The 141,282-nt window shown below is 41.7% G+C and overlaps 11 protein-coding genes across 21 annotated transcripts; 3 read left to right on the top strand and 8 right to left on the bottom strand.

Moving 5' to 3' along the window:
* Positions 1–12,207: 12,207 nt before the first annotated feature.
* si:zfos-911d5.4 (uncharacterized) lies at positions 12,208–25,956 on the top strand. The gene is made up of 7 exons (XM_053854489.1): positions 12,208–12,357; positions 12,554–12,667; positions 12,833–12,933; positions 13,617–13,765; positions 14,520–14,748; positions 14,956–15,176; positions 23,491–25,956. The coding sequence occupies exons 2-7, from the start codon at positions 12,564–12,566 to the stop codon at positions 23,656–23,658; spliced, it is 972 nt and encodes a 323-aa protein (XP_053710464.1). The 5' UTR covers positions 12,208–12,357; positions 12,554–12,563; the 3' UTR covers positions 23,659–25,956.
* bub3 (BUB3 mitotic checkpoint protein) lies at positions 20,351–34,540 on the bottom strand. Of its 3 annotated transcripts, none has more exons than XM_053854485.1 (8): positions 34,392–34,540; positions 33,630–33,824; positions 33,470–33,539; positions 33,199–33,350; positions 32,923–33,081; positions 32,429–32,606; positions 32,132–32,348; positions 20,351–20,474 (listed from the first exon to the last, which is right to left on the bottom strand). In XM_053854485.1, exons 2-8 carry the CDS (start codon positions 33,822–33,824, stop codon positions 20,366–20,368), a joined length of 1,080 nt encoding a protein of 359 aa, XP_053710460.1. In that variant the 5' UTR covers positions 34,392–34,540; the 3' UTR covers positions 20,351–20,365. The 3 variants fall into 3 exon arrangements, with proteins under 3 accessions (XP_053710460.1, XP_053710462.1, XP_053710463.1); XM_053854487.1 differs by lacking the exon at positions 20,351–20,474 and adding an exon at positions 31,246–31,476; XM_053854488.1 differs by lacking the exon at positions 20,351–20,474 and having other exon boundaries at positions 31,246–32,348.
* A 713-nt stretch (positions 34,541–35,253) lies between these two features.
* Positions 35,254–37,114, bottom strand: hmx3b (H6 family homeobox 3b). Its single transcript, XM_053873183.1, has 2 exons — positions 36,733–37,114; positions 35,254–36,231 (listed from the first exon to the last, which is right to left on the bottom strand). The coding sequence occupies exons 1-2, from the start codon at positions 37,010–37,012 to the stop codon at positions 35,642–35,644; spliced, it is 870 nt and encodes a 289-aa protein (XP_053729158.1). The 5' UTR covers positions 37,013–37,114; the 3' UTR covers positions 35,254–35,641.
* Positions 37,115–39,165: 2,051 nt separating this feature from the next.
* Positions 39,166–44,452, bottom strand: acadsb (acyl-CoA dehydrogenase short/branched chain). Its single transcript, XM_053873171.1, has 11 exons — positions 44,087–44,452; positions 43,741–43,903; positions 43,568–43,668; positions 42,899–43,105; positions 42,662–42,832; positions 42,418–42,543; positions 41,241–41,333; positions 41,061–41,150; positions 40,846–40,983; positions 40,620–40,719; positions 39,166–40,264 (listed from the first exon to the last, which is right to left on the bottom strand). The coding sequence occupies exons 1-11, from the start codon at positions 44,117–44,119 to the stop codon at positions 40,188–40,190; spliced, it is 1,299 nt and encodes a 432-aa protein (XP_053729146.1). The 5' UTR covers positions 44,120–44,452; the 3' UTR covers positions 39,166–40,187.
* Positions 44,453–44,719: 267 nt separating this feature from the next.
* Positions 44,720–46,533, bottom strand: LOC128748545 (L-seryl-tRNA(Sec) kinase). Of its 2 annotated transcripts, none has more exons than XM_053847441.1 (6): positions 46,233–46,533; positions 45,889–46,117; positions 45,473–45,674; positions 45,315–45,390; positions 45,133–45,226; positions 44,720–45,046 (listed from the first exon to the last, which is right to left on the bottom strand). In XM_053847441.1, exons 1-6 carry the CDS (start codon positions 46,449–46,451, stop codon positions 44,829–44,831), a joined length of 1,038 nt encoding a protein of 345 aa, XP_053703416.1. In that variant the 5' UTR covers positions 46,452–46,533; the 3' UTR covers positions 44,720–44,828. The 2 variants fall into 2 exon arrangements, with proteins under 2 accessions (XP_053703416.1, XP_053703408.1); XM_053847433.1 differs by having other exon boundaries at positions 45,889–46,120.
* Positions 46,534–47,111: 578 nt separating this feature from the next.
* Positions 47,112–55,086, bottom strand: zgc:174164 (uncharacterized protein LOC570656 homolog). The gene is made up of 22 exons (XM_053883349.1): positions 54,946–55,086; positions 54,711–54,793; positions 54,563–54,639; positions 54,422–54,497; positions 54,280–54,356; positions 53,220–53,406; positions 53,068–53,130; positions 52,913–52,984; positions 52,056–52,225; positions 51,889–51,976; positions 51,197–51,327; positions 50,599–50,773; positions 49,884–49,973; positions 49,614–49,809; positions 49,427–49,538; positions 48,972–49,152; positions 48,822–48,908; positions 48,644–48,749; positions 48,268–48,409; positions 48,110–48,188; positions 47,989–48,026; positions 47,112–47,487 (listed from the first exon to the last, which is right to left on the bottom strand). The coding sequence occupies exons 1-22, from the start codon at positions 55,010–55,012 to the stop codon at positions 47,367–47,369; spliced, it is 2,418 nt and encodes an 805-aa protein (XP_053739324.1). The 5' UTR covers positions 55,013–55,086; the 3' UTR covers positions 47,112–47,366.
* Positions 55,087–57,117: 2,031 nt separating this feature from the next.
* Positions 57,118–80,101, top strand: LOC128764691 (poly(ADP-ribose) glycohydrolase). Of its 5 annotated transcripts, none has more exons than XM_053874701.1 (17): positions 57,118–57,598; positions 57,683–57,771; positions 59,241–59,878; positions 60,015–60,131; positions 60,869–60,955; positions 61,285–61,359; positions 64,320–64,412; positions 65,697–65,857; positions 67,355–67,434; positions 67,523–67,583; positions 67,666–67,741; positions 69,091–69,238; positions 72,554–72,632; positions 74,359–74,467; positions 75,791–75,896; positions 78,896–79,024; positions 79,395–80,101. In XM_053874701.1, exons 1-17 carry the CDS (start codon positions 57,486–57,488, stop codon positions 79,529–79,531), a joined length of 2,298 nt encoding a protein of 765 aa, XP_053730676.1. In that variant the 5' UTR covers positions 57,118–57,485; the 3' UTR covers positions 79,532–80,101. The 5 variants fall into 5 exon arrangements, with proteins under 5 accessions (XP_053730676.1, XP_053730711.1, XP_053730686.1 ...); XM_053874736.1 differs by having other exon boundaries at positions 59,241–59,353; XM_053874711.1 differs by having other exon boundaries at positions 57,118–57,585; positions 57,668–57,771.
* Positions 80,102–98,478: 18,377 nt separating this feature from the next.
* On the bottom strand, positions 98,479–112,261 carry LOC128752578 (choline O-acetyltransferase-like). 4 transcript variants are annotated; one of them, XM_053853941.1, is made up of 15 exons: positions 112,130–112,261; positions 111,694–111,773; positions 110,098–110,289; positions 107,757–107,875; positions 106,744–106,797; positions 105,260–105,440; positions 104,424–104,601; positions 104,191–104,360; positions 104,024–104,124; positions 103,634–103,762; positions 103,445–103,567; positions 102,600–102,741; positions 102,421–102,483; positions 101,743–101,880; positions 98,479–101,295 (listed from the first exon to the last, which is right to left on the bottom strand). In XM_053853941.1, the coding sequence occupies exons 2-15, from the start codon at positions 111,736–111,738 to the stop codon at positions 101,029–101,031; spliced, it is 1,902 nt and encodes a 633-aa protein (XP_053709916.1). In that variant the 5' UTR covers positions 111,739–111,773; positions 112,130–112,261; the 3' UTR covers positions 98,479–101,028. The 4 variants fall into 4 exon arrangements, with proteins under 4 accessions (XP_053709916.1, XP_053709915.1, XP_053709917.1 ...); XM_053853940.1 differs by having other exon boundaries at positions 103,634–103,759; positions 111,685–111,773; XM_053853942.1 differs by having other exon boundaries at positions 98,479–101,188; positions 111,685–111,773.
* Positions 112,262–112,578: 317 nt separating this feature from the next.
* slc18a3b (solute carrier family 18 member 3b) lies at positions 112,579–115,568 on the bottom strand. The gene has a single exon (XM_053886230.1). The coding sequence runs from the start codon at positions 115,121–115,123 to the stop codon at positions 113,564–113,566; it is 1,560 nt and encodes a 519-aa protein (XP_053742205.1). The 5' UTR covers positions 115,124–115,568; the 3' UTR covers positions 112,579–113,563.
* Positions 115,569–127,111: 11,543 nt separating this feature from the next.
* On the bottom strand, positions 127,112–132,637 carry rgrb (retinal G protein coupled receptor b). Its single transcript, XM_053886684.1, has 7 exons — positions 132,238–132,637; positions 131,243–131,399; positions 130,490–130,611; positions 128,062–128,215; positions 127,863–127,980; positions 127,341–127,454; positions 127,112–127,272 (listed from the first exon to the last, which is right to left on the bottom strand). Exons 1-7 carry the CDS (start codon positions 132,311–132,313, stop codon positions 127,132–127,134), a joined length of 882 nt encoding a protein of 293 aa, XP_053742659.1. The 5' UTR covers positions 132,314–132,637; the 3' UTR covers positions 127,112–127,131.
* Positions 132,638–134,511: 1,874 nt separating this feature from the next.
* lrit1b (leucine-rich repeat, immunoglobulin-like and transmembrane domains 1b) lies at positions 134,512–139,026 on the top strand. Its single transcript, XM_053854293.1, has 4 exons — positions 134,512–134,756; positions 136,380–136,840; positions 137,046–137,351; positions 137,422–139,026. Exons 1-4 carry the CDS (start codon positions 134,635–134,637, stop codon positions 138,489–138,491), a joined length of 1,959 nt encoding a protein of 652 aa, XP_053710268.1. The 5' UTR covers positions 134,512–134,634; the 3' UTR covers positions 138,492–139,026.
* The last annotated feature ends 2,256 nt before the right edge of the window (positions 139,027–141,282 follow it).

Genomic DNA, 141,282 nt, shown 5'->3' on the forward strand with positions numbered 1-141,282 from the left:
GCTTCTTCCAGGATACCAGCAACACCAGGCAACTGTGGCAGGGCATCCAGACGGTCACAGGCTATAAAGCCCCTCCCCCTCCCTGCCGTGACGACATCAGCTTCCTCAATGAGCTGAAAAACTTCTTTGGAAGGTTTGAAGCGCTTAATACCAACCCTGTGAGGAAAGCTGTCCCCCACTCAGACGAACAGACGCTCAGACTGGACACCACTACGGTGCAGAGAACTCTGAGGAAGGTGAACGCAAGTAAAGCTGCAGGCCCTGACAACATTCCTGGGCGACTGATTAAGGAATGTGCTGACCAGCTGTCCCAAGTGCTCACGGACAAGTCAAGTTTCAAGTCGGCCATAATTATTCCTGTGCCCAAGAAACCGACCACCACGTGTCTGAACGATTTTCGCCCCGTTGCACAAACATCCACCATCACGAAGTGCTTCGAGAGGGTGGTGAAGGACCACATCGTCTCCACACTCCCCACATCATTCGACCCGTTCCAGTTTGCGTACCAGCCGAACCGCTCCACTGAGGACGCCATCTCCACTGCTCTCCACCTGAGCCTGGAGCACCTGGAGGAGAAGAACACTCGGTTCTGATGCTGTTCCTGGACTTCAGCTCAGCTTTTCATAACATCATCCCACAGGACCTGGTACATAAATTGGAGCCCCTAGGAGTGGAGACCTCCAAGTGCAACTGGCTGCTGGACTTTCTCACCAACAGAACCCAGTCTGTCCGAGTAGGAAGTAACACGTCAAGTGTCATCTCCCAGAACATCGGCTCCCCTCGGGGATGTGTCCTCAGCCCACTGCTGTTCACACTGCTGATCAACGACTGTCGCCCCAAGTATAGCAGCAACTACATCCTGAAGTACGCGGACGACACAATGGTTGTGGGTCTCATCCAGGACAATGATGAGCTGGCCTACAGGTAGGAGGTGCAACATCTGGTGGACTGGTGTGAGGCGAACAATCTGGCCCTGAATCTCGACAAGACGAAGGAGATTGTCGTGGACTTCGGGAGATCAATACACAGCCATGCCCCTCTTTACATCAACAACAGGGCTGTGGAAGTGGTGAGTACAACCAAATATCTGGGTGTGCACGTCACAGACGATCTTAGCTCGTCACTCCACACCTCCTGCCTGGCTAAGAAGCCAGGGAGGCCCATCCTGACCACCTTCTACAGAGGGACAATCGAGAGCCTGCAGACCAGCTGCATCTCCGTCTGGTCTGGGAGCTGCAATGCATCAGACTGGAAGGTGAGGACAGCTGAGAAAATCATCGGTACCTGCTCCCTGCCATCCAGGATATAGCAGATGGTCGCTGCTAATCCAAGGCACAAAGGATCATCGCGGACTCTACTCATCCCCACTATGCACTGTTCTCCCTCCTGCCATCCGGCAGACGGTTCCGTAGCATCCGATGCAGAACCATCAGATTCAGGACCAGTTTCTGGTGCTGTCAGGCTGCTGAACGTTAGACAGTAGCTGCAATACTGTTTGTTTATTTGAACATCTTCTAATATTTATTTATTTTTGGACATATAGTTTTGTTTTTGGAAACCGGAGGCCTCAGACAGAAATTTCGTTGCCATAATATAGTGATATGCTTTTGTGCAATGACAATAAAGAAAGTCTAAGTCTAAGTCTAAACATGGCTAGGCTGGCTACCTATAAGACTCCTCGCATCTATCTTATGGCCCATGCTGCGCTGTCGAGGGGTGGTTCGGAATAAGGTGCCATCGGTTATTTGCTGGACGCCTGACCCCAGACTGAGGAAACCCTCCTGAATGAGCAAATAAACAGATTGTACGCAGGGACAACTCAACAGTAGGCTCACTGGATTTGTGGAGCCATCATTGGGCCTCACATGGCAACTGAACAGTGAGGGCTCAATAGACTATGTCAGTCTCTTCGTCAGCCACTTTATTTCAAAGGGGTGTGTGTGGAAGACATCCGCCAAACTGTGACTGGGTCGTCTGCCTCTACCTCTATCACATAAGACACACAGGCATGTCTTAGGAATATGGCTGCTGGATCAGTGGCTCATGCGGTTTGTGAAAGTGTGTCTAAACCAGTGGTGGGCCGAGTGTTCCACACAGGGCTGCAGTGGGCACTAGTTTTTGATCCAACCAATCAAGTGGTCACCGTTTCACCAATCAGGTGTTGCTTGTTTCAGCTGACACCTCATTGGTTAAACTGTGTGTGCTTGGTCAGTTGGAACAAAAACCTGGACCGGTTTGCCCATCCATGGAGGACGCTAGAGATGTGTTTTCTCTAAAAGCCCATGCAGAGGGGAAACTCATGCCTACGGATTTGCCTCGGGCTAAACCAATAGCGAAGCCCGTTAGATGGCGAAGCATGTATGTATGTATGTGACACAATTCTATTCCAAAGTGTGTGCTAGAGCAGCAAGACAAGCATTTATTCTGAACCAAACTACTCATGTGCACTACTGTAAAACCTGAACGAATAAAGCTGGAGCTGAAGAAGAGACAAGAAGATGGGCAACCTTCCCATCATGAATAAGAGCGAACTCTCACACAATTGAACAAAAAGTCAGAGATGTTAACACAAGCGAACCAGGCTTTCAAATTAAGTCCATCTGTACAGGTGGATTTGTGAAGCAAGAGGTGTGAATGTTTGCCTGAGGCAGCTCTTCTCAGCGTATAGGAATCATGTTGCTCAGATGATTCGAAGGTTTGACTCGACCTGTCGGATCTATGCCATGACCAGCAGAAACATTCTGGTGTGGTGATTAAATAGGTTATCTAATTGGAATTTGGGTAGTAAACAGCCCTACAAATGACACTACAGCGCTGTTCAACTGCATCAACAGTGCTGGACGGACAGAAGCCAGTCCCTGGTGACTGCAGGGTCTTTTTTGCTTCACTTTAAATTCTGTATAAATTTGCACAGGACAGGTGCCATGTTCATTTTACAATTCGTGAAGTCAGATTTGTTGTGGTTGCCAGGATGAGCTCAGTAACAGTGTGATCCCATTTATTCTTTGAGACAAATGGGGGGAAAATAAATATTAATTAGCATGCTTTTTTTAATCACATTATTTTTGCTCTTCTTAAATAGTTGGGTGCAATGAAGGGGAGTGGTGCATGCTTGCGTCAAGGCTGTGCAAGAGCTACAACAATAAAAAAAAATACAAAAATACATGATGAATCTTTTATTTATTTTTCTGTTTCCGAATGTGACCAAATGTTTTTATGTGCTCCCTCCTTCTATCTTCCATCAGATACACAGTGAAATGACTGACTGTCCTTGTGTGTTTACACTGATAATAATACAGAGAGGTCAGCTGCATTGCATCCTGCATAACAGAAACCAGTTTGATGTTTATCTAGAGATGTCTTCACACCTAGGGTCCACTTCAGCAAGTCAATGGTCACACCAGCTGACAGTTTTCATGTCTCAGGATTCACACTTGTAGGTGTTTTCTGAAGGCTGTAAAAACATCCAAGTACAAACATGTCACCGTGACCTCTGTGAAGTGAGTCTCTTATGTTCGGTTCTCAAGATCAGACAGGCGTATGTGGAACACTGGCTCTGTTTGGCAGTATGTCTGCCCCCTAGTGGAGCAGTTTATTTATCCCAAAGTCTTGATCAAGAGTGAGGGAAACGTCAAGGGTTCAAACATCCCAAAATGGTGGTCATTTCCGATGAGCTTACCTTCGAGCACATGCACAGATTCAAGCCAGAAAAAAGGGTGTCCATCGCAAAAATATTGGTATTGTTGTTGGTGCGTCGGTTCCGTTAAAAAAAACCTTCTGGCAAAAATATGTGAGCATGATTTAACTTCAGAGGCACTTTGCTTTCTGTCACAGTCTATCCCTCAGAAACAAAGGTTGCTGGTTTACGTCTGGCACAAGTCTTAAATTCAATGGATCTTACAGAGAGCTCATTCAAAATTCCACTGTGACCTTTTTAGCAGTCCATCAACAATCCAAAAGGATCCTGATAAAACGTATCAGTTTATCAATGAAAAAGAAGTTTTTAAAAAATGGGCTCCTGAAGGGACACTTCTCTCATGCAGGGAAAAAGTCCTGGTGCCCGAGCACCGCTACAGGTTTCTAAGTGCTCATCCCTCTTTAATAGCCACAGCAAATACAGCGACAAGGCTGACATCAAAACCTTGTTCAAATTGTGTTTTTCAGAGACCACGTGATGAGAGTTTGGCTTTGGATGAAGAGATGGCTCCTTCACATTTACATTGCAAAAAGATCAAAGACTGAAGATGTGCAATCTTATTATATTCTTATTATACTGAAGCGCTGTCCTCTCAGGTCTGGTCCAACAACTCAAACATGCTCGTTCAGCCCTCAAAACAGTCATGAGTTGTTGGTGTCTCCACGTGTGAGTTGCTGTCTGCTCATGACGGCCCCAAAAACACAGTTGGGCGTTGCTCTCCTGCACCCAACCTTGGCCGGTCTGGTCTCCTTTCGCAGCCGAGCTCACAGCATCATCCCCTGCCCTTGTCTCCAGCTGCCTCACACAACTTGTGACGTATTGATCCTGCGAGTTTCGATATTCCAGCCGTGTAACCGGCCGTGTCACATTTGCTTTGCGATGCTAGCGTGTCTCGTGTTAGCAAAGAACGAGGAACATGCCGCTCATTCACTAATCCGGTTGAAGCTCATCAGAATTCTCCTTCGCTTCAGAATGTGAATAAAATGCCTCTGTTGTTACTGAAGACTTTATGATCAATGTCAGCCAGGATGTTGCTCAGATGATTCGAAGGTTTGACTCGACCTGTCTGATCTATGGCTGTCATAGAATATTTGCCGTCCCCCGCTGAAGGAACGGTACGTGACATCAGACTAGTTATAATGCATGATGTTCAAGTGCATTTTTACTCAATACTCATCCTTCTCAATGATGCTGTTAAATTCCTGAAGATATAACCATCGCTCCCGACTAAAAGTGTTCGTATATTTTGCCAGTTTATGATCATTTACACGCCTTCATTTCCAGTTTATCCTCCACAGTTAGAGGGTGATGGTGTCCATCCTGCATTACACTGAGTGATGATCCGTGTCCACGTGTACAGGCCACAGAGACGAACAAAGCCCATGTTGAATGGGGCTTACATTCATTTTTCTCTTTGGCTAAATTCACACAGGATTAATACACGCCTGCCATTTCATTTTACACTAATTGTGCCAATCCCCCTGAATTTCATTAGTTTTTTTTTTTTTTTTCTTTATCACCTTTGAGGCGAACTCTAATTAAAGGAGGTAATAACTCATTATTTTCCATCTAATATGGACGAGGCATACAGCGAGGAAGAGCGTGAGACTTCATCAGATTAATAGGACTGCAGCAATATGACATGAGTCTGGGATGTAGCGTGTCTTTCCCGTCGTGTTTGCAAGGGGCCAGTCTTGCTCTTCTAAGACTGCAATTAACCTGCAATGTCCTCCTTCTGTAACAACAGATTCACTCGCAAACACGATATAAATGCAACAGTGCGCAGCCACACATCCTTATTATTCTCGGCTTCCAACGTCAAAACATAGGCTGGTTCCATTTTACCGTATAAACAGGTTAATAGCGCCCCCGTATGGCGAAACTGGGTTTGCGCACTAGTATTCTCTCCTGCTCTATGGAGTGAGGAGTGTACTTGAGAACTATTTTTTTTTATTTACGTCCCACTGTCATCACGATATGTTCAGAGTTAAGGCTCTACATCAGAGTATTTTTCCACAAGTGTTGAGTGAAGTGTTACTGTTTTTATTGTTGCTGTTCAGCAGTAGAATACAAAATATTTTTCCTGTAAGATGCAAATAAGTTGTTGTTTCACATAGAGTGTTTAGGGGCCAAAATGCAACGCTTTTGACTGTATTTATGTGGCCCTCCTGGAGTCCGAGTCAAACTGTAAAACTGACATTGCATTTTTGCCTTGTGCATTGTATTTTTTTGCTCATTATGATGCTACTGAAACATAACTTTCTCGTTTGATTATTTTCCTCAATTGTTTGTTTTTTCCGTTGGCTATTTTAGGAGTATTTCTTTTCCTATAAAATACATCAGAATTGAAAGTAAATATGAAATGTACAAGACACATCAAGAACCTTTAAATGGAATGTGGCTTAAATTAAACAAAACACACATTTTCTGATCATTTTTAATGTGTAATTTCATAATCACACATGATGTCATCACTTGGTTTTTATTTTCAATTTTCTCTTACCCTCCTTTCTTTAGGTTTGACTGCTGCTATCACAATATTTAACCTTGCCCCATAAGAAAATTTAATTTCCCACCTCTGGTTTATGGTTATCTAAGCAAAGTAATGACAATACTCATCAATGTTTTCTTCCACTTCATCATGGATTTTTGTTGTATAGGTTTTAGCATATTGTCTTTAAATGATGAAGCTACTTCATTTGTTCATTTCACAGCATTGTTTTCTGATGGACAAGCACTTTAGACTTGCAGAGGGCAGCTGGAACTATAGATCCAATTGAAAACAAAAACACAGTTCTCTCAGAGTCACACATTTGATGACAACACACAGGAAATTACCGGGTGAATGGGGCAAGTCCTGATATGAGCCGGTGGACGAAACCCGAGTGACCCTTGTCTCAAAGCAGACTGATCACGAAGGCCAAAGACTGGACTATCTGATTGTACTGTTTGTCCAGATTTATAATTGATACATTTATCAAATTAATCGTTGAAAAGAAGCCAGGTTTCCAGAACAGGAGGCAGATTCAGTGAAGGAACTCTTGGTTTACAGCTAATAGCAGGAGTGTTGTCAGTGAAATAGCTCCACAGTGGGAACTCCTGACAGACAAATTGCCGTCTGTGTGGGGATGAGATGAGGAATTTGGAGCAAAGAAAGAGAAGCATGCCCCTGTTAGGAGAGTAGCAACAGTTGCAGCTTTGTTCGCCACTGAATGTACCAACCTCTAGAGAAATGAAAGGATCTTTTCTGGAAGTTTTGGGAGTCGAAAATACATGTAGTCTTGACAAATCACTTAAGAAGCACCTTCACACCGATTGATAAAGAAGCAGCTTGTAAGCTTGTCTTTTTTTTTTTTTATTATTATTTGGTCCAGACACATAATACAATTATAGCTTCTTCTCTAAATAAGAATTAATTTCTGACAGCACAGGAGAGTTGTTTAAATATACTGAATATTCAGTACAAACGCTGTGAATCCCCTTGTCACTATCATCATTTCACCACTAACTGTTCAAAAATGATAAAACACTTCCACCACATTGACATTTTTCCCAGAGAGATAAAAAAAAATAAGGAAACGCTCAAAAGAGAAAAGGAAACAAAGGCAAACCTAAGTTGGATCAATGCAAGGGTGACTGTCAAGGTATTTTTTTTTTATATTTATGTTAAAAAGATTTCAACTACAAGCTGGGAAGCTTAGTAAGAAATAATTTGAATTTTTTGGGGGGGATAATCTACTTAATCATTTATTTTAGAATTCAACACCTGGGATCACTGTCCCTTACATGTGAAATTCATCCAGTTTGTGAAGTGCAAATGTTCTTTTTTTTTCCTTTAAAAATATGCTGTTCATTCCATCCATTCTTCAGTCTCGACGCCAACAAGTACACATTGTTAAACCAGAGTGACAATCCACTGATGATGTTTTGCACGACTCCTGATTGGTGAAGCTCTGTGTGCTATTTGGGTTGGAACCAAACCCTGCACCCACAGCAGCTCTTGAGGACCGGTTTGGACGCACCTGGCCTGGGAAAGACACTGAACAAGACTCAGAACACAAAGAAGAACAGACAATAAGACAATGGTATAATAGTCCAGGGAGGCAAAATGCACATGACAGTCAGACAGTTGTCCAGTAAAATACAACAAACAGCAATGTGGTCAAAAACTGGGCAGCAGGTGAACACAGGAAACCAACAAAACAAAACCAAAATAGAAGCAGATCGTGACAAGCGCAGTTTCCAGAGTATTTTAATAGCCTTCAAGATGATTTTAGAACGTATATATTGTTATCATACTGAGAAATGGGAGTTCATCTGTGAGCGACAGTATTTGTTTGGTCATGTTCGGTTTGAAGTATTGCTGTTCCACCCCATCCTTCGACAGTGTTTGTGTGGTTGAAGAGATGCTCGCGCCTGCCCTCTTCTTCACAGTGTGGATCTCTGCTCCCCTTCACTGACAACAAGAGTTCCACGGGGGAGCTGAGGTCTCCCATCAGGACCAGTCTGCACCATTCGACTTAGTTTAAGGGCTCTCGCTGTAATTGCGGACTATTAGCGAGCGCTGCAGGATGGGCTCACAGCTATTTTCAAATATGATAAAATGTTCTCCTCTGGCAGTCCATGCTAATTGAACGATTAAACTCTAGCATCCAAATCGTCTCTTCATATGGTGGAGGCAACTACTATCAAATATGTGAGTAAACTCTGTGCATTATCACTCATCATACATATTTTGATGCAAAATATGCAATGGAATTATGAAGTATTTCCACATAATGCAGATTTACATGGTGAAGAGGTTGAAGGCCATTTGCACAAGGTCATCCTGAAACCACCCCTATTAGACATCATTTGGCGAAATGTGTCGGCCCTGTCCAAATTGGGGCAGTTAAGTACTTAAGACCGCTGCAGACGCGTTAATTCACCCAGTGTGGCCGAGTCCAAGCCATTCAGTCATTACGGCACAAGAGGAAAATGTGAGCAGCTGCATTAATGTGCCGCATTTTTAATCATCGCCATTGTAATGGCGACGCTTGTATGATGTAAACTACAAACATTTCATCCCTCTAACGCTAATAATTCAGCCAGAAATACACTCGCATGCCCAAGAACAATCGATAGAGTCAACTGTATTTTTGGACTGTTCATCCAAATGAGGCTCATTTGTTAGAAACCAGCGGAGGACACACACCCTCCCCCACCACCCTCAGTGAGGTGGAGTCCATCCATACAAATGTGAAGATAAAGGCCCATTCAAACAGGTTGGTGTCATTGTAAAAAAGAAAGGAAGCTGCGCACCTCTATATTAGTCTGTTTTTTTGTGCCCCTGACCTGTCCCTCAAACCCCAACCTCCAGCTTGTGACCCTCCTCTGGGTCCTCACCCCCTCTTTGGGAACCTCTGACATAGATAACAGTAGCATGTCATAGTATTCGGTTGCTCTTCAGTGAGATATTCAACCAGATGTTAAGCATATACTGTAACTTCTAGCTAGTCTAATGAAGGTTCCACACTGTTGGGGTGCCTGTTTGTTATTGGAACAAAGCTGAATTCATATTTGTCTCTGCTCCGCCTCTCCATCACCTCATGCACAGTTCTGTTATGTTCTGTTCCACCACCAGGTCTGTGAAGCCTGCATGTTTTTATTCAGGCCTCTGCTACTGCTGTGCTGGGGACTGGAGGTCTCCCATTTTATGACTTTGTGAATCTCTCTACACCACCTCTAAGAATCAAGAAACACTATAAAAATATTTGAATCATTTGTTTAATGAATAACTTATGCGGGGGGGTGGACCAAGGAGGAGCCAGTGGTTCAACTAGAGTCCGGATTTCAGATGGTTCAGAAGTGTTGCACTTATGCCAAACATTCTGAGCACCATGACTGAAGTGTTTTCATCCATCCCTTTCGCATCCCAGTGGACAAGTTGGAGAGGAAGACAACTCAACATTCTGAAAACACAGTATGTGTGTGACAATGTCAATGAAAATAGATTTGTGCGCTAGTTCTGTGGAACATCAGAAACAGTCCACCAACAGGAAGCTTTTTATCTTACTTGCCCCACGATCAAGTGTCTCTAGAGATGTAAACACATGTACACAAACACATGTACTGTGCTTCAATCTAAGATCAATGTCACAAAAAAATCTCATAAATGGACTGCAGATTATAAATAATAATTACAGTAGTGACACTTTAGTAACCTCTCTCACACACATGTTGATATCTCTATCTTTGTGGGGACCTCTTATTGACAAAAATGCTTTCCCCAGCATCTCACCCTAAACCTAGCCATCCAAAACACACAGCTCACCTTAACCAGGACTCTGAATCAAACGTAAACCCAATTATAATGACCCAGTTATTTCGAAGTCTTCATCCTTCATCCTTCATCCTCAAGGACTGCACTTGTGGGGTCTGGCAAAAATGTCCTGACAAGTAAGTGTGTTTCCTTAAATTTGTCCCTACAAAGATAACTATACAAGTACACACACATGCATCTGCATCTCTATTTTAACCCTCTATACCCTATAAGGACTGGCCGAAATGTCCTCACAAAGCAAAATGTCTGCACAAGATAAGTGTGTTATCAAAGATTATTAATATATGGACACACACACACACACAAAAGTTACGACCAGCAAAAGGGTCCTAACTAAGCCAAATGTCCTCACAAGGAGGTATTTGTCCCCAAATTGGTCCTAACAAGAATAGATAATCGACACACACACACACACACACAGGTGCAGGTGCACTGGGTGACATTATCAGGGACAGCAGACCGCACAGAAACCACTTGAAGTCTTCAGAGTACAGAAGATGAGATCAGAGTCTCACAGGTTAGACATTTTATCATGACAGGAACATGGAGAAAATGAAAACCTTCTTAATGCAGTCGTTGGGAAACAGTCACTTTAGACAGTCAAATGCAAATTCATGGAATTAACCAACCTAAATGAAGTGTTTTTTTAAGCACTCACGACTAAAGGAAAGTGTGATTCCATTGGCAATGAACTGCTCATTCTTCAGCAACAAGAGCTTCACAGCATTAAAATACAGTTTGCCAGTCAATATTTGACACCATGCTGCCACCCCCGCCAGATAACGGACGTCATATTACCTTACGCTTCTAAAAAGGCCAAACTCGGTGCGTGAGGTGCGTTTAATACATATAAAGGACATTAGCAAGTTCCAATACAAGAGCAGTGAGATGAAGATGATGATGATTGTGGACAATATTAAACAGCACAAAGATGCTTTTGTTCCCGAATTCAGCGTGTATTGCTTCTGCTTTAATTTAATATCTATTTATCTTCCTCCATTGTTGGGCTTTTATTGAGGTTGCGGTTATCCGTCCCATCTCAACCAGAAGTGAAGGTCAGCCAAGGCGGGGGACTGGACTTTATTGGCTTCTATATGAGTTGATTTGACTATCTGCTCCGATATAAAGCTTTGCCAGTGTATTTTGGGGCCGTGCGGATATTGTTTATCAGCGCATTCAGATGTTTGCCGCGTATTTACTGCTTGATTAAATATTCTTCATCACTTTTGTAATATCCTCTCTGTGGGCCTCTGCAGGATGTGGAGATGGTGTTAGCTGTGAAACAGAACAACACCATCAAACAAGTGTCCTTTTAATGCACAATATTGTTATTTGTGTTCCACGTCTGGAGTAGAGGTTGTATACAATGGCCAAGCTCAGGGGTCTCAAACCGGTCCTCATAGGGTCACAGTGGGCGCAGGTCTTTGTTCCACTTTAACAAATATGTTTATCAACACCCACTGCAGCCCTTGGAGCCCTTTGCAGATGCGTTTGAGACCCCTGGCCTAGAGGGGACTGTCAACTGAACAATTCCCACTGAAGCACACAAATAGACAAATGAAGAAGAGAGAGTAGCACAGAGGTGGGAGAAGTGCAGCCCCGGGACCACGTGTGACCTTTTTTACTTTTCAAATTGTGAATAGAAACACATTTTTCTTTTTGTCTGGTGTGATGTGGACAAGTGGTCCAGCCCACTGGAATCGGGTGGGAGGGAGAGCTGCATGTTTATGTCCCATTCCCAAAGTTGGCCATGGTAATCTCGACTTGACTGTGAGGGGGAGTAATGTCAACCTAACTCTGTCAACTTATTCTCAGGTTCAGCAGAGAAATAGTGTGACCCATGGTAATAATTCACGATTAACTTTAGTCTCTTTTTAAATGTTAAATGAATTTGTTTTTGTGTGATTCCTCACTCTCAAGCCTTTTCTCTTCTCTTTTCCTGGAGCTCCATTCCCTTTTTTTATTTCCTCTTGGTCTCCTATTGAACTGCTTCAATTCAAACGAGGAACGTGCTGGTTCAGATTCGTCCCGTCAACGTCTCCTTCCAAGTTCAAATGTTTCCCTTTGAACGCTGGCGCTGCGCGCCAGGAGACGCGTGCTGACGTCACGTCTGCGGCGGAGAAACATGACGCCGCTGACGACGCACGTGGTCTGTTGTTTACTTCTAGGAAGAACAGCTGGACGAAGGGGGGGACATCGGAAAAGCGCGCCCGTCTACTGTGACATCGCGTGGAAACCCAAGCAAAGCACGTGGATGAGCCAAAGTGACGCGCGGAAGATGTCGAAGTGAATGTGCGGCGGCTGGTTTTGTTTGTTTCCGCAAAGACGACTTCACTAGGTATTGTGTTTTTCTTTTTTATTCTTTTCTTTAACAACCACTGTATCAACTGTCGCCATGAAACCTCGTGTGTTCAGGCTGAAACACAACAACTGGTGCAATTGTAGAAAACGACCAGATGTTCTTTGGTCGTACTAACGTGAAATCCTCATATCGATGTCGTTGGTTAGTCGTGATCTATTTTTTTCCTTTGTAGATCACGCAAGATGCTTCAGCTCGGAAGTTTGTTTACTCTCAGCCCGAGAGCTTCAGAAAATTCCCCAGGCCAGAGTCGACAACAAACGCTACCTGAATTCGTGCTACATATCAGGTGAGTGTGAGGTGCTTTTAACACCTGGCTGTTACTAAAGGATTGATCCAGTTAGAAACAAAATACGTTGTATTTGTTGTGTTTGTTCTTTCACCATTGCAGTTTCCCCTGTAATGTAGCTTACGAACTAAAAGGATCATGTGCTTTTTTTCTTTTTTTTTCCAGGAAAGTCACTGGGCTGAGTAAGGAGAATGTTTACTGTAACCTGCGGCTACCAGACCAGTTCCAGGCAATTAAAGATGACATCAGCATTATTCTTGTAGCGGGTGAGTGGCCATGGGTTCTGATTCAAAATGTAGAATGACACCACCTGAGAATCTGTTTTTTTAAGTTTGGACGCTTTGCAACCTATCGCCAAAAATCAGAGTAACATAAAACACCCAAGAGACCATGTGTGAAGGAGGTTGCTTCAGGAGACATTTCTGTGCTGCTGCTGTTGAACATGATGCTGCTCTTCAACTGTTTCTCCAAAAAAATGTGTTTTTTCTACATTTTTTTTATTTCCAAATGCAGAAAATGTGAGGTATCCAATTGTGCCCTTTGCCATACTTAGCTTTTAAAGCATGCCTCGAAAATAAAAATCCCTCTGGATCAAGGATCTCATACTGGTCCTCAAAGGACCGTAGTGGGTGCATTTTTTTTCACCTTTTCACCAGTCAGGTGTCTCAGGACTGTCACCAGGTGATTGTCAGCTCAGTGTTGCTTGTTTCAGTTGACACCCGATTGGTTAAACTGCATGTGTTGGTTTGGTTGGAACAAAAACCAGCACCCACTGCAGCCCCTTTGTGGATCAGTTTCAGACCCACAGCAGCACAGCATTTATGGTGACAACAGTATAGAGTACAAAGTCTTCTGATAAGTTGTTGTTGCCAGTCACCTAGGAATGTCCTTCTAAATGTACATTATCAGCTAGACTGCTCAAATAAACTCAAATGTCCTCCCCACACAGGGCAAGGCCTCTACTGTATAGATGTCAAACTCTGGAGAGGGAAGGTCTCAGCTCACAACCTAAAGTGGCACATCCAAGTGCAAGAACGTGACCAATGCATCAGCAACACGAGCATCGAGCAGACAGAAGATCCTCTCAAAGCCATCCTGGTAAAAATGTAGCAGCCAAATAAAACTAATGCATTTATTCTTTTTTTAGGCTGTTTTCTCCCCAGGAGTACAACGGCTGATGAGTGTGTAAACACAGCTGTTCCCTCGTGGGAGGTCATTCCCGTCTGTGTAGACGAGCAACCCACTGTTTGAGTAGATGCATTTAAATATGGGTATTTGCTCTTTGTTATTTCAAAGGCATTGCACAAGCGTTTGCGGCAGTGTTACATTTTCATTTGTTAAACCCTTATTAGTTACCAGTCAGATGAATGCAACTATATATATATATATATATATATATATATATATATATATATATATATATATATATATATATATATATATATATATATATATATATATATATATATATATATATATATATATATATATATATATTTAAAACTAAAACTAAAACCTTTGGTCCAAACCTTCCCTTCTGGCAGCATTACAAAATATTTGATGGCTATGTAAATAGTCATGATAATGTACATGTACTAAGCAACATGTTATTTTCATTTAATGTGTGACTGACGCGTGAGCCTGGGACTCAACCTGTGCAAAAACACATTTGTCAACAGATTAGTATAAGCAGGAGGTATATGACTGTAAAGTACTAGTTTTGCAAAATATGAAATACATGTTAATAAATGGTAAGCTACACAGATGTGGCTTATTGACACTGTTGTAAGCCACTGTGAAGTAGTGTTTTTTTTCTCATGTGCAACTGCTAACAATCTGTGTCCTTCTCCAGGAAAAGACAGCAAATGTATGTGGGCACCTGAGAAGGAACGGTGTGTCTGTGCATCAGAACCAGGTCTTTCCCAAAGTCGTCTTTCTCTCTGAAGACTGCCAACTAGATGAGGAGCTTGAGAAAAAGACAGAGCTGATCCCTCACAACCAAATAGACAGCTTCCTCAGGTCTCTCCAGGCAGGTTACATTGGCTGGATATCGGATGCCCTCACCCCCTCCTGGCTCTCTGGTTAGTGATATTCGTTGCTTCCATTAGTCATTAAATAAATATTCAGTCATATTTCAAGTATCACATTTAGGGGCACAATACAGCTAGAGATGAACAGGTTCCTAATGTAAAGTGTGTACGCTAAGTTTAGTTGAAGTTGCATCATAAGATGGCTCATTGTTGTCTGTAAGGTCATGCAGCAAACTGACCTGTATTGTGGTCCTGCAGGTCATCTGTCATACAGACAAATGGAGTCGGTGCGCGGGGTCCTGAAGAAAGTGGGAACTTGGGATCTGATGCAGCTTCGTTCGGGCGAGCAGCTGAGAGGAGACTACCAGGGCTGCCAGTATATCGCTGTCAACCGTCAGGACACGGACATACTTGAGTTCTCCGGAGTCAAGACTCTGTCCACTGACTCCCTGTGGGCCCTGCTGGGTCACAATCCTCAGGTCAGTCCTCGGCAACGACACTATTCCCGAGTCGATCTTGGTTATTCATGAACGACATGCTTCAACCAACGTGCAAATATCCACTCCATACCCAGCAGGTGGCAGTAGTGGATTGGAAACAGTGCTTGTATTATGGCCCCATCGACAACCGATTTATATTAGCTTAAAGAGAATTACCTTTTTGGCTGACAAGCTTCATATTATAGGTATATATGTATGTCTTTTTAATTTGTGATTTTACTATGACAGTAATTCCTCCATGCCCTGCCTCTCATTGCAGTCCTGTTTATGACTTATTTGACAATCGCAGAAGACTCCCTGAGGCTGCAACAGTTTGCTCACGTGTCAGTGCATTTGTTAAATGAAGTAAAGGTGACACACCAACAGGGGTCAGAGATGTTAAGGTCCACTGACCTACACTCAGCATCCATCAAAGTCTTGCAACCAAAAATGCAGCCGGCGTCTGTCACCCCCTCAACATCCAGACTTTACTCTCCCTCCAGCTGCTGTGTATTTGATACATGACCCCACAATCATTAGACCGTCTCCTTGTGGGCCGTTTCTTTAGCCCGAGGGAACACACACACACACACAAACACACACACACACACAGTTCCTGTAGCATATACAGATCCTCTGTCTTCTTTACTACAGATGGTTATTTGTTTTATTTGATTTCATTTACATGCTTGCTGTGATAATCGACATCCATGATGCTTGTCTTTAACATTGTGCCACCCATGACAAAACTATCCATTCTTGTGTGCAGCAGCTGCCAGGAGAGTCTTGGGGGGGCGGCAGTGAAATCTGATAGCTCCCCGAGGCATATTTTCAGAGGCTAGAAATGATGCAGGCTTTTGATTTGTGTCTTGTAAACACACTGTGGCGAGAAGATCCCTGATACCGGTGACTGTTCCATTCAGGCATCTGTTTGGCTGCCAGTGGTGACCACAGATGCAGCCACAAAGGCAACACCGAGGTGTGTTTTCAGCAGGCGCAGTCAATTACTCTGTGGAGAATGGGATGTCTACAATGGCCCAAAGTGGAAAATGATTGAGTGGAGAGGCTGTAATTTATTAATTATGGTCTATATTCTTAGACCGCAGCCCCGGCTTCATTCAATTTGTATGGATTGAGCGGTAATTACTGTGTGTGTGTGTGTCTGTGTGTGTGTAAAAGACAGACAGTAGCAGAGAAAGTAATAATCATGCAATAATTTCAACTGTATTTTGGTATATGAGGATTTTACTATGATTTATTACCGTCAGATGATCAGTCTTTGGAAAAGCTATCATTATAAACGTTAAAAAAAAATCCTACGCACTTTATTCCATGTTTTGTTGTCGGCAGATCCATGCAGTTTGAACGTCTGTCAAGATGAAATCCAAGACAAAAACAATCGAGCAGGTTCTTGTCTGTGTTTATGCCACTACATTTTCATTTTACTCTCAAAATGAAAAAGCTCACGTGGGAGTTACTGGCACCCCTTTCCTCACCAAATTGTTCTTCTAAAATGTGTTGCTTGAGAAGTCCCCACAAATCTCACCTCAAGTCAACCCCAAGTCAAAGCCCTCGGATGAAAGCAGGAGAATCACCAACATCTCAGTTAACAGAGAGCACAAGTCATCATGTTGCTGGAGATACGTGCTGCCTATCTCTTCTGAGGGATTCTTCAAAATTGTAGCTTGTTAATGTCACACACTGGAGGCATTCCTTTCTTTGGAGCGTCTCCCAGGATGCACATGACTATGAGGAGAGACCGGTGTGCGGAGTGGTTATAGGGAAGGCATCAACAGCTTTGTGGTGTTAATGAATGGAGGCAGACAAAAGGCAAACAGCCAGGGCCACCATTGAGCTATTGTGAATTATTTTTTCTTTCACTGAAGGATTTGAATTCAAGTTAGACAGCAGAGAACACATTGTTAAAAGTTGGACATATTAAAGCTATGTCCATAAAAAAACAACATACCACTGTAGTGATAAGGTGGTTGAGATATTTTAAATCCACTTTTAAAACTGAACTCAAAAGTGACCAATGACTAAAGCAGTGTTTTAAAGCAGTATTATAAATCTGACGTGGAAATATCTGGTAAAATATCAATTTAGGATATAAAGTTTGACGTTGTGCACTTCTTTTGCTCAAATAATTTGTTTATAGTGAAGTATTTGAAAGTTGTAAAGACCAATAAAATCAAGTATACACTATAAACATTTGCTCTGAAAAACCACCTCGGTCGCTGTGTGTACTTCTGACCCAACCACGCATTAGTTTGTAATGAATATTAATGGCTGTGCAGTTATTTTAAACATTTATTCAAATTGACAGAAGCTCAATCTCCATACGTGTTAAGTAGGTGTGGGGAAAGCATGAACTCTCCCAGTTGATGTTTAACTAAATTAACAAAAGAGCGTCTGAAGAGCCCTTTTCCGTAGCCCGCTGAAGCCCACTGTCTGATGAATTTTGAGGAACTACAGAGTCACCGTCACTTTTAACGTATGCACTGGACTCTTCAGTGACTCGAGTGAAAAAAAAAACCCTGGATTTGTACGCCGTTTAATCAGTCCCTATTACAATGTATAACTGGCTTGAGTGCTAGTGTCTTACTGAGTTCATCACAGACACTTGTGCTCCTGCGGCACTCTTCTTCTCATGTGTAATTGCATGGTTAACGTTCCTCTGTAGCTTCCTACACACGCTCTTGTGCTGAAAATGATTTCCAACCCTAGTTTCCTTTCAAGAGTCGTGCTGCAATTACAGAAATTTCGAAAATCCTGGTTATATCCTGCAATTTTCAACGAGTGGAACAAGAAGATTGTGTTTGCTGTAAGACTCTCCACAGACAATGTTTTCTGTTGCAGTATTGTAATAGCAAATTCTCAGTGTTTCAGGAAGAAACGACTTAGCCTGAAGTTCTATAAAAATAAAAAAACAAGAGTTGATTCCAGATGCTTGTCATTGATGGGTCATATATTTTATGTCATGAACAAAAGTTCCCATTGGAACAGACAAAATTGCCCCCGTTATGTCGCATTAATACATGAATTATTCTAACTGCGTATTATTATTTTAGATATTTTCCAATGTATTATTATTATTGTTGTTGTTGTTGTTGTTAATATGAATAATAATAATGTCAAGATAAGTGTAACAACGTGTTTTCCACTGTTATGCAGCTTGATCAACATTTCATCCCAGTTTGCTTTTGTTCCAAAGGGAAGTACAGTTTCACTAACAACCACGTTCCTTTTGCCATTTTTCTACTTAATATGTCTATCTTTATCTATTTCGCAATGATAACATGACATGGTAATACTGAATGTACTCTCTTCCACATCGTAGTGTTTGGTCCGCATATTGGCAGCATTATTCTTTTATATATACGACAAAAAGATCTTGAGCTTGGAGCATTTTTCCAACAGTGTTGACCCAATTGCTGTACTGGTGAAGGACAAAAGTGATGGTGCAATAATTCACAACATATTGGGAAGAGAGAGAGAACATGACTCGACGATAAATGACTCAAAAGCCAGTTGAGTTTTTAGAAGAGGTTTAAAAACAGGGAGTGAGGTGGCGGCCGGTCACCCCTGAGCTTGAGAGTTGCTTGGTTTTGGGAGAGTTCAACACAAGACATGAACAAACAGTCATCCACAATATTGGTGTTCTGAATATTCCATCAAAGGGATGCACGCTGTTTGAGTGGTCAAACAAAAAGTCATACGAATCACAGTTCCTTTCACTGCCAGGCCAGACTCTGCGGGGTCATTAGAGCCAATCCCAGCTGTCATCGGGTGAAGTGTGTGCGGTGACAACGGCAGCTATTATCCCCTTTTTTTTATTATTACAGTCATCCCCACAGTGTCTGCTGCGTGATATGATCAATGGTGACTCATGAATAATGAAGAGTCTGAGTGCTGCGGAGACACTTAATTACAGCTTCAAAAGCCATTCTTGATAATCGAGGAGAACAAAGTGGACCGACTGGAACCATTAGAATTTTTTATGAGCACCTTTTTGCCCTTTTTTACGACGATCATAATAGGATGCCAGGAATTGAACAGCTGAAACAGCTGTGGTAGATATAGTGGATATCAAACTCCTCTAATAGGAAATGAATCATGAGCCATTGAGAGATGTCTGTGTTTACTGTTTTTGTCTTTGCAGTCTGGTTCTAGTCATTTCCTCTGACCACCTTGGAGGTAATGTAAAGGGTTGTTCCGCGGCACGTACAGTATTTAAGCGCCAGCCCTGCCATCTGTTACAGTTATGTGAGGTAAACTGGTTAACAGACACTTTGGCCCATTGTTGTTTTCATAATCACCCTTAATAATGGACGGCATCAATATGCTTTTAAATCAGATTTGGGAGTTAATGGAGTCAGATGGGGCCAGTCGGTGTATGCTCAGGGGGCTAATGCTGTTAGAGATGTTCGTAAAAAGCAAATTAAATCAGACCTAGATTGAGCTCCCCAAGTCGACCAGACGACCAGACCTATTGAGGAGAAGGAGGGGAAAGGGATTCGTTCTCCAAGCATTCACAGAAAACGCACTTATCAGGTTGGAAGCAAAGTTGGAGCAGACTGAATGGATGTAGACGAGATGGTCGTTGCGGAGTTGAATGGCTTCCTGTGATCTGAGGCAGGTTGTTTGGAGACAAAGACATTAGACTGCAAGTATCTTTGCCTCGGAGTGCACTTGCTACACTGTCACTAAAGTCGCATGTCTGGATACAGTATAGGATTTTCACTCACTTTACCTTGACCTAAGCTCAGCTGTGCCGCCTCAGGTTGTTGCGCTAGAGCTACATGCGTACTAGCAGTGTTTGAACTTGGAATTGCATATAGCTTTTGTTGCCAGTCTGATACTACATGCAGGGTTATATAGTGTTTCCCAGTGTTCCTCCCACATCTGCGTCTGTGAACAATGAGCCGCCCGTCTGAAGCCCGTATGGCGTTACGCTCACTCAGAGTTCAGCTGAAACACGGCACCCATCGCTCCAGGTAACAGTTGCTGCTGACTGATACTCCGCCGGGGTCCTTTGACTCTATCAGGAGAAAAATCTGAACTTCATGAATGGGGATACTCACAGGTGGCGACACGTCGATGCACCGTCACACACTTCAGCCGCTGAATTTGCTGCACCTTTTTCATGCTCTGCTTGCAGAGATGATTCAACTTTACTCGAGATTATTTCAACCATTTTGGCCAAGTGTTGTCTTCTGCTCAGGAGGCTGGAAGAGAGAGCGGTTCGTTCCGCTTCCTGTCCAATCCCTGCCAGTGATCGGCGAATCAGAGTCGGCACTGTTAGCAGACGGTAAATAAGAGCAGCAGATCAACTTGTTGAAATGTGAGCAGTGATGTCATCCACACAACTCACCCCCCCAATCCCAACCCTGAAAGTGAGAGGCGGATCACGGTTAGGTGAGCTCTCGGTCCTTTGTATGACACCCGACCTTCAGCCCGAGGGTCCTCACAAGTGTCACACACACTTGGACCTGTCTGTGCTTGAAGTGGTGATTGTTGTAGACATTGACTTGAAAGTGCTACAGTTTAATATTATCAGGACGCTGACAGGTTGATAGATCATTTAACCAGTTTTAATTTGCTCAGTCTGTCTAGGTGTCATGTGACTCTATTAAGAAGAGTTTTTTTTTGTAGTTGCCTCTGTGACACAAGTTTTTTTTCTCTTTCTTTTTGTAATTTAGAAGTGCTTAGAAGTATTTGCAAGCATATTCTAGACCTAATAACACTACTGGAAGCCAGTGATTGAATTTTCTCACTTCAGTGACTTTTTGAAAGATTAGGTGCATCAGCAGGGCAAACTTGAGCTCATTGACACCTTTGACCACCATTCTTAGCACTTCAGTTGTATCTCCACCTAAGATACAATTACACTTCGACCCCTCTGCTTCAACTGCGTCTGAGTTTCGCTATACTATAGATATAGTTTTAGCGTTACTCTTAATCTTGGTTTGTCGCTGCAACCATTGTGATAGCACTTCATTTGGATATTCAACTCCTATGTCAGGAACTGAGAAATAGATTTTGCCTGATAACAGTGTACATTTGTATATTTGTAAGACATCATAATACGGCTCAATAGAAGATGTTTTGAATGTTCATAATCATGTATAGTAGCTTATGATAAGCTTTCTGAATGGGTTCGGGGCTTAATCTAGTTATAAAGACTGAAAAAACCCTCACCACACTGTATAATGTTATTACAGATACAGGACAGGCCAAACGTTTGGACACATTTATAATTCAATGCCTTTTCTTAATTTCCACAACATTTACATTGTTGATTCTCAGTGAAGGCGTCAGATCTATGAATGTTCATGTATGGAATTATGTAGTAAACAAAAAAGTGTGTAATTACTCAAAGCACCTTTTGCTTGGATTACAGCTGCGCTCACTCTTGGCTTCTCGTGAGGAGCTTCATGATGTAGTCACCTGATAAGTGTTTCAGGTGACTACATCATGAAGCTTATTAAAAAAGCCAAGGGTTTGCAGCGCTGCCAACAATGCAAATGGTGGCTATTTTGATATTTTATTTATTTTTACATTTTTTTAAAATTTCCACATAATAATAATAACTGTCCTAGCTTTGTCTCTCACATGGAGTACGTCTGTGCTTAGCCGTAAACTCCTGAGTTGTTGGCTTGAATAAACTCACGGTCAGTGTTTCCATTGAGAGCGTGCCACACTCTTGATTCCCTTAGGAAACAAGGAAAAATATTTCTCCTTGCCTCGCTTTGATACCAGTGTGTGAGTAACCATTCAACTTAAGTGGACGCACTGAACCATTAAATGACTCAGTGGATTACCATCCACAACTATTTTTTTTTTTTTTTACTCGTCTAATTATTTTGTGTTTGCTCCTCTGTCACCACCTGCCAGCCGGGCGTTTTACTAAATTAAAAAGCCTCAAGTAGCCTGAAGTGTGCGATGGCATTGTTAAAAAAAATCATGTTACATATTTCTGCTGGATGAGACACAATAGTTTGGCTTTTCTCTGTGTTTTAATGCGTCATAATAACTAAATAAATGGTGCAAAGACTTGAGTATGCCATGGCGGCGGCCTTTGTTGCAGATAATGAGGGTATCAGCCGGAGTGTGCAGGTGTTTGTGCGTGCCGGGCTGTCGCACTTCCCATCAGCCCTGGAGCTCAGCAACCTCTTCACTATTAAAATGATCACTTTCAATAGCAGACAAAGGAAAGAGGGAGCATATCTAGTGCCGGGTATTTTCTCCACCTCTAATGCTTATCTGCCTTTTGATGTCGGTCTAATAAAAGGCCTATTGGGCTTTTACAATGACCTGCGAAATGGACAAGAGCCGATATACTGGGCTCTGACTGTCGCTGCCATTAACTAAAAGGCCCAGACATTATGGAGAGCCAGTGGATGAAAGAACAGGGGAAAAAAAGTAATAATTGAAAAATTGCCTAATGCTAAAGTGAAAGAAAATGGAGCTGTGAAAAGGCACTGTAATATTCTGTTATCTGGTGTAAATGCAGCCAAACAAGAGAGAGACAGCGAGGTTTCGTGTTTGAAATGGACCGTGGTTCAATTACCCGCACGTCTAAATCTAGTTAAGGCTCCATTGTCAGGCTCAAACACAACAGCCACTTTTCCTGTGGTGTTAAAGTGGATTATGGCCTACAACCTACCCAAAATCACCCAAGGGATGACTCTGCGCAAAATACAGGCGAGAATTAAAAATGCTTGCAGGTTAATTTAATTTTTATTCTGGATCAGACCACCACTGCTCCGACTCAAAATGCAGAAAAAAAAGCGCTGTTTTATGAAATCTATGGACTAAAGTTGTGTCCTGTCCATCAGATTGCAAATCAGATTCGTAGGGGAAAAAAGACCTGTCGTGCACGTCCTTTCAAAGATCTCCCACTGCAGATGAAAATTTAAAATTTCTCAGTGATACACAATAATGCTGTTTCACGGACTATTTATCGCTACAGTTGCTAGTTTACAGTATTAACAGGTGGATTATGTCTTCGGTTTGTCTGTAAACAAGACAAAATGTTGTGTTTCAATGGTCAATTGATGATAGTTAGATAGTAGTAGTTTTCACAAATTGTCTCGTGACATTTATTACTGTGACATTTCATTAAATTACCAGATCCTGTATTGTCAAACAACATGTGTTTTCAACTTCATTTTAGCCATCAGTTATTTGCGAATTATGTATGACAATTTTGTGTTTATTTTTGGTGATGAATTAATCTTTATAAGAAGCATTAAAGAGGCATTGTTTGACACTGCCCTTTCACACATGGTTTTGTTCTCTCCAACTGCAGGTCACCGCCAAACTATACAAGCGTGGCTCCCCCGGCTGGCTGGGTAAGACCGTGACCGCTTCCACCACCATCTCCTCCAGCACCTTTGTCGTCTTCAAGATCAGTGGAGAGGAGGCGGATTCCAAAATTCCCGCTGGTTCTATTCACAGCATCACACTCAGCATATGATGAATGACAGTGAACTGAATGTGGCTCGACTGAATTTAGTGGAGCTGAAGTGTATGATGAGAGACAGCGAGGAAACATTGCTCTTTATATATGCAGTTAAATGCGTGACTTTTTAAGGACAATGAATTTGGGACTATGCAAATAGCACAGCAGCTCATCTTAAGTCAACACTTCCATATGAATGGACACCTAGTGTTGTGTATTGGCAACTGATTTTCCACTTCAGCTTTGAACTTGAGCAAAAGTACATTCAAGCAAGTGCCTTATTCTGAGTCTAGTTCTGTGAGTGACTTTAGATGGGAAAATTAGTGCTCATTTCTAGAAATGAGTTTGTAACTGAATGGGGAGAAATGAGCACTAATGTCTTTGTTGTTGTGCTAATACCCACAAGTCGGTTAGCCAAGCTGCTTAGTTAGTTAATCATTACTGTCACCTGGTTACCACTGAAGAATTATTTGTGTTAAATCAAGTTGTGGAACAACTGATCTCATTTGGAAATGCACTTGAAGTGTGACCATCCAGTCAGCTGCATTTACAGATGATTATATATATCTGTGTCCCGAGGAACAGGTTGTGAAGGCTCACTTCTTTTGGTGACAAAATGCACCTACGTCAATATCAGGTTCAGGTGTGACTCTTCTTCACAGGAGGTGTGTGATTTGCGAAACTGAGGGCTTTATCCGCTTTATCCCCACTTTGTTTACAGTTTTTTCAAGAGAAAGCTATGCAGTTGTCTCACACAAAGAGTCTTCATTTAATGGGCTGTTCAAATCTACACTTCATGACTGACATTAGGAGAGAAAAAAAACAGAAGTACAAGTGGTTAAGGTTGGTGGAACGTGCCCGCCACTGCCCTCAGAAGGCCTCCTTTAAACTCCAAGGAAGGGCAGTTAAAATCTCTCGCAGCCAAAGCTCCACTTCCCTGTCAGTCCAAACCAGCTGATGTGCACCGTCCTGCCTGCACACTTGGACCACCTTTGTGTTTAACACCAGTTGAATGACAGAGACTTGGCTCAGTTCTGTCTCTCTGTTCCGGTACAGTATCATCGATTCATCGACTGGAAAAGGTGTTTTTCATGCGTACGCACACACAACAGGTGTTAATTAAGATCATAATGCTGACCTAACCGTCTTATATCATGCATCTTATGGTCTTTACAAAGTAATAACTTCAACCTGCAGCAACGTCAGGTTGAGAGACTTCATCAGGGAGAGGACATTTGAAACATATGAATGACTCTGTGAAGTTGGATTTGGAGATTGGCTGCTCTTTAACGTAAGGTTTCACGAATGTAGACGCATATTTTGGAAGCGCTCACCAGTACTATTCATTCACAGCCAGCTTGAACGGCTGTGCTAACAGCTAGCAATTGTATTCTTGGTGCCTGGCAATGGCCTAAACTCAGTTATTTCCATCAAGATATCAGTGCCTTTAGCTAATGCAATAGAAGGAGCTCTCTGTGTGGATGTTATCTTCAGCTACCTGAAAACATGACTCTTAACTCCTCTTTTTTACAATGTCTGTTTTACCTGAGGGATGCTGACAAAACCACTGTGTACGTTCATATTCAGGTCATTTGTAGAGCAAGGTGTTTGCATGTTTTCAACTAATGTGTGACCTCTATAGGGATTTGTTCAGGTACTGCTCACTCTTGAGCAGGTGTCACAAATGGTTGTTATTTCTCTTCAAGCACTTTTAATGCTGAGTGGAGGCTCTTCATTTCTTTATATTCCATGTGAGTGTCTGTTAGAAGGGTTTGTCCTCATCTGCTCTGTTATAATTGTACAGGAACTTATCAAGTATGGTGTTTTTGTAAGTGTTTGTAATCGTCAAACTCAAGTGTTGGTCATCCCCCCCCCAAAAAAATGTTTCAATACAGGATCCCGTTGCAATAATATGACTATTGTTTCATCATGAAGGTCTTTGATGCCACATTAAACATGTTTTATTCAATCAATTTTAAGAATTTTGTTTCAGCTGTTTATCTGGTTTTAAAATATTGGTGCCTTTTTTAACCGTGGTTTTGTCTTTCAGTTGTGACTTTATGTACTTTTATTGATGTTTGTAGACACGTCAGCAAATGGTTGAATGGTTCCATTAGTTGTCTGTTTGTTGTATTACAATTATACTGTCATTGTTGTAAGTTGGAGTAAAATAATCTCATCTCCACATCAGCTGGAAACTGTAAACAACAAAGGCTGCGTCCTCTCAACTGTAACTGAAAAGAATCATAGTACTGTGGATGGAGCCTACACAAGCCATTGGTTATGTTTATGTTGTTGTTTAGCGTAATGACTATTTCCTGTGTCACAATAAAAAATTAAAGTCAGGACAGTTGTCAATTTTTCTAAATTGCATGTGACATGAATGAGTTATTTTTTAACAACTTCTTACAGAAGAACAGTTTCCGTGCTAGCACTCGCAGAACGCTGGCTGAGTCAAAACAGCCATATTCAGATTTGCCCCAGAATATTTTGTCATGTTATAACTAGGTAAGTCTGATCAATATGGGATCTGTTCAGACTGCACAATGAGTTTACATAGATCTATACAGAAATGCAATCATCTGTAAGTACGCCGCTGTTTTCGTTTGTGGTGACGCATGGAGTCAGTCTGTGTTTTTGACCCAGCTTTTGAACCATCTTTGACCCCTGCTCATCCGGTCACATCCACACAGTTTAGTCGACCAATGTGTAACTAAAAGACAAGTGCATTGGAAACTTAAGCATTGTGAAAACAGACCAGAACAAATGCAGATTGTGTAAAATGGCTGGGAAACCCCTTACATTAAAAGTATGACAGAGAGGAAGTCATTTAGTGAAAAGACTTATTCAGTTGTTTTCATGCCAATAACTACAATTTTATGCTGTGAACGGTGGGATCTCATATTATTTGGGAATAATGCACACTTCAGGACCACCTCGCAAACGTGAGCGTGACAGCTATTAGTGAGGTGAACAACATCATCCATCATGGACCTTCATTAACTCTGACCTGCTTCATATAATGTTAGCAAATGTGTCAGATGCCAGATTACCAGGAACTATGAGAAGATCAATAGTAGAAGAGAGAAACGTGCGCTGCTCGACGGCTGCTGGCACGTCAGCCACAAATCTGACAAACAAATGCGCCGGCCTGAGGCTGCAGCCATCAATATTAATATAATGTGCTGACGGTGACGAATTAGAGACAGACTCCTCCGTGTGTTTTAGCCACATTGATCTTTTGGCTCACATTAGTTTAATGCTTAATCTGCATCGAGTCGATGCGACAACACGCTGGTCATAATGTCCAATAATCAAAAGTAGTTTACCAAAACAGCGACATTGATGGAGTCGTGTAATGCACCGTGGCTAGCGATCACACAGACGGAACTCACTCAGGAAATCGCAAATGTACTCCATGTTCAATAGCATGGATTTTTTTTTCTACTTAGCAAAACGTTGGACTAAAATTAACGGCACATATTGATAACAAATCGTCATATTGAGGCCTCGCAGTGTCTGATATTGAGGACACAAAGGACAAACGTGTTTAAATTTTGATGTTAAAACATTTGACTTTGCTTTAGTTCTGCAGGCAACATCAGGTATATGAGCATTGTTTTATGGTGACTGTGGATCACACTTACATTTCTTACATTTATTTGACATGAATTTAAGTTTGTGGCGTTTAGAAACTGCACTTTCTTATCTATTCTGTGCTTCTATGATAATGAATTAAAGCTGCCTGTAGATGGCTAAACATTCCATCTGATATTACAAATATTTTACAGTCTCTGTGCAAATAAGAACAGACTTATTATTTTGAAAAGTGTCATGATGATTAATTATTAACAGTTATTTTCAAAACTGTTTTGCAGGACTTGTTTGGTGTCTTTATTAAATTGAAGCATCTCTCAGTCTTATGTTTGTCATGAGCAACAACGGAAACACGGTTAGCATTAAATGCATTACTGTTAACATCATTATGTGGTTTAAGGTGTTTGCCTTTTGCATTAGAAGTAAACTGTCATTGTGACTATGATGAAAACACTTGTTCACTCGATCCCTTTACAGCCTTCCTTCGTCCACCTTCTTGAACATCCACATAAACAAAGTTCAGTTACACAACTCCAGTAGAGTGCTAAGAGCAGGAAACAGATCAGCAGTGCTGTCACTTAAGACCCATGAGATCCCCTCTGCTCCGAAAGCAGCACCACAATACCCCTTGTCTCTTGACCTAGATGTCATCCAGACACTGACTTACAAGGTACAATTAATTTATATGATGCAAATGTGGACTGACAGGAAATGGCTCGTATTGATCTGTGATCTGAAATTATTGGCCCCGGGGAACTCAGCGGTGTCACCCATGAGTCACACTGTTGACAGACGGAGCGATTCTTTTTTTGGATTCTTCAACAATCAACACGTAGTTGTCGGCTTACCGCGTCATTCATGCCGAGAATCCTCCAACAGTAGCAAGTGAAGGGTGAAATAGATACACACACTTTAGTAAATCCTGACTGCAGTGAATGGAGGGCTGAAACTTGAGCCACAAACTTGTGGTGCATTAGTCCTGCAAAGCTAACCACAATTACTGGAACCGTAACCTCTCACCCAGTGGCCACGGAATTATTCATCAACAAGGGCTCGTCTACAAGAAAGGTGTGACAGCGAGGCGAGTTATTTACCTTGAGTTAGAGATAAGTTCTCCAAATATCCATGGGCAAGCTGCTTTTATTTCTTATCAACACAGACAAAACTGTCACTCCAAACTAATCCAACAGGAGCCTTTTTACAAGTCATCGGATTCACAGACATCATTATGTTTTTGCAAACACAACATTTTTATGGACCAATAATGTTTTCAGTTGGATAAACATGACATTTTATTAATCAAACATTAAAAAAGGACTTCAAGATGGTTGTTGTCCAAACATGATAATTGGGTTGTATTTTGGTGCGGTGGGTTCGTGTGTAGTTCCAGGGAGTTAGAAACAGGATTATGAGATTATTTTGCAAATATTTTATGGAGCCACGCCAAAGCAAAACAGCCTTGTGTGACACATATGACAAAAATGTGTGTCATATGAGTCATTATTACAACGGCTTCTTCACTGCACGGCCAACCATCATTTCAGATATTTATTAAAGGTAAAGGACCAGCATCAGACTAAATGTTATTTATAATACAAATGTCTCACACTCCATTCCTACATGATCAATTAGTGGCACAAAGCCTCCGAGCCAAACTAGAACCTCGGAGCGTCTTTTGATTTACTGTAGCCCTCGCCCCTCTGAGCCCTCCCCTGTTCCACCGCAGGTCAGTCCCATGTTCCCCAACTGCCTGACTGGAAGGAGATGGATAGCGGCTGTGGGTGTGAAACCGGGGAGAAGTATAAATGGCCTTGAGCTGTTTTAATTACACTCTAATGTAACTACATTACCAGAGGACATGTTGTCTTGCCCACTGACGGAAGCTCTTTGGGGGCAGCGGGGTGAGGAGATGTGGCAACCAAAGTAAAGCCTCAGCCATTTTTGGCTAGTTGAGCAAGACAAGCAGGAGGGGACCCAAGTCTGTGTCCAGGATTTACCACTTGTAAAGAGGTGCCTGCTGCTGTCCACTCTGGATGTGCAAAAGCAGCGTGATAACAGAAGACAGAGATTCTGGACATTGAATCTCCTCCGAGGGCCACAACTCTTATTTTTCATCTGCATAATGCATCTCTGAAGAGAACATTTCAAAAACACCATTGGGAGGTGGCAATATAACAGTAGAAAAGAAGGATATCTTTAAGTGTGCTGTAAAACTTTCCAATCATATTGCACAACTGTAATGATGAAGTAACACAGTCTGAAAATAACTAGAATTTAAATTATATTAATCACACTAATTAATCTTAAAAAATATTTTAAAACATTTCATTATTTATATGGTGACATAAGACTGTATAGATACATCTTGCCAAGTTCAGGCATGGTGTAGAGAAGGTCAGCGACCAAGTGGATAGATGGAACAGAACAGCAGGAGACTCCGTTGTTTTTCACTTTCGAATGAGTTCGTTCAATAAGGAAAGACTTCTGTGTTCAAAGGGTAAACTGAGCTCAACATTTCACTTGGTTACCTTCCACCTCACATGAGCGTCATCCTGACATTAGAGGCCAGATAAAGCCTTGTCTGATCCATCCACAGTCAACATCTGAGCCTCCTGTGGTTGGATTAAATGCACTTGTCAGGCTTTTGGGGCAGAGTCACCCGCTTTAGCCGTCAAGCCATGGTTTCATGTTGAGCCAAACTGTCTGCACCACTCCTGGGGTGCGAAACCAGAGCACATCCACACATGCTTCAGTGGGTCTTTGCCAAAGCAACCAAATACTGTAAATGAATCATTACGGCGACACCATCTGATCTAGAGAGAGATTGCAATCATTTACTGGATGACTGTTTCAATTCTTTGATCACATCACTGAGATGAGTGAAACAAATCATATATTGCCCACCTTGCCGTGCAGGAACATTAAGAGGGCAAGTTTAAGAAATGCAGCAACAAATCTTCACCAGGTATGTGACGCAGATCGAGACACGACCTCCCTTCGATACGGATTCAGGTCTTAGTTCCGTCTAACTTCCAAAAGCAACAGCCTTTGAACTCACTGCAAAAGGGACTACGACTTAGATCTGCACCTGCCAAATGAGCTACTGTCCAATTCAGACAAACAAACCATAAACAGTTCTGATGCACTCAAGATAGTCCATTGTCCAATTTAGCGGAATCCAAAGAGGACATTAAACAAGGTAATTCACTTCGCAGCCGAGCAGCGACCCCTCGGGCTTCTCTTCCATCTGCCCCATGAGTTGTAATAACCTTTGAAAATGAATGCCATTTCATATTAAGCTGCAATGATAAACCCACGTCAAAGACACGGTCATTATTGACAATCATGGGAATTAGTTACATCATATGACCAATTCCGACTAATCATTTCCAGGATACCGCCGAGGAAGATAGAGCCATTAGGAGGAAAAATTGGCGCTCTTAAATAGAATAATTGACGTCGCTATCTTCTCCTGTGGTTTGGCTGAAGGGCTTCACAAATCACATTAGCCGCAATTGAAAATGTGAACCGTCGGAAGAAAACAATAGACATGCGCTAGACTTCAGTGGGACCTTGTCCAAATTCATATCCCTCCAAAACAGCTCAGAAACACGAGATAAAAAACAAAAAGACATTTCTCTGAGTGATTCACTGATCTTTGGAGCCACTTCTACAGTCATTAATTTGAAGTCGTACATTTAAAAAAATGTTGTGTGTATTGAATATTTTATGTTGTATGTGCATATTTTTAAAAAATGGTTTATATGAAACTAGATTGCCGCCTGCCTAAAATTGCGACCCCTTAGTACCACCTTAACACCTTGTCAAGGAATAAAGCCATAACTTTGATCATATTTTTCTTTATAGAAATGACTGAAGGCTTTTCAATAACACGTTTTTATAGATCCACATGCATGAGTTAGGTCCACTCCTATTCACAAAACACATGAATCAACTTACGCACTGATCCCAACTGAAATGCCAAGACAATGGGTACAAGTTGAGTGGAAAAAAAACAAAGATTTATTTAGAATATGAATTTACCGACACAATGAAATATTTAACAGAGAGGAGGGGAATATTATTAAAGACATTAAAAAGACACAGAGGAAAAAGAAAACTGTAAAAGAAGGGAAAGACAGGGCTTTATAGTAAAGTTTAACAGGACGCCAGCCGTTAACCTGAACACTGGCTTCAAAAGCAGAGGGAACCAAACAAAGGCAGACTTAAGTTGACCTGCGAACCAAGAAATGGAAAGATCCATTAACTTCAACACAAATATTGGACGCAGGTGAATCCCAAACACCAAAGTTTTGTAGTTTTTTGTCGTCTCTTTTAACATATGGAACATAACACAGTTGGCTTTCACATATCTATAATGTTAAATAGGGCCCACAGAGAACCTCATGAACTTTCTCATCCTAAAATGACTAAAAGATGCACATTAAAAGTGTCTTTCTGAACAAAACGCCCACTAACTCACACAAGGTCATTCCACTCTAATTACAAAAGTTGTAGTAATTTGATCACAAACTGACATTTAAGTAGGAAGAAATAACTTATTGAACCCAACAATGTTATTGAGACAATCCTCATGCTGTCTTAACTTAGCCCTTAATGGTCTCAGGTGTTAAAACATTTGACATGTCAGTGTAAACAGTGGCAGTTTTTATTACACAGCTATTGATGAGCGGCATGTTACAATGAGCATTTGGGCAGTGGGTAGAATTCTTCTGTTGTAGCCAAGTGAAACGTTATGAAATGCTTATGAAAAACAAACTGTCTAAATCTTATCTGCAGCCGTGAGCAGTTGAACATAGAACTTGGAGTTAGAGACATTGATAAGCCACAAGTGGGACAAACTGACACTTGGTCTGGGGCTTGGACTCACTTAGGCTTAGTTTCAGCATCTGTAACTTGGCGAATTACGATGGAGTCCTCCGGGTGGCTGATGTCGCCCTTCTCGTACATGTAAGAGGCTGCAATGGCGAGCAGGGTGCCATCGTTGTTGAAGGAGAGCGAGGCGATGCTGGTGGGGTAGCGGTGGAACTGGCAGAGACGTTTCTTGTTGAACGGATCCCAGATATTCACAAATCCGTCGGAGCCACCTGGAACAACAACACACAAAAAAAACACTGTACAACTCGCTACATTTCTTACTTCACTTTGCAGTAGAAATAATCCACACCAGTGGCAAACGTGTTGTGAACGCTGTGAAACGAGATGGCATTGACGGGGTAAACGTGTTCGATCCCCTCCTCCTTCAGTCGGTGGCATTTAAAGGCGTACTTCTTCTTCTGAACCTCCTGGCTCAAGTCCAGGTACTCCACAGCGACACGACCCTCGATTGAACTGAGGACGTAGCCCTGGAGACACAAAATACCAGGTTACCCTGCCAAACATTCAATGCAGGAACTTGTCAGAAATATAATATTGCATACACCTGCACATTATCTTTAATGTACAAATGTCTCTGTTCTAAATGGCATTTTAATTAATAATGTGGTTTCACAGGGAGTTGCTGCAGGTCTTTCAAAATGCTATAGTGTTTGTCTGCTTCTTTGTTTATACAAGACGTTATACTTTAAATATTTATAGACTGGGTGAGATTGTATATTCCAAAGCTCATCTTGCTTTAAGAGCATCTTCTAAATCAGTTATGTGAGGAAAAAGGAAGGGTACCTGCTTGTTGGGGAACGCTCGAATGCAACGTGTCTGGTACTTTAGACTGGACTCTCGCCTTTGCTGGACATAGCCCATGTTTCTCAGATCCCACACCAGGACACGTCTACCAGCGGTGCCAACAATCAGCCTGTCTCCTGCCACTGACAGTGTGTACACCTTGGACAAAAACAAGTAAGTGTGACACTCCCGTGCTAGTCAACTACAATCATATGCTAAATATTTATTTTACGCATACACACACACTGAAGCTACCCAAACAAAATTACTTGATACCTTCTCTGGCAGACTAAATGTTCCAGCATGGCATGGTGTGCGTGGATCCCAAACACGAACTGACTTGTCCCAGCTGCCCGTAACCATTACGTTAACTTCGGGGCAATATTCCACACAACGAATAGGGGCGTCATGTGTTCCCACTATTGTGTCTGTTTCAAAGCACAGGGAAGAACAGGATATGCATATTAGAAAAAATGGACATGGTTCTAATCTAACATGTTTCTTTCTGTATTAAAGAAGAAGAATTTCTGCATCATGCATGTCATACCTTGGTCTGTGTTCAAGTCATGTGTTTTTATCTGAGCATCCAAACCTCCACTCCAAGCGTGTGTTGGATCCTGGAAAGAAAAAAACAAGAATAATCTCAATGATCTTCATGATTTCAATTTTAAAGACTCTGTGATTGTTTGGACAAAAAAGTGACATACATAGAAAGCACAATCAAGAACCGGTGCAGTGTGCTGGTACTTCATCCGCATCGTGTTGTTTGCAACATCATAGAGACGAACAGTGCAGTCCCAGGACGAAACCAGCAGGAACTGGGATGCACTGGGACTAAACTTTACAGCCGAGATGCCATCCTCCGGCGTCTGGTTCAGTTTGTACTCATTGGCGGCCGTCATCTGAAAATAATCCAATACAAGGTCAGCAAATGGGTCATTACACGGATGAGTGAGACAACGCTGTTATAGGTTTTCAGTCAATGTGTGTATTCTGTTTACATACATTCACTTCCCAATATCGTTGAGGTCACTTAACTATAACCTTATTGCCTTTACCTGTTGGAGGTTAACACTACAATGCTGTCTGATGCCAAACCACCCTACATTGGGCTAACTAAACATAAACATAGCCATCAACATTCATTCATGTTAAATAAGAGAGAAAGCACCACACAACGGTCACCCTGGTTGTCAGAACCGATTCATAACCGTTACGGGCGGCTCTGCGCTAGCGATTACTTTTACTATACTCTAAATGCTGCCAGTAATGTACTTTATTATATAAGTACTCATTAATCGTGAAAATAGAAAGGTAAGACGCATTCCTTTCCAGATCGCCAACACATGTTGTTATGCTAAATGTTGCTAACACAGATCCCACTCCCTCAGGAAGCGGCCGGTAGGTGCTATTGCTAACATCGCGGTCAGCAACAGCCGACGTTGCTCCTTTCCGCACTCCCGACTTACCGCTTGAATGTCAAATCGTCCTGTAATGTGTTCACCGTCTACGCACACGCCTAAATAAAGATATTGCGATATAAAATGTCAAATAGTGAGCAGCAACAACAACGGTGTGAACACAAGTGGAAGTGCTGCTCGCAGACAGGCGTCGAAGCTGATTGGTTGCGACAAACGTTCAAATTCCCGCCTGGAATCTGATTGGGTGAAATGTGCTAACGCATTGACGTAAGATGTACGTGGATCATGTGACTTAGTTACGCGCACAGCTTCCTGTTCTTGGCTTCACAAATAAAGCATGAAAATCAAGTACGTTTATTTGCGATTAAATTGGAAATGTTTAATGTTTTAATTTAAAAATAACAGTGGTCTGAATGATGTTTGTTCACAGTCGTGTGGAGGGACACTGGTTTATATTTTTGAAAATACATATTTACATTATTGTGGCGGCATTATTGTTGTAATTGTTTTATGACTTGTGTCCCGTAACAGACAATTTATTCTAATGGGAGTGTCATTATAACTGTATACTATATTGTAATTGGGTTTAAGTTTGGGTAAGCGTCCTGGTTTAAGGTCAGCCCTTTGTTTTAGACAGTAAGGTTTAGGGTGAGAGGCTGGAAGAGCATTATGGCAATAAGATACCCGACAAAAAGGTCCTATCAAGGATAGAAATGCGAACATGTGTGTGTGTGTGTGTGTGTGTGTGTGTGTGTGTGTGTTTCTTGCAATCTCACAAGAATGCTCTCATGGAAAAAAAACTACTTCAATCTAACATACATTCACTGTTTTTGAAAACATAATTTAATGAAATAAGAACAATACACACACAATGACAGTACCTGAAAAGAAATAAAAAAGCGGAGGCATTTTTGGCTCTTTCATGGCTTTGAAAACAACGCACTTTCTCGCAGAATCCCATGATTGTCCCATTCGAAAATAAAATGGGATTTTGGTTTATGGCAAGGGTTGATACAATGAAGTCAGCAATATTGCACGATATATTAGGAATATTTAAAATGTCCGCAATCGAAGCCACAGACACAAGATACATAGTTACACACTGGTCCTGTCAAAACTGTTTTCTTTTTAAATATATTCACTATATCGCATGACACAAATAACAGCAGGTGTTTGTTTGAAATAATAATGAAAATAAAACGTGGACGCTTTTTACAAAATATACAAACTGTGTTTTGTAGTCATTCATATTTCACTCTTGTTAAAAAAAACAGCTCTCACGCGCACGTAGGTTGATGTTAAACTGGCCTCAGCAGCGGCACTGAGTGGGAATAGTACATGTGGTGGGGAAACGCGAGGACGGAGTGGCTCCCGGGCGAGTTCCTACCAGGACCCGCGCTCGTGTCTGGCGCCCCGCTCTCGTGGTACAGTATGGGGACCCGCACTATCCTCTGGGCCGTCGCGTTGCTCAGATTGGCCGCTTCCAGCTCGGCCGCCAGCTGCCGTTTCCACTTGTTTCTCCGATTCTGAAACCATATCTTGACCTGGGTCTCCGTCAGGTGGAGGGACGCCGCCAGACCCGCCCTTTCCGAGCTACTCAAGTACCGTTTGATGTCAAAGGTGGACTCCAGCTGGAAGACCTGACTCCGGGAAAACACGGTGCGGGTCTTTTTCTTCCGGCACGGCTTCTTGTCCGAGTCCAGTTCGTCTTCTTTTCTTCTCCAATCGTCCTCCTGCGTGTCCTCTTTCTTTGGTTCCTCGCTGTCACTTTCGTCCAAGGTGATATCTTCATCCGCGCTCTCATCTTTAACGTCATCGCTTCTTGGTTGATCCGGTGAGCGCCTCTCCAGCACCGCAGCCTGCTGCTCTTTCGGGGCCTTCTCAGAGCCTGCGGGGAAAAAAACTCATTTTCATTCACCCAAAAACATGAACAAATCCTCAAACCATCAAAGGACACGTCTCTTTATTGTTGAAATTTGTATCGCAAATATAGATCTCTAATTGTTTTCATTTGTACCTGAACGCATCACAAACCCTTAGTTATACACTTGACTGATTTGGTTAGTTTAATAATAAATCGCATTAATTGAAAATTACAACAACAAATCAGCAATATATATATATATATATATATATATATATATATATATATATATATATATATATATATATATATATATATATATATATATATATATATATATATATATATATATATATATATATATATATATATATATATAATTTTATTAAACAAATCAAAATATTAAGATAAATATATATTTTAGTTTTTTTTCCATATCTTCCTTGTTTTCTAGTGATGGTAAAGCCATGAAAAGTCACTGTTTCATCAGGGATCACTGTCACTTAAAGCGAGGCCAATATTTACCTGCGCTCCTCAGGTGAGCCCCGAGAGTGTAGGGGTACCACCAGGCGGATGCTCTCTCCAGATACTGCGCGGATAGTCCGATTCTCTGAGCAGGCAGCTCGAAACGAGGGAAGGCGATGTCGCCCAGCCGGGAAAAGAAGTTGCCCTCAAACACTCCTTCGGACGAGGCGACCAAGCTTTTCGGCTTGTCGGGCTTATCCTCGATGTTCAGCAGGTTCTTGATGGAGAACGGCGAGTCTTTGGCGGGCTGTCGCGTCTCTTGCACATCAACGTCTGCCATCCCCAGGTATTATCACCATTCAAGAGTACAAGCGCTTCAAATACCTCACGGGTGCGGGGGGAAAAAAAAGCCAAGAGTCTAGTATCCAGATGCTGCGTTCAAGATCCGCGCAGGGAGCAGTACAGCCGGCGCTCTGCTGGGATGGAGTGATCGGTGAGAGATGCCATCCGAGTTAAAACACGCTCGGCCGCTGTGATTGGACAGGTGCAACAGCAAATGAGAAGTGAGATGAGACGAGGGGAAAATACCGCACATAAAAAGGCCGCACAAGCGGTTTGGCTTCGGGCTCCACGCGAGCCATTTACCATCAATTAGATTAAGGAGCTAATCTGTTGATGGTGATTATTTTTGGGGGGCAATCAACTGCCAGTAAATTGTTTAAACGGCCCTGGATTAACACGCTTCCGCGCGCAAACAGGCTCCAGTAGCGATAGAACTCCAGTCTAAGAGATGCACCTGACAAGGCAGAGACCTCACTGAAACCTGGCAGTGAGATGAAATGTGCGCGCTTAAGTGAAACAGACAAATGTGGCCTTTGAAGTCCAAAATACACATGTGCATAAATGGAATAAATACGAGAGATACTTGGGGGCGCTATATTTGCTTAGTGTGAGCAAACACATTACAATGATCAAATATAAGGGAAATTAATATTTGCACCCAGTTATTATGTATTAGGTATAAATCTTCATATTGTAATTTCCATTTTAAACTGTATAAAACACATTACTGCAATGGATTCAAGGAGTATTGTTAGGAGCAACTATAAAATAATCCTGTGCTTTACATGAAACAGACCTTATTTGACTGTGGGACAAAGATATTGTAGATGTTCAGTTCACAACCGTGACTATGATTTATAATGCAGTGTCAGATTCCAAATAAAAATCAAGCTCTTTTGCAAAACGGAAGATTTATTTTATTAAACAAACAACAGCTCAGTAATATCATGCGCACTGCAGTTCAGTGGATTTCTCAGTCCCATGTTAATTGATATTTGAACTCCGTCTTCCACCTGCAGAAAGCAGCGCCATCAGCACCAGATCCACAGCTCCGTGTAATTTTATTAGACAGGAAGTGCCACAGACGAGACCCAATTGAAAGCTCACCATTTTGCTTTGTACAAAGGGCTGCGTCTAGGCAGGTGGTCTGACATCAGTCCCGCGGCTGCCATGTATTAGTGGAGGGAAAGTGGTGCTCGTGTGAGCAGCGGGGTCTGGCTCGGATCAGATTGATGATAATAGGATGACGATAATAGGCATAGATGTCATGGTTAAGATCCCTGACAGGTGGTTTGACTGATGCGTGCATATTCCTGTCGCACTAATGTTTTCAATTGTCAGAACGTGGACATTCTGCTTCTAGACATTGCACTGAGCAATAGAAAAAGCAGACTTAATCACCGAACCATGCTTGTGTGGGACTTGTGTACTAATCCAACAAATTGAATTTGCTCAACCTGCAAACATGCAGCCTGCTCTGGAGGACTCTCCGGCTCTTTAGGACAAGGCAGTGTTTAGTGAAAAGCTACTTGAATCTGGCCATAATGAGAGGTCTCATAGCTGTGTTAAAGATGGGGGCGGAGGAAGAGGCTCGGTGCACAATACAAAGTGAAAAGATAGCAGGCTTTTCATCAGATTATCCTCATTAGAAGACACATCAGAGGGGATCTGTGAAGGAGGATGACAGCCAATGATGGAGAGAAATACAGCCCAGCTTCCTGTTTTATTTTATCAGCTTCATCTAGACGGTGGCTCGATGATTATTAGACCCACAACACGATCTTTGTGTGTAATTATATTAAAGGAGAATTAAAAAAAAAAAAGCACAGTGAAAAAGGAAACGGGTAGCTAACACGGAAAAAAAGTCGTTTAAATTCAATTCATATACTGGCATCACTTGCGTTGCATTGCATATAACAGCATATAACAGTTGAGCTATGCATTGGTAACTGTTTCTACTAAATTAATATTAGTATTATTTTTGTTATTCTACGAAAAAAATGATTAAATAAATGTAAAGCAAAGAAAATACATGGTTGGCAAAGGAAAAAACACAATTATTAAAAATAATACAATAATTCGAAAAAAGCTGCTTTTGTCAAAGTATGTGTACAATGAAAACATAATGAATGAAAACGTAATCTTGAAAAGTTGCTTACAAACAGATGTTTATTTCTACATTCGCAAACACATTTTTTAACAATTGCTTCAACAAACTCTAAACATTTAACCCAACATCATTTTACAGTATTTAACCCACTATTATCAATTCAATCCTGCATTCTTTCTGTTTATTAAAGAGGAGGCAAAAAAACTGAACAAAACGGATTTCATTGTATTCGGTTCAGCAATTCATTGCTCGAGTCAATCACGGGTGTGAAGGCGAACTCATGAGTGTGCTGCCATCTAGTGGCAGACTCTTGGAGTGCAAAACAAAATATCTGGATTTTTTTTCTTTAACGAAACAAAGAGACGATGAAATGAGTACATTTTACAGTCAGCATTATCAGTCTCCAAATACACTCCCCTGTATTTCTGTCGTCATGTCAACACATCCTTGCGCCAGGCTTTCAACGATGATTACTTGCAGCCAACAAGGCACAAACAGGTAACATTAAGTGAGCGTGTCTCATGATGAGTCAGTCAGATATGGACCACATTTGTGGAGGTGTGTACACCGAACTCGAAAAAAAACGTTTTGATACGTATTCTTCAACAAACAATGCAAATCATAGCGGGTAAAGATAGTGTTTGTCGAAAAGAAAAGCAAAGTAAAAATAATGACAAGTCAAATGGTTAACATTTATTGTATCCTGCTGTTGTGTTGTTGATTTAAGAAATGGAACTTACAGTACTTGGACGTCCAGCCCAGACATAACAGACACCACTTGTGTAAAGACATACTGCACAGAAACTCAAGGCACCAGCACTTTCAAATTAGCTCTCCATTTTGAAGTTGACTCAAACAGTAAGAATAAATAATTTATCGGGGCAACTGAGATTTTGCTATTTAAAAGTGCACATTGGCCTCTAGTAATTGACTTTTATCTAGTTCTCTAAAAATCCCACAAAACTACAATGAGGAGTTATTCACTGCAGCAAAACCAACCCCACCTTTATAGCACAAGGAAAATATGACAGGTAACAGACAAACCAGTTCCAACCCAGTGGTCTCAGTGGTCGTACTCCTTATCGATGAACTTTGCTATGGTGGACAGCTGCACATTAGTGGTCCCCTCATAGATGGTACCTGCGAAGGAGGACAAAAAAAGCAAATGTAATAATCTTCTAATGGCTTTCATTTTCGCATTAGAAGAAGATGTTTCTTGCTTTTGTTGTTGTGTGACATCTTGAGAGAACAATGTCCTGATCAAAAAAGCTCCAATGTAAATCAAACCCACATGGCAGGTGGAAATAAGACGTGATGAAATGGAAAGTGACTTTTGGATGTGTGTTGATGTCACCCGCATGAGACTACCAAACTCCTGCAGAGTCATATTACAGCCACTGCCCCACTCTCCACCTCCTCTCTGGTCCAATCGCACACCCCTGACTTTGCCCCAGGAACACACCATTCTAAACCACTGCTCTTCACTGCAACTCACCAATTTTACAGTCTCTGTAGTATTTCTCAATGGGGTAATCTTTAGTAAAGCCAACTCCTCCCATCCACTCGACACATTTAGATGTTGTTAATGTTGCAACCTGAGGACAAGAGCAAAGAAAAGTAAGTTCATGAAACGTTAACGTCAAATATTCCCATTTATTTGGGCCAAATGTCATTTTAAATGAATCTTCAGTCCCTCTTCTCAGATGGAGCAGTAAACCCACCTCTGCAGTGAAGTACTTGGCCATACAAGCCTCTTTGATGAAAGGTCTGCCAGCTTCCTTCAAACGAGCAGCATTGTACGTCAAGAGACGAGCTGCTTCGATTTGTGTTGCTACGTGAGCGATCTGGTGCTGCATTCCCTGAAAACCCAAAGAAAACTAGTGATTCAAACCCACAGAAACAAACAAACCAGAGCCTTTATAGTTGTTGTTGTCACCTGGAAGTCAAAAATACGTTTGCCAAACTGCACTCTCTGTCTTGTGTATGGGATGGTGTGGTCAAAGCAGCCCTGAGCCAGGCCCAACATCTGGAAAACAGTCAAATCCCACATGTTATCTGCTAACCCACACGCCTGGATAGTGAACACCTAATAAGTCACCTCTGAAACTACAGTTACCTGTGCAGCAATTCCAATCCTCCCCTCGTTCAGCATCCCAATGGCATACTTGTATCCATGACCAATCTGGCCCAAAATATTTTTCTCCGGTACCTAAAGATGCCAGAATGGAGTTTAGAATACACTCATCAGCTGAGACTGCAAACTCAATCGTAACATATTTGATAAACAAAGAGAATAGCTTTTTGAACTAGCGAATGGAGCGTAACTTGGCAGATGTGGAGTTTTAACATGTGCTGGACCTGTTTGAAAGGAAAGCAAGATATTACAGGTGTGGGCCAATATATTGATTATTAGAGTAATCACAATACGGTGCGCAATGATTGAAAATCGATTAATAGAAAAATGACTTTTATCCTTTCTAAATGATGGGTAAAAGTCGTGTCACGCAAGCTACAATGCCTACTGTAAGGGACCAGTTGAAGATGGCGCACGCTGAGTGCAAGATTCACCCATCTAGCCTGAAAGCGAGCATGTGGAAATATTATTATAGATTTGAATATTGAAGATTGATGGATTTGATATTGAATTTTGAGTGAAAGTGAACACATCAGTGATGAAAAATAGCTGCACACTTGCCTCTCACATGCCCTGGCACGATTTAATTGACTGTATTTTCTTCTTTAATCCATCCACCATTTATTTAAATAAACTTAAATAAGTTAATTGTGGTATGGTAGTAGTAATAGTTATATTATTCTCTTAAATGCACTATAAAACACCAATTAACAGTGAAAGAAACATTACTTTGCTTGGTATTTACTCCAGTGAGACTGATAAATACCTCGTTTTAAAATAAGAACTAGCCACAAAGTGAAGCGGCGGGAAGAAATCCTGAATGGGAAAAGATGCCTTAAACATTACTATAATCATGATATTCGTAGAACAAGCAAACCCTAGCAGTTGGAATTGTGAGGTGCCGAAGATGGCAGTGGCTAATACAAGATTCAAACAGAGTCAATCCTGACTGTTGCCTGATAAAGATGTGAAGGGGAATTGCTTCGGTCTCATCAGTATTTATTTAGTGAATATGCATCATATATAATCATATTGTGAATGTTATAGCAAAATGACTCCAGTAGTTAAGACTTCCGTACTCTGTCATGTTACTTTGTCACATCTATTTGCTAAGGACTTCAGTCTCACCAGAGGATACATACTTCAGTGGAAATTTTACCTTAACATTATCAAAGTTGAGTGGGCAGGTGGAGGATGCACGGAGGCCAAGCTTGTTTTCTTTTTTGCATATCTCAAGACCCTCCGTATCCCGGTCCACGATGAAGCAGGTGATGCCTTTGTATCCCTGCAAAAATGTGAGAGAATTACAACCAAACACTAATAAATGTATTACAATCACTGTTATGACAGAGCAGTTTTGTACTCCGATTGTTAAAAGTGTAAAATTGATGGACTTAACTCACAGCAGACAGGTCAACGTTGGCCATGACCAGGAACACTCCTGCATGCTCTGCATTACTGATCCACAACTTTGACCCGTTGATAATGAAGTAGTCTTTGTGTTTATCAGCACGGGTCTTCAGAGAGAAAGCATCACTTCCAGACTCGGCTTCAGAGAGGCAAAAGCTGCCCACCTGTGGAGGAATTGGGGAATTAACAAAGAGACTCGCCGACTACTCCTCATCACCGGTCTGTCTCACCATATCAGTCGACAACCTGCTGAGGTACTGCTCCTTCTGCGCGGCGGTACCTAGCTTGGCGAACAACGTGTTGATCAGCGTGTTCTGGATGTCACAGAGCACAGCCACCGAGGGATCCACCTTTGCCAGCTCCTCAATGACCAGGATGGAGCTGAAGAAGCTGGAGCCAGTTCCTCCATATTCTGGGTCAATCTCAATCCCCATGAGCTGCAAGGAAACAATTGACAATCACAAATAAGTATTTTGAACACAACCGCAAGCAACGTCAGAGGAGAAAGGAACCGCTATAGCTAACCTGAATGTAGGAGTCGTATCCATCATTAACAAACTATTGAAGGGATCAGGGTTTAAACTCAACTTTGGGACAGTTAAACACGGTGATCTAGTTTTCTTTGAATGTTGACTCATTCATATGCTGAACTCATGGCACTGTTGGTTTGTTCCTCAGGTGACTCACAGTCTTTGCATCTAAACGTGAACTTCTCACAAGGACTTTGGCTGCGTTTATCAAATATTTATTTATATATGTTCTCACACAGTATTTTCAAACACCACTTTAGGGGATGATATAGGCGATTGTTACATGTCTTTATGTTACTGAGAAGCTGGCTGGCTTGTCCTCTCATGAAAGCTGTTTGATTTCCTTAGGCAAATAGGAAATTAACTTACACCCTGTTCAAATAAAGACTTGATCACGTCGTTCTCCATGTGAGACTGTTCATCCATCTTTGCCACCCAGGGTGCAATCCTCTCTTGTGCGTACTTCTGAACTGTTGACAGGCAACGTCCGTTTTAGAAAGACAAAACGATCACAGACATTGACGTCACATTAGTTTGCTCACCTGCGTCCTTCATCATCCTCTCCTCGTCTGAGTAGGTTTGCAGAGGTGGAAAGGAGATTGAGCCAAGTATGGGTTCTGAGTGCATTTCTGCGACAGGACTGGTGGACTTGCTCCTCCACACCATCTGGTTCCGACCCCATGACCGACAGAATTGCCCGCAAGACTGAACGAAGCAACGACATACAATAAAAGTACACTGAGCAGCTAGCCCTATTATGTAATCGTCGGCAACCTTTTTTAGTAACATGAACCTGCTCCGTCTTCAAACAACAGATTTCCGTTAATATAGGCCGTCATACCGACTTTAAAAACATATACACATACAATACAGGGGATATTGTCTTACTTTTGATAGCGTCCTGACCAGAGATGCAGCCATCGTGTGTTATGAAATATTGGAATGGCCTCGTCCGAAGGAGGGGGCTCGCTTTAGAGCGTCATTATCAATTAAATGAACAAAGCCAATAAACTATGAAACGAATCTTCAGCAAAAGTCTCCACAATGTTATAATATATGATTACCCGGTATAAAGGAAACAACAGCGCTGTTGTTGTATATATGCAAGAAACAAAAACACACCTTTAGGGGATTAGTGGTTGAATCCGGATACTCTTATTCTACGTTTCGTTTATCCAACCATTATTTCCGTACTGCCACCTAGTGTACATTTATATACTTTTTTTTTTTCAATTCATTATTCACGTTAAATATGTACATTTATAATAATGTGTATGTGGACTATTCCCCCTTGGAATAAATCTAAACGTATTAGATATGAAACACATTCATACGTGAGCCACTTTGCAAACCCTGGACAGATCAGAAGTCCACCACAGGACACAGAACAGTTCACACTAGGCAATACATCAGGATCACCAATTCATCAATTTTGTTTTTGGACTGTAAGAGGAAACCACAGTACCAGGAGGAAACTCATGCAACCCTTGGGAGAACATACAAACCGCACTGAGAAAGGCAGGTGTTTCATTGCTTTATGAACCTGCGTTACAAAGTTTACATTTCTTTATTTACAACAAAAAATATTGCATGGCACAAGCATATTTGAAGAAAACAATGACCCATATGCTTAGGAATCACTATTTATAACGGTAGACATAATTTCCTTGGTCTCATGGCCAAACAAGCCGACAGCTCTTTTCACCACAAGGTCCACATTGATGTCCTCCTCTGGGGTGAAAGGTGATTGCTGAAGGGACTGAGTCCGTAGGTTATGAAGAAATCTGTTTTTGGATTCATTCAGCTGAGCTGCTAAGGTCTTCATGGTGTCAGAAGGCACCCGGTTATCTGAATATAATGACAGAATATCAAGTCACACAAGCTTCACACCACAGAATGGGCAAGTGTGTCATTAAAATCACTCACAAACTAACCTCTTGCAGTCTTCATCGCCTCCGAAATTAAACGTCGACAAGCTTGGTCGGTCTGGTGAAGGATGCTCGCAGCACACTTCTGGCGGTCTGCTTCCTAAACCAATAAGGAACAATGATGTTGGTGATCCATATGGTTGCAGTGCAAGGGTGATTTTAATTTCACATCAAGTCAGGTTGAATACCTTCTGTTCAGTGTTGTCCTCAATTGGGCTCAGGGGATTGTTAAACGCAGATCGGATACATTCCATAACTCTCTGACTGACGACAAATCATGGAGATTAAACAGTGCCATACTCTGTATATCTCATCACAGGCTCTAGACTATATGATGTTTTCTTACATGTCATTCACTGTCAGAGTGTTTGTAGTGTCGAGTGTGATGCTGTTGTTTTCCCAGGAATTTTTTTGAGAATTGGGTGCCACCAATCTCTTATTCATCTCTGATATAACGTCAGCAGGAACAGGGTGAGGTCGGGTTTGGTTTCTGCTGAGGCACAACTCCAAGCTGCACTGGAGATAGACCTGGCAGAAGCTCAGCGAATCTGAAAAGAAAGTATTATGACAAAACTAAATACATGTAGAAATGACATTTTCTGCTGCAGGTGGGGATACATAACAGTAACAACAGTAAAAGTTGTATAGTTCATTTACAGCAATTTACATTAATTTTTATTTATTTTACAGTAAACTCAGCAACAACAGTGGGTTCATTCAATGACTCTTTTTTTAAAATAAATATAATAATAATAGTCTCACTCTCTCTTGCCAGCTGGAAAACCTCATATCTCATGCTGGGGTAGTAGAAGTTGTCGTCAAGAAGCAAGAGGATGGGTGCCTCGTCCAAATGATATACACGCTCTGACGGCGTCCGCGGATTTGAACCCATGAATTGACAACCACCTGGAAACTCGGGAAACACTCGAGGATTCTTCAAAAATTGTTCTATGCAGTGCAGTACAGCCTGTCTCTGGGACTTCCATTGAGTCTGCTGGAAACAGTTTCAAACAAGTGATGCGTCATTTAGCAACTCCTTATCAAAGGAGAATAAGAGTTACGGTCTTTCAACGCAACCGTAATATCGTAACAAAATGCAGACCTACCGGTTCTTGGAGATCAACAGGGTTCACAGGAAGTTCGGTGAGGAAAGCCGGGTCTGGGATCAGGTCGTCGTAGGTGACCACAGTGGCCCTCCAGCCGAACTTCGCGGCTCCGCGACTCACCGCGCGCGACAAGGTGGATTTACCTGCAGCGGGAAGTCCGCACAACACGCAGATACAAACCGGTGCTGGATCGTCTCTCCTGCTCTCTACCTCTGCCATTTATCACCTTTAAATATATATGGATATATGGAGCTGCGACAGTATTTACAACTGCTGACACTCGACTTCCGCAGAAACATCGTCAGAGCTCTTCCGGTTAAGTCTTTCGGAATAAAAGCCCGGCTTATGACTAACGTACAGTGCATATTCAGTGAACCAGTGCTTAGTCCTGTTCAGGGTCGCAGGGAGTGCTGGAGACTATCAGAGCAGTCATTGGACGAGAGACCCAAGACAGGTCACCAGTCCATCGCAGGGCACACACACTATTCACCCAGGAACTAGTGGGTATGTCTTTGGGCTGTGGGAGTCTCCAAATATCAAAACCACTGCTATTATCGAATAGATCGGATAATACTATTCGAAGAAATTGATCATCATAAGCTATAAACGTTGCACCAATTTCTATAAAGGTATAATGAATTATACTTAATATTTTTAGGGCTCCATTTCATAAACATAATTGTCTCTTACTTTGTCACTTGTAAAAATTTTAATATACTAATAACTGTTTAATTGGATTAACAAGGTGTTACCTTTGTTCTTTTCAATGTCAAATAACTGCACAGAATATTAGATGACGGCAAAGAACCCCAGAGGTAACAGCTGAATAACAAACATTCCAGGAAGCAGTCACAAATTCGCAAATTGAAGGTTCTCATTAAATATTGTTTTAATAGTAGTACTGTTCACAAATTCATTTCAAATGTTTTCATCTTTATATTAGATATAAATTGTTCAGGTCAATATCTGAGTGTGCGTACAAAGGAATGCGACAATATCACAGCAGAGCTCACTCTCAAATTTGACCAAATATGTGAGCAACATTGTGTTAATGAAAGAATGGTCTCTTCATAAAAGAACTGATCACAAATTAATACATTTAATTTATACACGGAGCGAAAAAAAAACATAAAATCAGTTCAACTGCTTGGGCGGGATCGGTCGAGGCACCCCAGGACCTTGCCGGGGCATTGGTTGCCGCACGGGGACACCCGTTGGTTCTGTCCCCCTGTAATCCAGTTCTCCATACCTGAAACTGAAATATACACATGTAGATTTATCAGCAAACACATGCATGTTACATTATTATAGGAATAAGTGGAACAAAAAAAAATTAAATGAGAGCCCAAATCAAAGTACATTCACTTTTGCCAAAATAAATAAAATAACTTTACTTATCATGAGTCCTAACTCGTGGTGTTTTAAAAAAATCATCACCATCATTTTTTCCCTTTTTTTAGCTCAGTCAAAGAAAAGGTATCCATTATATATTTTCTTTGCGATGTAAAATGATTAAGAAGTCACTGAAATCGTTTTTTTTAACTAGAGCAAACAAGTAAATGACTGATAAAAGGATCTTTTCAACCCCCAAAACTGTACTAAACTAGATGCATGGAGACGCCTAAACAATTTCTGAAGGACACCCAACAGAACTTTGACTACACCATCAGCCCTACAGCAGAGGAAGGAAAAACAATTCCAACATGTTTGCCACTCAATTACGAGTGACATTAAACTGAAGGAAGCAGTGTCATACTCAGAAATCGGGGCATCAGTAGCTGGTGGATAGTCGGTCTGAAATGATGAGGAGGAAAATCAACTGTCAATATACAACTTCTTAGCTTCAATATTTGGTTAAAAGAGGGTCAAGTGCTCACTCTGCCAGGAACATGTTGCGGAGCAGAGGACCTTTTCTCAACATTGCTGACATCCGGCTGTCTTTTTGTATTTCCGGATCTGTGTAAACAGCAATGCATGGGTCTTCAGTGGCCCAAATTGAAGAGTGTTCATGGATATGTTTTCAGGCATTTCTTACATTACACGTTGGGCAAAGTCTCTTTTTAGACACGGGTCCAGAGAGTCTCTCTTGAAGATGAACAGAAGCACCAGAATGAGAAGCACCAAGATGGGAACCACTAGGAAGAAGAAGATGAGCAGGCCATTCCTCAGAGAATGATCTGTGGGAGATGAAATGAATAAGTCAACCAGAAAAAAGATGTTTGTTTCAAAATGTGGCACATCCTCTTTAAATGAATCCACTTCTATGAAGTAGACTAAAGTAAATACACCGGTTTACAAGTGAGGAAGGAGTTCTTTCTTCCTGTGGACAGAGATATTGGAAGAAGTTTCCTGAGAGACTCCATCCAATGTGCTCTGACGCGAGAAGATTGGTGAGGATGAAAAGAACTAACCTATCTGAGCAGGTCCGCTCTCTATGCTGCCGCCACGCCCCGGTTGTTTGCAGTATGGTGGTGCCCAACCATCCTTACAGTGGCAGTGTCCTTGGTCATTGCAAACCTACAACATAACAACGTTCATAAAGCTCTTTTCAAGAGAAAATATTATTGCTGAAAGTGAGTGACACCTCACCCCTCTGCCATTGCAGGTGGTCTTGGCGTCACATTTAAAATTAGGCAGCAGAGCTGAGGCATTCACACAAGTGAAGTCTATGCAGGTCTATAATGAAAAGACAGGAATTAAAATCTCCTCAATCTTCAATTAAATCGCCAGATTTCTGACCTTTCCTTTGGCACATGGGCTACCAGGATTGACGTAGGCGGGGTCAAGCACGTCGGGACCCAGGTTAAAGTCTGCGTTAACGCAAGTCGACCCATCCACAATCTGGATACTGACGTGAGCATCTGGAGGCGGATTGTTGACATCCACATTTGTGCACTGCACTTTTCCACACATGGCATTGCTGCAATTACAGAGAGCTGGTGAAGTCACACTGCAGTATATATATATATATATATATATATATATATATATATATAGTCTAACATAGTTATTTCAATGGAAGAAATTGCTTCTACTAAGCTTCTCACCCTGTATCTTAGGGAGACACCAACTTTTGATACAATGTTTTCATTATTAATGCGATTCTCTCATCCTGTATTGACTCAGAGTTGCTCTAATGGCCTAGCAGGCAGAGTAGTATTAGTAATGAAATCAACTTGGACACTGTCACTTACGCCACAGAGCATTTGATGAATCGCCCGCTGCTGTCAATTCCACAATTTCCAAACAGGTTTCCCCTTGTATTAGCATGAGTAAAGCAGATATCTGCTGCTTTTTTTGCAGGATCTAAATTAAAAGAGGCCAAAAATAATCACTTACATGGCATTTGTGACATTAAAAAAAGCAGCTGTGCGAATGTACCTGGTACAAAGAGACGCCTGCACTGATAATCATAAGTTTGACATCGACCCTCGTAGCAGTACGCAGCATCGTTTTGGCAAGGAAGACCATCCATCAAGTAGTAGTCGTCCGGACAGAATGCGCTGGTGCCATTACAGTACTCAGGGAGGTCACATGTGTCTGCTGAACCCCTGCATTGTGTTCCAGCCACTCGGACCTAGAAACATCATCATGCAATATCTACACATTTTAAGATGGTGGTTGGAAATTAAAACAAAGATCCTTCCTTACCTGACAGTTGTTGCAGCAGCTGCCGTGAGCACAGGCAGATCCAGGAGTGAGTTTGCATGTAGCAGCATTACAGCATTTATTCTTGCACTCCTGAGGTGAGAGAGACAAAACGGAATATTTGCAGTTTTTCAATCGTAATTATTTAATGTGTAAATGTACATTACTCTGTCATTTTCTGTTTAGCTTGAATACAATCACTTTTCTAAAAGTATTGTACAGCTTACAATTTGTGGTTCACTTCATCAAAAAGAGTTTGAGTAAGTATTCATTCAGTAACTTGAGTGAAACATATTTTTCCTAATTGATTTTTGGTCATTTTAGATTGTCATAATCTTTACTGAACAGAGTTTCCCTCATTGTTTGTCAAATGCATATAATAAGGTGTAATGCATGCAATAAGACAAGTAGATCTTTCTCATTAGACAAATATATACATATTAAAAATGGATTTTCAGACTTTTGGTCAGTATTGTGGTTGTTACTTTATGACTAAATCCCCCACCATGTCTTAAATAACTGGAAACCTCCATATGAATCTTACAAATGCCGTCTTGATAATGTTTAAAACTACAATTATCTTCCCATTTGTAATATCATATTAACTCCATTTTCTGATACTACACACGTTTGAACACCACCTGCCCTAACTTGCATCAAATGTAATTATATAGATAATATTAAGGTAGGTTCAGGTGAAGCAGAAAGGATGCCGGACCTTTGGTGTGCCGCAATCGCACTGTTCTCCTTCTTCCAACATGCCGTTGCCACATTGCGCAACACCAACAACATCTGTGATTTCTGGCTGATTTTTCAAGCAGATTCCTCCTCCACGCTGGATGAGCCGCTCAAAGTCCTGACCACTGCAGGTGCTGAAAGTGGTGGTGGCAGAGCTGGGCGGCAGGAGACCCAGAGAAGAGTTCATGTCAAATCATTGGCATGAAAGAATTAGACAATCCATAGATGGTGAAACAAGTGAGCAATTACAACAACGGACGACACAAAAGACTGTCAGTTTATCAAACGACAGATTGACATTGTATATCAATTCCATTGACATACTGTGTGTTGATGCATGAAGAGAGAATCCAACAGAAGAGACGATGATGAGAGAGCCAAACAGGTGAAAAAAGATAAGACGACAATATGTAGCTTGAGACGGTTGATAGAACAAGAATCGAAATGTGAAGAGACAATAAGAGGCAACAAGTGCGTGACGAGATGTGAAATTGCATAATACTATCGCAAGAAGAACACTACATAGTAAGAGATAACCTTGAAGTGTATGCAGGGCGAGATGAGATTTGATGATTTACCTGGTACTTGAAGCCATGATGCAAGGTTTTCCCTCACAGTTGCAGCGAGTGTTGTCATGACTCATACCCAAATTATGGCCCAACTCATGAGCCACAATAGAGGATGCGAATACAAGGTTGTCGTTTCCAAACTGTGGAAATAAGACACATTCAAATGACATTGGAATTTCTCCAAATATCGTTTTGAAATACTGTCTTTATTGTACTTGTTGTAAAGAGATAACACAAATTGACGAATGATGTGAGAATGACGATGGAATCAAGTTTATAAATATGATATGCTTTCCTTAAACATGCTTTAAAGGGGAACACTGGTGAATGGATTCCTCATTATTATGGTCATTGTTATTGTTATTGTGCAAACACATGTTGGATCTTGGATGACAAACACGCTCCAAAATGCAACCTTGGTTACTAACTTCTTCAGTTTGCTCACTTTCATGAACGTAGCTTGACTATGATTCAATATATTCAATACGGTTAGCAACTGTATAGTAAGTAACACCCTTTTTTTCTCCGCCACAGTCGAAAAGGTATTTTCAAGTCTGACTGGTTTTACTCGTGTTTGACTGTCAAAGATATGGTCATGCATAATGCATCAGGTATCACATTCTCAAAGATCACACACACGTTGCCCAGGTGTCGCCTAGGACGGTAGGTGAGTAGGTAGGAAGGAATGAAGGTAGACATACCACATTAATACCTCCTGAGCTGGTTGCAGAGCACACAGTGCCCACAAAGGCCATGCCCAACACGCCTTGGAAAGAGTTGGGCCGGCCACTGAGGAAGAAGAAATTATTTTTGAGGCTGTGAAAGCTTTTATTGGCTCAATATAATGGAAATTATTTGTTTGACTCACATAATGAGTTGAGCAACATCATGGCGGATCTTTGGCAGCAGTGTCTGTTTCCGCCACTTGACAAAGGCACCCAGAATATTTCCTGGAGAACCCTCCAGGCTAAAGGGGTTACTCGTCTTAAATATCTCCAACCCCACCAGCATGATGCGGATATTCAATTTCTTGTAATACTGGAAGACAAAAATGCATTTTCCTTAAAAAAAAGGAAATGAGAATCTGATCTGAGTTAAAACACTATCTATGTGGCCCTTATATACATACTGTATGTCTTTCCAAGAACGAGACAAGGACAGAGCATGCGAAATGCTTAATGCTTAAAGACCGTGTATAGCAGAAAAATACACAACAGTAAACTGAACATTGTGTTCTGATTGTTAAAACGTCCCATCTGAAATAAGAAACCTATAACATAGACAGATTATTCCCTCTCAAACTAATTTTATTTAATATTTATAGCACGTTCATATGAAAAAAACAAACAAAAACATTATTTTACAGTGTTTTGTATCTGTGTAGATTAATTCTATTTATCAAATATATTTAATCCATATTTGATTTTTGTGAATGAATTGCTAGGCACAATGCCGATAAAGTGCTCCGAACTCAACACACGTTATCAGAAATGATGCAATGAAGATTGTATATGTCTGCTGTAAAGATTAGCAAAGCATTGTTTTGCTGTGCAGAAGGCCAAATACTAATCACTACCTCTGTACTGTGTGATTTGGCAAACATGTTTGTGCTGCCTCTGTTCCTTGTTCTTCCTGTCTGCAGCATCATAACGTCGTACGTCTGCCATACTTGTTATCAGTTTGACCCAGAAAGGGATAAGGACTTTTCATTATCGAACAGCTCACCCCGTCCAGCAGATTGGCCATTTCCACCATCTCCTCACGGACTGCCACTTCGTTTTCTTTTTTATATTTATACTGTTGACAATGAAAGCAGGAGCAGATAAATAAGTCACAACCGACTGTGATTAGTCATGGACAGACAGGAAAAAACAACCCACTCTGAGATTGTCCACCACTAACACCAACTCCACGAAACTGGTTTGAGGTAAATTCCGCCGCCTCTGTTCGAACAACAAACAGAGAAGAGACAACAGTTTAAGGCCATTCATGAAGAGTGTCAATACACATATGTGAAGACTAAATGTTCTACCCTCAGAAGCGAGGTCAGCGACTCGCCCTGGTTGAACGGTTCATGGCTTTCAGCTGAGTCATGGACGACACCACAGGTGGCTGCTTCAGACTGGACGTCCTCCAGTCGGTACAGAAAGTGTATGTTGGTGTCGGACTGGCGCATTGGCTCAATACCATAGCCTTCGTTTCGGAAGAAGATCACGCCCCTGGAAAGATATTTATGAAGGCAGTGACATCAGAAATGCTTTCAGTTCCTCATATGAGGGTGTGTCGTACAGTTACATGGAGTCCTCATTGTCTTCAGTTTGCATGTTTGCATGTGAAAATTGCGTTTATCATTGATTGATATGGACACCAGATAACTGTTATCTCATAGGAAGACAACAATTTTCCTCCACTTTCATTTTGAGTGTAATGTGGATCAGATGGTGGGCAGAGCAAACACTCAAATGAGGTTAAATGGTAAGCACTTTTATTACTATTATGGATTATAGTACATCCTGGACAAGCTTTTACTAGGTCAGACCAGGTGAGGCCCATTCGCAGCAGCTATTGGAAGTTCACCTAACATCAGGGTTAAAGGTGGACAGATTCAGTGAGGTATAACGCAGGAGCCAACTCCTCTCCCTTATATATAAATAGTAGCAGAACGACTATGCAAACACATTCAAAAATATTATCATACCTGGAGTATGCTGAGTTAGAATTTCAAACGACAATGTGTGTTTATCTGAAACTGCTTTTGACAAATATAGACTTGGAAAACTCTTCTATTCTATATAGCATTACCACTTCCTAGAGTCTGACCGGATCTGATAAAGATCTGATTTTTCTTTTTTTTTTTGTATTCGTGTTTTGGGAATTTACTGTGTCCCAAACTGTATATCTTGCAGGTCATAATAAATCCAACGACCACAGCTTGCTCTGCACACTTCAGTAATACAAAATGTAATACAAACAAAAAAAACAACTTTTTCAACTTAGGCATATTACGCATATTAGGTCCACTCCCAGCACACAACTGTAAAAAAAAAAAATTAAAGCAAAGGGTAAAACAATACTTCCAAGGTAAACCTCACCTTAATCCAGAGCATGTGCTTAAGGCGACCATTGAGTCCTCATATCCTTCCACCTCTCCATGATAATAGCAGTGCACCTATATTTAAGTGGATTAATAATCACAATTCTGTAAGCTCAATGAAGCCCTTCAACCGGACTCACCTGTTTGGGAGACACAGACTCATCTTTATCTTTAGCGCCGTAAGAGTGCTGAAGAAATTTTGGATGTAGAAAGTCTCTGTGGATATATTTTAAACGTTAGACACAAGAAATCCGGAAATTTACACTATACAATCCTTCAACCTGTTTATTGTTAGATGGAGTCTGTGTCTGCTGCCGTTGATGTTGATGTCATATGAAAGCGAATCTTCTTCAGGTATCTATAATTTGGAGGAAGGGAAGAGTTCATTTGCTGTCACACGATGAAAAGGCGAATTTATTGCGTACATACGCTTTGAATGCTTCGTATCGATCGGCGAACCACTTGAGGCTGGATGAGGGAGTATTTGGATAGTTGCAATGGAGGCACGTTATCTGGGGGGAAAACGTGGTTCAGAAAAGAATCTGAGTCTCAAATTCTTAAAAAAAGACTGGTAAAAAAGTGACTTCCTCCTCACACCCGCTCTGTATGTATTCACGAAAACACTCTCCATCCCCCTGCCTTCGAATCAAACAAAGAGACTCACCTTTGTCTCCAAGCCCAGAAACGAAACAAACCGAAGAAATGGCTAAAAATGAAAATATTCCGATCATGATTTTAGAGCGTGTCGTGTTCCATTAATCTTTCGAGTTGGTCGCCGAGTGACTCTAGTGGGTAAAAAGCTCGCTGCGCCTTCTTTGAGGGTGAGTCCAGTGGGAGGGGCTAAAGACAGGTAGAATGAAAGCTGGCCAAACCAAACAGCGCATACAAGAAGGGAAAATATTGACACACGTTTGTATACTTTTGATGCTCTAGCGAAACACTGGTTTGCTACTTTCTGAGGTGTCTTTTTGGTATGGAACAGCGTGACCAATGAGAATTTGCTAAATTGCACAGTGCTGGCTCGGAAGTATCTCAGAAGGTCTCTTGATATTTAAGATCAGTATAATGTGGTCATTACAATGATTGAAACTAAATCGAAATTGTAATTTAATTGATCAAATTGATACAGGCAGTCATATCTAAGATATACCTCACAGATGTCTGTTTATTATTTATGTCTGAAGTCATGAGCTATTTTTCTCACGCCATATTTTATAAACTGAAGAGAATTGATAAGATAGTAATTTATATTAGATCACTGCTTTTTGCATCATGCTGTTGAGAAATGTATACTTGTTGATTTCAAGAAAAGGAAATTTGTAGAGTAGGGTACCAGAAAAGGTTATGCACAACAGCTTTGAAACAAGTATTTTCTATGGAAAGTTGCTATTGAACAGGAATCCATAAGATTATTTGGCCATTTGGCCATCACTGATGATAGTGTTGCGTTCAGTGTTATGATCATGACCCAACTACATTGGCACTGCTCATTCACCATCTATCACCATTGATACAGCTATATTATTCATACCAAGAATGAAAATGTCAGATATACTTAAAACATGAAAGTCTTGCTAGAAGTAACAACCCAATATGAAGCATGAGATCAAACATGTTTTGAGGGAATTGAGTTTAATGCTAGTCAGGACAGGTGTGGTTTCCCAACCTCCTACCTGGATTCACCAACAGAGAAAAGATCATCAAAAGCCTGGACTAGACAAACAAATGAAACTCCTGCGGCGTTTGTCTGGGATTAAGACGTAGGGATATCAAGTTTCACTTGTCTGAGTAAGACGCAGTGGAGAATAAGGAAGTTAAAAAGAAGAACTGTCAAAGGAAAATGTCAGCAATAAAAATTAAAGATGAGCTTAAGAATGAGATAAAAATAGAAGTGGCTGTGCTGGCGAGAAAGTCAACAATTGCGCAGGTTTATAATTTCGCAAGTGTTAATGAGTAAAAAGTTCCCAAAAAGTTCTTCCTCTAGGTAACTAATTTTGTAAAATGCCATTTTACAGGGAGTCGTAATCAAATACAAGAGTTAAATATTGCATTGAATAATGCATGAAGTAGAAAAATGAGGGATGTGAGTGTACAATGACACAGAGACACCAAATGAATGTTTTTCTATATTATTCATCATGGCACCAGAAACTGATTTTCAGAATAGAAAAAAACAAATGTAACAGTTTCTATGTGTTTATTTCTTTCAATATAATTTTGGCGGCTAAATTGTGTCTTTGTGGGCAAGAGTTTAAGGGAAAGTTTATGGTGGGGGAGTGCAATGTGTTGGGTGCCTGTGTGTAATATATACTGTTGGTGTGTGAATAAGGGGTGGCGTGGTCCACTACAGGGACCTATTTTGGACACTCTGCCTCTTCTTTTGTTCAACACCGAGACACTCGGTTACACAAACAAACAAAATACAAGAACAACAAAACAAACAAAAAACAGGTTAAGGAGAAGAGAATCTTTAAAATCAGCTAACAAAAATTAACAACAAAAAATGGAAACCTCCGGAAAAGAGGGAAAATATCAACATAAGTAAGGTTGAAAGGAAAAGGTCAAACAGTCCTCAACGTGCTGTGATAAGATCATACGGCCTTGCGAGCAGAACATTTTGACCGTTTAAAACGGAAAACAATTTTGCATGAATTAACAAATGTGAAAAGTACAAAGATTTTTTTCAATGAATTTACTCGTTTGCTTTAGTGACAGCAAGTACTGTGCTCTCGAAGTCCATTTCAAGGTTGAATTAGTACCTCGGCAACCGAAGGAGGGCAGCATCGCAGTAACGCTCTGCAGGAGGATCAGGAGAAGAAGAACGGGTTCTGACGTCACTGTCGCGGAAGTGAATTTCGGCTTAACTGCGCCGACTGCGTTTCATAAATTGTGCTATATATAAATCTCATGGATATTATCGAAGACTCACCGCCTATGAATCGCGTTGGTTTCTGATTTCTTACGCAATATTTTCTTTCGGCAAATTTTGCTCTTTTGTAAGATTAAAAAAGTAGACGGCATTCATACGCGCTTTTGTTATTAGCTTTGTCTGATTCTCACCTGCTATTTCGGTGTGCACATCGCAGTTTTATGTTCCAAATTCAAGGGAATTCGTTTCAGTCCAATTTTATAGAAAGTATATGTACATCCCGGTAGCTTTATATATATATATATATATTGGGTTTTTTTTAAACATGAAATGTCATGATCAATATTTCCATGACTTCTGCGCACCTGTTTAGGACAGGTTTGCGTCTGGCACAGGTTTGGATAAGACGACAGAACGATTCCTTTGTCGTGTCAGGTCAGGTTTTATTGTGAGTCGTATACGTCTCTATTACAGTCGTTATTGTCGCACTGAACCCCGCACTTATGCTCACATATAGCCTGCTTGATTTCAGAATGACGTCACTTACAAACTTTGAACCTTCTGCGAAAAGATTGAGGGTGGAGGCGCCGTCTTCAGCCTGTCCTTCCTCTCCTAACCAAGGTGCACTGCTATTTTTTATTTATTTTTGAGTCACTCCATTCTTGTGAGAGTTGTGCACCAGTAAGTACTTACTTACTGGTGTTACTTTGTGGTATGAGTGTTTATTTATATGCATCTTCAAAACATTACACCCGACTTGTAGAAGTAAATGAAGTTCTAAGTATGAATTAAGTATCTTGGTGTGCTTGTTGTCAATGTAAAAATATTGAACTCTCTGACCGTTGATGTTCAGGTTAAAAAGGGACAGGATAGTTTGTTCCAGTCTGCGGTTTCCTTCACCCATTAGTTACATTGTGCATGTCCAGTTGCATGGATTATAAAGATATATTGTAGCTTGAATCTTCTTTGTTCAAGTCGTGATAATCTTAACAGTATTTTGTTATGCTATTTTCCCGACCTAGAAAAGTCTTGAATTTTGTGTGAATTTAACTTTTCAAGCTTGTCAAGGTCGAGCTCCCAGCTATGTCCTAGACATTCAGATTCACCTATGAGCCAGCTCGCAGTCTCAGCTCCTTGTGCAGGTCCCTTCTAGTGGTCAAAGCTGAAATCAAAGGGGCTCTGAGCATTTTCCATGCCTTCACTTTGGAATAGTTTAAACTTACCTCTGTCCTCTTGACCCACTGTCATCTCTGTTCCTCACTGTTTGTGTGTCTTCACATTTACCGCACCTATTTTTTTGTGTCCTGTATTGATTTTAATCCTGTTTTTATGTAATGGATATTGTGACCCTTTGTGTTCAAAAGGTGTTATTTATCATTTTCAGAGCATTCAAAGTATTTAGCAAGCTTTTGCTATCTGGTCGGTACTGGAATGCAGGTAAAAGCTTGTGTAGGCTGCAACATGTTCGACTGGGAAGTGAACAATACACTTGTGGGAATCAAATCACAACGTGGTCTTTGTCGTAGCTTTTCATGCCAAAAATACCCAGTGTAAACCCAGACTATGTATAACAGTGAGTACAGATGTTTTTTCAGAATATGTGGTGTTTGATATTTCATCACTGGTCTCTGAATTGAAGTGGATTTAAGTCCTTAAGGACGACACTGGTTCTGATGGAGAGCACAGTGCGTTTGAGCAACATGCTCTGTCAAGTAGAAGATCACATGGTCTTATGGTTGTCAAGATTTTTAAATTCAATTGCAATACTATGGTTAATAAAAGTATTCTGTATATTAATTTGGTATTAAAGGGGTACTTAAATAAAGGAGTGTGAAAAATGCAAGTGGTAAGTTATGTTAGACTGGTCAGTGAATATCAAACCGCTCTATCATAAGCTAAAGATATCCTTCACAAATGTTGGTGTTAATAATCAATTGTCCTCAAGTCACAATTCAAATATATGCAAGAGACAAATGTGGTTCCCAGATGAGGTGTGTGATGATTTAGGTGCAGAAGAGCCAAGAGCATCAACAGAGTCATGATGTAATGTGTTTTTTTTTCAATAAAATTTGACAACAAATGTGTTTCAGGTGCCACCTCGTGTGACCAGGCCACAGTTGGCCAAGTCCAAAATCAAGAAAGAAGAGGGGGCGACTCAAAGATGGATCATCAGCCAAAGAATGGAACTAGCAGCTTGCGTGGAGTAAAAACAAAAACATTAAAGCCCAAAAGCAACCTAAATCAACAGTACAAAAAAACACTTGATATCTGGTTGACAAAGCCCCAAAAAACCCAGAGTACAACCCAAGTGTCCCATGTACAAGAAGAGAATCCACAAAACCATCCAGAACTTAGTGCTGAATCAGATGAAGAAACTCAACCTTTGACAATTGAAGATGATGATAGTGTTTCTCCAGCTTTCAAAGTCAATCCAGACACTGATGGGAAGCAGATTGTTGATGACGGTCTGGATGTAAATATTGGGGCGTCAAACAGCTTTGCCAAACGCAGTATGAGAATAACAGACTTCTTCTCATCCGGAATGAATAAAGATGCAGTGGATAAATCCCACAAATCAGACGCGGACATAGAAATCACATCATCTGAGGATGATGAACGTGTCACATGGCTTGGGACCCCAATCGATAAGCTGAGGAGAATGCCGCATTGTGGACGAGCACTTCCTCCGCTGGAGAATAATCCTGATTCACACACAGTCATGACGCGGGTTTGTTTGTTTTTTTTGGTTAATTTCAAAATTTAAACAAACATTTAAGATGTGATTTTTAAGTCTGTTGATGCTTGTGTCTCTAGCTTGTTTGATGATCACTCACACTGTTGGTTGTCTCACTCTGCTGACACAGACAGACCTTCCTGGAGACCTCACAGTTCCATTTCCTGCCAAGTTTGTTGACACCTGGGATGATATCAACGTCAAAATGCCTTGTTCATCTTCAAATCTGTTTCCAGTGAGAGATGAGGTAATATGGAGGGTTTTTTTTGTGTTCCCTTCATTATTTTTTTACTCACTTGTCATGACGTTTTTATTTTGCTTTGTAATTTCCATGTGAGCTGCTTGTATGTACTGAAACACAGAAATTTGTTTTTAGGACAAAGTTAGTATCCACATTTCAATTTGAAAAGATCATGAATTTAGTTATACATTTTATTTACATCCAACCTGATTTTGTTTATTTTCTTTTCCATTTCAGTCTTCTCAGCTAATGTTTTTGATCCCCTCCACTGTTGATAAAATCCCTGAAATCTGCAAACCTCACCACCTCACAGATATCATTAATATATTGTGTGAACAATTTGGCTCCCAGAACTGAGCCTTGTAATATTAAGGTCAGATTAGATTTCTGTGAATTTATGTGTTTATTTTAAACCAATTTTGATTACCGGTATTCACTGTCACCTGAGACACCGGATATGGAAATGTGGTATAAAAGCAGCATAATTACTATATTACACAATTTATAGGAGTTTTGAGTGACGAAATATTTTTTGGAAGGAAGAAGACAAAATTGTCTCACATTTGACAAAGGGTAAAAATCTATCAAAATATGAAAAAGCATGTTTGAAAGTAAAGTGTTCATTAATAGAAATAACAGTATGAGACTGAAACCTATAATGGTTGTGTTAACTGGAGAAGTCATTGTGAAGACGTTTTTGAATGTTTATTGATCACAATAGACAATTTTTTTTAACTTTTCAGGAAACTCAAGAAATGCAGAACAATAGCCGTTGGGACTTGATCGCAGAGGCATTGAAGGAGGACATGAGACGTCCGCAAGACTTGAAGGTACGGTATACGTTGATGTTTTTCCCCACCGTGACGAATAATGCTTTTCTGATATCGTCTTCTACTCAATTAAATCTCCTCCTAAAGCCTCAGTTAATGACATTTCAAACATTACATTGTGCCCTTGTCTAACTTTGAAGAATGTTCAACTTGAAAGCTGAATTATTGGATGTGTTGGTGATGTTGTTGTTGAATTGTGCCACAAGGTGGCGCGCTAAGCCCTTACACTGGGAGATGTGGTAACAATCGAATTTATAGTTGGTGTGCAAGTATAGTTGTTTTTTTTAGGATTTTTTTCAGTGTTTAATTGTGATTTTCAATTGTTGCAGGCCGCAATATTAAAGTATTCTGCGTCAAAAGCCAAGAAATGGGACTTCACTGCATTGAATCGCTACTGCTGTCAGGTAAAATCTAGTCAATCTGTTTTTGTACAATTGATAACCTGCAATTTTACCAGGTTTTTTTGCACCTTGTCAGTTTTACTGATTACGTTTTTTGGACTCTTGGAAATACAGTGGTATTTTTAATTGTTTGCAGATGCATATTGACTTTATTTTTACAAGTAAGCATCAAAAATAGTTTTGCTTTTGAAATGGACTATTTTATCTCAGCCTCTTACGACCACATAGTTTCTGTTCCCCCCCACCCATTGCCGTCATCATAGTGCCTCATGATAAAGTGTCCTTGATTTATTTGATCTATCTGGGCCTATCCACACTGAGAGTGAATGCGTCTGTGCTGTGTCATGGTGTCCAGAACTCCAGTGGATCATTGGTCAGATGGTGGCTCTGCTTTAATGACCATCCATCATCTGTGCTTTGATTCTCACAATCTTATCGTCCTGTGTCGTGTCCCGTTTGTCTGACTGGTGACAGAGTGAGGATATAGACCGTCTGCTTTTCAACATCCCCTTTTATTATTGGACAATCCAAAGCTTTTGTTTTCATTGCCGCATGCCATTATCGAATACATTTCTTTATTCAAAAGATGTGTCTGTGGGAAATGTTCCTGTCACTTTGCAACAGGAACAGTAATGGAATCTGCACGGGGAGAACGTTGGTGTCTTTTCACAGCCAAAGTCTCAATTTAATATTTTGCCAAAAGGTCAAGTCCTGTAAGTTGTCAGGAAAGAAAATGGCTGACATTCGAGAAAGCTTTATTCCACTTCTGCTATGTCACATCAGTGGGGGGAGCAGGGGATATATATATTTGTAGGTCCTACTTAGTAGCCATATTCGCCTGGAGACCTTTGCCGCAATTGCATTTGGCTTTGTAATTTGATTTTTTTTTAAAGGTGTTTGCTTAATGTTCGGATGAGGTATGATTTTTACAGTGGAGGAGCAAAGTTTTTGTCACCAATTAAAATTGACCTATTTTGTGGTGTTTCATGTTGTCTTTTACCAAATTACACACTATTGACCTGAACTATTCAATTGTGTAACCATGTCCTTTACTGTATTGTATTATGTTACATAAGCCAGTGCTTTTATTCATCTCTGCTGTTTAAATTCAGATTACATGCTAAAGAGTAGTGTACATCTCAGCGAAAATGTTTTTTTTTTTTTTTACAAAAGAATAATAATAATAGATTTAAATACTAGGGCATAGTATTGCAAAATTTGTTTACACATGTAGTCATGGTGAAATTAAGCTCTTGAAATGCTCTCGGCTCTTGTCTTGAATTTGATTAAATCTGTTGCTTCCCACTACATTTACTTAGAATGGGATGGATTTTCGTCCCGCCTGTGTCATCTAGGAAGTGCCCTACTTCGACTGCTTCACTGTCATAAATGAGGCATCTTGTCACTTCAGGATTCCAAGTAACTCAGGTGCAATGTGCCTGTATTCAGTCAAGCCCGTCTGAGACTCATCTCTCCTGCTCCCACGCTCTCAGGAAGAGAAGTGTAATTCAGACGGGTACTCGTCATACTAGTGGATATTATCATCATATATGTATTAGAAGAATCTCCAGACTTTTTCTTCTTATCCAGGAAAGGATTTTACTAGCGTCTGAATCTCATTATTAGAATCTCAGGGTGCAGTCAGGGCGCTGTCCTGTGCATAACAAAATATTTAAATTTAGTTTTCAACTCCAGTTAATATTTAAGGAGCACGCCAGAATTAATTAGATTTTATTAGATGTATTAAATGACTACATTTTAATAGTAAGGATTAAACTTCACTTTTACTATAACAAATGTACCCTTGCATTAACCTTACAGTATAGATAACAGTTAATGGTATTTATTCAGAATTGTACAAATAACAATGATAGTAATTATTGTTTGTCACCATATGGGTGAAGAAAAAAAAGTACAATATTGGTATATGGTAAAAGAAAACAGTGATTCTGGTAACACAAAGTAAAACACAAAGTAAAACATTTATTTGGAATATATATATATATATATTATTATTATTTTTTTTTTTGAATGAACTCGCCCTATAAATTGTTAAATGAGACAGCTTCAATCTGTGTATTTGTATATTACGTATGTATATTTTAATTGTACATACTCAATTGACTGAAATCCTAGACAAACACAGTGGCCACAGTTTTTCCCCCTCATTTGGAGATGCAAAAATAATGCAAGTGAGACGTGGACATGAATGGTGCCGGGTGATGGCTCTGGCACCTTCATTGAATATGCATCTTTCTACACACATCGCTGGAGGAAGCAATTGATGGACAGTGTTGCTTCCTCTCACTCTTTAGTCCAACCAATGTCGTATTTACGCTTGTGAACACACAAGCGTTTTATTTTTGTTCAGCCTCACGTCCACCGTCACAGATGGGTTTATTGGTGGGGCATGCCCTGAGGCGTTGTGTTAAATGTGTACAGCAGCCCTGGTCTCCTCTCCCTCACATCTTGCTTGATTACTTTGTCAGTTTGGTTTGATCTAGCGGGTCCAAATCCAGCAGCACCCAGTTGACTTGATACACAGCGTTGGTCTGATTTAAAGCTCAGCTTGTACTAGCTCAGCTGTATCCAGTGTCACACCCGGTCAAGTGTCTCCATTTATTACACCGAAAGGAGCGGTTTATGATGTCAAGCAGGTCATTACTTATGACAGTGTTTAGTCAGGCTTCTTTTGCTGGACAATAAATGTCCTCCAATAAATCAGCTGATCTGATCGTGGTTGCGTGGTTTTCTTTCAGAGCTTTTTCAAGAAACCTGGGGTTATAGAGAACATGTTTAGTGCTTCCTAGATGAACAGGCCTTTTTTCCCTGGTACAGAAGGATTGTAATTCTACTCAATGAAATAGTCCCATGATTCCCAGGCTAATGAGTCTGGACCGTGACTGAGTGACAGGTGAGTTTTGTGGCGCTACAGTAAACAACGCACTCTTCCTCTCTCCAAGGTCCTGGATCCGGATGCTATGCAACAGATGTTTGACTCCCTGCTGCCAAACATGGTGCAATTAGCACTGAAAGCGCCGGAGCTCTGTACCAAGGTAACACCCAGCACAACCAACACATGTGCATGCACAAACCCACCTTTGCATCTGTTTGGTATGTGGTTGATCAACCAAAGGCCACAAATAGGTCGCAAATGGTGCAGAGTGTATGGTCAACGTAAACGAATAGTGATTGTAAGTGGGATGCTTTATGAACGTTTGTTTTCACATTTGGTTCTCTGTTTCTCTGTTTGTTGTCAACCATCAGATCAACTGTCATTCAGTTGAATTGAGGGGTGCACGAATCTTTTTAGTCCCGACAGGCTGATACCGATTTTTGTTGTTTGCTCATTTTTTCCCCTCCACAAATAAATCACACACAACAAACTGAACAACATTGTATACAAATATCTAAATTGGTCGGTACATCCCTATTTGAATTATTTTAACTTTTTTTATTTCTAGTTGTAGGGATTTTTTATTTTAATTTTTACCTTTTTTATTTTTCAAACCTTTAACACCATCTGTACCTGGTTTGATTCTATTATTCACATTACCTCTGCCAATCACATGGTTGAGGTTATGTATTAGTTTCATTGTAATATATTTAAATGCAACTTTCATGGTTGGTCATTTGATTTTGGTGGCATTCTGTTTTTCTGCATTTGACCTGTGAAGGTTTTGTCTTCTCTTCCTTGCAGTTACATTTTACTGCATTAGAATAGTAATTTCATGCGTGTATTTGAGATTTTCATTTGAATAGTGCAACTGTCAGTACAATTTATACTCACTTATTGAATCAGTTTGTACTGACTTATAATTTGGCTCATGTATTCAAAGAAAACACCATTGTGGGATTTCGCTGGTCCAAACATATTCCGACAAATTTTGTGAACATATGCTAATGTATAGAAACAACTGAATAGAGGGGTCATCTTAAATGTGCAGATTTCATATAAAAAAGAAGCAACATTAAATCCTATTTATGTAAAAATAAATTATTAAATGAATAAAATTTTTACTTTCTTTCATTTTGTTTGAGCCCTGTAATAGTATAGGTTAATAGTAATATTAATTACTTCATTGTTAGTATCTCTCCATAATATCTATCAAGCATAATGATTCTAGCAGTGTATGCAGCCGTGAGTCCTTGTGATCTGAGATTTTGCTTCTTCTTGTCTACTCACTATGATCATTAATGCACCTTGATTAGACTGTGATTGGAGACGGCTGGAGTCGTGACCAAATCTTCTGCATTCAAGCGACATCCTTCAATATCTCCTTTGCTCAATTGAGAGAACAAATTGCTTTGACCTTCCATCTTTGTTGCTGTGCTTGCAGCCGATCCCCCTCCTCAAAGAGGGCATGAACCACTCCATCACCATGTCGCAGGAGCAGGTGGCCTGTCTGCTCGCCAACGCCTTCTACTGCACCTTCCCCCGCCGAAACTCCAGACTCTCTGCCAGCGAGTACTGCAACTACCCCGACATCAACTTTTTCAGGTGACACACCATTACTTGGCTGCACATATTTACAATCATACATCATAGCTTCCATGGGCCTGTTTGTGGAGGACACCAGTGTTATGTAATCCCCTCTCCCTTAAGATCATATTGTGAACTCAAAATAAAAGCTCTCACCGGAGACTCTCTTCAGTCAAGGTTTGGCCCCAGGACTACACTGCACATGATTGTTTGGTGCAGCCACTTTGAAAGAAATGATCGCGGTAGTTGAATAAATGAACGAGTCATTTCCTCTTGGGCATTTTGTGCATCAAGTCTTTGTCGTTATTTAATTTCACTCTGGTGAAATTTGTGGCTTGCATGACTGACAGTGGAGTTTTTTTTTCCTCTTTGAAAGCTTGATGTTGTGCATTCAGTCTGGCACCCTGGCTGCTTTGTTTGTTATTGTAATGTAGGGGTTGACCCATGGCCTTCTGCGGATGCTTTTACTTCAAAAGAACACAGCTTCTTAATGTATCCTCTAGGAAGAAGCTCTTCAGCATTGCTTTTTTGTGCGAGTGCTGAAGAGTGGTACGAGTGATGGCAAGCCCCGGGCAATTTCTTTGTCGTACAGCGAGGGAGCGTTTTCATAATCGGCCAGTGACTGAAAAGAGTGCCTGAGTGAGAGATGAACTAATTTATATCCTACGTTCACACATGACTGAACTCACATGGCCAAAGAGGAGGTTTTGTGTTGCTGGTGCGCACAGTGTACGAGAGTTTCAGTCCGAATCAATGTTGTGTTTTCTTAGAATTTAAGAAAGTCAACATGTAAAAGTGACATGAAAGCTGTATTCTTCGTTGTCTTCATAGTCACATCTTTATTTTTATTTTATTTCACTCTTTTGCATCTTAATATGTGTTATTTACTGTTTTTATTCATTGTCAGTTGGTTTATTTCTTTTTAATGTTTTTTCTTTGTCTCTCTTATTTTGCTCCCTATTTCTTGTCCTTTGCCCTTGTTTTTTTATTCTTTGTCTTATTTTACTTCTTTTTCTTGAGCGTATGAAATTCTATGCAATTATTGCATTGTTTTCAGTTACAATTGTAAAGCTATGAATAGATACGGTTGATATCATAATCAGAGCTGATTTAAAGTGTACCAGAAACTATATTGTAGCAGACCGAGGTCATTTTCAAGCTTGTCCCTTCGACAGACTGGCAAGAACTTGTCTGAAAATTCAACAAGTACTGTTCAGAGGGAATTTAATGAACGATGGGAGAACAGAAGCATGTTTGTGCTTCGAGGAAAAAAAGAGCATGGGCCATCCTCTGAAGTACGAGTCAGGGATGAAGAGGGACGCTACATATTTTTAGTTCTTTGAGTTTTAATCACAGAGAAGCCGAATGATAAAACCATCCCTCTATTTAAAAGCAGCTTATTTTCCCCTACCAAAGAATGCTGTCCTCAGACTGTCAAGTATGAATGATGTTTAGCCACAACTTACATTTTTGAATTGGACAATCTCTGAGTTTCATATTGCTTTTTTGTTTCAGGCTCTTTGAGGGGTCCTCTGCCACAAAGACTGAGAAGCTCAAAACTCTCATGTGCTATTTCAAAAGTGTCACTGAGCAAAGTTAGTGTCACCATGTATTTATTTATTTCCTTTTTTTAAACGCACTTTGAATTGTGTTATAGTTAAGGCCCTTTCCTCTCCTTTGCAGAGCCTACTGGTCTTTTGACATTCACACGCAAATGTTTGGATGAACCTGTGGACTGGAAAAGGTAGTTTACTGGGACATTGACATGGCATTTTGAAATTATTCATGAAGTGTATTTTGTAATGTTTCTTTAATCTTGGTTTCAGTTCGGAGACTCTGCTGACAAGGCTCCATATTACATGTGAGGGCACCATTGAGGACGATGGTCATGGAATGCTTCAGGTAAGATGAATGTATCCCACAGATATGTTGGGTTTGAAAAAAAGCTGTCTTGTTTTCACGTAGTTGTAGCAGTTGCATTTGGAGTCCCTCTCCCAGAATGCTTACTACAGCTGAATACAGTGTTGAGGGGGCCTCTGTGACTCATAATAGGAAGTGTGGTGGGACCAGGGTCGAGGCCCCAGAGCTGCCTCTGCTCTCAGTGTCGGCTACTCTTCCTCCACACTGTCAGAATGGCCCGCTTTGCCTTTCACCTTTTGTTTGCCTCTAGTTGCCACTCTGACAGTTGATGTGCACACATGACCGGCTCCTGGGGCCCTACGCAGCACGGATTGATGGCTGCTCTGTCGGGGTGGCAGGGCTTTTGACAGCCTGTCAGAGTAGACTTTAGAGGCTAGATATTGTCCCAGAGTTGAGTGACCATTTAGTAAGCACAACGTCAGGGCAATTCCATCTTCATATTTTTTTCACTCATTTCTAAAATGTGATCAGTCGAACCGTATGAAAATCGTAAATTAAGAAGGAGAATTGTGAACTGAAATATAGAATTTGTGCACCTGAACGTAGGTAGAGGTTATTGCTGCAGGAAACTGTCACTTCCACAACAGGACGTACTGGCACACTCAAGGGTCACTCCTGAGGCGAGCTTGTAGCAACACAGGGATTGATGTCTGAGTTATGCCAAACCTCAGGTCACCTCCACCATCAGCTTGTCAAAGTTTTTGTCATAAAGGCAAGAATATGGATTCTCACCTTTCTTTTCTATTGCGTGCCAAGTGACATTTTGTCTGAAATAACAGTTGCATCCTTCATCAACATCTGTTTGTCACAATCAATGCTGACAAATGTACAATTGGTCTTTTAATTTTTTAACTCAGTTTTTATAAATGGTATAGTTTAGGTTAAAAGGGCATCAAGATAATGTCAGGCACGGTCAGAAAGTCCAACCGTCTGAAATTCTATGATTATGTATTTTTGTATTTTCCAACTGCATTCATAATTCGATATTTTGTAAATATGGTTGCAATACACAGTTCTCTTGCTGAACAATATTTTGTCCATTTTGGTATTTAATAAAAAAAAATAAAAATAAAGAAAAAAAAAAAAACATGAGAGAAAAAGCAAACAATCCAAAACAGTGGCAGTTGTTAGTAGAAAAGAAAATTCAAGATACATACTAATAGAGTAATTATGACATTCGATATCAAGCTTAGAGAAAACCCAACCTTAAACTGAATTACATCTTTTAAAAAAAGTCTGATTCTTCATCTTTCCACGACACACATTGTTCTTTGTTAATAAATCTCCATTGTTTCTGTCCTCCTCTTTCAACCACCTGTTTGTCTTTGCAGGTGGATTTCGCCAATCAGTTTGTGGGTGGAGGAGTGACCAGTTCAGGATTAGTTCAAGAGGAAATCCGTTTTCTGATCAACCCTGAGCTGATTGTGTCTCGCCTCTTCACTGAAGCTCTGGATGATAATGAGTGTTTGATCATTACAGGTCAGTCATCCCAAAATCACACACTGCTTTTCAAATGCAGATGATGTCTTCAATGTGTTTCCTACTTTCAATGCCAGATTTTCACTCAAACTCAAAATGGTTACCAAGTGCACTAGCTGTGGGCCCGTTGTCTCAGCGGGGGGCGGCAGGGCACTTGTCAAAAGACAGACATTGTCAAGCGTCCTGTGTTTGTTGTCATTTCCACTGATTGGCAGTGGCAGTCACATCAGTGTGAGTTTGGATTTTCCTGATTGTTCTGTGGACGTTGAGCAAACCCTGCTGACTGCACCTTTCTCTTGGAGGAGCAGAATCAAAAGCTCCCTGGTGCTCAAATTCTGGACTGTTAGTGTCTCAGCATGAGCCCTCAGTCTCTCGTGCTTGTCACTCGAGGTTGAAATTGTCAGAAAGATAAAGCCATTTGTAAGATTTCAAAATAACGTACAAACTTCAATTATTCTTTTCAATCGTGATCCTGAAATTGAACAGTTGGTGAAGTTTATTTATTCCCTGACTTTTGTGGTACAAATAACACAAGTTACCTGTGGGATTTTTGAAGCATTCCTTTTCATCTAACTCTTACGACATAAATTCATAGATGTTCCCAATGAAAAGAGGCATTAGAGTATTTGCCCTTTGTCCTGAGCCACGCACTCTTAGGTACTGTTCGGTCCCTTCAACATGGATATGAGCCTGGATGCAACAAGTTTTGAAGCAAGATCCTGGTGATGATGGTGTACACGAATGATGTCCACTGCACGTCAAACATTTACAGCCTTCTGAGGCAAAACTAGGGCTGCCACAAACGATTATTTTTTTATAGTCGGCTGGTCATCATATCATGCATAATATCGTGCATCATCATGCCGCTTATTGCCCCACATGCAGTTGCTCTTATTGGACCATTATCAGCTTCCAGCTTGAAATTCAAAGGTTATATGCTAACTGAAAAGAAAGACAATTAAAATTAGGTTTTGCTCAACTTTAAAAGACGTTTGCAGCATCAAAAACAATAACTATGCACAATATAAAGTTGCACTATGAACACTATGCACCACCAAGAACACAAATTATTAAATCAGTCTTTTAAAAAAGACATGGATTACTTCTACTCTGACCAGCATTGTCATGTCCACCTTTCAAATTGGGCCACTTAGACCCGTCACTGTTTCAGTGTGGCATCTGTCTCTCACTGCCTTTCCATAACCGTAGGTGTTATCTTTGTATGACTGTGAAAAATGAAAAGATCATTTTGGTATAGAATTTTTTGGTACATAATTTCCACTTGGTCTTTATTTGCCGTTGCCCCTTTTGTGATTGGAGTTCGACACTTCGGCACCAACGCTGATGTTTGAAACTTGACATGAGCGAGTACGGAAAACATCACATTTGGTTTCTCCAGGTCTGAAACTCTTTGGATTCCTTCAAACGATGTGGTATCACTGTGATCACTGCAGTAATATTACATAATCCAAGATGGACTAAAATTGCTTCAGGGAGTTCTCTCTCTCTCTCTCTCTGTCACAAATCAAACTGCTATATCAGAGCTCCTCCCTCCAAACAAAGTCACCTTCAGATTCCTCTGGCTATCTTTCCACCCGCCTCCACTTAACTTTATTACTGGGACCCTGAATTAATTATATCTGTAAGACCTGCCCAAGACCCTCTCAGCTAATGGCCTCTCCCATTCCATCATCTTTATTAAACTCTGCCTGAGCATCCCTTGTTCCTTGTTAGGGAAAAGTCCGAGCCTTGGCTGCTTGGTGGCTGCGTAGTAAATCAAATTAACCTGTGATGCTTTCTGGCATACGGCAGGAAGCTAATGGCTTCTACCTCTACAGAGAAATTTCCAAAAGTGCTCAGTCTTAATGAAATCTTCTGTTATTGCTGGGTATCTGGCTGCCATCTCAACGGTCAAAAGTATAAATAGCATCAAGGAGATGTCACAAGATCCATTGTGGGCTTCAAAGACCAGAAAAGGAGGAGTGATGCAAAAAGTGGTGACTCAGCACAAAATGCCCCATGGTCTTGGTCATGACAAAGCAGCACTTCATTGGGAGATAGTGTTGGGTGTGGACTGAAGCTGCTTGTTGGAGGTTTGCCATTTCTGAGTCCTTTTCTAGTGAAGTATGATGCGTGTTTGCTTATATTGCAATATTCAACTTCACATATTGTTCCGTTGTTTTGACCAACAAGTGTCATAAGGATGACGTTAATTTTAGTACAACTATCGTGTCACCCAGTCAATTTGTTTTCTTTCTGGAAAGGGAATGAAAGTTTGACCTTTTATATCTTCAGCTGGCCACAAATATGTCTTACTTTGTTTCACTATATTTACACATGAATGGTTTAACCTTCTGGAACACTGTCCCAATGATAACTGCAGTGAAGATGCTATTTGTCATTTTTCAGCATGTTGCTTAAATTCAGCCGCAGTATTCCTTGAAGATTTGAAATGTCAAATGTTAATTGTGAGGAAATATCACAGTATTGTTTTGAAAGGCTGCTGCCTTTTTCGGGCAATTGAAGCTATGTGGAGGGCAGTGTGTTTGGAGCATCCTTATCTGATTCAAATAAACTATCAAGTGATGAGTTTGCTGCCAAATGTTTCTTGTCAGGGAAATATTCATATCTTACTAACACTCACATTTCTGTTGTTCCCTGGCTGCCCTTTGATGCTGACACTACCTGAAATCGTGAGCAATACCATGGTGTCACATGCTCAACCCTTGTCTTCCCTCAGTAAAGTTGACCCAAGAGTGTGAATCAATTCCACTTTCCACTGCCCCCGTTCAGTCATTTGACTGACCATCTCCCCAACATTGCACTACAGCATCCCCCCAATTTCAAGTTATTTTGACAACCTGTCTTCAGCAAAATATTTTATAGATCTTTATATATTCGTGCTATGTCTGTGCAGAGCACAGCGCCTCTACTAATACCTGCTGACCGATGCCCCCCACCGCTAATCACTTAGGTGGTTGACGCTGCAGTGTGACGCATCTCCACAAGTGCTCTCAGGAGCCGGGTCCTAATGAGACCTACTGAATGAGAAGTTAATTTGTGTCCTCATTTGTTGGACTGTGCTGCCTTCCCCTCCTCCCTCAGTTTCTGCTTTTACTGAATGCTCCCTGAGGATCAGCGCTGAGTCGCTGTCTCCTTTTAGGATCACTTCCTTAGATCCCAGACTAATGAACCTGCTTAATTAGACTATTTTCAGGTGCTGTAATACTGTGTACTTCAATCTTATGATTTCCGTCTATTTCATTTATTTACTTGCACTATCACACTAGTGTGACTGATCTCTGTACTCACCAGGCACGCAGCAATACAGTAAATACACCGGCTATGCGGAGACATACAAATGGAATGGCGCCTATGACGACCCAACTCCAAGGTATTTGCTTCATTCCCTGGAACAACTTGACCTGTGTATTATCATTGATCATGCTCAAGGTCTGAATACTCTATATGACCAAAAAGTGTTTGCTCTCCTGCCATGCCACTCCCATATGAACTTAAGAGCCATCCCATTCCTAACCCATGGGTTCAATATGATGTCCGTCCACCTTTTGCAGCTATTACAGCTTCAACTCTTCTGGGAGGTTGAGGAGTGTGTTTATAGGAATTCTTCCAAAAGCGCATTACTGAGGTCACACACTGAGGTTGGTCCAGAAGGCCTGGCTCTCAGTCTCCGCTCTAATTCATCCCAAAGGTCTTCTATGGGGTTCAGGTCAGGACTAGTCAAGTTCATCCACACCAGACTCCGTCATCCAGGTCTTTGTGGACCTTGCTTAGTGCCCTGGTGCACAGTCATGTTGGAAGAGGAATGGGCCGCTCCAAACTGTTCCCACAAGGTTGGGAGCATGGAATTGTACAAAATGCTTTGTTATCCTGAAGCATTCAAAGTTCCTTTCGCTGGAACTAAGGAGCCAAGGCCAACTCCTGAAAAGCAACCCCAGGCCATAATTCCACCTCCACCAAATTTCACAATGCAGTCCAATATACCGTTCTACTGGTAACCTCCAAACCCAGACTGGTCCATCAGATTGCTACATGGAAAAGCGTGATTCGTCACTCCAGAGAAGGCGTCTCCACTGCTCTATAGTCCAGTGGCAGATGCTTTACACCATTGCATCCGGCGCTTTGCATTGCACGTGATGATGTATGGCTTAGATGCAGCTACTCGGCCATGGAAACCCATTCCATGAAGCTCTCTGCGTACAGTACTTGGGCTCATCAGAAGGCCACATGAAGTTTCGAGCTCTGTAGCGATTGACTGTGCAGAAAGTGGGCGACCTCTTCATACTATGCGCCTCAGCCTCCGCTGACCCCTCTCCGTCAGTTTACATGGCCGACCACTGTTCTTTCACAAATGTTTGCCAAAACAGTCTGCAGGCCTAGGAGCTTGTGGCCAGGCCAATTCATGAGGACACCTGGTTCTCATCATTTGGATGGGTGAGCAAATACTTTTGGTGATAGAATAAAAAATAATGTATCATCCTATGTGATTTATTTAGTTATTTAGTAATGTGTTGCACCACAAGCTCATGCTGGTTAAAGGTGTTGCATGTCACCCCTTTATATCTGTCCAATGACATCACACCTAAGATTTCAAAGTTGTCTTTGGCTTTTATTTTGAAATATAACTGAATTGACCATTGTGGACCAAGGTTCAAAAATGTTCTCTCCCATCAACATTCCTTATTTGTGTTAAGTAGACTGAAGTAAGTGTTAAGGGCTGCCATGAATAGTCAACATAGTCAATCAACTATTAAATTGGTCACTGACAGCCTCGACAAGTGGTAAGTTATTGCTCCATTTCTGCGCATCATACCATCCGCAGTAAGAGAAGACATGGCTGAGGCTTCAGGACCCTCATAACTCAATACATCCACAGTATGGCAACATTTCACAGTGGACACATCAAAGATTCAAGTGAGAAACATTTGCCAAGCATCCTTTTCAAATGATATCTTGAGTTATAAAGATATCAGTGACAACATTAAACACGATTCAAGTTGTTCACAATTGATGTTGGTGACTAGTCCGCTGTCACGTTTGTCATTAGTTGCAGTGCTTTGTGTTGTTGCTGTGCATAATTTTCTGCCTCCTTGTTGCAGAGATGGGTGGCAGCGACGCTGCACAGAGATTGTGGCTATGGACGCTCTGCCTTTCAGGAACTTTCTCGACCAGTTTCGTCCTGATAAAGTCATCCGTGAGCTCAACAAGGTCAGTCCTGATTGTAGCAGCCAGCTTTCTATCTCTGATGAAGGATGATGTCTAGTGTCCTCACTTAAGACGTTTGTTATACACAAACTGGTGTCGGACATTTGGAGTCCTGCCTCTTGACTGGTGCCTGTGGAAGTGGTCGCCATGATAACAGTGTTGTGTCGTGTAAAGCTAAAACTAAATGCCTGATCATGTTTAGTATTTGTTTCTCTCTCTTTAGATTATTTTATGTTAACTTAATAAGCCATGAGTAGGATGTATACGTACGGTAAGTTGGTACAGTCCTTACTAAGATTGTCATTAAATGATGATATAAGCTGGGTGATTATTAAACCCTAATAAAGGGATGAGTTCCTCACTCCAGCACAGCAGCTGAATTTACACAGTACAGTCACAATTCAAACGCTCTCCTCCCTGGTCCAGTTCCCATTTGTAATGGAAAATCAAGATGTTGGCGTTGTCTCGTCCACTGTCAGAAAGCTCCGAGGTGTTTGACAGCTCTGACAAGCTGGTGAGGAATGCAACCAACATGAAGATCAATTCCTGCTTGGAATATTGTTCAGCTAAATGTCATCTGTCTTTACACGGCAGGAATTTATCATGGTTAAGAGAAGATCCTTGACCGTTCATCTTCAACTCTCTGTTAATTTTAACTTAATGCTTCATTTAGAATTTCAGCTAGAGAAAAAAAAACTATCCTGACTTGCTCACATGTCAAGCAGTAAAACCCAAAGTAGTCGTCCAATTTCACAAACCTGCACGTATTTTTATTGATGTGTCAAGCACAGGCCTGCAGGCAAATGGAATGGCGTTGTTACCTTTCTGTGTTCCATTTGCTTTGATGGTATGAAGTCATTGGTCTGCCTCTCATGAAGTGCAGCAGCCATGTGGAACAGTCGGGTGATCTCAGTACCCCAGGCTCAACAGAGCTGCTTTCAGCTTTATGCTCAGAAATGACAGATCATTCTCCACTTACCAGCGACTCCCCCTCCCCCAGCCTCCTGGCGCTTTCCGTCGTGCAGGGTGGCTGGATTTATTCCTGTGGGCCTCGGATATCTCTGAACACGTTGCTATTTTAATCTGTTTTTAGTATAAATGATGGTCAACATTTGATGAAGCTTCAGTGTCTATACACCCTTTGATAGTAGAATTAATTTTTCAGGTCAGAATAGGATTATGTTAAAAATGTAGCATATCAGCTGTATCATTTTTCCGTGGTTACTTCATTATTAGGCTTTGTTTCATGAATTTAAATTAGGGTTGGGTACTTTGCCAGGTTAGCATGACCTCTTATTTTGATCTGCAAACCTCTTCTTTTCGCAGGCATTTTGTGGTTTTGCCCGTCCCAGGGAACCGCAGGAGCATCTGTCTGCTATTGCCACCGGGAACTGGGGCTGCGGTGTGTTTGGCGGAGACACTCGCCTAAAAGGTGAGCTGCGATGTCCCATTACTGCCTGACCTGGTAGAGAAACATAGCCTCATCACTGCTGCGCCTGGTGAGGCAAACGCTCTGGATGTAACCGGATACATGTGAGATTGAAAGGCTGCGGCACATCACAGTGTCTATCCATTCGTCTTGTGGGAATACATTCATTTACTTAAGGCCTATCCGTCGCCTTCCTCCTATTGATCAAGTGACAAAGTTAATATGGTTCATTAATAGTGAAATTGATCGCTTGCGAGAGTCCATCCATCTAGTCCAGCGCTCTGTCTGTGTAGCCTTCTCGGAGCTGCGAGCTCCCGCTCACTGTGTGCGAGACCCCCAGCCTGCTAACTGTACACACGTGTGTATATTTAGTAATTAACCACATCCAGTCCTCCATAGACCACATCACCTACTGCCGTCTTAATGACACCACCCTGGAAGAGCCTTGTGCATCTCCCCCTGCCTTCACTGTCTGTGCTCTCCCCCCCTCTGCCTATTTTTAATCGCATGATAATTTCCTGCTGAAAACAGTGGGCTAACCAGGAAAGAAAAAAGTGCTGAAGTTGAGCGATCTCTTATGAAAATGTTTACTCAGTGTGGGTTGTACTAGCTGCTGTCTCAGCCTGCATTAATCAGCAGATACACTTCTAGAGTTTTAAATATTTACCGGCCTCCGGTGCCTGACCTGCTCTCTCTCCGTGACTCATCCAGTCGGAAGGCGATCTAGTCCCAGGAGTATTCACCTTTTACTGTACTGTGGTATTGTCTGTGAGTGTAGCGCTGGGTGCATGACTGACACTACTTTTGGAACATTTCTGCTCCAGTGTATCTTTGAGTCATACTGTACCTCAGTTATTAATATTTGCTATTATGTCTGGGGTTCATATGTCTACACATATGGATCAGTGTGAGACTTTTTAGCTATGTCAAGTAAGCCTCACTGATGATAAAGGGTCTTAAATGTAACTGTTTTAAACTGTTTTAAACTAAAGAGAAAATTCAAAACAGTGTGATTTTAATCTAGTATTTCAATATGGTTATAAACAGGGGAGAAAGAAATGAATCAAGGCCTTACAGTGTTGTGTCACAAACTGACAATCACCAGGGTGGTGAAGGCAGAGGCAGATGGATCACATGTGTAGCAGGATGACTGTGTTTTATTCCACCACGACAGCAGCAACACTACAACAGCATCATCTTGTTCAGAGCACGGCCCCATTAAATAGAGTCTGGGGGCTCGAGGGTGGTCCTAAGCACTTCTGTTGGCCGGCCTCATGTTATTGCTATGTTAATGTCCCAGGACACCAAACATCTGGAAATTGGGGGCCTTGCACGTGAAAGAATGCTTGGAAGAGGTTTTTGTTTTGGACCTTGGCAAGCTCAACCGGATCGGATGTTCAATGAGATGCATGTGTTTTTCTGAACCTGGATGAGTCCAGGTCACATGCATATATTCTTTTATATAATTTGAGCAATTCTTCTCCAACAACAGAGCCCATCTGTTGCAACACATGGTTGATGTTTGGGGGTGTAACTTATACACAGAACTGGAAGTAAAACATTTAGAAGTTTGCTTGCAGTGCGTTACTTTCCTGGTGGAGTCACAGGAAAAGTTAGAAAGTCACTGTGCATGTAACTGATCATAAAATACTTTTAATGTTGTTCATGTTTATATACGTATTTGTATGTTTATCTGTTGTATATCCTATGTTCAATGTTGCGATTATGTTCTCACTAATTTTTCCCTTTTAGTTTATCAGACACCTTCAAGTGCTTCACTGCTGTATCTGCTCACTTAAATGAAGCCTTTGAAAGCCTTTGTTGGCACTTTCTCCCAAACACAAAACATTCATATTAGCAAAAGATGGTATTTTTCAAGCATATGATGGCAAACACATCTAGGTTGGGTGACCCGCATCTGGAAGAAGCTCATTCCGCAAAAATGAACAGCTTGTTCATGGCACATTTTTTGTTAAAAACTAATATTTGTGTCTCCCGTGCTGCCTAATTGTCTATTTTGTGGTCAATTTTTATTTTTGTGCGATGGCAAATGAAAGTAATAACCTGTACATGTCAATGACCTGCTTGATAATTGTCTTTTGCTAATATAAATGTTTCACATGTGGAAGAAAGCCATCAAATCCTTCCTTTGAAGTTTCATTAACTCATTAAAAAGTTTAGAAAAATCATATTGCCACTGCTTGACATGACATCAGTTGGGGTCATTCCACAAGCGGACACATTTTGCACCAGTAGTAACAAATCATTTGTTTGTCTACCTGCAACACATCAGTCACACTGACATGTTGGCTCTGCTAGACAGACTAAATATAAACTCCTTCTTAATGTTTTGGCAAAGCCAATTTTTAGCTGCAGCTAAAGAAACATGGCAGGTGTGTTAGCACCAAAGCTGTTTTGCAATGCAAAATCCATTCAGGAGTTTTGTGCTCTACAACTTCCAGTTATGTCGCATTAAAACTTTAGATGTGTATTTAAATAATCTTGCAGCCATTTAACTTCTTCAGCCATTAAGGACGCATTGCCTTCGCTTACATTCACTGTTTATACTGAAATGTGCCAATTTGATATCAGAAGCACACAATTTACGCTCAGGCTGCATTAACGCTGAATTCAGATTGGCTCTGATAGTGAACGTGCTGCTGTACTCTCTTCAGCTGCATCCACACTTAAGATGACATCAGTGTGCCAGCTTCATTGACTCAGAGGCGAGTTGTTCCTCTCTTGAGATTCGAGGTGTTTTTCTTGTTTCTGCCGCTTCAGTTTGAGATGATGTTTGACTAGTTTGTGCGTTTACGGTGCCCAGTCTCATTCAGCTAATCACCTGCCTTGGTTTGAAGAGAGCCAGATACATCTAACCCACAGAGCATGAAAACTGCCACCACAGCACATGGCGAGCAACCATCCCGAGCATTTGTTTAGAAAACCTTGAAGGCCGCCGTGTTTCCCTGAGCTGAAGTTTAACGAGACCTGTGTCGCTGCAGCTCTGATCCAGCTGCTGGCAGCTGCTGAGGCGGGACGAGACGTGGTCTACTTCACCTTTGGTGACAGTCGCCTCATGACAGATGTCCACAGGATGCACTCGCTCCTCACCGGGAATAACATCAGTGTTGGTGAGGAAAACAACTTGACTTCCTCCTGCTTCTTCATCGGAACAGATCCGCTCCTTGTGTTCTCTGTTTCACAGATAAACTATATGGGATTTGTTGATAACTTGATTCTTTAACATAGGGACTATTCAAAGTATTACTATACACTGTATACTGTATTTGGTCCCGGTGTTATATGTACTGTGGATTGAAAGGACCAGTGCCATAATGATGAACTGCACACCCATCTTCATGCTACCTCAGCGCTGCTAAATATTGGATAAATTATTCCCACGTCTTCTTCTGGAATATAAATGTATTTTGAATTTGACCTTGTTGCAGGTTGAGAGGCAGTTTTTTTTTTGTCAAGACATTTACTCCCCCTTTCTCTCAGGCAAGGTGTTCGACCTGTTGGAGCAGTATTACGAGTGTGAGTGCCGGGGCTACCGCGGCCGCCGCCCTGACGTCAGCCTCTACTCCTTCATCCACCACGAGGTCACATCCTCACTGGCGCCTGAAGACTCGGACTGAGGCTGACGACTCGTCCCCGCAGGCCGCCATTCAGGTCAGATGGCCGATGAGTCATCGCACCTCTGGAAATTAGTCTGGCCATTTTGACAGGCTCACTGCAGCAGAGGGAGCAAAAATGCTTTGGTGTTCAGATCCTGATTGTTTCTGCTGCCTTTTATTGTGATATGCTGATGGCTCAAGCCTCGACAGAATAACGCTGATTCACGTGGCTATGCAAAGGTTGCCATCCATCTTAGGACTCTTGTCATTTTGACTTTTTTACAGCCACATGTTTCCACTCGTAAAGAATTGGCTGTCAGGTTTCGGCTTGAAGGTAAACATGTCAAAGGAGAACCCCCCTCCTGGAGAATAACGGTTGAAGAACGTCCAGTTACATTCTGGTCCAGCTGTAGCTGCTCGATGAAAGGTTATACACTTAAAAAGCACTTAGCTGAGTATTTTTTATCACGATGCTTGACTGTTCTACCATATGTTGGTGTGTTATTTTGTAAAACCTTTTACAGCAGTAAAAAATTGGAGGTTTCTACACTTGACTGAACATTAATTCTAAAATAAAATTGAAAATAATAATTTTGTGCCTGTGGCCTATCTTTGGTTTTGTTTCAATGTTTGCACTTCTTAATTTCATATTACAATTTAAACTAGTAAGTGCAACTAGATAGTGATCTCACCCATCAATGTCAAAATAGTTCAATTGTTAGACAGATAGACGTTATGTATACGATACTCTGATAGCCGACACTTCATGTGAGAAATCGCTAAATCGCTGTTGTGCTCTTTCAAGTGTGATGTTTGTAAATGTTGGTCCGTCACGAAATATAAGTGATAAATCTGCAGATGAGAAGCTTCCTGCCCATCGATGTAACGGACAAGCGCAGCCATTTATCTCTCCATCGCTCTCTCCTCCTCTCTCTCTCCCTGAAAGGTCACACCTATAATATAAACTGTACATGACACCTCATTAAGTCCAGAGAAGCTGCTGGACGGTCCAGTTCGACGTGAGACTCCATGAGAGAGAGCGTGTGTACGCTCTCTCTCTGCCCGACTCATATCTGCCTCCATCATATTTAAGAGGTTTGTTACGGACAGTCTACAGTTCTGAGCATTGATATTCTTAGTTGTTCCTCGATGTTGGTGGTTACTCTGTTACAAACACACACCACAATGTGACACAGTCTTAAATATTGTCACGAAATATATGTGGTCATTTTTTCTTCTTTCCTAATGGTGTGGCTGCTGAATACAGATACAAACAAATATAGAAAACAGAAACGCTACTAAACCACTCAGTCATCCCTCCATTAGTACTGTCTAGCCGACGGCTAGTTTTGAGCTGAGGGCCGGACGATGGTGACAATGGGTTTTACTTTAGACCACCTTAACTCTAGTCCGACTTAAGTGGCCAGATCAGGTTCTTGTGACTTACTTGACAAACAGTGGTAAATTACTTGATTTTGACTTGGACTTACATGCAATGACTAGAAAAGTATTTGTTATTGAGAGAATTATTAAAACATATTCTGCATTGTTATTTTTTCAAATGTGCTTTATTACTTGGTTTAAGAGAAATCATTTTTAAACTTGTATTATTGGAAATCTTCTCTCAAGACAAGGTGCATCCCTTTTGCTTGGTGTGGACACATATTCTGATGAATCACACGGGACTTTTGCAAAGAAAAGAGTGGCACAAGAAAGAAACAGATGAAGGTCCGTGGCAGTGCACACGTCATAACTCTGGTGTGCTTTAGCTGCTTTTCTTCATTGCTGTCTGGCTCTCTGATAAAGCTCTAGAGGACTTTTCTACACTACTGAAAATAAGTGGGGTTACGATGGCTTGCAGGATTTGCGTGTGGTGGGGACATCCCCAACCCCATCGTCGATCTAGTTCTCACCCTGTTGAGAGCACATGTTGTTTTATTCCTGTGGAGTTACAGATTTTGGTTTACCCTTGGAAACAGACTCTTGCTCTTCCACCTCTGGTTTTCAGTTAGCTGGTTCTTTGCAGATATCTGAACAACCAAAGGTTCTATTGGATGACCCCATTGACCTCTGATTTTAAAGGTTTATTTCAATGCCACATCAAGCATACAACTAAACAACCCTTTCATCTCAAATTGATTTGAGGGATTGAAAAGGAGCAGAGAGAGGAAGACAAGTTCTGATCATTTCTGCCCCTTTTTTTCCCTGACAGATGGCATATTTTTGTGTTTCTTAGTGACGTCCATTTTGATTTCCAGAGTCCTGTAAGCATACATGTAGATTATCAGTCACAGTAAGAGCACAAATGCTGATCATTTAAAGAATATGTGTTTAATGATGTCAGCACACCCAGGGAAGACTCCTGTGGACTCCTGACTCATGAACCAAAAGTCGTGGGCGGTGTCGCTCTTTGTTGCCTGCTGAGTTCAAAACTGTCCTCTGGTGGTCTCCCACTGAATGGATTCCCCCTCTCATCTGTGCGTCTGACCTTTGGCCGCCAGGTGTGGCCGCTTCATCGAGCCTGTGGCTCCATCGTGTGTGAAAAATAACTGAGTCTGTTCATGAACAACAGCATCGATGCCAGTGCATTAATAATCATCCGCAGACAGGCTGCATCACCGCTGTAGATTTGCAGTTTTCTTTACACTCATTCCAAGAAGGTCAATTTGGATATTGTGCATTATAAATGAAGCTGTTTGAATTCACAATGAGCAACATATATCGGAGGTTCCAGGATCAGTGGAGTCTCCCTGTTGTGTTTGGACGCCTTCTCGCCGTTCCCTCCTGGCCACGGATTAAAGAAATAACCAGCTGAATATTGATAGTGTTGATGAAACGCTCGTGTGGCAGGGCCATGAAGAGCGCTGCTGTACTTCCCTGGGAGCCAGATTTTACCACAGGGCTCTGAAGACGATGGAGCTAATTTGCATTTTCTGTTATTGTAGCCATCATCCACATAACATTCACTCATGAATAATTACAATTATAATAATGGTTACATTTTTTTTTTCATGTTCTTGATCCATGCGTTGACACAAACTTTTATGGTGTTTTTTATAGCCTTGTATTTTTAAAAGCAAAGTAGCGGGATTTGTAGCGAGTATAAGGAGCTGTAGAAGCTGCGGAGAAAAGGAAGAGGAGAGTGCAGGCAGGGTGGAACTGGTGGAGGTGAAGCAGCCAGGATGAAAGGGAAGATAGTGAGTGGTTTTAGAGACAGAGGCGCAAAGACAGGAAGCAGAGTTGGAAGCTACTTTGAATTGGATTGGAGATTTGAATTGGGGATGACCAGGAAGGACAGGGTCGGGAATGAGTACGTCATGTGGATTAGTTCAGAGACAAAGAAAAAAAACAGATAAAAGATAAAGTTTTCTTTCTCTCTTAACTTGTAGTAAATGCTATTTGCCAAGGTGATTAGTTATATACACCACCGTAGGTTTATGTCAATGCAAGAGTATCTGTTCCATTACAGTGGTTTTGACTACCATTTAAACAGATTGTAGTCAGTCACACGTCTGTGAAATCAAACTCTCCACTTAGGACGCAGCACAGAGGACAGGAGGACAGACATTAAGCAAGACACCCCCAATAAAGGAGTGGCTCTGCAAATGGTGACCCCAGACCACTTCTCATTTCTGATGCTTTCTGGCTGATGTTTTGGTCACTTTTGACTGCTGGCGCTGCTTTCACTCTAGTGGTAGCTTGAGACAGAGTGAGACGAGTGGCTCAGGTAGTGCAGCTCATCCAGGACGGCACATCAATGCCAGCTGTGGCAAGAAGGTTTGTTGTGTGTCAGTATAGTGTCCAGAGAATGGAGGTGTTACCAGGAGACAGGCCAGTGCATCAGGAGACCTGGAGGAGGCTGTAGAAGGGCAACAACCCAGCAGCAGGACCGCTACCTCTGTCTTTGTGCAAGGAGGAACAGGAGGAGCAGAGCTCGACAAAATGACCTCCAGCAGCCACTAATGTGCACATGCTGCACATGCTGAGGTTCTCTCTGGGAGTGAGCAGGATGGATAGGATCAGGAAGCGGTAGATCAGAGGGACAGCACATGCAGTCAGGTGTTTAGGAGACAAAGTCAGAGAGGCTAGACAGAGATGGTTTGGACAGTGGACAGAGGAGAGATAGGCAGTACATTGGTTGGAAGATGTTGAAGTTGGAACTGCCAGGCAGAAGGTGGAGAGGAAGGCCAAAGAGGAGATTGATGGAGGTGGTGAAGGAGGACATGATGGTGGTTTGAGAGAAGAGGGAGCAGAGGACAGGGGGAGATGGAAGATGGTCCCCTTGAAGGGAGAACCTGAAAGGAAAAGAAGACATTGAAGTTGGATTGGTAGTGTGGTTTTCCACTTCAATTTTGTGTGTGACTCCAATTCCACACCTCCATGAGTCAGTACATTTGATCTCTATTGATAATTTTTGTGTGATTTCATCAGAGTATTTCATTCATTTAGATCTCGAATGTGTTATTTTAGTGTTCTTTTTTTTTTCAATTGTACACATTGATTTTTCCTTTATGTAGCATGGCTTGTTGCAGAAGAATCGGAGCAGCGCTGTTCCATCCCTGGCCTGGCAGCAAAGGATCCTGCCTCATGTGATGTCCTCAGCTCACACAGTTGCACCCGATGTGACCTAAATGTTTCAGCACTTCCTCTGTGTCCTGTGCGGCGCCCCAGCAGTGGCTCGGCCACAAACGTTTGATGCTAATTGTCTCTCCTGCGGCACAGAGCGCGCTGAGATGCTTCCTTGCTCTGAAGGCAGTTCCTTTCCCACCAAAACTTGCTTGCTTTGTGTTTTCTGCGTGTAAATACCTCGCAGAGAGAAAAGAGACGCCGGTGAGGAGGTGGTTGGATTGTGTAAGTCCTTCATGGTGCGATTACTCATCAGTGGCAGCTTTCTTGTCGTCTTGGCTCAAATGTTTCCACGGCCATTGATCGGAAGGAAAATCCATTTTTACGTGATAGCTGTGGCTTTTAAGCAAACTGACTGCCGGCTCCATGAGGTCAAGGATTGAGTGAGCGGGGGTATTTTTGCTCCTGTGTTAGCAGATTGCCTATCTATCACCGCAGTGTCATGTGATTGATACTTGCTCACAGCGAGTGAAAGATGTGGCAAGGCCACTTTTGGCTTTTGCGCGCGCGACTAGCCTGAAGAAATGAACACACGTGTTTATGAGTCGATTTACTTAACAGATAAAATGCAACGGGGAGGGTGGAGATGCAGGTCCAGTCAGCACAGGACGGAGGGTCCGAAAACCCATCGGCTGATCAAAATACGTAAGGAACTGTGAGCTCCAATGGGACTCCTCCAAGTCCACATCATGACACTTTTCCTCACATAACTAACATGTATCTGTGTTAGTGATGTAGACAAGGCTGAGAGCAAACTGAAGACAGACGTACAAGTCTATGAGTCATTTCGACACACATTTATTTTTTGCTGCCAAAGAAACGCTAGTCATTTTTCCAAAATAAACCAAGAACTGAAATGCTTTCTGTGGAACAAACCATTAGTTTGTTTTGTATTCAGTTTGGTGTTGGTCTTGGTCGCTGTATTCTCCCATCTGTGCGTGTGTACCTGGTTTAGCTATATATGTGGGGACCAATTCTTGGAAACACACCTGTTTGTGGGTATGTTTTTCTTTGCGAGGACATTTTTGCTGGTCCCCACAAGGTTAAGCCTCAATTTGAGCATTAAAACCTGATAAATAGCATGGTCATTATAATTAGGTTAAGAGTCCTGGTTAAGGTTAGCCATTTGTTTGTTGTGTGTATTTGTTTTCGTCCTATGTGAGTTGTTAAACACCAGTTACTATGAATCTTTGAAGTCTCTTCTCCTGAGAAATCTTGCAATTTCTTTGTCAGACACATATCGTCTTTGCATTTTTTTTTTCATTGTCAGTTTGTTCCACATTCTCACTCCCACTATTGCAGAGTACATGTGTCTTTTAGTGTGGTTCCAGCATGGGCTGGTAGAAGTTCCCTCTTCTTCTCTGCTCCTCCTCATCAGGAGTTAGTAGATGATCCGGTCTTTTTGGAAGTTCCCAAACTTCCCAATTCCTCTCTTGCTGCTGAGCTGCAGCTGCCTGTTGTACCGCTTCATGCGTCATGCTACTTGCATAGATGTGTACTGGAGACAATATATTTATTTAGTATTTTGAATGAACGACATACAGTACAATGACATGTTGTGCTGGATTTGGACACGTTGGCCTGTACTCCCCATGTCCGCCCCACCCGCCAACTTGCCAAAGGATATAGACTTGAATTCAGTTTCCCTCAAGCATCATTCTCTTCCCTTTTTTTTATTCTTCTTCCCCAAAAATCCTTCAAACAATGTAAGAAAAAAAAGCTATAGTAACACGGCTACCTTTCATTCAGATAGGAAGTTTGCAATTTCACTGAATTGAAGTTTGTTCACTTGTTTTGAACCGAAAGGCTTTCCCTCAAGCAGCTAATTGAACACTTGTTGCTTCCACCACCCATGAGGTAGAGAACACCATCTGCTCCCTGTCTGCCCAAGACCACTTGCCATCTTAAAAAGAAACAGTATATTCTGTCCCTGGCAGAGATTTCAAAGCATTTTCCAGAGCTTATTGGAGAGAAAGATAATTCTTCGATTTAAGTTGAGTCCCTATTTTAACATGTAGCTTAATGATGAAACAAAGTTTGGCGTATTCCCTCATCTGGCAGATGTTTGTTTTTGGGACTGGAGACAGATGTTTACCTCACATTTCAAAGGAGACATTTCTCTGGCTCTTGGCCTTGATCATTGCGGAATCTGATTATTTCTCAACACATGGCCAGCGTTGGTGACTGGGCTGAAAATGGTTGCATAAATATGTGCATTCAAGTTTCATACTTCATATTCTATCGCTGCAGAATGCTCTTGCATCGCATAGAAAACACTGACAATCATTTCGTTCTTCTACTACTTACATAATTCCATTAATATTCGTATCATCACCCCCCAAAGTTGCCTGCGTCCAAAGGAGAAATTGAACCTAATAAAACCCTCACTCATTCTTCATCCTTCTTCTCTGTGAATCAAAGATTATTGTACACCTGCTTGATCCTTAAAATTAAATGATAATTCTTGTGAGAGATGACCTTGGCTGTCCACCACTTGTCTGAGAGGTAAACCAGCCCAAATCTGTCGTGAGGAATGTTCCAAAGATTAAACCCCACCACAGACAAGCTGGTGAGGAAGGCAAGGATCGTTGAGTCAAAAGGGTTCTGCGCCTCGCTTGCTGAAACAGCTGGAGCTGTCGGTGTTGGAGAAATGGTGCTTGTTTCAGCGGCGCCACAGTGGCTGAGTGAGCCACCAAAGAGTAGGAGGGCGTTACGTTTCTTCCAATTTAAATGATCCTTGTGGAACACTGCAGTATGTTTGTGGTAGCAAAAAAATAGAATTTGAAATATTTGCGTTTGGAGATGTACATCAGCGCCGTCCATTGAAAAGGCTTCATTTAGCGTCCACCGTCCTGTGACTGGACAGGATTCAAAGGTAGGTCCTACCTACAAAACCTATCCATCAGGAAGGCCTCACCTGTGAATACACGTACACCGGAAAACACAGCCGTGCTGATGAAATCATAGCAGTAGTTCAGTAGCACTCAGACTCACATAACACACTTATATCAGTGAGTGAGGAGGCAGCAGTTTTAATGTTCTCTGTATCACTGAAATCTGTCTCCATAACCATCTCAGGATACTTCAGTGTTTAACACCGGTTAAATGAATGAGACACAGCTCGGTTTTGGGTGTCTCATGAACGTCTGCTTGACGTCAGAGGACAAATCAGAGTGCACTTCTCTCTCTTGCACTCGGGAAAGGGGTTCGCCGGGCCTCCCTGCCACATTGTTTTGGCTGTTGGAGAGTTGCTGGGTGAATTTCTGGAAGGTTCACCCATCTCCCCGCTGAATCTCTGACAGCCTCTCCTCCTACAATTACGCAGTACAAGCTTGGGTTGTCCCACACTTTTTCCATTTCATTTTGCAATGATTTCTTTTCACAATATGTAATTAAAAAAAGTAGAAGAACATTTTAGTGCATCAAATCAAGTCAGTTTTGGAACCACAAGTAGAAATACAGAACAAAGGGCTCGGCCAAAATTACAACAAAGGAAAAAAAAAAGTTTGAGAAAGAAACATTTCATGTTCTGTGCATGGTGACGATGTGACAGAATCAACTTCTATTCTCAAAGTTCACTTTCACCTCATGGTTTTGTCTCATTGTATTGGTGTTCGTTTCATAAATGACATGTCTGCTTTTCTGTCAGGTAATTGTGAACCAGCCACCGGCTGTATATGTTGTGTCCGTCCCAGATGTCTGATGTAGCCAGTTCTCAAGACAAGTTGTGTTTTCACAGCCATAAAACTGCACTGCCACCATCCCTCACCGCTGTCTCCGTCTTGGAATAAACCAGCAGTCGGTTCTGACAGGTTTATTTAAACCAGGATATATGCTGACTAGATAAGGCCATCGCTCCAAAATATTACTTGTCCTTAAATAATAACGACAAGTGACAGAAAGGTGTTAAGGCGAGAATATCAATTTCCCAGTCGTTTTATTTGGTTACACTTTCTTTACGACCAGGAGACGCCTGCCGTTCAATTACCCAAGCACCCATAAAAACCCCAAGTTGTGTCTCAAGAGTGAGATATCGTAGCGCCGCACGTAGCAATGAGCGCGAGATTTAGGGCGAGCTGTTGAGCGGTGACAGAGGCTCGGCAGAGGGAGCCTCTCCGTCACCAGATATTGCGGTCCCCAGCCGCTCATTAAAGATGGCACCATTACTTTACGGCTCCGGCTCGCTTCTCCCGGCTCTTCCTTCATCTGCCGTCACAGCTCGCTGGAAGTAAATAAACACAAATGAGCTGGTGGCGGGAACAGAAGTGCACGAGGCAGCCCGGCGGAAGGTGTCACTGACAGTCGAGCTGTTAAAGACCCTAGAATATATCTCATTATGATGCCCACATTGAAGTCCATCACAGTTGCTGGGAAACTTTCTTTGGTGGTGCAGTACAACCTCAAGTCAAGGTGATTTCCCCAGAGCTGTACAAGGGTTGGACATTATTTTGTCCAACCCTTGTACATGTGTACAATGCTTTTCGCGTGATGGAGGTTTTTCCAATATCCTATCCTACCTGGACGAGAAACATGATTCTTTATGAGGATATGTAACTGATGCATCTGGTATGTAATCCTTTATGAGATCTCAACTAACTCCTCTCTTGGGCTGATTCTACTCAGAGTCAGATGACTCAACTACTTTCTTTATTTCAGAACATTTATTTCATGACTGATAAAAGGAGACCTTTTGTGACGCTTGTCTTCAGGAGCTTTCGGAAAATCAGAAAGATGGGAGCTGTTCCTGAGCTAGAAAAAAAGTGTTGGTCAGACTACGGTGTCTGCTCTGGAAAGCTCTGGACAATCTTACCTTTCAAATGAGCTGGGTCATATTCAGGCTCAGAAGCTGTCCTCCCACTTCAACTCTCAACGAATGACTGAGCTCCTTTTTCTTCAGTTTTGCTGGCCCTGTGACTTAAACTTTGTTTTTCTGTTGATATTTTTGTCTTGTTTTTGTGTGGATTTGCTGATAGCCTCGTGTCCGATAGGCCCTGCTCCTTACCATTGTGCCACTGCCAGCACTCTAGATCAGCAGTCAGTATCCCATGCTAACTCCATGCTCGTGAGTGGTGTAGCGGCCTCGATGCTGCTGTTGTCAGGTTGTATAGTGGTGGACTGGACTCACTGTCATCGTTGGGCTTTTTGGTCATTTCTACATACTACTGTTGATTTTTTAACCCATTTCATTTCTTCATAATTATTAATATAAGATTTTTATTACATATTTTTACTGATGTATTTGTTTCTGCAGTGTTGACTGTGTTGTCACAATTTAATATCAATACGTTACCGACAAGCAAAATGTCCCTGTTGCGGGATGAAGAAAGTCAGAAATCAATGTTATTATATTTCACAGTGACCGACATAACCAAGGAGAAAACACTACATTACGTCGTGATGTGCCCAGATAATCCCACTGCTGTTCCACAACTGATCGAGAAGGTTGTTCTCCATGCACCACCTTCATTGTGTTAGTTACCGTGTCACTCAACAGGTTTTGTAAAATACATTTCCCTGAAACTATGAGTAATAGTCTAGTGGGACTTATACGTTTTTTTCCCCTCTTCATGATAGATTGGTGCAACCGCAGCAATTTATACTTTAGTTTATAGTGTATTTATACGGTAATCTGAATGTCAACCGAAGTAAGAAGATGATGGGTTGTAAGTGAATGTATTAGGACCACCTGTTCTCTGTCAGTGCTGCTGGTTAAGTTTGGTTTTAAGCTCTTTCTGATGTGTCAGGCTTGTAAAGGGTCACATTTTTTAAAGTCAGTACAATGTTGCAAGCTGAAGAAAAACATTTTTTCAATGAATTTGAGCCTCTTCAGTGGCTCCTGAGGTTATTCTAAATAATGTTCTTGACAATATCTGTTTGTATGAGGAAAGCAATATTGGCTGCTCTTGTGTTGATAACATCTTCCTTTAAGTTACAATTCAAACAGATACAGTGTGATTAATTTGCCACTAATCGTGAGTTAACTTATCTTTGGAAAGAGCAACTTCCATTGTTAATAAATAATAGATAAATAGGGCTGGACTGCATCATGACCAAATAATTATTGGAAGTGAATGTGAGACAACTGCATTTAAATCTTGCCTGCCATATAAAAATGATTTTCCTGAGTTTGACATTTGTGCTGCAGAATATCTTGCCTATGTTCGCCCAGTGAGGGAATTATACCAGATTTTAAAACAAAGTCTGACTGATGGTAGTTCCTTTCTCATTTGGAAGAAAGCCCTTTCCCTCAAATAGTACTTTCCAAAAATTCCCTGCCTTTTTCTATTCCTCTCAGTCCAGCAGGAAATGGCATCAAATGCAAATGGTCTTTTTTTTTTAAACACACCTCAGCTCTTCGTCTCATGAATCTTTTTAATGTCTGGCTGTATTTGGCCCCAGTCAGTGCTGCTCGATGGTGTGAGCTTTAGTTGCTGGAGTTCAGAGAGCGATGAAGTCACTGGCAGCTGTGGCTCAGCGAAGCTTCACCCTGGCTTTATCTCCCCTCCACGCCACGTGATTCTGCCCCCTCAGAGACTCTCCTGCTGGGAACAAATGGCCACTGGGGAGCTGATCACCAAGCCAAGCACACCTTTAAATCTCCTCTTCTCCTCAGTCAACCCACTCTTCCCTCCGCGACACTTTTGCTCCTCGCCCATCTGGCCTGGCGGCTGAACTCGGGCCGTTCAGGGAATAGCATTTTTTGCGTCATGTGTCTCACATGACCAGAGCCAAACTCATGCCTTTTTATTTGTTCCTGTGACAGTATCGCTATTAGCTGCTGGGTTCGGGGCTCCGCTTGTCAAGCGCTATGAGGAATCCTTCAGAACTCATGGCCAGTTCACGAATTTTCCTGCATCGCCGAGACGGCGTTTGTGAGGAGAGAGCAGCTCGGCTAATGAGTTCCTTCCATCTAACTTTTCTCCCTCCTGTCGCCTTGGATTAATTCAAATTTGGCCCTTATACAAGCCAGCATGCAGGCGGGCTTGCAGTGAGGAGAACGTTTATGCACTTGTCTCTGTGCTCCAAGTTAGTGGATGATTGACTCGGGTGTGAAGATGACGGCCTGGCACAACCGTCTACCTTTAGCTGTACCTAGTAGTGGCTTCTCCCTTTCCACGTTCCTTTGCCTTGTACTGATGTTTGGTGAGGGGACCATTCTTTATAAAAACAATAATAATAGTAATATAAATAACATAGATAAAAGCCAGCAGCCATTCGAAGATAAAAAATAAATGTTTGTAAATGTCAGCCCATGGACCTCACTTTTCTCTCACTCATAAATTTGTGCCACAACAGCAACACCAACAAAGTTTACCATCTTTGAGGGATACTACAGGTCTAGGAGTTTATTCATCCTGCTATTATGCCATCAAAAAAAAAACTTGGGTACGCGCCAGTGACCGTCCCATGTCTGACTGTAATTGTTACATGAAAGTTGATTCTCGATGGTCCTCATCAACAGACTACTAACAACACTCAGTGCTATGGCAGTCTGGGTATGTACTCATTGTTGGGATACTGGTCCGTCTGTCATGTTCAGTTTCTCTTTCTCTTTCTCTTTTTTATTTTGTTATTTCGTGTGTCGTTTCCAGTCCGCGCTGCCAGATGGTTGCTTCGCGTCCTCACAGTAAACACTCTCGACCCTAGCTCCTCTCGTGTTTCTGAATATTCTAAATTCTGTGTGCGCTAGATTTTCTTTTCAGCCGCTTCCTTAGTTCTTGTTTCTTCTCGCTTCGATTCTGCACTCTTCACTTTCCATCTCCGGTAGATTTCCGTGTGTGACTATTTTGTAGATCTCACTTTTTGTTTTCTCATTGATATAGTTATTTCCTCGTGTGTGTGCGTGTTTTCCACCACCGAACATTTTATGTTAATTGAGCCTCGCGAGTAACTTCTGAGTGCGTTTCCCCAAGCCCTTTTGTGTTGTTCCCGGTCCGAGTTCTAGTTCCTGCGCCTTTTGTTCCTTCTTCTTGTTCGTCTGTGTAAAACCTCATCTTTGTCCATTAAATCATTAATTTCTCGTCTCCGTGCCTTCTGTTGTCCAGCACTCATTTGCACCTGGGTCTAACCTTCAGACAGCCAGACTCCGTCTCCTTTATCCAACAGTTTAGAAACTGTGCCCTTTTGCCCCACTGTCATGTTAACCAGTGTGCTTTATTTACTGCATGCTAGGTAGGCTCAGTAAAACCATCCCACTTGTGACGCCATGATGTGATGAGGCAGCTACACTTGGAGATGCAACTTTCTCCAAATGTAGCTGCCTTAGTCGTCCTCTGACTCTCCCCAGTATCTGCTGGGCCAACCTCTTTCATTGGGGCCACTCAAATTAGTCGCTCGATGAAAGCACTCCGGACACGTCGTGGGTCGAGGGCATAAATCACCCCCGTGAGCCCGCGTCCTGGCAGGCGCCGACGCCGAGATTTACGCTGCACATCTCGGCACGGCCTCTGCAATCTGGACCGTCTCCAGCGGGTCATCTTCAAATTGGTTATTGATCCTTCAATCACAAAATGAATCATAGGTTGCCAACCATATTTAGGATCTTTACAGTAGCAGGGTTTTGTTTTTCCTGGTTTTCTGAAGAGGGCTGGATTTATTTTCTGAGAGGCCACGAGGAAATGAACGAGGGGTAAAAGTTAGAAAATGTGTGTCGTCTCGTCGTCTTTTAGAGCATCTAAAGAAAGTTACATATAATCACCTCTGGCGCCGTAAGTGTCTCTGATCACAGTATTTTTATTCCACAGGTACATTAGTCTGTCACGGCAGAGTTGCGCTTTCATCCACCGCCCAGATGAAATGAGCTTATGGGGAAGCACGTCTCCCCACATATTGTGGCATATCATTTAATGGGGCTTCACTTCTTGCCCAATTAGGCGCCGAGATGGTGTGTAAGTGCAGCTTCTGCCCCGGGAGCCGTTTCCCCCACAAATGCCAGAATGGCTATTACCTTTGTGAATGAAAAACAGGCGGCTAAAAAAACAAAACACTGCTGCTTTAATTGAAAGATTGGAACGTACTACCTTTCTTTGACTGGCCCGAAAAATGTCACAATCTGAGGGACGAGGACAGCGAGTGTTTTTTTTTTCCTGTTTCTTTTTGGAAGAAAATGTCAGGCTACTTTTGTCTATCAACGATGGCTTCATCATCATCATCATCGCCATGACTTGGCAGCATGAGACGGGTGAATAATTACTGTTGTGTCAGCAGATTTGGATGCTGTTGAATCTTGTCATAATTGGTGTTCACTAGATGGTTAGTGATAACAGTGGCGGCTCAGTCCACCGCCCAACAGCCATTTTGAAATCAGCCAATTACTGTATTTGTACAAATGTCTGCACAAGTAGCTCAATAGATTACTACACTTGCAAAAACTGCCGACAAATTTGAAAGCAGTGCAGGAAAACCGGACTGTTCTATGCTTTCAATAGCATCATAACCTCTCAGCACTTAAAGCTTACGGTTTGGTCACAAAACAGACTTTAGCACAAAATCATCTCTAGAGTTCTTACGGTTGATATAGAAAGCAGCTGTTTCGGACTGCAAATCCCTCGCCATCTTGCCATTCACTCTTTAGTGGACTGATCCATGTGTATGAGAATGTTACAGCTTTTCATCACTTTTCAAATGAATGCCTTTCTCTGTATTCATACGACCCTCATGAGGACAAAGCAAAACTACAAAACATAAATATTAGTGGTGGGACTTTAAGAAGTTAATTATGATTAATTAATTGCAACAAATAATTAATATTATGAAATTGAAATTCTTATACAAATATTTCCTTGACATTAAAAGAGCTTTAGTTTAAATAAGGTGATATAAAAACTTGAATATAGCCACCATCGTGATTTATTGTGCTATTGTCAAACTGATGCAAAATACGCAATATTTTGTTGTTTAAATGTATGTATGGCTCCATCATTTGATTCGGTCATATTCCAAACTCAATCAAATTGAAAAAAATGTGGCTTTTGTGGCAAATATTCTTATACCATTAAATTGCGATTAATTGAGATTAATTAATCCCAAATTCTCTAATTAACTAGATTTTTTTTCGTCGAATCCCACCCCTAATAAATATAGATTGAAAAGCTGATAGTTAAAAAAAAAAATGTATGTCCTATATTTACATTTTGTACCCATATTAAGATATTCACAACTTAAAAAAGTCTTCTGTTATTTATGATTTATATTGACATTATTTAAATTAAATGTATATTAAATAGAGTAATACAATCAAATAAGATATTTTAAGCTTATAAAGTACTCTCATAGTCTAATTTCACTTTTTCCTATTTTCCTCTTGTTTTATATAATTTAAGTAACTAAATTTAAGTAAGTTCTCGATCTTTTTCTTCCACCCTTCTGTCTTTGGGCTTGACAGCCCCACCCAACAGACACAGTGTGGGTCCTTAGGAAATGTAATTGTCCCTAGTCTACTTCAACATTTTGTGTGAAAATATGAATTTGTTTCAAGCGCACAGATCTAAAGGTTCTGGCACTGAAATGAAGAGCCAGCAGGTTACACCTTTCCCCTGATTATGAAGGGATGACAACATGTGTCAGAGATCAGTCTCCAGCTAAAAAACAAGAGTTGAGCCTCATGAAAGGTTTTGTGCATGTGTCGATACATGAGTGTTTGTCTGTGTGTGTGTGTGTGTGTGTGTGTGTGTGTGTGTGTGCATGAGATAGAGAGAGAGAAAGAGAGAGAGAGAGAACTTTGTGAGAACCTCTACGGGTTTTTAATCAGAGAGTGAGGACATTTTATTTTATTTTATTTTATTTTATTTTATTGATAGCACTTTATTCCGAAGCACTTTCCTAGTTGGTGGGATCCCCACTGACCATGGCAATACATTTGATTCTGATTCTGATTCTGACAAAAGACGTCTATTATAATTGGGCGCCGGTTTGGTTCAGAGTCCTGGTTAAGATTAGCCATTTGTTTGGCATGGTTAAGTTTAGGGTGAGAGGCCGGGGAAAGCGTTATGGCAATGAGAGGTCCTCATTGTATCACAGTGAGTATGAGTTGCAGTTCAGGTCAAGCTGTTATTGACGTAAAAGCAGGAAGCTGGACGGACATTTCTGTCCTCCAGTCGATAGCAGCCAGCAGGTGAGTGTCAGCGCCCGTCCAGATTGTTATTACTGCTAATGTTCCCCAGTCATCCATCTGCAGGTGGGTTTCCGTCATTGATCTCCTACCCAAACTGTCATGCAGGCGCCGTCGCCGCCAGCGCCGTAGTCAGATGGCATGTTCCGTCAATAAAAGCCCGACTGGACGCGAGAGCTCTGAGGTAAGCTGGACAGATGTGATGTTTTGGCCCGGAGTGACACAACACTTTATTTTCTGCCACTGTCCTCAGTACACACATCCACATTTGAAATACTGACACCACTAACATGTCGGTGTCCTCAGCCGTGACTCTATAAGTTGGAAATGATGAATAATGTACCACACTCTCACGGCTGCTCATTCTTTAGTCAAAATCACGTCTCCTCATCGTCCTCTCTTTTCAGGAACGTTTGAGTTATAACAAGAGAACAAACACTTCCACACGCACACAACCAAAGAGAGGTATTATGATCAAGGCTCCTCGAGTGACGCAAGTTTAAAGAAACAAGTGTTGATCTGACCATGCAGCCATGAATGCAATCTTGAATATAGAGACAGTGTTGGAACCACACGTATAAACAGGACCTCAAAGGGACCTGAATTTAACTGAACAATGTTTGAAGATGAAGACACACATGGTCTGCTACACATATACACTCAACTCTCACTAGTACGCAGGAATAAGACGGAGACAAGCACAAGTGCCAAACTTGCGCAACACATGCATTCAGGCAGACGAAAACCCGGAGAAACATTATCGAGGTCAACAAACAGCGACACATGCATCAGGATGCAGACACACCACTGTACTGTCCTCAAGAACACCCTCAAATACATGAAGCAGCAGACCACACAGAAACACACGCTTATTCTCACTTTCACAGGCAAACTTTTACGAATCCAAAGACATGGTTGTGCTTTAGATTAGCCAGTAATAAATCATTACAAAGTCAGAGATACATATAGAGACAGAAAATAACTCTGCGGACACCATCTCATGCATGTAGAGAAAGTCTCACCACATAGATGAACAGACGACACACCGACAGGGAACAAGACGTCTCAGCCAAAACACAAACAGTGAAAACAGTGTTTAATAGACTAAGGAAAACGAAAACAAATATACACACACACACAGGACTCATGTTCCCGTGGTCATACATTGACACAAATATGTGGTGGGAAGAACATACTGTAATTAGTGTAAGTTGGTAAATGGAAAGGATAAAATCTGTGATGAAGACTTAGAAGAAAACAAGCGAATTAGATTAGACAACTTTCATTAGTCTCTCAATTAGGACATTCGACAGTGGCAACAGAAAGGACATTAAAGACAAACGCTACACATCAAAGCACAATCGCTGGACATTTAAGATGAAGCCAAGCAACAGTGACACAGAGCTGCCCCACCATTGCACAATTGAATAACAAGCAACATAATGCCATAAAAAAAAACAAAAAAACATCAGACAACTAAATATGAGGAACAAGCAAAATATTGTGGCACAATAAAATGAAGTAAATTAGCCGTTTGATGTGACTCTATTATTCTCACACCCGGCTGCTGTTAACATGTGAGCTCACCTTTATTCATGCTTCCATTATTATTTTAGATTCAACAGTCAGGCTTCATTATCGCCGTCTTTTGACATCCCAAAATATTAATGAACTCTACCTGACATTTAATAGCTTAAGCATCCTACCTAACCGTCTGATTCTGTGTCATTATGCAAATCGTGTGGGTCTCCTTGGACTCATTTTTCTGGCTAATGAATCAGATCCTAATGGGGCTCTTTGGTGTGAGGGATGATCAGAAAGGAACAGATCCGATCGCTGCTGAGTCTGTCAGAGTCTGGGACATTTAACTCGCATGTCCTTCGCGGCAGTTCACAGGAGTGTGACTAATGTTTTTGGTCACTTGGTCGACCTGGTTGAGTGGTTGAACCATTGGAGAATTAAATTTGGGAAACTCCCCAAAGACCCTGTGGATGGCAAAGAATCCAGGCCATCTGCTGGGAGTGTGTCAGAGAGGAACCACAAACAAAAACTAGTCCAGTTGTTTCTGTCCAGCAGCTGCACCGTTTTGTGTTTTTTAAATTTATTTCAGAATTTCATCTTGTTATCCATGGCAGCGATGTCTATGAAACATAACGGAGAAAAGTCCAAAATATACACCAAAGTAATAAGTACAAAATGGAGAAAAAGATTAAATGTAAGTAAGGATGTTAAGTGTGAATATGCCATGAAACCTATCTTAAAAATAATAATACGTTCTATGCATTTTGTTTGGATATAAATCAGAATAAAACTATCAATAAGATGTCTGTGAAAGAAAGTATTTTTCCTATTTTATTTAAATGTATTTTGAGAAAAAAATACACACTAAAATGAAAAGAATCGTCTAAAAACAAGAAAACCCTAAGTCTGAAGTTTAAAAAAGTCACTACGCATCAGTTGTACCGTTTTAGTCTGTTCTCATGAGGCCACAAAAATACGGGTACAGAGCCGTATATGGCTCCTGGGCTGCACTTTCCCTAGGTCTGACCTCACTAGGATAGTCTTGTAAAACGAATAAGGTTTAGTCTTACAAGACTGAAATGATGTGCTAAATTAATCTAGCATAAAATCATTCTCTGTTCTCTGAATATGTTTCGATCACGTCTGCTGCTGTTGGTGTGACAAAACACATCAAACTCGCAGGCCTAGAGTCCAGAAGGACAGCATGTCTCTCAGCAGCCGTCAACATTCTGATACAGTCATGGGCTTTCAATGATGCTTCTGTCTGATCTCTGGTAGCACATTCCTTCCGTGTGGACTCTGCATCTCTGGACAACAGCGGAGTTGTTGAGAAAAAAGGCTTTTCCGCGACTTATCTGGCTGAGCATCCGGCTGACGCATTTCCGAGAATTGAGAAAGTTTCCTGGCATGTCCAGATTTGGCTGATATATTAAAGTGCATTAGAATACACAACTTCCATCAAGTAATTCTGAACATCACTGACATGATAGTGACCTTTTGACTGTTTTTGAAGAAGGAAACACCAGTCCTTGTCTCAGAATCTCATATTGAAGAAACATTTTATGAATGCGACAGACAATACTGCTGTCGTTGTGCTCATATTTCGTGTTTGTCCGCTGAGCCAATTAAAAAATGATGTTTTACCAGAGTTATTCATCCCGCTTTTTCATTGAACAAACACAAGCTGCTTTAATGATTTCAAGTTTCCTTTATTTGACAAATTACTTCATCCATTTCCGCCACACGACAGTTTTATTACACTTTTCACTTTTGCGGGTGAAGATTAAAGTATTTTGGGCACAGCGACCAGATGAACATTTATTAATACGTCCAATAGAATGGGAGCTTGCCGGCATGCTAGTCGACGATGACTACAGATGAAGGTAGCATTTATATCATCACTGACATTTAGGGAGGAGGAAAACAATAAACAAGAACAATACATTCTCTGTCTTCGTCACTGGAACAGCAGCACAGAAATACTGATAACTATACACTGTAGGTTCATATTAAGGCAACTATTTTTTACATATGCTCTCTAATAAAACTTCTATTAAGTCATATAATCTCTGAACATATAAAAATACAATATACACTTATAAACATGCAGATACATTTTGTATTCTCTTCATCTGGTCTTCAAAAATACACATTAATTTAGATAGCAAGTGTCTTGCTCCAGCTCACATTGAACACTGAAATGACACGTACACGACTCCTAATGACACCGAACAAAAGCAGCATGCAACTGTGAAGTCTCAAAACACCAGTGACCGGCAACTCTTTGTAACTGCATCTCAACACAACTCAAGTGTCAAGTGGTGACCATGCCAAAGGAGCAACATTGCACAGATGGTGTTTCCCGCCTGCACTGGTTCCCTTACTGCAATTTCCTGCTTTGGAATGATGCTGCATTTGGTCCATGTATGTTGTTCCTGTGAGGACTTTCTAAGATTAGTTTTGTCTTTTGCAGGCTGAATTGAAATTTTTTTGACCCGAGGAACCTTGAGTTAAATAAATAAATGAATAAATAGAGAGCAGTTGTCAGCAGACTAGATCCACGCCAGATCTTTAACAGATTTATGAGGTTTCAGTTTGGCTGGGCTACACAGTGTGCAGTCTGGAATTTTACATCTGAGCCTGCACCATTGATTGATTAAGACGATATACAATCTACAACAGGAGCGAAGTGTCAGGGACGACATTTGCACGTTTCCTGGTTTGTTGCTGATAAGTTATGAGCCTCACTGAAAAAAATCTGTGTGTCCAATCCAGTCAAGTCTGTTTAGACACAACAAAAGTGCTTCATTTCGCATAAAAAACCCCAACTTATTTCATTGATAGGATCAATGATCTATTCAGTCTATTGTCACAAATACTTGGAGCTGCCGAAAGACAGATACAATTTCACCTGTAGAGTTGCCCCGAGGCTCCTAGAAGTTGACTTTGAACTAAAGACATTAATGTATTGCGAGAAATCAGTGTTTTGTCTATGAGGTCCACTGTCTCAGATTTACTGATGATGTCACTCCGTTTTACATCACCGCAAGTTTCCACCTCATCTCATACACACATTCAGTTCACGTCTTCAGCCGAGTGGTTCACATGACAAACACACGACATCCTACCTCTATGTACAAAAATAGAACTTTAAACACATGGATTATACTTCTGTATATTTAAATATATGGACACACACACCAATATAAAGAATCTACACTCTGACTCTTTTCAAATCTATTGCACCATAAAGCCACGGTAACAACATCTACAGTAGCTGAATGAACATGAACACAGTGTGTCGCCTCAGTTGCCGCCTAACTATCTCTAATACAATCACTGTAGCTAACGCTAAGTCACTGACAACATTCACTCACAAATGTGCCACTGGAACCACACATCTGTCTGTCCCCCTGCTGTGACAGCTCCATTCAGTTTTCTTCTTAAAGTGCTGATTTCACTCTTTGGCAACGTTCGTGGCTACGCTGTCGACTTGACTAGACTATAGTATGTACATGGCAGAGCCCGACCTAATGCATCTCATTCTTGTGGTGTTTGTGTGCTGAGATTCATGAAGTTTTTTTTTTGTGTGTTTCTGAGAGTTTTTAATGCTCCACATCAGCCAGTGCATCTCGTCCCGGGAGTCTGCAGCTTGGCAGGAAACGGTGTGGTGGTTTGAGTCTGTTGACTTCACGCTCTAATTAACTTTTTAGTCGGAGCAGTGCTGGGAATCCAATAGACATTGTCCCAAATTCCTTGCTACATGTAGCACAGATGACAAGTTGATCTCTCTCAGGTCCTCCATATTGTTTTCATAATCCGCATTTGCCACCTTAAATGATAGCTACCTGTCACGGTGTGTTTTTCTCGCCACAGCCGTGTAGCGTCGGTCGGACTCTGCCGAAAAACACTCCAAGGAGGGATGCCGATACAAGCACTATTGCACACATGTGATTGTTATTTCAGCAGACGTTCATCTTCACAAATACTTCTACTACTCTATTTATATATGAGAATCACATTAAAATCCGCCACCTCTGATCGTAACTGAGAGGCAGCCATGGCTTTAGTTTCCCGAAAGCAGCAGACGAGGTCGTCCAAGTCTACTGAGTCAAGCAGCATTTCCATCTACGTAAAATTCAGAGATAAATATTTATACAGTTCTAAACTACTTTAAGGCTTCGATGTGGTGGTTAAAGGAGCAGTATTGCACAGACCGATGGAGGTATATCATATAAGTGAGCTTTCTCAGTGCGGTTCGTCACTTCCCTGGCCGCTGTGGTCGACTTGGTCCCGGGCTGTTGTTAGCCACTTTGGGAGAGGCGGGACAGCAGCTGTTGCAAAGGTCTCTGATGTCCAACATCGCCTCGTGCAGAGCTTTGACGAAAACCGCAGAGCTTGTCTGTGTGTTCTCCCAAAAGCTGGACACACAGAAGAGGATGTGGTCGGACTGCGGGTTGTAGCAAGCGCCATAGCCGTTTGGCACTACTGGGCCATAGCAGCAGAACATTTCCACGGTTGTCGGGACCTGAAGAGTAGATTCACAATTCATCTGTTAAAGACAAGTTCTTTAACCGACACAGAGCAGACATTATGAAGATAAAGATCCAACCCTGCTGTCATGACATCATGTGGAAACATCCCTCAGTTACTGCAGTAAAGCTTTAAAAGTAGCACAAGAGCTTTGGGTTGTAAAATCATGTTCAAGTGACAATCTCTGGCTAAACCTTCCTACCATCTTCAAAGACAAACCCGATTCAGATGATATTCTTTGTTTCCCTTTTGCAACTGTCGTTCTTGGCTAAAAGTATTGGTCAGTTACTTGGCTAGTTTTCTCGGACTTGCTGTTCACCATCACTACAGATGTCCATTCACAAATATTCGTTCTTTACTCAGTCACAATAGAATAGATGAAACAACAGTGTAACATATATGAAACACATACATGTCTTGAGAGTGGCAGGGATGATGTTACCTGACTGGTGGACAGGATGAACTGGTTACTGGCCAAAAAGGTTTCATCACTGAATATCTCTGGTTTCTCCAGTTTAAGCTCCGTTGCTGTTCTCAGAAGACCAAGCAGATGATTGTCAATCGCCATCCCGGTGATCGCCTGAAACAGATGGCATTCACGTCTACACCACGCCTCTGGATGCAGTCACAGCCTGAATCCAAGTTTTTTTCCTTTTTCTTCAGTACCACCAACTGCAGATAAAGTTCTGTGTGTGCAGTTTCTCATGGGGGAAAGCTCAAAGAATGCAGCTGTAAAAATGTGAATACACACTGTCAACCTCTGAAGCTTCAAGGTGATTGCGAGCTTAAATACAGTATATTGTCAAGGAGTGAAATTTGCTTCCCTGCACTCACATTTTATTCGATTTCTGGCCAACTTTTAATAACCACCGACTTTTCCGAAGTGCTTTTCGAGTTCTTTGAATTTCTATCACAAAATATGTATTTAATTCTCCAAAACAATTCAGCTTTTTAATATAATTTTACAAAACCATACCTTCCTACAAATTCAAATAGATGAACCTGTTTAATCATTACATTGTCAGTGGACAGTGGTAACAGCTCTGCTCCTTGCTAGCTCCTTTAATCTCTTGTGGTTGCATTTGTTGCATTCCAAACTTGTGGCCAGCTATATACTTACTGCGATCGTGTAGTTTGTCTGGGCATCAATTGCTTCTCTCAGTCGTTTCATTTTTTCTGCATTCTGTGAAAAGTCAAAGCCTGAAGTTATAAGTCTGATATTCCTGCGCGACTCCTGAGGTCGCACCTGGTCTGTTCAGGCGCGCAATAATGGAGGTTTAATGGAGAGAAATGACTCACGGTGAACGGGGATCGCTCTTCTGTCATGGCCTGGACGAAGGCCAGTGCCTCGGCGGTGGCTGAGCGGATGTTGTCCACGCGTCCGTCCTGGAACCGGCGTATTGACGCACTTTCGTACGTGGAGACGAGTCGCCTGTTGCACCTGAGAGCAGGGCAAATGAGGAGTTACAGAGAGATTCTGCATCAGAAGTTTTGACACACAGGACAGGGCAAAAGTTTGGACCCACCTCTTATTCAATGCGTTTTTTGTTTTTTTTTAAATTTGCTCAGCTATTTACATTGCAGATCCTCACTGAAGGCATCAAAACTACGACTGAGCATGTATGGAATTATGTTGTGAACAAAGAAGTGTGTAATGACTCAAAACATGTGCTCACTCTTGGCTTCTCACGATGAGCTTCATGATGTAGTCACCTGATAAGGTTTTCCAATGGGTGACTATGACATGAAGCTCAATATAAAGGCCGAGGTTTTGCAGCACTGCCAACAAAGGTGGCTACTTTGAGTCATCTAAAATATGAAACATGAAAACAAATATATAATATATTATAAATAATATAATATAGTATAACAAATATGAAACAAATGATTCAACATTTTTTTCTTTGCTACATAATTCCATATATCCTCCTTCATATTTCTGATGTCTTCATTATGTTTCTACAATGCAGAAAGTAGTGAAAATAAGGGAAAAACACTGTTCTGTACGTTATTATTGAACTGCTGCACTGCATCAGTGGATGTTTTGGTGTTGTTTTACATATCATTTTGATGAGTTAAATAACAATCATTAATTGATGGTTTTCTCACTGTCGTTCGTGCAAATATGAAGTGGCAGACTTTACTTGTAAAAGGCGAGCTGCAGGGCAACTTGCACGAAGGCGTCTGGACTCATCTTCTGCTTTTTGATGAAATCTTTCCCATATTCTCGGAACTTGAAGACGTCCATGTCCAAATTGTTGACCAGCCTGAAGGAGATGAGACGTCACGCATGTGTTTGAAATGACACATGCCACATGCTCTCACGTGGGCACCTCTGCAGTCGCTCTGTAGAAGCTGTCAGTTTTCTCTGTGTGTTGGCGTCATATTTCCAGATCAATCGTCTAGGGGGAGGAAGTTCTTTGGCGCTTGTGGTCCTTGCACTTTTCGAGGGTGTCCCGCTACTGGTGGGAAAAGCAGAAGCAGTAGTACTGTTGTTGACCATAGTATTGCAATTTATTACATGATGTTCTGAAAATTCACATGAAATATATGTACAAATATATTTTATCTGAGATATGAATTAAATTAAAATATACAATATAATATACATATACAATATACATTGTATAATACAACTTTAAAACTAAATATGGAAATATTCACAAAAACTGTGTATGATCAAAAACAACGTTAAATACATCTTCTTTTATTTGCATGCTTACATGTAGTTGACCAGGTATTCCGAGCACTGAACCAGGACCACACCCTCAAACGGGGAATGCTCACAGACGACCCCACACACACCATCCAGTCCTACCACAAACTACAGGAGAAGTCTCAGCTGGATGTTCTGCACCAAGTGTTGCCGCAAACCTGGGCTGCTCCTCACCTGCATGGACTTGTCGTACCAACGATTGGCTCCGTTCTTCTCTGGACCTCCACCGTGCAGCATCAGCAGGGCTCTGTTGGTGTCAGTGGGCTGGAGGCCACTGGGCTCGTCCAAACACAAGACACACACACAGCTCTCAATCAGAGCCAGGGACGTCCTGTTGGTCTGATCTGAAAGTGCAGCGTCATCATGGTTGTTGTTTTAAATGCAAGGAAAGAGTTGCTGATCCAAACCTTTCACGAGTATGTCCCTGGCCTGGGCCCATTCCGCTCTTCCGTCTGATGTCAGGATTCCAACAGGGGGCAGTGTCTCTCCTGCCTTTTCAGCCATCAGCATGATTCTCTCCAGTTGGGTCAGAATCTCTGTCTCACTCAGTGGTTTGTTGTTCATGACCACATCCAGTGCAAAAAACTGCAAAGGACACACACCAATTATCTTGAACTATTATTTCTTATATTATTAACTATCGAATTACCGAAGAAAGACATGAGTGAGTTTGTTGCGTCCATAGTTTTGGATGAACGTATGAATAAACTGGGGAGGTGTTCCATTGTGCATGAGTGATGGATGATGGATGGATGGGGTTTAAAGTTTGATGATGGATGGCAAGGTGGAAAAGAAAGAAGAAGCTGTGGAGGATGTCATCGAAGGAAAGTGGATGGATGGTGTAAAGACAGGGTTCTCACAGGATGAGCTGTATTTTGATAAGTGAGGAGGTACGTATGCGCACAGATTCAAAAATTGGGATGAAAATGAAAACAAGAAAATTGATGATAGGATGGGGATGAATAAAATTTGCTTGCTTCAAGAGTCAGATGTCAGTGGACATGCACAACCATACAAACAAGTAGCCAGCTCTCCTGCTTCCACTTTCAGGCCAACCCTTTACGTTTACAGGGGTCACCTTTGGGCCCAACGTCTGTTCCTCATGGACACTTCAATCCGGATGTAAGTGCATATGGTCCATTATTACTGGAAGTGGAACCTCGGCTGTGTCGATCTACAGCCTGCGCTCTTGTCCTTTGTTAGACGTGCGTGTGCAACTCGGTCTCAGGACATGCCTGCTAACCTGATTTTTGCGTGCCACGATGATGTGCTCAGATGTCGAGGAGCTTGTCTTCATCTGGACCTTCAGCACGTCAGTCTTCAGACCCGGGTAGCGGTACGAGGTAAAGAGGCGGTTATACTGCTCCATGCACAGCGGCGTCCCGGCCAGCTGGCCCCGGGCAAACTCCACTGCAAGCTCTCGCCTGAAAGACATGGTTATATCATCCTGAACACGCTGTGCTTTCCTCGGTGGAGTTCAAGCAGCGCGTTGAACTTACACTCGCACAACAGTGTTACACGGCATAGCATTAATGAGCCTTCTCAGTGTTCTCATGGTAAAGTTCAGGAATATCTACATCACTGACTCAAGTGTGATGTCTCACCGAACATGCTGCTTTGTTAGGTACATCAACAGCATTCACCTCATTGATGCGATGTTGTGTATCTCTGGTTTCCAATGATACCATTTGCTTAAAATTTGTGTATTCAGTTCTAAACTGTCGGAGGTGTGGGGCTTTGAAAACTGTGAATTGGCTGCTCCCATGACTACGGGGACTCCTGTACTCAACTGCACACCCTGCTCCTATGTGGCCCAGGTGGACTGACTGATCCTGCATTCTTCCAACGCTTCGATGCGGTCCAGTTATGCTCCCCAGTGCGAGTTACTCCTGCCACTGGCAAATAACATGGGCTTCCTGTGTGGTGTCATGGTCAGAGGTTGGCGCAGCTGGAGGAAATTCAGAATACTGTTCCCCTGCAGTATCGTGGTTTGACTGTCTGGGGCCCATTCTGCCGCCACAGGTATCCGCTAGCACTTCTGCAGAAGGAGGCTGGCATCGGCGTTAGGTTCCACTCCCGATATTGTCTGGTGCCCAAAAAGGCTGAAGGCCCATTTATGACCTCAGCTATGTGATCCAGTTGGTGTGTGTCTGGCATGGAGACTGGACAACTTCATCACACCTTACCGACTCATACATCCATGACCTGAGCGCATGCGTTGATCTTTCTGATCTTTCTTGCCCTTTTTAAAGGACATCGAGCACACACGTAGAACTAGAGTAACATGGTAGTAACCCTGTGTGTGTGTGTCCTGTGCTAGTTCTATGTTTCTCTGTGTTTTCCTGTGTTTGTTTCATAGTGCTGGGTCCTTGAGCCATGCTACTTTGCTTCAAGTACAATCGTATATACTTTTTCTCATGACTGTTTGCTGGTGTTTCTGTTATGGCTTCACATTACTCAGGTGTTCACAAAATGTTTTTTCTGGCAGTTTACTTTACCTATTTTGATATGCAGTGCTTTAATGCGAAGCAGAGAGCAATGCAACATTATTTGCTCATTTGTATTTGTGCTCTGAATGTTGTATACAAATGTGTTCACATGTAGCGTGATGCCAAACAATATTCATTTCAGCAAGTCATATTTGTCCTGACAGCCTAAACAAAGCCACAGATATTCACATGAATGTTTGATGAACATTTCCCCAACATATTAAAGTGCAACACTTACGCCTCAATGAGGGCTTTGTACTCCAACACTCCTCTGACAAGACGAGCAGCGTATCTGAAAGGTTAAAATTAAAAACACAATGTTGAACTTCAAACAGCGAGCGCAGAAGATACTGTAATGAATATATGATCATCCCTCAAAGAATCGCTGATCTCGTTACGGCGAGTTACCATGTGTGTTTATCTGTTTGTGAGACGGTGAGCGGGTCTGTACGCACCAGTGTGGGCAGAGATGAGAAGCTCTTGTCAGCTCTCATGTTGGGCGTCATTTGTCTTGCTCTTATTACATCTACTGCCAGATCGATACAGAGAAGGCGGCCACGGTGCCCCTGAACAAGGCCTGACTAGCCGTCTCTGCAGAGAGTTCCAACCTGTCACTACCAATCCAGCTAGTGAGGGAGTCAGGAGATGAGCAGATGCTTTCGCTGGTCTGGAAAGTTTCTGTTAGTCTGCCGTGAGCTGACATCGCGAATGAAGAGTCAGAGGCTGCCGTAATGTGGACGGCTCCATGGCTCTTTTGATATGAGCACAGGAGATATGACAGAGATCATGCTGGCCTTCATCTCAGTCCTCATCACCGGGGGACGTGATTTTAATTTTCTCATGAGGAAATAATATGAAATGTGTATTTCCTTATGAACGATATGTTTCCCTGAAATGCTCAACAACACCATTAATGTTGAATGCTAAAATTGCTCACACAAAATATCCTCATGAAAAAGAATTTTGGCATCTAATAAAGAGAGTTTGTTTGTTTGAATCTCAGCAACAGTTAAATCACCATTGATATGCTTTGGTAGGACAGAGGAGCTTTTAAAAAGTTAGACTGATTTATTCAGATGCAGATATTTGATGGTGGGTGGAAGTTGAGTGTCCAAATAATAAAGCCCACTCAAGCACAGGGAGACCACAAGAACTCCTGGCAGAAAAGATAAGCTTCTCATCAAGAGAAGTGGCTTGATGTTTTTCTTGTATTTTGCTTCCATTTGAGCATTTTCTGAAGAAGCAACATACCTGAGAGCATCTTTGGGATCGCGGAACGTCTGCTTAGGGAAAACCATGACTGGGCTGGAGTTGACCGGCAGAGCCAGGCGGTTGTTCAGGTACATGTCCTCCAGCCAGTAGTCATAAACCTGAGGAGCCACACAGAGATCCCTTGCTTGGTTAAGCAACTAAGGCTGGAGTAATTGTTTTCAGAGACCTGTGGGCAGCATGGCCTGCTGCAGTGAATCAATGCCAGAGTAGTGGAGAGGAGTGGGTGTGAGACTCTGGGAGAGTGGGAGTGTGATGGATTTTACTCAGCTGGACGAGATGTGGACTCGCCGATCAGCCAGAGTCATGGAGGGACAGTGAAGCAACACTGTGATGTGTGATTTATCCTAAGCGCAGCTGTGTTTCCGGTGTATTTCCCTCCATATGAAAAGACATATTACGCTTATCACAGTAAAGCAACAAATGAGGGAGTTTTCTCTAATATAGTACATTGATGGGAAGTTTCAAAGGAAACTTTTTATTGTCTAATGATTGTAGAAGATGATTCGGTGACCTGCCTCTGTACTCGCCCACAATATTCATAATAATAATAAAAAAAAAGCATTAATGATAATGCTTTTTAATAAATCTTTTGTTGAAAGAAACTGGGATTTTTTTCCTTCCATGTGTCATTTCCTCTTCTTGGCTTGGTGAATTTGTTTTGCTTAACTTGTTCTCTCAAGGTAATAAGTCTTGTCATCACTAAATGGAAACTCTACTACAAGTTGAGAATTGGCATAGTGGTCAACCAATACTGATTTAAAGATAATGAAATGGTGAGTGGTTTAACTAGAATGATTGTAAAGTCATATTTATGGAGGGATTATTCTGTCAGGGACCAAAAACCAAAACAACCAAACAAATAAATAACATTCATGATAAAGTTTTTTGTTTTCTTTCGTTTTTCCGAAACAAAAATTATTCATGATAAATAACAAATGAGACATACTGTGATTATTATAATATCATTTCCATTAGTTACAGCGTGTTACTTGATCATTTAATGCAGTATAGTGGTATTTGTTGACTGTGGATACGAGCGCCTTTGCTCATTCAGCTTGTCTGACGTCTTGATAGAAACTACTATGTAGATTTAGAAAGTATAACTACAGGTGTACAACATGATGATGGTGCTGATGATGAGGAGGATGAAGATGAAGATGAAGATGAGAAAGTGGAGGAGCAGGAGGAGGATCAGAATGATGAAGATGAAGATGAAGATGAGAAAGAGGAGGAGCAGGAGGAGGATCAGAATGATGAAGATGAAGATGAAGATGAAGATGAAGATGAAGATGAGAAAGTGGAGGAGCAGGAGGAGGATCAGAATGATGAAGATGAAGATGAAGATGAGAAAGAGGAGGAGCAGGAGGAGGATCAGAATGATGAAGATGAAGATGAAGATGAAGATGAAGATGAGAAAGTGGAGGAGCAGGAGGAGGATCAGAATGATGAAGATGAAGATGAAGATGAAGATGAGAAAGTGGAGGAGCAGGAGGAGGAGCAGAATGATGAAGATGAAGATGAGAAAGAGGAGGAGCAGGAGGAGGATCAGAATGATGAAGATGAAGATGAAGATGAGAAAGAGGAGGAGCAGGAGGAGGATCAGAATGATGAAGATGAAGATGAAGATGAAGATGAAGATGAAGATGAGAAAGTGGAGGAGCAGGAGGAGGAGGAGGATCAGAATGATGAAGATGAAGATGAAGATGAGAAAGTGGAGGAGCAGGAGGAGGAGGAGGAGGATCAGAATGATGAAGATGAAGATGAAGATGAGAAAGTGGAGGAGCAGGAGGAGGATCAGAATGATGAGGATGAAGATGAAGATGAAGATCAAGATGCAGATGAACATGACAAAGAGGAGGAGCTGGAGAAGGAGGAGGATCAGAATGATGAAGATGAAGATGAAGATGAGAAAGATGAGGAGGAGGATCAGAATGATCAAGCTGAAGATGAAGATGAAGATGAAGATGAAGATGAGAAAGTGGAGGAGCAGGAGGAGGATGAGAATGATGAAGATGAAGATGAAGATGAGAAAGACAAGGAGGAGGATCAGAATGATGAAGATGAAGATGAAGATGAAGATGAAGATGAGAAAGTGGAGGAGCAGGAGGAGGATGAGAATGATGAAGATGAAGATGAAGATGAGGAAGATGAGAATGATGATGATGATAAGGAGGAGGATGATGCCAAGCAATCGCAATCTATATTGAGAATCGCAATTTTGGCACTTGGAAAAAGAAATACAAATGAAACCATTGACTAAAACTCCTGACCTCAGTGTGGTGAATGTGCAGTTCCGTGTTCATATTTGTCAACTGTTTACCCAGTTTTTCATCCTCTCCCGCCTCTCGAGAAGCTTCCTTTGCAGAAGCTCTCCAGTCCCACCAGGAGCGCCGAACTTCTCCACAATGGCCTTGGTTTTCCTGAACTGCTCCTCCTTCACCAGATGCTGGACACACTTCAAGTAGGTGTCAAGTGTTTGCTTCAGTGGCGGCACCGGGACCTTGGGCAAGACCTGAACGATAAATCCCCGTAAATGAAAGGGCAGCAGCTTTTTTATAATTTATCAGTGGTCTCAGATCTTTCCTTGATGCTTTTATTATTAGAAGCAAAGTTAATAATTCATCTCACACGCCTCAAGGCTGATTACGGAACATTTTTTGTCTCGTGGGACTTTGGAACACTTGTTTTCTAAGGAAGAGTAATACACACTGATTATCTTTTCTGTCTGATGTTTGATCATTTGCATATTGTTCTGGTGGCGAATTCTAATGTTCATGAGCTTGACCGCTGCCGCGGCGACGTGAAATTAGGAGTCATAGCTCAGCTCAGCCTTGGCCACAGTTTTTAGAGGTAATTTAAAAACAAACTTGAACGATTTCAGAATATGGTCATAATAAAACATTAAAGTGTTGTGTTCAGTAAGCTGCAAGAATGAGTTCCCTGCACATAGTCCGTGTTTTATTAAAAGTAAACCTCAACTGTAGTTGATAGAATAATGGAATAGAAGTAAATCCATTTGCATGGCCATTATTTTTGTTATTACGTCATTGTCTTCTACAAGGCTAAGCTGACGCTTCATGGTTGAACTCATCGGTCGAATGAGGTAATGCAATAATACAATGTGTTGCTATATTTACATTTATAATGCAGAGAAATAAAAAAAAAATGTGCATGTGTGTTTTTAAATAAATTCCAGTTGTTTTGATTAATTTATAGCTCTAAGATCATGTGACCTTTAAACAATTCAATTCTGAAAACTAAATAGAATGGGTGATTTTTTTTTCTCTAAAGATTAACTGAATTAAAATTGAATGACTCCTTCATTGAAAGGTCATCAGAGAAATTAGTGTTACACATATTTAGTTATTGATCATTTTAATTTTAAAACGATGAACAAGCAAAGCCACTCACTTGTAACTGACTATTAAAACTAATAATAATAATAATAATAATAATACCAACGAGAACTGGGTCTTAAAATCCTATATTAATGTTAACATACTTTAAGTGTAAAATTACGTTGCAATGGTTAACGTTATTTTTAACACAGCACACATAAATTAAGCTGACAACCATTTTGCTACATAGTTGTTTTTGACTCTCTGTGCCAACATTTCACATCTTTTCAGATGTGCAGTGATTCCAAACTTTCACTACAGTACAACAATAGAAATTTGATCAATATATCTCATTTACTGTCTTTGTAATGTGTTTTCTTTTAAATAGAAAGAGACTCAGGACGTCCTGAGCGTTCGTTCATTCCCAGTCGCAGCAGTGATTAAGTGCGCCGTCCTTGGTTCAGCACCAAGGACAGCGGCGTCACCAGACTAAATAAAAACATCAGCGGTGCAACATGTTTACATTTTTCCTCTTCCTGTTAGGACACAAATACAAACAAATCAACAACCTGCCCAACCTCGCTGCTCAGGTCCCTTGACGAGTCTCTCTCCAAAATTGGCATCTTTGCACCAGAGTGATGTGAAAGTGCAGCTTTTCCTTCAATATTAAAGAAATACAAAATCATAATTCAGCCAGTTACAGTTACTATAGTAATACATTCATGAGGTGTATGTATGTATGTATGTATGTATGTATGTATGTATGTATGTATGTATGTATGTATGTGGTGAAATGTCTCGACAGACGAGTGTCCTTGAACGCATCATCCGTGCGCATCTTGCTTCTGTCAGTTAAACAAACATTGAATGTTCAGTAAGATAAACTATGGACTACTTTCATGTCAAGTTTTCAAAAGTGTATTTTGGAATGATCACACCTCTTAATTATACAGAAGTAACTATTAAAACACACTCTTTAAAGCATCCAAAATGTAGTGGGAGATGTGGTCCTACCTGACTGGAGGCGAGGTCAGAGGAGTGTGAGCATCCCTCCCACATCCCCTCCGTCAGGTCCCATGCAGACTCCGGTGACACGCCACGCTGATCTCCGGTCCCCACGTCTCGCCATCCGGTTTAGACTCCACGTCCAAGCAAAAAAGATGCTGAAGGTGTTTGCGTCTACCTTCCCCCTCGGGGCAAGAAACTCCTCCCATCGAAATCTATTCGTGGAACATATTATCTGACAGCTTCCCCCCACTCCCACCCACCCTCGTGTAACATTATTAAATTAAGGCATAAATAGAGTGAGGGTCGGTCTGTCTCTCGTTGATGCGTTCGTTCTCCGGCTGGTTTAAGTGCAGAAAACTTTCATTTCACCGAGCATTTTTCTTGGGTGGTGTGGAGGTTCTCTCATATATTACAACAACTTTAAAAAAAAAACAAGCCAAACCATCGTGGCCACACATATACAAACAGATTTATTAAAACGACATTGAACAAAGAAATACATGTCATCATCTCAGATCAGACAAAAATGTTTCACACGCACAAACATACACACGGTTTCCTTTGTGCATTCTGTTTATACACATATGTACAAAAAATAACACACACTTATCATACATTTAAATGCGAATAACAAAACAGGCCTACTTTGAAAATAAGCGTCCGAAGGAACAAAACCGGCCTTTTGAAGTGCTAGTAAGAAAAGTCATGAATGAAAATAGAGGCTATGGTTTAGTATGTGTTGTGCCGCGTAACGTTGGTCCCTTAGAATCATGATATATCTATTTATACCTTTTTACAATCACACAAAACGCCGACGTGACGACATAGACTTCTTTTTGGACAATCACAAAAAAAGAACTTTGGATAAAACAGGTCGTGATTTTGGTGGCTGGGTGTTGTGGTGCGTTCGTGTGCTGTTGGGACGATTGGGAAAGAGTCCGGGGGAAATGATCGAGCTTTGTCACGTCGTTGGAAACTTCCGTTTGTGACCTTCGCTTTATTGATTACATTTATTCGGTAATATATTAAACGTTTTTTTTTATTTTGTGCTTAAATTGAACGTAACATTTCCTACAAAAGTTTAGAGGTTGTGCTTTGCGATATTTATTTATAGTGGTGTTTTGATACGATATTCATCTACGGTAACATATTCTCTTGTTGTTTGTAAAACAAATTAACTCTGGCGTGACAGTATTACTGCGTAAATACACAAACACGTTTGTGTATTTACGTGCTCATCATTGCATTTTCATAAGGCTTATTTCACGGTTGTGCTCACCGAGTCGAATTTTTAACATGCCGTTTTGTTGACGTTCTGGCCAAGTGTGCGTAATTTCCGAGCAGCAAATGAACGCACCATGGATATTGCACATCGGCACGCACAGAAAACTAGTCTTAATATGTGCTTTGATTCCGACTTCATCGCGCCACACCGGGGTGTTAAGCGTAGTCCGGACCGGACGACTCCTCCGACGGAGACATTTGTGCTCTAAAGGGATCGAACCCATTTTCATCCACCGGCAGGCAATTCCCCGCTGAACTGTAGCCCTTCTTTTTGCCCCTCCTCTCTTCCATTTTGATGGTATCGTAAAGCCCCTGTGGCGCTTCTTCTAAAAGGTTATCTCTCTCGGAATAGGACGGTTTCATTTGGCACACGTTGCGCAGCAGCAGCAGAGCTGGTGCGTAAAGCACATTGACGAGACCCATGCCCAAGTTGAGCTGCACGAAGCCTAAATTGTGCACGATCTGCCCCGCGACTATTGGCCCCATGGCATACGCCACAGAATAGGAGATGTCGGCTATAGCGTAGACACTACCGTACACGGACACGTGGCGCACGTCCACCAGGAACGCAAGGGTGGGCAGCAGCGCCGTGTCCACGAGCGCGATGCCAAAGCAGATCCCGCACAGGGGCGCGATGAGTTGCCCAAAAGTTTTGCACGCCGGGACAGTGCAGGAGCTGGCGCCTATGATGACCATCCCCACTGCGCCGTAGAACCACTGCAGATTCGGATGCTGCGCGGCTAGTTTGACGGTGATGTACACACCGAGGACGTGCGGGAAGAACGCAGGCAGCCATGTGAGACCCATCTCCCACTGCGTGGAGTGCATGGTGGTCTCCATCCAGTTGGCGATGGTGGGCTCCAGAAAGGCCAGCGGGATGTTGCACACGGTCAGAGCCCCTGCCACAACTGCGATGTAGGGGTCGATCATGAGTCTGTAGATGGGGGTGCCGACTGGCATGTTCTCTCTAGTCCTGTTGGTGAGGGGCTTGATCAGAGTGAGGAACAAGAACCCGTCTGCCAAGCAGATGCAAGCCAACACGATGAAGGGAACTCTTTTGCCCGCGAACTCGTACAGGACCCCTCCGAAAGGAGGTGCCACCAGGCTCCCGAAAGAGATGAACGCCAGGGCGATGCCCAAAGCGCGACTCCTCTCCGCTTCCTCCGTGTACTTGTCCGCGATCATGGCCAGTCCAGATGTGTCCGCGAAGGCCGAGCCGAGTCCTTGCAAACTTCTGGCCACAAACAAAGTGGCATAGTTCTCCCCGAAAGCGAATATACAGGTGGAGACGAACATGACGCTGAGCCCGATGAGCAGGGGGATGTCATACCCGACCCGGTCTATGAAGGTCCCAGACAGAGGATTGACTAGGAGCTGGAGAATGGCTTTAGACGCGAATAGAACTCCGATCTGCACGTCTAGGTTGTTTTTGGATGGACTTGTGCTGTTGGTAGAGGTGTTGGGGTGCATGACCAAGTGGACGTGCTCGGTCTGCTCGCTCTCCAGGTCAGCGAGGTAGTCCGGGATGATGGGCACTATCACCATGTAGAGCATGTTGTCCAGCAGCAAAGCCACGCAGACGATGACCAGGATGATTCGCCTCTGCTGGTGCGGGTCTCTCATCGCGGTGCCCAGCTGCTTGGTCCTCTCACCCATCTCGGAGAGCTTCACCGCGGCGGACTTGGCCAACCCGGATGATCCATCATCTGTCTCCATCCTGGCTTTTCTTTAGTAAAAAATACACTTTTTGAAACTTGCGCGGGCTTCTTCCGAGTCTGTGCTCCTCTTGCGGCGGTCTTTTACCTCGATGTGAAGTCCCCCGTCTTCACATCGCCTGTGCGTAAAGGGAGACGCGCAGAAGAACTCGGCTGCTTCATCGGCTCTCCTCAGCTTGCAGACGCACTCGCTGCTGTCTCATCATCTCCCGCGAAGTGACGTGACGGAATCCACGCTCTTTACATGATAAGTTTATTTATTTTAGTTGTGCGCAGCAGCAGCCGGGAGCCTCGGAGTCTCCCATCCCTGCGCCCTCACCTCTGATCACCTGTGGCACTGATGCGCTCGCCTCTGTAAGTGGCTCGCTGGCCATTGGTGCACATTAACCCGGAGGTTCGCCGCTATTTTAGTCCCATTGTGTGTGAGAGAGGGCGTGTGTGTGTGCGTGCGTTTGTTTCTCCCCCTTTTCTTTGAGAGTTGTGACGCATCACCAGCTTGCCCCCGAGTGGATCCCTTCGCCACTTGCCTCCTTTATGTTAATTTCCCAACCATGGCAGCAATCGCTGCTGCCAATAAGAGCCGGTCCGCAGCACATCACGACTTTTCCACAAGAGCAGGGAGCGAGGAAAATCCCCCTTTGATTTACTTCCACGCGCGACATAACTACGTAATCTGAACATTTAGTAACAAAAAAATCTGAATCCTGAAAATGTATTTTTTGGTTTGTGGATCTTGATGGTTCGTGGATCATCACTTGGAGGTGTTTCTACGTATTAAGGCACTGGGAAACATACATTACCTTACCTGGTACATGATTCATAATCATGAAAAACCAAAGCGCTGTAACAGAGAAACCATCTGAACAGTCATGACACGAGGTGATATAGAGGCGACATCTAGCGGTGAGAGACTGTGACTCACCCAGCAGTTTTGAGGAGTTATTTTTGGTTTTTTTTGTCAGGGCAGCAGAGGGCTTTTATTTCTAAATTTCTTCCTGCATGTGATGCTAACTTCATTTACTTTTAAGCTTAACAAATAAAGGCGAAATCGTAGGTTCCAACTTAGGTTTTGTTTTGGTTGGCCAACAACATTACCCAGCGAGAACGTGAAGGAGACGTTTCTGTGTGTGTGTATAAGCATTGAGAAGTGTTCAGAGAAGAGACTGGAAAATAAACGGCTTAACACGGACCTGACTATTCATTTATCGAGAACAACTTCCACGTGGTGTCCGAAGCAAAGTGAGTCGGACGACGTGGAACACGGCCGAATTCAATCCTCCACGGTGAGAAACCGGACTTAACTTGACCGGAGCTGTGGCCGGAGTGGCGGCAAAGATTTCAGCGGTGCCGATACCACAAGCCACTGGGGCCATTGATAAATAACAAGGACCTTAACACAGTTCCTCTGAGGTGCCTACGCTTCCTCATGCAACTGATGAGGTACAATCCTACTGCAGAGTACGTGCCAGGGAAAACACTAACTGTAGCTGATGCACTGTCACGACAACCTCTGTCGGTTATACAAAACCAAGCAGCTGAACTGACTTGTGAAGTTTCTGTATTTGAGGCAACAGTTCGTGCGGCATGGCCAGTGTCACCTTCAAAGCTGGAGAGGATCAAACAAGCGAGTGTCCCAGTACAAGCCAAAGCTTACCACCAATGGGGTAACAACCTATCAAATTTGAAGGGACTTCTATTGCATGGCGATTGAATCATCATTCCTCACACCATGAGACGAGACATACTCCAGCGTTTGCACGATGGACACCAGAGTATCACCAAGTGTCGCGAGGGCACGCATTAGTGTGTGGTGGCCCGGGCTGGAGAAAGAGCTCCAGGAGATGGTAGCAAAGTGCCCAGAATGCATGTTGATCAGACCAACACAGAGAAAAGAACCCCTGATCACAACACTACTGCCAGATAGGCCGTAGCAGAAAGTTGTGAGTTCAGACAGGAAAATTATCTGATCGTCATTGACTATTTTTCACGCTATTTGGAAATAGCCCATCTACCATACATGACTAGCATGACCATCTGTGCAAGACAGACGGAAGACAGTTCTTAAGTGAAGAATTTCAAAAGTTTTCTGTAGCTTATGATTTCAAGCATATAACCTCGAGTCCTTACTACCATCAACTTCCACAGTTTCTAAGCCAGTTGTGTCCTTTATTCATTCGAGAAAAATCAGTCTGGCAAACTGTCAGGGTTTCTCCTAAACTAGAGACTAGAAAGTAACAAAACTAGAACTTACCAATGAAATCATAATAATAAAAAAAACATATTTCTTATATATCTAATATTTAATATGCAATATTGTTGTGTGCCTATAGAGGTCAGTAAATTACTTTTAATAGTAAATTACGGCAACTGTTCAGTGTTTTGTCAACTAGATCAGGACTGTTATTATTAAATTTTTTTGTCATTGATTTATTTATTCTGTAGAATAAAGTCCAAAATGCATAAGATATTAACAGCGAGTTTAAATGAATTTCTACATTTATACTGATTATTGCAAACTGAAACGAAGACCAGCATTTCCTACATTTTTGTTTGTTGCTCATTGGTGTTTGTTTGTCATTTTTCGATTAGTGATGTGTTTTAATTAACGGTAACCTTTTTAACTATTCTAATTTTACTCTGTATTTTACACTGTATAGCTTCATGCAAGCCTAAAACAAATTGCTTGTTTGCAGCCAAAACTAAAAATGAATCCTCATTGTCATCGAGCTGCAAATACCCTGAGTGACATCACATAATTTGACCACAGGTAGCATTGATGCACATTTGACATTTTACCAGTTTATTTTATGACATCGTTCTGTCAAACTACAAACCCAATGGACATGTTGGATTCATTGTTGTTTTTGTTAATGATGTTGGGATTTCCTATTTTTACACTGGACACTGAATGTGTCATAACCTGTTCATTGGTTGAGGTAGATGGCGAGGGTGTTTCCAGGGTCAGGGGTCATGTGGGTGAAAGTTTGGTTGGTGGAAAGTTGAGTTTGAGAAAGACTGAAACTACTAGTAATCGCCAGCAGAGGGTGATGTTTCTTCACTCACAAGCCCCTTCTCCCTCTATTCACTTGCTGAGGAGAAAATCTACCATGTACAGTAGACCTCCCTCATTGATGTTAAAATAGCAGCCAGCCCTAGACGTATCACCAGTGGGTGTTGGTATCAACGAGAAGTTACTGGCAACTGTCCCTTGGTCAGTTCAAATTCTGATTTCCAACGACAAACTGTTGAATCACCATCTCCCTCCTTCTCATTTGCTCAGACAGCAGCACTCTGCTTCTGGGATCAAACCTGTCCTCATAGAATTTTGAAGAGAGGGGGATCTCCTCTATAACTTAAGGGAAAACTCTGGACGTCGGTAATAACCTGTCACGATTTCAATATACACCCCAAAGAAGAAAGATTAAATACTCACCCCTCCTTGACGATGTTTAAATTCTTTAGAAGTATGTTTTCCTTGTAAAAAAAAAAGTAAACTTCAGTCAATAATTGGGTTTTATGCCAATTATTTTATTTGAAGCCAAAAATATACAGCAAAAATTTTGTAAACATTTAAAAATATACGAAAATCAAGGTCCTGAGGTGATGTTCTTTTAGGTCCGTCTAATCTTCTGTCTCATACGGAGCTCGCAATGTAAGCAATGTTCAACACTCTTTTCATTTTTAAACAAGCATTCTAACTAAATGACATCAGTAAAAACTCCATTGACGCACATAGATGACGCATTTATATACACTACATACATTATTGACATCATTATATACAGTTATTGACATAAGCTTATACTCTGCTGACGCATTTACCACAATTAGGTGTGATCTTTAAATCCCATATATGACAATACACTTCAGTCGGTACTTTTTCACTAAGCGCATTTGTATTGAATAGCTTTTTATAGTAGGTCTTTTCAGTATTTTTCCACTTGCATTTAGCTTAATTATAGCAGTATATACATTTTACCAGTAGAGAGTGTAATGTTGTGTATTGTTGACACGGACAGAGACGCAGAGAGGCGACTGTTTGTCACTTTATTTATCTGTCTTGTTCTAGAATTCTCCACAGGTCAATCCCACACAACACAGTCAACACACTCCCCCTACTGGTAGAAGTTATACGTATACATCACATCTTCCCCCTTAAGATTCTTCATAACGTTTGTACTTTGAAAAAAAAAAAAAAAAGTTTAACAAAGTCAAACTTGATCCTAAACAGATCTAATAAACATTCTGGAATACAGTTATGCACTAGCAGCTATATTTCAAAACTGTACACCCTAACGTTTCAAATGAGATTTACTACACTCAATATAAACAATCAATATACTCAATATAATGCCGCTTATCACTGAGAATAAGGTTTTGGCGGTCTAATTGGTCTCCCACATCTTGAACTTTTTAATTGGTTCTTCTCCGTTCCCATCCAGTGTCACAGTCTCTCTCACCGGTGTTGTAACTGGTGACTGTGCAGGTGATGGCATCAGTATCTGCAGGTGTACTGTTGGCTCGATACCCATCCTCCATGTCCACAGAGCTCGGCAGTCTGGTTTTCCATCTCCGACCCATAAGCAATTGGGCAGGGGACAGTTTCACTCCACCCAATGGTGAGTTTCTGTATCCTAACAGAGCAATGTAAGGATCGTCCCTTGTACTTTCTGCAGTGAGTTCTTCACTGTTCTTATTGCTCGCTCACTTTGTCCATTTGACTGAGGAAATCCCGGGCTGGATGTGGTGTGTACAAACTCCCAATGTTCTGAAAACGTCCTGAACTCAGCACTCATGAATTGTGGACCATTATCTGACGCGACCTCGTCTAGAATTCCATGTCTTGCAAACATTGACTTTAGAGCCGTCACCACATGTCGGCTGGTTGTCTCTGTGAGTTTAGCAATTTCCAGGTATTTTTAATTGGAATCCACACACAGCAAATTGTCACCTTGCTCATAGTGGAACAAATCTATTCCAACTTTTACCCATGCTCTCTCTGGAATGCCATGTTTTCTCTCCTGAATGCATTACATACAGCACACCTTAACCCAATGTCTTTTGACATATTAGGCCAGAACACGACGTCTCTCGCCCTTTCTTTGCATTTGACCACTCCAAGATGAGCTTCACGTACTCTCAATAGCATGTCTGCTCTCAAGAGTAGGCCATCAACACATGTAAGTTCCTCTTTGAATGTCCAGTACTTTCTGATTGCTGCTGGTACTTGTCGTATTTCTGCCGGCCATCCTTTTTGAACCATCCTTATGACCATCTGCAGTTCTTCATCAGCTGCTGTTTGTGCTCTGAATGTGTTCAGTTTCTCTTCTGTGATTGTTATTTGAGCTGTTAGTTGATGTACCTGTAGTTCATCTTCCAGTAGTTGCTCTGTTGTCTCTTTCAGGTGAGTTCGACTCAGCAATGTAAGAGGTCCTTTCCAGGCTTGTAGCTGACCCGCAAGTCATAAGGTTGGAGACTCATCCTCAGTCTCGGTGGAGCTTTCTGAAGTGACTTCTTGAACACAGTCTCTAAGGGCTTATGGTCTGACTCCACATGTACTGCCTTGCCATAAACATATTGTTTGAACTTCTCACAACCATAGACAATGGCTGAGAGTTCTTTTTCACTCTGTGCGTACCTTTTCTGTCAGTGCTCTTGAACCGTAGGCCACTGGCTGTCCATCCTGGATTAAAACTGCTGCAAGGCCTTCTGAGCTTGTGTCCACAGACAATGTGATATCCTTTTTCACATCACCGGAGCTTCACTCACAAGCATCTTCAGCTTTTTAAAACTTTTCTGCTGCTCAGTCTCCCAATGCCATGCTACGTCACCTTCCAGAAGTTTCTGGAGTGGCGCACTCACATCAGAGAGGTTTGGGACAAACTTTGCCAAATACTGTAGCATGCCTAAAAACCTCAGCAGACCTGCCGATGTCCCTCTTCCCTCTGCCAGAGAGAAGAGGGACAAACAGTCCATGTCCAAGATGAGAAGGGTCGGCTCTGATCCGACCTGCACGTCTCTGGGTCCTGGAGACATACAGGTCCTGAAGAGGTGGCAGGCTGCAACCGATCACCTTCTCAGCAGAACGTACAATGCAGTGCAGTCTGCTCTTGTCCCTGGAGGTGGAGCTGTTGCCAGACAGTGATAGAGGAGGTGAGGATGGACTGGATGATGGCCGTGTACAACTCCACCAGCAACTTTGTCGGCAGTCGTAGTTTTCGTAGCGGCCTCAAGAAGAACATTCTCTGCTGGGCCTTCCTGATGAGGGACCTGATGGTTGGCTCCCATTTGGGGTCCTCAGTGATGGTGGTTCCTCTCACCATCAGAATTTGTGGTTTTTGATTCTCCACCTACCTCTTGAGGATTGACCGCAAATTCTCAATGGGATTAAGATCTGGAGAGTTTCCTGGCCAAGGGCCCAAAATCTTAATGTTTTGTTCCCTAAGCCATTTTGTTATAACCTTTGCTTTATGGCAAGGTGCTCCATCATGATGGAAAATTCATTCTTCATCACCAAATTTCCCCTGGATGGTTGGGAGAAGTTGCTTTTGAAGGACGTTCTGGTACCATTCTTTGTTCATCGCTGTGTTTTTTAGCCAGGATTGTGAGAGAGCCCACTCCCTTGACCGAAAAGCAACCCCACACATGAATGGTCTCAGAATGTTTCACTGTTGGCATGAGACAAGACCGATGGTAGCGCTCACCTCGTCTTCTCCGTGAAAGCCTTCTTCCAGATGCCCCAAACAATCGGAAAGGGGATTCAGGAATGTTATGCATTTCACCTTGTCACTCTTCTGTTCGGTTCCTGTCGCGATGAGACAAAGTTCAAACTTTTGAATCCTCGTTCACCAGTTTTCTGCCAGATTTCCTTCAAAGCTCAGATTATTTGGAGGTTTTAACTGTCCCATTTTTCACTCGGTTTTACTTCTGACACCGTGTAATGTTGTGTATTGTTGACACGGACAGAGACGCAGAGAGGCGACTGTTTGTCAGTTTACTTATCTATCATGTTGAGGAATTCTCCACAGGTCAATCCCACACAACACAGTCAACACACTCCCACTAGTGGTTGAAGTTATACTTATACACCACAGAGGGTAGCAAAGGCCTTCTCGTCTTTCCACTTCATACAACACCCTCCTAGGAAAGGCCAGACGAATCAATTTCAAACGTACAATATGCCACTTGAGTCATGACAATGTTTCGACCCGGTTCAAGTTTGGTTGGTAAAGTTTCTATACAAAACCATTCTAAATAGGGGTCTTTAGTTCTAATCTGGACGCGCACTCTTTTGATGTCATTAGGGAATCCTGGATTTTTAATGTTATGAAAAATAGTGCTACTGTATTGTGTTTGACTTTTAGCTTTGCTGGGGGAAGAGTGGTGTTCCAACCGTGTTGGGTGTGCTGGTACCGGGTTGTCGGGTGATAGTTTGGGTCTTTTTGGGAAGATGCTTGCTGTGTTGCTTCCTGTCATTCTTCTTTTTGGACTTTGTGGGGCTTGGAAGGGGGAGATGCTCGAGGAGCCTGAGGAGAGATCCCTCAAGGTCGACCTTCGCTTCATTGGTGATGTAGACGAATCCCTCGTCTCCCTCATCTTGGATCTGATTGGCGGGGGGTGGCAGGATAGTTGGCCACATGTTATCAAAAACAATTTCTCGAGCATACAGTAGACTCCCATAAAAAAATGTCCCAGATTGCGTCCAACCGCAATCTTTACAAATGCGCGTACATAAAGGTGTTAAGTTGCGCACGTTGTGTCTTGCTGACGCCTGCTTTTGTCCTTGACGTATGCTTTTATCCCTCCATATTTTTGAGCAGGTGTTAAGTTAGGGCCTTTTCTAATTCTGAATTATTTTTATTGATAGCACATTTCCCTTGAATGATAGCTAAAACCAATTTCCATAATGCTAATGCAATTCATAGCCCTCCTGGGGCACACCCTAATACTATTGCTATTTCTTTGACCCAAGTTGTTATCCAATTCCAAAATGAGTTGATCACACTTACTGTTTGATTCCTAACCCATCTATTGATTCTCCTGCTGCTTTAACTGTTTTTACCATATATTCTGCAACTTTCCTAGCTTTGTTTATATTATGTTGATCAAATTCTTTAAACCAATCTACATGTCCCATAGGAGTACATCCGACATCCAAAGCATTAGGGAAATCGAATGCATCCCATTTTAGATGATCTCCATAATAACAGTCATTGTTAAAAAATGGGCTTCCTCTTCTCTTGTATTTAATTACTCCATGTCCTTCATAAAAATCTTGTTTACAAGAGTGAAAAATGCGACTAACTTTACTAGAAAATGGTAAATTATGTGCGGGGTATACAAGCCATGGATTCTGGAAGAAGTCGTTTTGGTTCCAGTGATCTTTAAATCCCATATATGGCAATACACTTCAGTCGGTACTTTTCCACTAAGCACGTTTGTATTCAATAGCTTTTTATAGTAGGTCTTTTCAGTATTTTCCAGGATTGCATTTAGCTTAATTACAGCAGTATATACATTTTACCAGTAGAGGGTAGCAAAGCCCTTCTCGTCTTTCCACCTCGTACAGCAGCAACAAGTACAAAATGGTTTATTCACTTGGGAATCAGTTTTACTGTCAGATTGGGGGGAACTCAACTAAGAAGTTTATGTTGTTGGTACTTCACAAGATTTCTACTGTTGTAAGACTGTTGAGGTCCACTGTGCGCATCGCAACCCAGTCCAGCTCTGGATTAGCAGTAGGTGTTAAACTTCACATGGCATTGATAAAAAAAAAATCTACAATAATAAAAACAATCCATTTCACCTCATGTGTTGCAGCAGACTCGCAGCAGATGCTGCTGTGTGGCAGGACAGCCTTCCGATTTACCTCGACACTTAGCATGATTACTGCTGGGGAAAACTGCGAGGGTCATACTGGAAGTGTTTTTTTTTTTGAAGCTCTGAAGTCAATTCGGTAAAACACGCGGCGGCGGGGAGGTTAGAAACTAATTTCACTAATGAGAATTTATGAATCACATCTGTTTCAGTGCAATGATGTAATCCAGAGTGTCAGGCCTGCCACATATCATGCTGGTGAAATCTGAAGATGATATTTAATGGTAGAGGAAGATCTCCAGGACACTTGTCCTCTAATCCAGATTACGCAGCAGACTTCAAACATGATGCGAAGAACAGGTTTATCTTGTGATACTGAGCCTGGTGGGAGACAATCAGCAGATCTTCTGGGCTTAGGAGCGGGCACACACACAGTGTTGCGTAAGCTCTTTGTGTCATCTGACTCGTGTTTGTTTGAGAAAAGATGATGCAAACCTGCCGACCTATTTGCGTCCAGCACTCATCTTCAATACATGAGATATGAAGCTACAACGACAACAGAGATTTACCTTGCCTCAGATGACAAGCAAAACCTTCGGATTCCTAAAAACACCAACCAGAACAGCTCAGACTGTAATCCCTCTCTCGATATAATTTACATAATAATTGTCATGAGAATTAATCCATCAGGTAAAAATATTCATGCAGCAAATAAGTGAAGATAAGAGGTTCATGTTAAAGTGCTTTAAAGTCCAAATCAATAGTTTGTATTGAAAAGATAAAAAAAAAATTGATTTCCTTCAAAGTAAATATATAAGTATTCCTTATTGCAATAAATATTTGTATTACCGACTCAAGTATTCAACAAAAGTGCTGTGAATTAAATATAAATATGTGTTATCTAATAGACATGTCAGATGAAATTATATTTACAAGCAGATTTAATAATTTAAATACGTATTTTTATTGTGTACCAATAAATAGACAATGTTGTTTTACTATATATACAAACTGTTATTTTGAATGAGCGAGGCAGTCACATTAATTGTAAAACATCACTCCAACTTCTTATTCTTCCACATGCCACACTCAATAAGGCGAGGATATAAAATATGATTGTTTACAGTAAGTGCTGAAGAAAATCCCTCTTAATTTGTGAAAAATTGTAGCTACTACTAGAAAATGTATTTGTTTAAAAATGGCACCAGAAAGGGGTTGGCAATATGGCAAAAAATAAAAAAATGATGTATTTATTTCAATAATAACTGTTTTGATTTTCCCACAGTCTCTTTTCCATGAGTTCAGTATAGTTTGGGGAATTTCCAGACAAACATTTTTTTGCCTCAGCTTCATAACAACAGTGACTCTTTATCTCTTCACATTTTGGAGCGCATTTATTTGGGTCTGCCTTTAGTTTTTCGACAACCTTAAAACACTGAACCAAACATTGACAGTCTAAGTGAGTCAAATAAAGCCAAGGAAACTCCATCGTTTTGTCGTGAAGGTGTGCGGTCAGATTAGAGGTGCACCATCTTTAAAATCAACTCGAAGTTGTGCATTTGATCGGCTTCTTCGCTGTGAGTGTGTGTGAAGAGACATGTCTGGTACCTACATGGTTTTTGAATCACACAAACTAAATGTTTAGAAATATGTTGAAAAACAATGCACATAAATGACAGTTTAAAAAAATGTTTAAAAAATGTTAGTCTTCATTTATTTAACTGTACAGAGTTGTATGATGACACTAAAATAGATTTATATTTGTTCAACAAACTTGTGCTGCATTGCCTGAAGAAGATCTGAGCCAGAAGCCGATGCTGACTTTCTTTCTTTCCTGCCCTAATGTGGCAGAGCCGGTCATATCCTCACCACCTTAAACACTCGCTCATCATTGCTATGGATCGACAGTAGTCATTTTGTAATTTGGAAGCTGAGCTGAGCTGTTACAGTGCAAGTCATGCACTGACTGACTAATCACTCAGTGAAAGTACAGACAGTTTCTGAGAATTCTGTGCTAATCTGTGGCTTCCACTTCTCAGGTGACCTCAGGTTAAACAGCTCTGAAGAATATTAGGAGTTAGATCATGTGACAGCGACCAACTTCACTGAAACTTTGTGACAATGTTCATGCAATTGTTGATCAGATTTATGGATTATTATATTGTTGCAGAATTCAGCACCACATTCAACAGTTTCCGCAACCGACAAGAACATATCCTGATTCTGCTGCTGTTGTTACCTTGGGTGAGTCTACAGCCCATCAAAGGATTCCATGTCTGCTTGGCAGGAACATCTCTTAAGGTCAGTGTCACACGTAGCTTATTCTGGGCGTGAGGACAAAAGCCGCTCAGACGATGACATTTTTTGTCCAGCAGCCATGTTAGGAGTGACAGGGGAGTCAAAATAAACTATAATTCATCCTTGCAGTTTACTGAGTTTTACTGCAGTTGCAGCGAGCCACAGGAGTCGGGCCAATGATTCTTGTGTAGACACACACACAATCTATTGATCGATGAAGTTGTGGCTTGTAGGCCGACTTACACATGTCAAACATTAAATCTGTTTCATTGTTTCAAGTTGTAGGACATTTGTGTTATAGTAACTCGGTAAAGCTAAACTAATTTTGTCAATACCATTTTGCAAAAAAAAAGGAAATACATTATTATTATAGCTATTCAATGCATTAAATAATCTATTTAATACAGTAAATAGTTGATAGTACTTTTTCAGATTTTCTTGCATGGTTTTCTTCTTTGCTTCCAAGTTTTCACCTCAGCATTGATAAACACAAACTGTTACTTTTTTGTTGACGTAAGATGGTCTATGTTTTCAATATATTTAAAGATCTCATGTTATTATTCAGTGGCCTCTCAGTAGGTCCCCCTCTCTCCTCACCTGCCCTGTCAGTTCATCTCTTCCATAATCACATCATAGAGTCTTGGGACACTGACCGATTGCTCTATCTATAGATATTACATAAGCCCAGAACAGCCTTTCTCACCCAAACCTGCTCTTTTTAATCTCTTCAGTCAGCAGTCGGTGAGCGGCCACATATGCTGTGCAGTGGTGAGCAGCTACTACAGGAATTATGGACCAGCAGGCAGGTCCAAGTAAAGCTCTTTACCCATCAACTATTTCAGTTACTGTGACAACTAAAACTATTTCAACACCATTTCAAGGCAGATTTTTATTTTATTTGTTCTTTTTCAGTTCGGGTTCAACAATCTTCTCTCCCGTGAGGAAGTGCCACACGCCGCCACGGTAGAACTCGTTTCCAAATGAGTAGAGCAGAGCGTTGAAGATGGGATTGGTTTTAGCCAGGACTGGAAGCACCTGACGACAGAAAGACCCTCAGCCATTTATACACTCAATGTTGGACAGAATCGGAACAAAACACTCACCATCCTCAACTTAGGAGAAACCACCTTCACATTCTGGAAGCAGGCGTAGATACACATGAGGACGTACGGGCCCCAACACATCAGCATCACCCTCAGAGGTAGATTGGTGTTGAACTGAAATGTTTGTGAATAGTTATTTAACTCTGCATTTTACCCGAGTACATTCAAGGGTTTTATATCGGTCAACATCCTTGGCTTTACATTTTCAAAACCGCTACATCAAGTGTTTAAATAAACTTGACCCCAGTTTGTTAGTACATGTGTCATCCTGAAATGTAAGTTGTACAAGTAGATTATTCAGGACCACAATTGCAATACAAAGCCAAAACGTGATATTTTTATGAGATATATTTTGCGATCATTAATGACCTTTCATTTTACTTTGTATTATGTGTCACTTTTTTCATCTTTATTGATAACAATATTCTGAGGAGAGACCAAAACCCTTTCACAGAGAGAAAAATGAAATTTTGGACTGTAATATCTGCATAATAAACAAAATAAATAAATAAATGCACAAACCCGGTGGAAATGGACCTTCTTGAATTGTTTGTGGATGGCGCTATAACAGGACAACATGGTGATGGCTGGAAACATCAAGTAAAGCACCGTCAGCGTCAGCATGTAGGTCACATAGTCTCTGTGAACAAAGCACACGCATATTTAAAACGTCGCCATACAACGTCTCTGTGAGTCTCATGAATACGCCTGGTGACTCCACCTGTCTCCTCTGGTGTAGTCCAGCGTGCAACAGGTCCTCATGGGCTCAAAGTCATAGACCCCCCAGCCCATCAGAGGCACGGCAGCCCAGAAGATAGACAGAGTCCAGATGATGGCGCTCATTGTCATGGTCGTACTCCAGAACAGCTTCTGCCCTGCACGTCACCAACATTTTCAGGTTAGTGACCTGCACTCTCATGGGACACCATTATTTTTAAGCCTAATACTTTCTTCTGTTTATGACAACACAATCAAAACCTGCTGACACTGCAAACCCCCCAATGTAGGTCAGTGGAATTAGAACGTGGAGTTAATAATCCACAGGCCTTCTGACCACGTTAAAGCCACAACCTCAACTCATTCTTTAATAGAATTACTAACACAAATGTCTTTGACTTCTTCACCATGTTGTTGAGAAAGAAATTATCCCAATAAATTTTGTCATTCTGTTACAATGATAAAAAGAACAAAAAGTATATTTTCATTCAAATACTACAGTCTGTTTTGAAAGCCCAAAACTACTAAGCGTTCGACCACTACATTACCAGAGCTTTATTTGTTTATGGTTAACTATAAGTAGTAATATAGTTGTAATACCAGTTAGATAACTGTAGAGAAGGGCAATTCAATGTTCCCCCAGTTTTATATTGGAGTTAAATTTGAGACAGTCCCACTGCCTTTGTGGCAACTAGCAAAAGAAGGTAGAAGTATTCTGATTCTATATCCAGTAAGAACAACATCTGCTGCCGTTGTTGTGAAGTGACTATGTTTTAGCAGAATGTAATCAAAACACGAGGCAGTTTTTGCCTGGGTGTCAGTGCTACAGGAGACCTCGCATGTCTTGGTCCCTGATACTTTAGGACAACCGTGTCCGAAAACTTATTTTGACTGCTCAGTCTAACCCCCAATTTCCACCGAATCCAGAAGGCTTTTCATAAAGACTAAATTGTTTTTTTTTTTTATTCCGCAACAGCTCTATTTTTGTGGAGCGTTGCAGCATCCAGGAAATTTTCATGATAAAACACTACTTCCAGCCGCCATTAGAATTTTACAGTGAAAGAGAAGGGTAAACATTACATCATATCCGGCAAACCTGACTCAAAAGCAGTCAACGGAGCACTTCTTTCGTGACAACATGGATGACAAGTTCTGGAGGCCGTGCGTCGCATTGTTTTTGACACTCATCATATGCTCTATAAAGACACTGCCTCTCTCAATCTGCGAAGAGTGGATAACTACCACTCCACTGTGCTTCCCTGTTCCCGGTGGAAATTGAAAACTCCTCCGCAGTTCCGAGTCAACTCTGTTCCCTCTGCCACCACACCTGGTTGAAATTCAGGGTATCAAAAGGCAGCACTCACTCTGGTTCTGACTATCTACTGATATCAGTATTGAGAGTTTCTTGGATTAAAAGTCTGTGAAGACTCTCCGCGCTGCTCTAGGTGCCGTGCCCTCATGGTCTCCTTACATTCAGTACGAGAGTGTGTCTGAGTCTGAGTCTAAATTCTTAGGACTCTAGGACTTGTTATGCATTGATGGCACCACCAGGGGCAAAGGTACCATCACGGTAAAGTGGTGATTTGAAGGAGAGGAACCTTCTGTTTCCTCCAGTGCCCAAAAAGACCAGTACAGTAACCGCAGTATGTTTATTTTAAACACATGCCTTGTTAAGATTAAACCTTGAAAACAGAAGGATTGAAGCTGTTAAGCAAGAATGAAGCCATTGTGCTACAGGAATTACCTCACAATGGTGGAGAAAAATCAAAATTTACGAGTGAGAATTGTGAAAAGGTTTTTCATAACACAAGACAAAGGTCTGGCAGTCTGTATAATGATTGAATAATGGAGAATTGAGTACGACTAAATGATCATTTAAATGTGTCCAGACTGGTCCATAGTTAAAGTCAACTGTTCAGAGACATGAGTTACAGCAGACAGACGGCTCAATTTAACCTCTGAATAACGCTGGCAGAACAGTCAGTCTCTACCAGAGATGTGAAACATTGGATTTCTCATCTCTACACTTAACTATTATATTTAAACATAAATAATGATGTTGGAGACAAACTCCACTAAGTTTCATCATAAACAGTTTCACGAGAGACTGTGGTGTCCAAAACATGGAATAGAATGAAAATGTATTTATCGTGATAATTTCCGTTCAAAATCAAAATTACATTTATGGAGATAACTTTTTTGTCCATATCGCCCGCACCGAACCCTAACAAAAGCTTATGCAATAAAACTATATTTATTGATTGTTTCTGGTTAACATAATGCATCTGCTAAAAAGGCTCAGAAATTTGCACTACAATTCATTTATGAATCAAAGGACCACATTTCAAGCTCCCGCGGGCCACCTCAGTTGACTTGGTGGGCCGTATTCGGCCCCAAGAACTGGAGTTTGACACAAACGACAGTGGACTCACTGGTGCAGTACTGATGGTATCTGTCCCAGGCAATGGCTGCCATGAAGCTGATGGACGCCAATACGGAAATCATCCCCTGGAAGCCATGGTAGGAACATCCGCCCTGACCAAAAGGCCAGTATCTGGGCAATAAAGCAAAAATGTGAGCACAACATTCACACATCAACTGAACTTCCTTCCATTCACTTGAAAGTTAAGAGCTGCAATATACATGGGTTGGAGACTATAATGGAAACGCCTTAAAGCTAAAAAGGTTTTAAGGTGTCTCCATTATTTTGTCCAACCCCTGTATGACACATCTTAACAGAAAAAAATGTTTCATTAAATGGACTGTACAGAAAAAAAATACAAAATAAATGGGCTAACTTCATGTAACAAACAGATAAAAAAAACCAATGGGATTATTGTTTTTTTTTTTATATATATGAACCCAAAAGGAATTGACTGAGAAGAAGATAAAAAGGAAATTCTGAGACAGAGAGTTCTGAGAACGTAAGTGAATCTTAGTTGGTTAAAAAATTGTTAAAAGAAACATTACATTTCTTTATCTGGTGAAATAATTCAAATATGAACATATCATGAAATGTTTTATATAAAGAAAATAAAGAAAAAAACAAACAAACAAAAAAAACAACAACAACAAAAAGCACACTATATCCCCGGTGAGATTTACCCGAATGTAAATTTATTGTTGACCAATCTTAAGAAAAATGTAATGAGAGTCATAACTCACAATGCAAGATGTTTCTGTACCTGAGGTAACTGGCATAAGCAGCTGTGAGTCCATTGATGTTGAGACTCATGTCGGCGAGTGCAAGGTTAAACACAAAGAAGTTACTTGGAGTGCGCAGTTCTTTCACACGGAGGAAAGCGACGGCGCTGACTGCGTTGAGGATGAATCCAAGAAGACCTGGGAATAGAAAGACAGAGTGGTGACCACTTCAGGCTGACCTGCTGCACTCGCTGCTCTGAAAGTTGCTGGGAAGAACTTCCAACCCCAAAAGACAAGAAGGAATAACCTGAACTATGAAAAACAGTGACTTATTCACTCACACACTATGTGTCACATGGTCATTGCGGATGACACCAGGATGCAGTTTCATCTTTATATGATCCAGCCAAGGGTAGCTGAGTGGTGAGGTGGATGAGTTCAAGGTGCTTGAATTGTTCGTGAAGATGGAGTGAAAGATTGACAGACACACTGGTCCGTCTTCAGTCATCACAGTGTGGCCAACCAAAGATGAGTGGAGCCAAAACAATCTATGAGCGTACTCATTCATGACCACCAGCTTTGGGTAGTGACCAAAAAGAACATGGATACAGGATGAGAAGCTCTGCCTCTGAGGAGAACCGCAGGTCCTCCACTGAGAGAGAGCACACAGAGGAGGAGGCTGCCCAGCTGGGAAGAGGCCCTGGGCAGATCCAGGATATGATGGAGAGATTTTGTCAGACCAAACAGCAGAAGGACGTCTTGGATGAGAGGATATCTTTACTCTGGCTGATGCCCCCATGACTTGACCAGTATCATTCTACTGAGTTGCCATGTTGATGTTCTGATTTCTGCGCACTCATCCGTTTGCAATTTGAAGAGTCATCGTTGAAGGGTAGACTTGAATAAGACAGGTCCCCTCAGCCTCGAACAGGACCAAGCGGTGGTTAACTGAAGGTGTATGTACATGTTAAGTTTCGTGCGATCGTGCGATGTTGACCGAAGTCGTGTTTTGAGATCAGATGCTGAGGACACTCACCTCCGACGAGGAGCATGGATCCGAAAGTAAACATATCAAAATCGCTGAAGCCCTCCGGCAGAGAGTAAACCGCCATTTCGCCGAACAAAGTTATCAAACTTGGCAGTGCAGTCTCGGTCTGACCAGTCCAGTGACCGCAGCCCAGTGTTGACCGAAGAAAGAAAGTCTCTTTCACGTGAACAGGCACAATGAAGGTTTATGTAGGTAAAACCTCCACTCCAAATCCTCTGAGGAATGTTCTGGCTTCAGACTTCCCCCTCAAAATCCAGTCAACCTAAACTCGCCGTGACGCCCTTCCATAACAATGGACACACACGTCTGGTTGTCTCCGCGCAAATATTGATTCCAGCAAAGCAGAATCGAAACTGCAGGAGATCAGAGTCCAACTCTTCTTCCTTGGTCGAACAGCAACGCAGGACCCCGCAGCACCGGGGGAACATGGGAGTTGTGGTTTCTTAAACAAGCCGTATTTTAGACAAGTATGAGACTAAGTTTTATGATGACTTTTTTTTAAATTAACACCTTAATTGAAACAAAAAAACCCCAAAATATATACATAAAGATGATCGACCGTGCATAGATTGTGACTGTTGCAGGGGACCAGTAGTACGACTGTGGGAGTGCTCTTCTTTTAATGTAACTCTATTGCTTCTTTGCTCACTAAATGTAAAGAGATTTTCTTTTTTTTTTTGGCCTCACAAATCTAATAACTAATGTTTTCTCCTTGCCTTCTTGACCTAAAATTGGGGCCTTGATCCTGGCCAAGCTGCTTTGCAACAGTTGTCTGGCTGTCAACTGGCACAACAGCATTTGTTCTGACCCGAGCCAGAAGTGACATTTGAGTTACTTGTTTTAACCAAATGCCCATGTGAGTTGTCTGGCCCACTAGACCCAACCCAATTACAAATATATAGTATATCAAGGATTACTATGTCGTTGGCAAATAGTCAATCACAGAATTATGACTATGTGGCTGTTGCAAGGAAACAAAAGCTTCAGTGTTGAAGACCAGCATGTGCCAACATCAGCAGTATTTACAAATCTGAGAATTTACTCATATTCAAACTACAATATCATGTAAGATGGAACATCTGGGGCATGAAATGACTGTTATTTGTATGCATTTTTGCGGCAATAAAGGTCATATTGATAAGTTAAAATATTAAAAATATTACATGATTGGTTTGAATTTGTCAGGAAAGCCACAATATATTATGAGTGGCGTGTTGGGTCTTTTTGGAAACATACCGAAAACTTTTTTTTTTAATCACACAAGTATGTCTGGTGCTTATGTCATATCCACCTGAAAATTGTTACAAAAGGTGAAAATCATGTCACACAAGAGGTTATGTATGGGTCAGAAGAGATACAAATAAAGACAGTGCATTAATAAGAGTCAGAGAGTTGACTGGATTAAAGGATTTGTCCAGACGTGAACTTAAACCTCAGCACCCATGAAAACCCCTGTGGGAGGACATGTGGGTCAGTTTGGTGCCGCACACTCTCACGTCCTGTTCTGATGGCAACATCTGTGGCGACGCTCAAAACGATTAAATCAATAAAAGCTCCACTTACGTTCAAGTACTGGATGTTTGAAACCAAGTGGTTCATAAAATTCACCCATTTTCATCCATTGCATGCTAAATTGATATGTTTCAGTGCTAAAAATCGTTTGTGTTTGGCTTTTATACCTCAGTCATTTATGTTCTTTGTCGTTTTGTTTGTAATTATTGTATCTGTTAGTAGTTATAATATAATTAATTATAAGTAATAATAATTATTATTTCCCAATAATGTCACGATTATTATTATTATTATACGGATCAAATTCTCTGTCGCCATCTGCTGGTTGTAGTTGCACACAGCAGAGGAGTACACCTCATTTAACTTCCATTTAAAATCTTCCATTACAGTAGATCGGAAATACCCAAAATACCATGTGTAAAAGAGGTTTAGTATCACTCTTGCAACATATCGGTTTTAATGTAAAGAGTCAGTCCAGCCACCAAAATACTCTCCTATCCAAACAAGTGCTATTAACCTTGCTTTATCGAAAGCAATATATTTTATCTAACTGTTCCCTCGAACGTAAATGATGCCCAAAGCAGCTGATTCCAAGTTGAATGTTCAGAAAGTATCAGACTGAAAAAAGGAGTCTAAAAACAATGCAGCCTATCAGATTCCGTGAAGCAGTATCCTAATCGTGTGAATGAAAATAACCCAAGTCATCCTCTAATCCCTGGCCGTCCCTTTTATCTGAGGATTCAGTGGGGTGGGAGCAGAATGGATTTCAGAGTCTAGAGAACGGCACCATGCTGCTGCAGTCTTGCTAACAAATGAGTCTTTTGTAGTTTAGTTGCATAGATTCGTTTAGAAGCTTGCAGGATTAAAGCAAAAATGTATCGACATTTTGCTGCAGTTTTTTGCTTGGCTTTAGTTTTGTTTCCCAGGACGTGCACGTCGTGTCCCACACAATGTAGCTGCTTCTACCACAAGTTAAGCGACGGATCCAAAGCAAGGTAAATGATTGGAATTTGTGCTTTTATGCAGGAGTCTTTAGCCTGTTGTCAATGTGGCTTTCTCTAATTCAGACTCTCAACGTGGCAGTGGATTAACTTTTAGTTGCGCTTTAATCCCCTTTGCTTGTTACTGGACGGTCGCTTAAAAACAACAAGTTAGAATTTATTCTTGATTAATGAGACGTCACATTATATGGGCGTACAATTTACATTTTCATGTAAAATGCAAATGAGCTAATGTGAATTTTAGAATGAGGTTCATTATAATTGTATGTTATACTTCTGAGAGAGAGAGCGCTCATCAGCGAACAGTTTGGAGGTTCTGCCTACTACAGCTAGCTGGGATACAGACAGCGAAAACTGGACTACAAGCAAAATGCTTTTCGCTAGTGAACACTAAGCTAACATACATGCAAACATCCATCTTCAGTGAACCAGTGCTTAGTACTGTTCAGGGTTGTGGGGAGTCACTGGGCGAGAGGCGGGAATACACCCCGGACAGGTCGCCAGTCCATCACATGCACACACACTATTCACACACACACACACACGTACACCACACAAGAGTGTCCAATTAACTTAGTGAGTCCTTGGACTGTGGGAGGAAACTGGAGTACCCGGAGAAAACCCACGCAGGCGCAGCGCTAACCATTGCGTCACTCTGCCGCCCAACGCTAAGCTAACTTTAAGATGAATTTATTAAACAAGACACTTCCAGGATGAGTGTCCAATGCTTCCTGGAATTCCTAAACACTGATGGATGACTTCAGGATGTCCGAATCCCTGCTGAAGTTGTTTTCCCGCTAAATCTAATGAAAATCCTTCTGCTCCAAAGCTGCGCACCCAACTAGCTAACAAGACCAGCAGGCTAGTCCATTTCAGATTTCTAGTGTTCAGATTTGAATTGTTTTTTAGTTCACACTTTCACTAGAAATGAATAGAAGCACATTTCACACTCTCATATGTAAAAATGACAGAAGACAAAAGATAATAAATGAAGATATAAAAAATAGTCAACGTTGGTGATATTCCCACTGGTGCCAGATCCAAGTACTACAAACAAATTTCCCATTTTCTTTTTTTAAATTCAAGCTTCCTGTTTTCAAACTATAATGTGTGAAGCAAAGAAGCACACTCACTGCAAACATTCTTTTATTGAAGAAAATGTTTTCTTTCTTTTTTTTTTTGCTTCATTGTTTTCCATTTTGTGTAATTATTTAAGGTTGTTGTCTTTCTCAGGCAGAATCCATGATTTAAAACTGTTGAAAGACCAATTATTAAATCCAGTGTTGCTGTCGTAACACAGGCCTTTACATAACTTATATCATGTGATAGTAAAACAATGATAATGTTCCACCAAAACTCTATAATTAAAACACAATTTTTCATCAAGCATGGCAAACTTCATAACAATGAATTGAGCCTGTGTAATAATAATGGCTTTTACTTCTTGATCTCAGTCCACGCAGGTTGGGAATAACAATACAATTTACCGCTGAATATTGCAGATTGTTCAACCTTCACTTTTAGCTTATATGCAGAATGTAAGCCGATTTAAGTTCACGGCGGATCCAATTTATGGCATGAATTGAAAAAAGGAAATCATTTTTGCTTTCCCCGCAGGAGTGTTCTCTGCAACGACCCGCAGATTACCAGCGTTCCTCCGAATTTCCCCTCTGACACTTCCAAACTACGCATAGAGAAGACGGCGATAACGCGGATTGCCAGCAACAGCTTCCACTACCTCAGCAACATGGAGTTCCTGTGGATGTCCTTTAATTCGTTAAACAGTCTGAATACGGAGAGTTTCCGGGGTCTTACGAATCTCGATGAGCTCCGGCTAGACGGAAACACCCTCACCTCCTTTCCCTGGGAGTCCCTGACTGACATGCCCAACCTGAGGCTCCTTGACCTGCACAACAACAAGATCACGGTGATCCCACCTGAGGCCATCTTGTACATCAAGAACATCACCTATCTGGATTTATCGAGCAACAGTTTAGCCACAGTTCCCACCAACATTCTCTCCATGTGGCTAAATGTCAGGCCGCAGCAGGACAGTGATTCTGGCAAACTGATTCTAGGTAAGGATCACGCTGTGCCACAAAGACATGGTTGAAGCGCTCTTATGTAACCGCCAGTTTTACGTCGTGGACGCCAGCAGAATTAGTAGAAGCTTAGTCTAAGTATAGTTATTGTTTTCACTGCGTCAATTAGTCTAATTCTTTTTTTAGGTGTTTCTTCTAAAATAACTGGTGAGTCAGACTGACATGTTTCTCCTCTTTCCAGGGCTGCATGACAACCCATGGCTTTGCGACTGCCGGTTGTACGATCTGGTGCAGTTCCAGAAGTCACCGTCGTCGACGGTTGCCCTTGTAGACACCAGGTTGAAGTGCGCCGACCCCGAAAGCTTGTCCGGAGTTCTGTTCACTGAGGCCGAGCTGCAGAGGTGTCAGGGTCCACGGGTCCACACTGCGGTAGCGCGAGTCCGTAGCTCCTTGGGCAACAATGTCCTCCTGCGTTGCGGCACAATGGGAGTCCCCATCCCTGAGCTTTCATGGACGCGAGCTGATGGCAAAAAAATAAATGGAACCAGTAAGTTCTGTTGAATGAAGTTGTCACCATTGACACCTGTTCCTCTAACCCCCTCCTTCCCTTGTTGCAGTTCAGCAGGAAATATCCAAGGAGGGGATCATTTGGTCCATTCTGAGCGTCCCCGCTGTCTCCTTTCGAGATTCCGGAAAGTATATCTGCAAAGCCACCAACTTCGTCGGTACCGCCGATGCGCTCATCTCTTTGGTGATCACAGATTCATTCAGGTCAGAGGAAGCCGCCGGTGGATCGTCGAAAAGAAACAAAGGGAAGAAATCGGGTGGTATGGGAAGAGCTGCATACCAGGAGAAACTTGTTGCCAGATATGTTCCTCCTTCCCCCACCTTTGCTCCCCAACCCATAATCGAGCCTCTGAACACCAAGAGTGTCACTGGGAAGTACGAGATTGAGAGCTACAGCATCTCAGATGAGGCTACTCGACGACGAAGCGGAGCGTCCGACTCGCAGAAGCCCGCGGGAGACAGCAAGGAGGCTTTGAGTAACCTCGCTGCCAACGCTTCTTCTTTACAGCAGGCTCCCGAGAAACGGATAGTGCGTTCAGTGAAGGTGATTGGCGACACGGACCACACTGTTTCTCTCAACTGGAGAGCCCCAACAGCAACCAACACCACTGAGTTCAGTGTCCTCTATGCTATTTTTGGAGAGAGGGACATGCGGCGCATCAACGTCGGAGCCGGGAAAAACCGAATCACCATCGACGGCCTCGTACCAAAGACCAAGTACATCGCCTGTGTCTGCGTCAAAGGCCTGATCCCGAAAAAGGAACAATGTGTAATCTTCTCAACGGATGAGGCGGCTAGTGCCAGTGGCACTCAGAAGCTAATTAATGTGGTGGTGATTACAGTAGCGTGTGTGATTGCTGTCCCCTTGACTCTGATCGTGTGCTGCGGCGCCATAAAGAAGCGCTGCCAGAAGCTCCTAGGTCGACAGTCCAAGGAGATTCAGGACTCCTATGTCACTTTTGAGACCCTTGGACCTGCAGGAAAAGTTAAAGGGATGGAGGGCGAGTACCTGACCAGGCTGAACCCAGACGAGTCCAACAGGCTGCTCTCAGCCAGGTCAAGTGTGGACTCGGAGGCCACAGCCAGGACTGAGGGGCCGCCCAGTGAGTACTTCTGCTGAAACCCCACAAATGCCTCAACTTCCAGAGGATGCACCGTGTTCTGTAGCGGCCCCGGACCAGTACACCGTTCCCTGCTGGGGGCCATCCACAACATCTGTCTGCATTGGATGGAAGAAATCATAACCAGCCTTGTGGAATCAAACAGTCACCGTTGTTTTGGTTGGAGAGAATTAAGGGAAAACACACAACGTGACAGGACTGGGTTTGATGTGTGTAAATGTTATTTTTGAATGCATGACTGCACTTTGATAAGGACAATGTTAGAGAGGTGTGTTCTCGAATGTTGCTCTTGAAGTAGGTTACAACAAAAAAGAAACCCAGTCAAACAAACACGTCATGTCCACCTCTGCACTGTGTTATCATCTTTACCCAAAACTTGATCTAGTTTTAGACACAGCCTAGCTAGTATCCATGTCTGTCTATATGTGCCAGGTTAACTGACTGTTTGAAGATATATTTGTTTTATAATATGTGAATATATGTGACCTGAAACAAATATTGATGAATGGAAATAAATATTTTTCTATTGATGAACACTCACCAGTGTGTCCTTTAATGTCTATCTATCTATCTATCTATCTATCTATCTATCTATCTATCTATCTATCTGTCTGTCTGTCTGTCTGTCTGTCTGTCTGTCTATCTATCTATCTATCTATCTATCTATCTATCTATCTGTCTGTCTGTCTGTCTGTCTGTCTGTCTGTCTGTCTGTCTATCTATCTATCTATCTATCTATCTATCTATCTATCTATCTATCTATCTATCTATCTATCTGTCTGTCTGTCTGTCTGTCTGTCTGTCTGTCTGTCTGTCTGTCTATCTATCTATCTCATGTATTCTGCTTATGAAGTCTTTTACTTTAATGAGTCAAGTAAAAAGTGAAACTTTCATTGCACTTTTTTGTTTATCAGATTTGAATCAAACACAAGTGCAACATAATTTTAGAGTCAAACATTATTTAACCCTTAGATTGTGTAGAAACCCCATGGGTTGTTAAAAAATCTTCAAAATGAAAAGTTGTGATGCATTCATATTCCAGGTATTCCTCATATTCCTCATGTCTGCGGTATGCATTTGCATTTTTTTTAATTGATTTTATGAAATTGCTGTTTTCTGTATCACTATACCACTCAAAAATGACCCCAAGCAGTTCAGATAGAATCTTCTATGAACGTAATTCTTAACAACTTCTGACCATCTCACCTTCACATCTGATGCAACTTTGACTGTCCCCCTCTCACATGGGCTGCCAGCAGTCTCACCACCCAGGTGGTTATTATATTATTATATCTACTTATTTTTCATTGACAGAATCTATTGTGTGATGACATGAGTGAAATGGGTGATCGGATTAACAGTTAACTGCTAACATTGTTGCATTTAGGTAGGTAACAGTATTTTTTATTTATCGGAGACGGACCATCGGAGACATTGACTCTGAATCACATCAGATGTTGGGATATTCTGTCCAGCAGAATGAGCCCTAAGGGCTCTTTTGGGGCAGAGCTTCCGCCCAGCAAGGCATAAACACCAAGCCACAATATTTTCAGTATCAGCCAGGGCCTGGGTTTAGTACTGCCTGCCCAATAGATGCATGCAAGCTGTTCATGTCTGATATTGTAATAGAAGAGGTGCTGACATGCACAAATATTGAGTGATGGATAGTGGCCTAATGAAAATGGGACCAAACATGAGCTCATGGCTTCATTGGATTGACCACGCTTGAGAAGAACTGGGATTTATCAGTCCGTTTGTTTCTTTGGGAGTCCTCTGCAGAACCCATTGTACAAGGCCACAATGTCAATTCAAAGATTTGAAGATATTCGCAATTTCTTGTGCTTTGATAAAAAATGTACATGTCAAAGATGAAATAACTCCTTTGTTTGAACAAATATATCATCTGTCTCAAAATGAAAGAAATGTTTTTAGTTTCTTGCAAAACACTTTGATTGTAATCTTTGACCCCACATGTGGAAGATTGTAGGTATTTGTAGCTTCTGCCTCCAAGGGTTAAAAACATAACAACCAGAACATCAGAAATGTAGCTATGGGGATAATATGAGCCTATGACAATGGATCATTTACTTTCTTAATAAAGCTCTAACCTTGAAGAATATATTGCACCACAACAACAACAACAACAACAACAACAACAACAACAACAACAACAACAACAACAACAACAATAATAATAACTGTTAACGACTGTTAAACCAGACTTATGACAGGAAAATAATACTGTATAAATGGGAGAAATAAAAGTTCCTTTAAATGTCTGATTCTCAGTGTAAACAGTGTAAACCTCCTGCTACCCCTGTCACTTCTCAATGTAGTTTGAGCTTCGGACAACCTGGGAGTGGAGTGGGGTGAGATTATTGAGGTCAGATTACAGTCCACTCCAGACATCTGTCTCTCTTCAGCCCTCCCTCTCTGTGGTGCTAAACCCGACAGGCCCCGGTCCACTTAACAGATGGACCGCCACTCATTTGTTTAGCAGAGTGACCAATCAATTACACGTGACTCTCTGACGGCAGTGAAGCATTGACTGCAGTCTGGAAAGTGAGAGATCAAAATGAAGTGTGTGAGCAAAAGGAGTCCAACATTCGTCTACAGGGGTCAAGACGGGACCCTTGTCAGAAATAAACATCTCCAGTGTGTCTCATGTCAGTTTGTGTCTTAAGTTACGTCAAGGAGGATTAAGGTAATAGGCTTTTGTCTGTGCAGTCGTGAGCATGTCCTGCCCTCACAGGCCTGTTTCTCATGCTCCTCCAGGAATATGGACGCCCG

Source organism: Synchiropus splendidus, chromosome 1 (assembly GCF_027744825.2).
Source record: "Synchiropus splendidus isolate RoL2022-P1 chromosome 1, RoL_Sspl_1.0, whole genome shotgun sequence".
NCBI lineage: Eukaryota > Metazoa > Chordata > Actinopteri > Syngnathiformes > Callionymidae > Synchiropus > Synchiropus splendidus.

Coding starts and splice junctions, on each gene's coding strand:
- zgc:174164 (XM_053883349.1), bottom strand. CDS start 55,012: ATGATCGGAATATTTTCATTTTTAGCCATTTCTTCGGTTTGTTTCGTT. Junction 54,357..54,421: donor AGTCTGTGTCTCCCAAACAG/GTGAGTCCGGTT, acceptor ACTTAAATATAG/GTGCACTGCTATTATCATGG. Junction 52,226..52,912: donor TGGCCAATCTGCTGGACGGG/GTGAGCTGTTCG, acceptor TTTGTCTTCCAG/TATTACAAGAAATTGAATAT.
- acadsb (XM_053873171.1), bottom strand. CDS start 44,119: ATGGCTGCATCTCTGGTCAGGACGCTATCAAAA. Junction 43,669..43,740: donor GAGGATGATGAAGGACGCAG/GTGAGCAAACTA, acceptor GCCTGTCAACAG/TTCAGAAGTACGCACAAGAG. Junction 42,833..42,898: donor GCAGGTTGTCGACTGATATG/GTGAGACAGACC, acceptor ATTCCTCCACAG/GTGGGCAGCTTTTGCCTCTC.
- bub3 (XM_053854485.1), bottom strand. CDS start 33,824: ATGACGGCCGCCAATGAGTACAAACTGAACCAGACGCCGGAGGATGGC. Junction 33,540..33,629: donor TTCTTGATTGTGCTTTCTAT/GTATGTCACTTT, acceptor TTTTCTTTCCAG/GATCCAACACACGCTTGGAG. Junction 32,349..32,428: donor TCACAACACGTTTGCCACTG/GTGTGGATTATT, acceptor TTGTTGTTCCAG/GTGGCTCCGACGGATTTGTG.
- rgrb (XM_053886684.1), bottom strand. CDS start 132,313: ATGGCGGTTTACTCTCTGCCGGAGGGCTTCAGCGATTTTGATATGTTT. Junction 128,216..130,489: donor ATACCATCAGTACTGCACCA/GTGAGTCCACTG, acceptor GGTGACGTGCAG/GGCAGAAGCTGTTCTGGAGT. Junction 127,273..127,340: donor TTTCTCCTAAGTTGAGGATG/GTGAGTGTTTTG, acceptor TTCTGTCGTCAG/GTGCTTCCAGTCCTGGCTAA.
- hmx3b (XM_053873183.1), bottom strand. CDS start 37,012: ATGGCAGACGTTGATGTGCAAGAGACGCGACAGCCCGCCAAAGACTCG. Junction 36,232..36,732: donor GGCTCACCTGAGGAGCGCAG/GTAAATATTGGC, acceptor TTTTCCCCGCAG/GCTCTGAGAAGGCCCCGAAA.
- LOC128748545 (XM_053847433.1), bottom strand. CDS start 46,451: ATGGCAGAGGTAGAGAGCAGGAGAGACGATCCAGCACCGGTTTGTATC. Junction 45,675..45,888: donor TTTCCAGCTGGCAAGAGAGA/GTGAGACTATTA, acceptor CTTTCTTTTCAG/ATTCGCTGAGCTTCTGCCAG. Junction 45,047..45,132: donor GGCGATGAAGACTGCAAGAG/GTTAGTTTGTGA, acceptor CATTATATTCAG/ATAACCGGGTGCCTTCTGAC.
- LOC128752578 (XM_053853939.1), bottom strand. CDS start 111,738: ATGCCAATTTTGGAGAGAGACTCGTCAAGGGACCTGAGCAGCGAGGTT. Junction 106,798..107,756: donor GATCCCAAAGATGCTCTCAG/GTATGTTGCTTC, acceptor TTAACCTTTCAG/ATACGCTGCTCGTCTTGTCA. Junction 104,361..104,423: donor CAGGGACATACTCGTGAAAG/GTTTGGATCAGC, acceptor CTGCACTTTCAG/ATCAGACCAACAGGACGTCC.
- slc18a3b (XM_053886230.1), bottom strand. CDS start 115,123: ATGGAGACAGATGATGGATCATCCGGGTTGGCCAAGTCCGCCGCGGTG.
- lrit1b (XM_053854293.1), top strand. CDS start 134,635: ATGTATCGACATTTTGCTGCAGTTTTTTGCTTGGCTTTAGTTTTGTTT. Junction 134,757..136,379: donor AGCGACGGATCCAAAGCAAG/GTAAATGATTGG, acceptor CTTTCCCCGCAG/GAGTGTTCTCTGCAACGACC. Junction 136,841..137,045: donor TTCTGGCAAACTGATTCTAG/GTAAGGATCACG, acceptor TCCTCTTTCCAG/GGCTGCATGACAACCCATGG.
- si:zfos-911d5.4 (XM_053854489.1), top strand. CDS start 12,564: ATGCTTCAGCTCGGAAGTTTGTTTACTCTCAGCCCGAGAGCTTCAGAA. Junction 12,668..12,832: donor GAATTCGTGCTACATATCAG/GTGAGTGTGAGG, acceptor TTTTTTTTCCAG/GAAAGTCACTGGGCTGAGTA. Junction 13,766..14,519: donor ATCCTCTCAAAGCCATCCTG/GTAAAAATGTAG, acceptor GTCCTTCTCCAG/GAAAAGACAGCAAATGTATG.
- LOC128764691 (XM_053874701.1), top strand. CDS start 57,486: ATGATCAATATTTCCATGACTTCTGCGCACCTGTTTAGGACAGGTTTG. Junction 57,772..59,240: donor TCCTTCCTCTCCTAACCAAG/GTGCACTGCTAT, acceptor AATGTGTTTCAG/GTGCCACCTCGTGTGACCAG. Junction 60,956..61,284: donor GACGTCCGCAAGACTTGAAG/GTACGGTATACG, acceptor CAATTGTTGCAG/GCCGCAATATTAAAGTATTC.